The sequence below is a fragment of the Carya illinoinensis genome, chromosome 7 (assembly GCF_018687715.1).
Source record: "Carya illinoinensis cultivar Pawnee chromosome 7, C.illinoinensisPawnee_v1, whole genome shotgun sequence".
In the NCBI taxonomy this organism is placed as follows: Eukaryota; Viridiplantae; Streptophyta; class Magnoliopsida; order Fagales; family Juglandaceae; genus Carya; species Carya illinoinensis.
In genome coordinates this window covers 43,228,596-43,372,061 of record NC_056758.1, presented here as the reverse complement: position 1 = coordinate 43,372,061, position 143,466 = coordinate 43,228,596, and the positions used below count along the sequence as shown (strand labels likewise).

General features: G+C 35.6%; 14 protein-coding genes, 1 long non-coding RNA gene and 1 other non-coding gene across 24 annotated transcripts in view; 8 read left to right on the top strand and 8 right to left on the bottom strand.

Annotated features, from left to right (window-relative positions):
• Nucleotides 1-2,220, top strand: part of LOC122316441 (transcription initiation factor TFIID subunit 5) — an 11,940-nt gene extending 9,720 nt beyond the window's left edge. For both annotated transcript variants that reach the window (XM_043132960.1, XM_043132961.1), the window contains exons 15-19: nt 836-952; nt 1,103-1,368; nt 1,461-1,556; nt 1,659-1,734; nt 1,849-2,220. In XM_043132960.1, coding sequence (XP_042988894.1) covers nt 836-952; nt 1,103-1,368; nt 1,461-1,556; nt 1,659-1,734; nt 1,849-1,917 — 624 coding nt within the window. In that variant the 3' untranslated portion in view covers nt 1,918-2,220. The remainder of the gene's footprint in view (nt 1-835; nt 953-1,102; nt 1,369-1,460; nt 1,557-1,658; nt 1,735-1,848) is intronic.
• A 1,224-nt stretch (nt 2,221-3,444) lies between these two features.
• LOC122317078 lies at nt 3,445-16,329 on the bottom strand. The gene is made up of 3 exons (XR_006244372.1): nt 15,016-16,329; nt 4,398-4,526; nt 3,445-4,218 (listed from the first exon to the last, which is right to left on the bottom strand). It is a non-coding gene; the product is annotated as an uncharacterized LOC122317078 (long non-coding RNA).
• Nucleotides 16,330-24,018: 7,689 nt separating this feature from the next.
• Nucleotides 24,019-33,963, bottom strand: LOC122315557 (uncharacterized protein DDB_G0286299). 2 transcript variants are annotated; one of them, XM_043131532.1, is made up of 14 exons: nt 33,520-33,963; nt 30,855-31,058; nt 30,581-30,762; nt 29,512-29,638; nt 29,239-29,436; nt 28,431-28,478; nt 27,506-28,300; nt 27,284-27,394; nt 26,279-26,343; nt 25,867-25,918; nt 25,554-25,640; nt 25,427-25,470; nt 25,024-25,098; nt 24,019-24,949 (listed from the first exon to the last, which is right to left on the bottom strand). In XM_043131532.1, exons 1-14 carry the CDS (start codon nt 33,619-33,621, stop codon nt 24,364-24,366), a joined length of 2,676 nt encoding a protein of 891 aa, XP_042987466.1. In that variant the 5' UTR covers nt 33,622-33,963; the 3' UTR covers nt 24,019-24,363. The 2 variants fall into 2 exon arrangements, with proteins under 2 accessions (XP_042987466.1, XP_042987467.1); XM_043131533.1 differs by lacking the exons at nt 30,581-30,762; nt 30,855-31,058; nt 33,520-33,963 and adding an exon at nt 30,286-30,553.
• Nucleotides 33,964-34,817: 854 nt separating this feature from the next.
• Nucleotides 34,818-45,435, bottom strand: LOC122317369 (NADP-dependent glyceraldehyde-3-phosphate dehydrogenase). Of its 2 annotated transcripts, none has more exons than XM_043134431.1 (9): nt 45,157-45,435; nt 39,105-39,298; nt 38,684-38,812; nt 37,609-37,728; nt 37,296-37,432; nt 36,636-36,791; nt 35,774-36,152; nt 35,399-35,515; nt 34,818-35,079 (listed from the first exon to the last, which is right to left on the bottom strand). In XM_043134431.1, exons 1-9 carry the CDS (start codon nt 45,299-45,301, stop codon nt 34,966-34,968), a joined length of 1,491 nt encoding a protein of 496 aa, XP_042990365.1. In that variant the 5' UTR covers nt 45,302-45,435; the 3' UTR covers nt 34,818-34,965. The 2 variants fall into 2 exon arrangements, with proteins under 2 accessions (XP_042990365.1, XP_042990366.1); XM_043134432.1 differs by lacking the exon at nt 45,157-45,435 and adding an exon at nt 43,665-43,716.
• A 5,960-nt stretch (nt 45,436-51,395) lies between these two features.
• LOC122314734 (U-box domain-containing protein 13) lies at nt 51,396-55,086 on the top strand. Of its 3 annotated transcripts, none has more exons than XM_043130302.1 (3): nt 51,396-52,085; nt 52,706-53,672; nt 54,862-55,086. In XM_043130302.1, exons 1-2 carry the CDS (start codon nt 51,520-51,522, stop codon nt 53,649-53,651), a joined length of 1,512 nt encoding a protein of 503 aa, XP_042986236.1. In that variant the 5' UTR covers nt 51,396-51,519; the 3' UTR covers nt 53,652-53,672; nt 54,862-55,086. The 3 variants fall into 3 exon arrangements, with proteins under 3 accessions (XP_042986236.1, XP_042986235.1, XP_042986234.1); XM_043130301.1 differs by having other exon boundaries at nt 54,857-55,086; XM_043130300.1 differs by lacking the exon at nt 54,862-55,086 and having other exon boundaries at nt 52,706-53,833.
• A 1,637-nt stretch (nt 55,087-56,723) lies between these two features.
• Nucleotides 56,724-65,025, bottom strand: LOC122316021 (chaperone protein ClpB4, mitochondrial). The gene is made up of 10 exons (XM_043132440.1): nt 64,626-65,025; nt 63,574-63,792; nt 63,253-63,490; nt 62,670-62,865; nt 61,713-61,767; nt 60,900-61,050; nt 60,293-60,601; nt 58,718-58,983; nt 57,706-58,632; nt 56,724-57,183 (listed from the first exon to the last, which is right to left on the bottom strand). Exons 1-10 carry the CDS (start codon nt 64,899-64,901, stop codon nt 56,878-56,880), a joined length of 2,943 nt encoding a protein of 980 aa, XP_042988374.1. The 5' UTR covers nt 64,902-65,025; the 3' UTR covers nt 56,724-56,877.
• Nucleotides 65,026-69,668: 4,643 nt separating this feature from the next.
• On the bottom strand, nt 69,669-69,742 carry TRNAT-AGU. Its single transcript has one exon. It is a non-coding gene; the product is annotated as a tRNA-Thr (tRNA).
• Nucleotides 69,743-71,839: 2,097 nt separating this feature from the next.
• Nucleotides 71,840-73,439, top strand: LOC122316889 (probable CCR4-associated factor 1 homolog 7). Of its 2 annotated transcripts, none has more exons than XM_043133717.1 (2): nt 71,840-72,005; nt 72,142-73,439. In XM_043133717.1, exon 2 carries the CDS (start codon nt 72,400-72,402, stop codon nt 73,222-73,224), a length of 825 nt encoding a protein of 274 aa, XP_042989651.1. In that variant the 5' UTR covers nt 71,840-72,005; nt 72,142-72,399; the 3' UTR covers nt 73,225-73,439. The 2 variants fall into 2 exon arrangements, with proteins under 2 accessions (XP_042989651.1, XP_042989652.1); XM_043133718.1 differs by having other exon boundaries at nt 71,843-72,010.
• Nucleotides 73,440-79,215: 5,776 nt separating this feature from the next.
• Nucleotides 79,216-82,788, top strand: LOC122315921 (cytochrome b561, DM13 and DOMON domain-containing protein At5g54830). The gene has a single exon (XM_043132259.1). The coding sequence runs from the start codon at nt 79,592-79,594 to the stop codon at nt 82,304-82,306; it is 2,715 nt and encodes a 904-aa protein (XP_042988193.1). The 5' UTR covers nt 79,216-79,591; the 3' UTR covers nt 82,307-82,788.
• An 8,863-nt stretch (nt 82,789-91,651) lies between these two features.
• Nucleotides 91,652-94,661, top strand: LOC122315098 (brassinosteroid-related acyltransferase 1). Its single transcript, XM_043130861.1, has 3 exons — nt 91,652-92,286; nt 92,890-93,357; nt 93,965-94,661. The coding sequence occupies exons 1-3, from the start codon at nt 91,840-91,842 to the stop codon at nt 94,457-94,459; spliced, it is 1,410 nt and encodes a 469-aa protein (XP_042986795.1). The 5' UTR covers nt 91,652-91,839; the 3' UTR covers nt 94,460-94,661.
• Nucleotides 94,662-94,885: 224 nt separating this feature from the next.
• On the bottom strand, nt 94,886-106,309 carry LOC122317282 (two-component response regulator ARR12-like). 2 transcript variants are annotated; one of them, XM_043134275.1, is made up of 6 exons: nt 105,726-106,309; nt 105,124-105,276; nt 104,315-104,710; nt 104,056-104,132; nt 102,713-103,966; nt 94,886-95,114 (listed from the first exon to the last, which is right to left on the bottom strand). In XM_043134275.1, exons 1-6 carry the CDS (start codon nt 105,853-105,855, stop codon nt 95,079-95,081), a joined length of 2,046 nt encoding a protein of 681 aa, XP_042990209.1. In that variant the 5' UTR covers nt 105,856-106,309; the 3' UTR covers nt 94,886-95,078. The 2 variants fall into 2 exon arrangements, with proteins under 2 accessions (XP_042990209.1, XP_042990208.1); XM_043134274.1 differs by lacking the exon at nt 105,726-106,309 and adding an exon at nt 105,403-105,606.
• Nucleotides 106,310-114,391: 8,082 nt separating this feature from the next.
• Nucleotides 114,392-115,532, top strand: LOC122316829 (zinc finger protein 3). The gene has a single exon (XM_043133636.1). The coding sequence runs from the start codon at nt 114,477-114,479 to the stop codon at nt 115,302-115,304; it is 828 nt and encodes a 275-aa protein (XP_042989570.1). The 5' UTR covers nt 114,392-114,476; the 3' UTR covers nt 115,305-115,532.
• Nucleotides 115,533-118,523: 2,991 nt separating this feature from the next.
• On the bottom strand, nt 118,524-120,082 carry LOC122314684 (uncharacterized protein At2g39795, mitochondrial). The gene is made up of 3 exons (XM_043130192.1): nt 119,741-120,082; nt 119,118-119,446; nt 118,524-118,959 (listed from the first exon to the last, which is right to left on the bottom strand). The coding sequence occupies exons 1-3, from the start codon at nt 119,972-119,974 to the stop codon at nt 118,800-118,802; spliced, it is 723 nt and encodes a 240-aa protein (XP_042986126.1). The 5' UTR covers nt 119,975-120,082; the 3' UTR covers nt 118,524-118,799.
• Nucleotides 120,083-123,798: 3,716 nt separating this feature from the next.
• Nucleotides 123,799-125,778, top strand: LOC122316617 (crocetin glucosyltransferase 3-like). The gene has a single exon (XM_043133292.1). It carries the CDS (start codon nt 124,101-124,103, stop codon nt 125,616-125,618), a length of 1,518 nt encoding a protein of 505 aa, XP_042989226.1. The 5' UTR covers nt 123,799-124,100; the 3' UTR covers nt 125,619-125,778.
• Nucleotides 125,779-128,813: 3,035 nt separating this feature from the next.
• LOC122316618 (deSI-like protein At4g17486) lies at nt 128,814-131,708 on the top strand. 2 transcript variants are annotated; one of them, XM_043133293.1, is made up of 3 exons: nt 128,814-129,238; nt 129,979-130,266; nt 131,264-131,708. In XM_043133293.1, exons 1-3 carry the CDS (start codon nt 129,100-129,102, stop codon nt 131,506-131,508), a joined length of 672 nt encoding a protein of 223 aa, XP_042989227.1. In that variant the 5' UTR covers nt 128,814-129,099; the 3' UTR covers nt 131,509-131,708. The 2 variants fall into 2 exon arrangements, with proteins under 2 accessions (XP_042989227.1, XP_042989228.1); XM_043133294.1 differs by having other exon boundaries at nt 128,874-129,238; nt 131,291-131,708.
• An 8,028-nt stretch (nt 131,709-139,736) lies between these two features.
• On the bottom strand, nt 139,737-141,237 carry LOC122317268. Its single transcript, XM_043134256.1, has one exon. It carries the CDS (start codon nt 141,130-141,132, stop codon nt 140,086-140,088), a length of 1,047 nt encoding a protein of 348 aa, XP_042990190.1. The 5' UTR covers nt 141,133-141,237; the 3' UTR covers nt 139,737-140,085.
• Nucleotides 141,238-143,466: the final 2,229 nt, after the last annotated feature.

The following is a 143,466-nucleotide window of genomic DNA, read 5'->3' as shown; positions in this document are numbered from 1 at the left end:
CCAAGAACGAACTGAAAATTTCTTGTTACCAGTGTGCATCCAGACCATCTTATCCCTCAAATCCCACCCAAGCTGAGCGGCATACAATAAACCAAACAATTCAGAAACTGCTCCCATTTCCCAATCATTCACAGCTCTAGAAAATGCAACATTCCAATGGGATGAGCCACTAGAACAAATCCAAAATGTCAGAACAGATGCATCCGAATTCTGAGAAATACTCAAGAGATTCTGACAAATACTAAAGAGCCCTACCACCACACCAAGGATCGTGCCAAGAATGAATTCTGGAGCCATCCCCAACCACAAAGATGATATGTTTTACAAAAACATTTCAAGCACTCTAATAGTTTTCCACACCCCTACACCATAAGTACCTTTTACTTCATCAGAAGTTCCCCACCCACCACCCCCCCCCCCTCCTTCCGGGGGGGCGGCCCTGGGGACTCCCATATTTTGAACCAATCACAGCTACACAGTTCTCCACAATTAATCACAATCCTGATGTTACCTCCATGACCACTTCAATAAACAAGCAGTTTGCTTCTTGATGTAGTTTCGCTCCATGTAAAGCTGATTTGAAATCCTCAGTATTTATGGATTTGTAAATGAATTTCTAATTTTTCCGGGAACTACTTATAGATTCACACTTAAACGACTTGGTTGCTATGATTCACTGATTTTGTCATGGAGCCATTGTATTAATAATAATTAAAAAAATCATATGTCATGGGGTTGACTCTCACTTCTCATATTCACCCCCTTGAGTTGAACTGAGAGCCTTTCCCTTGTCCATGCACTTAATAGCTATCTTTTTCTTTATTTCTTGGTTCAGTTTAGCCCTGTTGGCCATTATTTTGCAAGTGCTTCACATGATCGAACTGCAAGGATTTGGTCTATGGACAGAATACAGCCTTTAAGAATAATGGCAGGACACTTATCTGATGTTGACGTGAGTAGATCTCTCTCTCTCTCTCTCTCTCTCTCACACACACACACACACACACACACACACACACAACCTGTTGACTAAATGTTGTCCACTGGATCTCAATCTTTGTTAGATGTACTCTATCTGATGGGTTAAACATCTTTATTTCAGTGTGTGCAATGGCATGCCAATTGCAACTATATTGTGACTGGTTCTAGTGATAAAACAGTCCGACTGTGGGATGTACAAAGTGGGGAGTGTGTCCGCATTTTCATTGGTCACAGAAGTATGGTTTTGTCGTTGGCAATGTCACCTGATGGCCGGTATATGGCTTCTGGTGATGAAGATGGCGCAATCATGATGTGGGACCTCTCGAGTGGTCGCTGTGTTACTCCTTTGATGGGTCACACCTCATGTGTGTGGACCCTGGCCTTCAGGTGGATGCCCTTTCCTAGCTCCTACATATGCAGAATACTTTTGAGTTGTTTTTTTATTTTTTTCACTTATACAACGATCTTGTATGTGTCAGTTGTGAAGGTTCACTCCTGGCATCTGGGTCTGCTGATTGCACTGTGAAATTGTGGGACGTGAATACAAGTACAAAGGTGCCAAGGACTGAAGAAAAGTAAGAATCCAAACAGACTATTGATGAAGACTGTTAAATGTTATTGCATCCTTAGAATTAATTTTGGTAGAGAGTGACATCTATGTTGACACTTTTCATCAGCAAAGGTGGAAGTACCAACAGGCTAAGATCCTTGAAAACTCTTGCGACTAAGTCTACCCCTGTCTACTCATTGCGGGTAAATTGACTAGTAGTACTATCATTTTTTTTTTTTTTTTCAATTTTTTGCCTCTCAAAGGTTGCTGTTGCTACTCATTCTAATAATCATACGATGTTATTGTTTTGGAAGCAGTTTTCTCGAAGGAATCTCCTATTCGCAGCTGGGGCCCTATCAAGAAGCGTAGATTACTCTCTCCACTAAGCATGATCCAGCAAATTTAGCTTTGAGGAGTTTACCTTGTTTTGATTCAGCAGAAGGAAATTTATTATATAATATTGTAGCAGAATCTTCTTTTGTTGATAGTTTTGTGTAAAAATCATCTTTGTAGTTCGGGACGATTTTCAAAGTCTACCCCGACAAAAGATTATGCGGCCAACTTCTCCCTTCCATCCCGCCTAATGTTGTCTTTCTTAATTAGTGGAAGCTGCGATGTTTATCATAAGATTCACGTACTTGATTTCTTCGTAGAATATTGGAAATATATATTATTATTTTTTGTATTCATTTAGCTAGTTTGGTAAATGATCTTAAAGTGCAGCAGTTACCACATTATTGTCCCTTTTTCCCTCCCATAGGAAAGAATAAATTATCTTATCTTATACAGCCAATCTTTTTGACTCCATAAGAGTGTACTAATGTTTAAAAGATATCGCGAACTCGAATGTGAGTATATGATTAGAAAGAATTTCCAATGTCTACTTTTTATCTATCTATTGACACCATCCCCCATCATTATGCAAGGCCGAATGGACACAATGACAATAAAACTATAATCACTGAAAACGTATATACTGATATATCAAGTTGGGTACTGAACTTCTTAACCCGGTATAGTTTGAGTACACGGTGAATGTATAGGTTCATATATATACTCAAGGATTATGTTGTAAAAATGATTGATTCCGTATGTCCGAGATGATCATGTCAAAAGCATAAAGATCTTTGCATTAGAGCACGTGCACTACAGCATGTGATTTGATTTTTCTCACTGTTATATAATATAATTCAAAAGAGAGATAAATAAGTTTTCCTAATTAATATGAACTTTTGGCTAAACTTACTGATAATGTAAATATATTCCTCACAACTATCACTCAGGTGCATGGGGTCAACTATTACGACAAATACTTTTAAAACTAAATAAATACTTAATAGGTTTTGCAGAATACACTGCACTGTCAATACAAACTTTTGTTTATTTTGACAACCTTATATTGCCTCTTTAAAAGCCTTCAATCAAGTTTAATATTAATCAAGATATTGTATTGCTTAAGAATTGTGTGTGATTGTACAACTATCTTCCAACACATCTCTTCACCAATTATTTAGAGTTGACAATGCATCATTAATAAAGTCAAATCAAATTAATGAAAGTTCGATCATGTGATATGATGCTGACACGTCTACCTTAGACCATCCCATACAATTAATATATAACTTATTGTGAGTTAATCAATTTTTAATTCTTCATACAGAAGGGGGCAAAGAAAAAACATTGCTTTATTACGAACCTGAATGATTGCTTCATTTCTTGCCTATTGGTATTTTCAAGATTCATTGAATCAAGATGAATGTCATGATCATCAAAAATTTATGATAAATAATTATTACTAGAATCATCGAGGACAACAAATTGAAGTTTTGTATGATTTAATATGATTTACTACAAGCATAATACGCACTTAATGAAAAAAAAAAAAAAAGTATTAAAAATCAAACTAACCTGCAGAAAAAGAAGAATACCCATTGCATTTATATGATAAAATTCAAACCCACATAATATCACATAGGACTAATTAACTTACCAAAGTCGACAAATGTTACACAAATAGCTTGTCAAATATAAAAAGAACACAACAATATTTAGCTAAAGTTCATTGCTGAAATCCTATTGTAAAATTAAAAAGAAGTATCAAGAAATTAAATTGAAAGATCGTGATATATAAAACTAGCTTTTAGAAATCTCAACATCATTTACCTCTAATTTCTTGGTTGTTGCAAATGGTTGTACTCAAGACAACCTTTTCTAACCAAACTTTTATAGGCACATGAGAATAAACAATATGAAAGGATAATAAATGAATTAAAAAATACATTGACGAATTTAAAAATTCTAAACATTGATATATGAATGAGGTAAAATTCTAAGAGATGGAATCAAAATGATTAACTACGTGCAAAATTTATGTATGCATTTACAACAATTTTCACATTTTGCTGATTACCCACCGAGTTAATTTATGTATGCATTTGCAACAATTTTCACATTTTCCTGCCGGCCACTTTTTCATAATCAGAAAGACATTAACCATGCATTCAACACGCCGCTTGTTTCTTCCTATAAGGCAATCCACATCTTTAATTAGTGGAAGCGAGACAAACAATATGATCTTCTTGCAATAAATTAAATGCAATCCCAAGCGCGCAAAAATATCTTCTTGCGCTTAGAAAAGAAATTCCATTGTCTTCCAAACCCTTAATTGTGCTTTCTCTCGTTATAACCTGAACGAGAATGAGTTCATGACCCGGTTAAAACCCACGCATATATATGTGGAAACTGAGCAGACTGGATCGACATTTTTATATAAAATCCATGAAAACAATATATATAGCATATATACACACGTAGCAAAAAACTCTCCCCTTTATATTAATATTCCTGAATCAGAACTCTTAATTACCTCTAAACACCTCCGCACACATGCTACGTATCCTCATCCAGGTATTTGTCGCTCATTGCATATATATATATATATATATATATGCATGCCATTGCACCCATACTTTATTATTATTTTGTTTCTCAAAACCTGTGATCATTACAATTGAGAAGAGGGGAAAACATAAAATTGTTATGAAACGATCGAGAACATGCATAATTAGCAATGCCAAATAGAATCATGTATGATAGGTATTTCTTCTAGTTTCGTTCATATGAGTACTTATATTGAAGCAAAAGCCACGACGTACGTACGTACCGCCCTTAACCATAAATTAGGCACATAAGAATAGTACTAGAATTTCTGGTTTTGGAAATTACAAAAACCAATTAGTAGATGAAATCTTTGGATCTAGGAGAAAGCACTGACGACATTGATTAAAACTTAACTTGTTGGGATTCTTTTCTTGCATGCATATGTACGTTTTCCATGGAATATAGAACCCAGAATTTATTGTTCAAATGTCATAGCATTATTCTTGATATCCTTTGCACTATATGTTGTTTGTCTTATTAGATCAGAATCCTACATTCTTCATAAAAACATCAAAATGTGCTATTATTACCAAAAGAAGAAAATCAAATTAAAATAAACAAAAGTAAGGCATGATTAACAACACAACCGTACGTGCATTAAGGGGCCAATTTTTAATTAAATTACTCAGAGTGCAGTACCTCCTTGTATGGACTATTTTCTATGCACAAGTTATATAATAATTCCTAAGTTTTGTGATCTATATCCATTTCATTTCCAAGTTAATTTCTTCCTTTATAAAATGTATACACTAATTTCAGCAAGAGATCTCTTCATTTACAAGACTCCACATTTGCTTGAACAAATCAGTGCACACATGTGCATGTATACACAAACAAAAAAAGTGAAAACACAAATATCATCTAAAAAATTAGCTCATGAGCATTTCAAACACGCTGTATCAAATATCAAGATCATTTCATAATATAATGAGAGCTAGACCACACACGTGCGTGCGCACACAACTTGCAACAATATCTAAATTCAGGAACTTTTGTGTTTGTGAATAAGCACAATAACCAAATGGACACATTCTTCTTTTTACTATTCTCGTCATGGCATGCACAAAATTGGGATGCATGCCATTCCTATTGTAAACCCCTATTGGTCGATCTAAAATGGTACAAGATCCATCAAGTACTAAATTCTATGCATGGTCTGATCTGTTTTAGAATATCATAAATTCTACGTCATATATAGGCAGTCTTAGATTCAATCTAGAAGTATGAATGAATGATTAAAGCCTGGTTTGGATAGCAAAGTTCTCATAACTCATCCCAACTCATCTCAATATCCGAACATCAAAAACATAAATAATTTTTAATTTCAAGTCTACAAATTATTTATCTAATCATTACAACTTTCTTAGACTTCAAAAAAAAATTCAAAAAAAGAATTATTTTTTCAAAATCCAAAAAAAAAATAATATTAAAAAATTATTTTAACTTTATAATATTTCTATTTAACTTTTCCTCTCATTTTCCTAAACTCTATAAAACATATTAACTCATACCATTTCACTACCATTTAGAGATTATCTCATCTTATCTCGCTATTCAAATGAGGCCTAATGTAATGAGCTTCCTAAAATTTTCACTAGCAAGCTAGAGTTTTGAAGACAAACACCTCACAAATTAGAATCAGATCCGTCTACAAAGGTCAATCACTCCTCCCACAACTAATTTCTCCGTATGTGCTGTTTCATGATCTAACTGACTCAAGTATTAACAATTCTCATATTCATGGGTGCCTATTAAAAGAAATACACAAAATACTACTCTCTTATCTACAACCTCTTGATTCCAGCCACATAAAAAGAAATCGTCTTGTAATCATTGGTTTTTCCTGTTTTGCACAAGGTTTGCTATCAATTAAACCTTCCAATTACTACATAATCTTATATTCATGGTGGCTATATAGGAATCTTACATGAGTACTAGAATGGCGCATTCATAAAAATAAATCGTCTTGTAATCATTGGTTTTTCCTGTTTTGCACAAGGTTTGCTATCAAACCTTCCAATTCCTACATAATCTTATATTCATGGTGGCTATTTAGGAATCTTACATGAGTACTAGAATGGCGCATTGAGAAGGGCTAAAGATGCTTTTCAAAGAAAATGTTCTGGCATTTCAGGCTTCATGTCAGAGGCTCTTCGTGTCGGTCAATTTTATTCTAAGTCGTGTTATCCCCATCGGGTTCTACAAGACGTAGAGTTGGCTAGTGATCCTAACCATTGGAACTAAAGTATAAATACAAATAGCTTCATCTATATATGATAGCATCATATATATTACACCTCTTGATGATGCTTGACATAAAAGTATTAGAGGATGGCTTGTCTAAAAAGATGCTAAGTAATCCTACTATTGCTTGTTTTCAAATCACAATATGGTTAGTGGTTGTTGATTGGTTTAGCACTATCAGCACAATATTTGTAGAGATTCAATTTAAATTTGCTTAGAGCTTTAAGGCCTCATTTTCAATACTTAATTAGGATCATGTCTCTAAGTTGATTTGTGTAGATGGAGTCATAATTTGTAATTGTCTAATTCAACTTACTAAAGAATTCAACTACTTATGCTGGAGTAAAACAAAATATTTGTCGACTCTATTACAATTATATAATAAGATCCTTATATTAGCCAAACAACCTACTTTTTCAAAGGTTTTCAATAGGAAGAATCTTCAGTAAATTTCATGGTGTGATGTTAATTCCCAAGATCAATAATCCCCACCCCTGTAAATATTATATAGATCAAATTGTTACTTCCTGGCCTTGGGACTAAATAATAGACGACTTTCATCTCAAGAAGATGGATGGAGGCTAATATCTTACTTGCCCAAGAACTATCGAGAAAGTACAATTGAAACAAGGAATCCTTTAGGTATGTACTTAGCTTACAATACAATTAGGTGGGAGCCTTCTTGCTAGTGATATTGGGAACAATTAATTTCCTTATAAAGGTATAACTATGGGTTAAGACGTGTACCTCTACAATCATCTAGATCAATGGTAAACTCGATCGTTTTTTCTTAAATACAGAGGCGTAAGACAAAGCATTCCACTATTTCCCTACTTATATGTCTTAGTCATTGAAGTTTGTTTTTCTTGACTCAACAACATGGCAGCAAAAGGATCTTTCAATTTCCAATGAAGATGTCATAAGAGAACGAATTTCTCATCTCTATTTTTCAGACGGCATTCTCAATTTTGAGTAAGGTAATCTACAAACAATCTCCATGTCACAGCCCAAAGAAGAAGTTGAACTCGATCGAGAAGGCCATGGGCCAACATTTATTTTCCTGTTATGTTATTAGTGTTTTTATTTACCTTGGGTTGTAACAAATATTGGGCTCGGCCCGTACCATTTGGATCTTTACATTTTATTTTCATTCTGTTTAGCTAGGCCCAGTATGGGACATCACTATGTAAAGACTAAAGAGCATTTCCATAGTAAAAAGGGATCTATTGAAAATGCACATAAATATTTATGTTTTCTTCATTCTTCGTCTATGCTGGAGGAGCTCCCCTCAAAGTGAGCAATCCTTATTGTATTTTTATCAAATACTTGGGGAGTGTTACAAATTGGTATAAGAGAGTTGATCCTAATATGGCTGAATTGAGTAGTATAGAACTTCAACTCTGTTTTCAGAATTATCATCGTGCACTCCATGATGAAATATGTAGAGATCTTGGAGAAAGGGTTCTTATAGTCAAGTATTTATATGGTGAAAATTTAAAGATCTTTGTTGAACCTTCCTACACAATTTACCACGTGAAGCTGAACATTGAATATGCATATGGAAGACATATATATCCACTGGAGCAACAAAACTTGATGTATCATGAATTTCTCTTGGAAGATGATGTTATACTGCTAGAAACAAGGGCATTTGAAGATGGATATCTATTTCTTGATAATAACCATGAGTGAAGATTTGGACTCTATAGACTTAAAAGAAGAGAGGAAAGCTCCAGATGCAAGGGCTGAAAAAGGTGACGGCAAGAAGGGCCACGCCGAAGACTTCACCAAGGAAGAAGAAGGCCTAATCCCTAGTAAAACCTCTCTCTCTCTCTCTCTCTCTCTCTCTCTCTCTCTCTCTCTCAGAGCAGAGAAACTATACCTCTCAAATACCCCAACATCCAATCAAGCCAGCACTACCCTCTAAATCCCAACACTTACTCCCAACATCCCAAATGGGAGTTTGACCTGGTGTTGTTGTTATTGGGTACACCATTGCAAAGAATTGAGCGAAGGAAATGGATTATATCATATTCATCACCACCATTGGACTTTCATTGTGGATCTATCTCACTCCCAACCCCTCACAACCCAATCACAACAACCCACATTTGGTGACAATCACAACCAGAAGAAGCCTATCATCCTTGATTTCTTGAGCACCAGGTGGGAGGTCGATCCTGGTGGGGGCATTATTGAGACTACATTGGACATTATCTGGTGCACGACACAGACCCAACAGAGAGATGTTAGGGTGAGTTGGGTCTTCAGCGAGAAGAGATTAACGACATGGACAATGTCAAGACCAATCCCTATAGTTAGATTTTCTAGCTAGACAATTTGTTTATAGTAAATCTGGCGCTAGGAACAACTTAGCAAAAGGACATCTCATTGAGGGTGCAGAGCTCATTGATTCTGCGCTTGTGGGGGTCCCTATAGTGGCTGAGAACGATGAATGTTTTCAAGGATTTCAGGTGTGCCACCCTCTAGGAAGAGGAACTATATCTAGAATGGGTACCTTTTTTATTTCCAAGATCAGAGTAGAACACCAAGATTGCATGATACTCATTTTTCGGGAAGTCAAAACTTTTTAAGTAGTATCTAATATTACTCCTAGGGTATGTTATCGTGGTACTGCCGATGGCTTTAATGCCAAAGGAGTAGGTTTGGATGATCTTTTTTTAGCATCTTCTTGTGATTTACCACAAGCCTTCTCCTCTCTCAATCCTATCAAGGAGCTTAAAATAAAAATGGGTGTGCAATTGAGAAATTTAGGTTATGTGGGTCTTGACAACAACAATATTGTAGTGTTGGTGGAGTTGGTCCTTTTGGAGTTTGTGAGTGAAATCAATCTAGAGAGTGGGTTTGATGAGAGACTCAGAACGGTTGTTACAAAAGGTAATAAAAACTTGAGGGCTCAAAAGGTATTTGATGAAGTGCCAAATAAGAGTGGTTTGTTGCTAGACTTTGTTGTTAACTAGTTATGTTCAATCAGACCAAACTAAGGAGGATTTGTTTCTTTGTGTTTTGCTAGCATGCTATTTTGTGGGTTGTCCGATTGTTAGTTTGTGTGCACATGTACAGAATAGTTGCCTTGGGGTGACCCTGAGTATTTTCTGTAAAATGGTGAAGGATTCCATTTGTAAAGTGAACCATGTTACAATGATTAGCTCACTCAAATTGGTGATTTAGATCTTGGTGAGTGGGTGCTTGAGTACAAGAACTATGAAGGGACTATAGGTGGAAATTTCGACTGGAGTATTGATCATGAGCTGGTCAAGTTGATTGCAGATCAAATGTTCTACCCTTGCTTACTGGGTGCTGATAAATTTTTCCTGAACGCATATTATTTTTCAAAAAAAGAGAAGAAAGAGATCGAGGTTTACAACTTTACAGGTGCTAAGGGAGTGCATTATCAATGTATAAAACTGATGAGCCTATCCATGCCTTTGTGTGAGGCTTCCATGAACACTGCTTACAAAGAAAAACTGCCATTTTTTCTTATGAGACCTTGGATCCCTTCCACAAGATGTCACAAACAAGTCCTAAATCCAATGAGTTTACCCTGAGAAGTGTCCTTGCAACCTCAACCTAGGCAAATCTAGTGGCATTGGATCAAGGAAGGTGGATCCACATTTGTATTGGAAGTGGTGAAATCTCCCCTGAAGCTCAACAATATATTCTTCATTCGCAGTCTTCTATATTTTCAACCAAAAGGGAACTTTAGGATATCAAGAGGAAAAGTGCTACTCTGCATATGCAATAGTTGGTTGGGGAGAAAAATGATGATTTGTTGGAGAGGAACCTTCGTGTCCATCGAGCATTTTCTCCACGGTACATGTATCTAATTTTAAGGAAAACTCAAAGCAAAGGTTGGATGTTCCCAAGTGAAATTCTTTTGTGCATTACATGTACTAAGATTCAGGCTAACAATTGTGAAGATCTTTTTGACTTATGCAGTAGGAAGCGTCCTTCAAAGACGATTCTTATGCTTGCAGATCAAATGTTAATCATCTTAAATTTTTTCATCCTAAATCATTTCTACACTGAGATATCAAGCCTAATAACTTTCTAATGGGCTTGGAAAGGCATGCAAATCAAGTGTACATTATTGATGTTGGGACTAAGAAATAGAAATATGACAAAATTAGTGCAAGGAACATCCTCATCTTTGACCCGGGTGGTGGAAGCACTAGGAATCCAAAGGTTCAACAGCCTCTTGAGGTCTACTTTTAAAGCATACACGCATCTTGTGGGCAAGGTCATTTGAAGAAGAAGGGTTTGTCATAGTCCAAAAAAAAACAAAAAAAGTTAAGCTGGGTTGATTGAGAAGGCCAAGGGCCATGGGCAACATTTATTTTCCAGTTATGTTATAAGTGTTTACCTTGGATTGTAACAAATATTGGGCTCAGCCCATAACATTTGGATCTTTGCATTTATTTTCCTGTTGTTTAGAGCATTCCTATCTGGCTCCCTATATTCACTACATCTCTAAATTTTAGATAATCAACTTAACTTTTTGACAAAATAAACACTTTATCCAGTTCCCTATTTTAACGTATAGGTTTAGGATATGAACAATAAATCCCAATATTTGGGGGGTCACTATTCACCCAATAAATCAGTTTTTATATATATTTTATAGGAAATAGTTAAATATGTTGAAATAAAGTAATACAAATAATAATACAAAAAGAATAAAAAAAGATTATTTAATATAATAGATAAATGATAGAAAATGAGATGTATGAGGTTTTTTAAATATGAGTAAAATTTAGGAGAAAATTATAAGAATTGTGATTTTTAGCTAAAATTTAGAAAAAATTATAGAAACCAGATGTGAATACTCTTAGCTGAATACTCTTAGCTAGGCACAGTACGAGACAGCAGTATGTAAAGAGCATTTCCATGCTCATATGGGATCTATAAAACATGCACTGAATTAACATTTGATCTGTTTTCTTCATTTTTCTTTTTATTTGTTGGAGGTATTCCCCTCAAAGTGAGCTATCCTCATTGTATTTTTATCAAATACTTGGGGAGTGTTACACTCCACAATTAAGAACTAAACTTATTATTATTATTTTTTTTCTTTTCCTCCTCCTAATGTAGTAAATGTTGTTTTTTCTCAGTAAGTGAGAAGGACCAAATCATGATCAATACACTAACTAGAGCTTAAAGAAGATAAGCTTTCGATAATATATTTAGGCATAACTTTGATCTGTTCTCGTCTTTGAGAATTAGACCACATTGTGCCTGAAGAGAGAATTATAATACAGGAAACTTACAGCAATTGCAAAGAGCTCGGCTCGCTAACTTACGTCATTGGTAGGTAGAAATCAGCTAAATAGGTATTCTCTTCGCCATCCCAACCATTTGGTCCTCCATCCTTTTATCACCGTGGCTAGTTGACACAAAGTGGTGCTAAAGTAGCTTATAAGGACTGCGTGTGCGCATACCTAAGGAGAAATGGGCCGGCCTTGATTCGGAGAAATTCAAAAGATTGGAACCTAATTAATAACAATGTTATTAAAACAACTATGGCAAGTGAGTACTAGTAAAAGCCAGTAAATTTGGTCCGATTGGGTGAGAAGCAACCTCACTAAAATCAATAATTTCTAGGAAAATAAGACCTTTTTTTAAATCAGTAAGACTCCTAAATTTTTCATGGGCATGGAGGACAACCCTAAAACTGGGTTTTTTTTCATAAGAAAATGAAGTTTATTGTTGCCGATGAGTACTATAAATTCCAATGGTGTGACCATTAATATTGGAACCGATTGTGCCCTCTTATGGGTGATTTTGATAGAGATACTAACAGAGACTATCTGGGATAACATTGGATTCTAGATTGTACCTTGACATTAATCAATTGATCTCTCCCTTACCAAGTCCCATTTTTCAGATTTTGCAACGAAACAATCAAACAAGGTCTAACATCGATCACTAATATTGATGATAGACTGGTTTTCCAGGATTCTCCTTGTAAACCTTTTCTATAAGGACTACTCTATCGGGAAAGCTTGCAAATTAACCCGAGAACAATCTATAACTTTTGCACAACCCTGTGTGTTCAAACAGCAGTAAGCTGTCCCTCCTTGTACTATCCAAGCAGAAACTACATCTCGCACGTTCAATGCATCTGAATAAATTAATAACCACCGTTTTTCTTCTAATACCCTTCTTCTGGAAGCAATGGCATAATCTTTCACTAGTCTCAAAGCAAAACGGCCTCCTACGTATGATCAACAGCAAACCAACAATAGCCGCTAGTCTCCAATATTTTGAAAAAATATATAGGAAGGATAGATTCTCTGGATGAAAAAGCACCTATCATGCAAGTTGACTGATATTAGTTTCTCCAATATTACATCCAATTTAACTACCTTCCAAAAGATTTTGCTCTTCTTTGTCAGACAAATGGCATGGGGGTATAGGGTTCTTCCCGAGAGAACCTTTTAACATATCTTGTCATTAGCTTGCAAATTTGCTCGGGCTTATAATTTTGTTTTCCCTAAACTACCTATTATTTGTGCTAATTTACCATGATGTTGCTACTTTCGTATTGTTTGCCTAATATTTGGTTTGTGTTCTATTGTCTTGGTAGTGGAACAGGTTGTTCCAAGTAGTGTTATGCTTGTCACTTGATACTTTCAAGCTAGTACTGTACTCTTCTACTTGAATGGACGTTGGCTGGTGCTGGCTAGTTGCTATCATGTGTGCCTCGTATGGGGGGCATTGGCCGGGTCTTGTGCCTCACTGTTGCTTTCATTGTGCGCCATTGCGACTTCCTGCAATATTTGGTGAATGTGTCTGCTGTGTTGTTGTGCACCGTTCGTTTGTAAATGGAAGTTGGTGCTGTTCGTGTTCATGTTTGGCACTTCCTTCATTTGTGCATACTATGTATAACTTTGCATAGATGGTACTAATTTTCTAGATAACAGATTCTGTAGATAGCATGTCTCATAAGACTTTTCTGCCTGATTTGGTAGATTTGCCTTGCCACGAACTGGATTGTACTTAATGTCTGCTAATTTATAACTAGCGTGGTGATCATGTGTTCTGATATGCAGTGTTTGTGTGTGACTCTCAACGGACTCTTTCTTGAATGAATTATTTACTTGTCCAAAAAAAAAAAACATTCTCGATCAGTTGGAAATTTTAAAAAGAAAAATAATTAATTAGGATTTGACTACTCATCGATTTAGATAGAAGAGGCATGATCAACATAATTACAATACCAGTACGCTAAATGTATTGTAGATGTATACATTACCACTGGCATTAATTCTGTAAGAAAGCTGTCTTGAATCTTGATGGGTATGTAATGGCTTCAATAGACTAATGATCAATTAGAAAACATACTTGTGTTTACTCTAAACTTTTAAAGGATTCACGCATATTGTGCATGCATGTAGTGCTCTAGACTTAAAAGTACATCAGCTGAAATTCTCGAAAAAATGGAATAATTAACTCAATTATGAAACAGTCAATTCAGTATTAACCTACTAAGATAAGACGCCAACACGTTCCACATATATAGCATAGCAGTATATTAAACTCTAGGTAGAACCCCAAAAGCGAAAAAATAAAAATGATAAACTAAAGTAATGTGCACATTTTTTTTAATTATTTGAGGGGAATTCCATGAAACGGATGACGACCCATATATGTGTATATATATATTAACGAATCGCTCTCACTTCGACATTAAAGAGAAAAATCATATCTATCTAACTAATCTAATTAAAACTCAATTTCTAAAATTTAAAGGATTAAAACACTAAAAACAAAGACTGTATGAACAGTAGTATAGCAGTTTATAAGTTCAGATACTCCTACCAAAGACACCGCAGATAAGAATATTGTCGAATACAATAAGGACAGTTCTTATAAGATGTACTCCCATCAAGGCTAAGACAAATCAGCTTGTTTCAATGCCTTAATGTCTCAGATGAAAATTATCCAGATGCATCTTAAAAACACAAACCCCAAAGAGAAATGATTATTACAATTAATTTCTGGTGGGAATTTTTTATTCCATTTAGCATGCAATATATAGTAATTTAACGACACATCGAAACGATCTCACAGACGACTACAGAAAATAAAGATCTGTTCAAGAATAAGCCATCTATTTCTATGTGGACTTGCGAGACGTTGCAAGTCTAGAGATTATAAAGAAGTAATAATCATTGTTCAAAAGACGCAAACCAAACACGATCCATTAGAAGGCAGTTGAAAATACAAGAAAATGATGCTGCATGAAGCGAAACAAAAATAGGGTTCTTGGAACATACCGGGACAGAACCTGTTTGACGAGTTTTCTTCGGAGAAAGATTTCGGTCCTGATGACATTTGAGTTGACGGATCCTTAAAATATCCTCCCCGGCCTGCAAAACCTCAAAGAAACAACACGGCTTCTTCTGTAAAATTCTCATTACCATGACCTAATCCAAAGGTTTTACATCTGTTCTACGCATAACACGTCCCATCAAATCACAACATATGATGAAAAATGCAAAAACTTGTTTCAAAGATCATATCGAGATTAGTTATTTTCTCCAAAGACCCATTAGTAAGGCATTTAAGTTACAAGATTAAGCTAGATCACTTAGACCTAGAAAACCCTCCTGTAATCGTGCCGAAACAATAGGGTTTCAAACCCCATATGAACAATAATATATATCTGAAAGGAGATACCGAGCAACCAAACTCTGGCTTGGTTCAGGTGAGAAAAAACCCTCATAAGAATCAAATCTCGATCGGGTGAAAAACGCATGCGCAGGAATTAAATAGGGGAACGGCGCCACAAGGATGTTGATAGTTCTAACCAAGAAGCTGGAAAGGATGAAGGATAAAAGAGGTTTGTGAGGACCATACTACTCCTACATAACGTGAATGGTCCCGTGCTATAACAAGGTTTACCGCCCAATCCGCACGGTAAACAGCTGTACCTTCTTGGAAAAACACCATCAAAAGTCACGCTTACAACAATTAAAACTATAATATATGTAATTGCACATAAAATTATTGGTGGAATTTCAAAATAAGAAAAAAGACGACGAGATACTGTTTTTCATCACCCATTCAATCCGGCCCCTATTTTCCTGATGTGCTGCTCTTGAAGTTGGAAGTCCCACAAAACCAAGAAGAAGAGCAGAGATATTATTAGAGAGAGAGAGATTCCGGAACAAAAGACAGGACGGAGGGGATGATAATATTTTAATTGGCCTCCTCCGGCACTGGAATCTGACAGAAAGAGAAGTGAGCACGCAAAAGCAATAGTATAGACTTATACCAAGTGCCTCTGTGTGCTCACTCTCTTCTGTCAATTTCTATGTCCCAGAGAAACAGAAATTAGAGAGAAGAAGCAAAAGCGAAATGAGTAAAGATAAAAAATAAAATAAACTTCCCAAATGTGGAAACAAAAAAATTAAAAGATTCAGAATATATACAAAACCCAAAGAAGTGAGTCAGATCTGAGACGCAGTGAGACACGTTTAAGGAAATAAACCAAAAGTGACTAGCAATCCGTGATCTCATTTTCTTTTCGTGTAAAACCGGGAAAAATAAGGATTTAGGGTTTTCTAAGACCAAGAGAAAACCACGGTACCCACGCCATAGAAATGAAAGCCCTCTCACTCCTCTCTCTCTCTCTCTGTGTCTCTCCATTCACCACAGCCTCCCTTGTGTCGATCCTCTTCCCCCTCTCATGCATGATATACAGATGTCGGTGACACGTCGTCAAAGCCTGACTTCTTTCAGAACAATCAAACAGTACCGACGGCGACCACAGAAAATTGCACCAAAAAGGGCCAAATACGGAAAGGAAAGCTGTGACCTATGAAAAAAAAAAGGAAAGTGAGAGGGAAGGTAGAGACTAGAGAGAGAGAGAGAGAGAGAGAGAGAGAGAGAGGCTTTTATTGTTTGACAGAAAGAGCCACTCGCTCGATTGACTGGAACTATTCAACTTCGCCCTGTTTTTGTTTTGTAATCGCTTTTGGTCCAGCTTTCCCATCACGATTCCCGGCTGGCAGCTCGGTACGTGTGTGTACCTGCGTGCGCGTGTGTGGAAGGGATTAGTACGTGTCTTTGGGGAAGACAAAAGGGAAGACGAAACATTTTGGAGGAGGAAAAGAAAAAGAAAAAAAAGGCGAGTCTGGGGTTTGAATACGGATGTGATTGGTTTTGGCTCAGATGTTTCGAGGCCATATATGTGTAGCTTTCAGGGGTCGTCAGACTCCTTGATGAACGGGCTCTCGCAGCCGTTGATTTTACTCTGACCCAGACTATTCCCCACCCTCCGATGACAATGATGTGGGGTCGCTGCAACTGCTGCCTTAATTAATGGTGTCTGCTAGGTAAACGGGTCCGATGACGATGAGACTGCGTCGTTGCGGGAGACACTCCCAATTTCCAAATTTTAATGAATTCCATCTGCAACAATATAATATTATTATCTTCTCAATTATGACAATTGCAACGGCCAAGCTGGCACCAATCACTATGAAACATTGCACCGATTAAATAAATAAAAACCAATATTAACGTACAATGACGTGGCAAGTAAGCAATGACTGCTAACCGGTACAGTACAACTGCAGTCCAAAAATGAAGTTTGAGCAAGTCATGAGCCCAAGTTCTACGAGTTACAGTCGTTACCAGCTCCGTACTCTAGTCGTTACAGCTTTGATGATTTATTAATAATCCTACGTTTTCTTTTTTTATTTTACCATGGACGGGAAAATACATGCAGAATTCATGGCGTGTGGATGTAATAAACTTTTGCAGAATTCGATCTTGTGGTTATAATGTTTTTCTTTCTTCTCGTGATCTCCGTCTCAAAGGCTAAGCAAATTAAATGAGTTGATTAAGAAAGAAATCAAAAGAGGTAAGTTGTTGATGAAAAGGATAAGATGGGTACGGACCACATATAGGTTGGGATGGGATGGGATGTGACTCATTTGACAATACTATGCTATATATATAGTGCTTGTTGAACTTTATGCATATTTTCACTGTACAATGATATCTTTAGCTGGAAAAAAGGCCGATCTAGGATTTGATTTGAGATAAACAACATTTGGCCGTACTTGGGCTTGACTAATTTGGACACGAGTTGAATAATTTTTAATTTCTAGTGTTACCTTTCAATTTCTCTAATAAATGAAGACGACATTGGATAATACATATTATATTAATCAGTGTCATGAATGTTGACGCGCGCATCATGTCAAATTGCATGCATGGACTAATTTGCATGTGATCTTGATCTGATCTTGTTATGACCATATATTAATTTTTCGAAAGCTGACCAATAATAATTTAGGGCGGATTGTTTTTACGTTCCTATTAATTAATTAATTAATGTCAAGTGGTCTTTTATATAACCACGCACCTAGCTAGCTAGCTACTTTAATTTTATTCAAGGCCAGAATAATATATATATAACGTTATTATATATTACCGCTCAATCATCGTGTGAATCTCATGATCATACTGTCACGAAGTTTTCGATCGTTTGGCCAAATTGATTGTTTCGTGATCTTGAAGTGCTGACAAATTGGCTTGCAATTTCTATAGTTTCAATATAGATTTTTTTTTTTTTTTTAACATAATAAAGCGAAAAAAGAAAAGATATAGTCGGGGAAAAGAAACATGTACTTTGATCTTTTGGATAAGACTATAAATGCACGGAATCTGGCCCGGAAAGAAGGGAATGAAGGGTCGCCCTAGGGATTTCTGTACGTTAGGTGCAATATTTATTGCCTTGGCATGTTGAGCGGGGACCGATTGGTACCTTATTCTATTATTTTGCTATTTATTGTACAATTTGCCTGTCATTGCTGTGTTCTTTTCTGAAACCCTTTTTTTCCTTTCTTAATTTTAGTGTCTCTGGAAATTAGTAGCTAGGTTGATAGATACATATCACAACTACTTCATGAGCAGGGCCACCAGGCAGAAGATCATGTCTGGCTCGCGCGCGTACTACATGCTCTTTCTCATCAAGGTTAAAAGGTTAAAAGCCTTAAAGTTATGGTACTGTAAAAACAGAGTACATTCCTTAATTTTTTTTGACCGTCTCCGGACTTGTTATTAATTATTATTATTATTATTATTATTATTATTATTATTAATATATATAATTAAGTTTGTAAACCAAATAAATTTACACTCTTTTTTTTTTTTTTTTAAAGAATACATATATAAAACTTACTCACCCTAAAATTAAAATATCATTTATTTCATTTAAATAATTAGGACCTTTACTTTATTAGCTGGGTGGCTTTCGTGGACCACCTGGTCGTTTAGTTGCTCATGAGGCTGGCAAATCTATCCCTAAAAGCTAGGCTAATTAATTAATAAAATATAAATATTTGGATGACAACAAAATTTCAATTATAAATTGATGTGATTTATTATATTGTATTAAATTGTAACTTCAGATTTTTCTTTCATATAAAATAAAATTAAGGTATGATCACATTATCACTTACAATTAGCTGTAGGTACGTATATTTATAATTAAAGGTTAAAAAATGGTGAGAATTAACATAACAAGTTAAGGGCGCAGATCAGACATATATAACAAAAAAAGGTAATCTTTGGAATAAGTGTAATTAATATTTAGTAATTTTTTAATTGTCAGATAAGTATAATATATAATAATTTACATTTCAATGAAACTATTTATTTATATATAATAAGATCGAGTATTAATTATAAGATATATATTTTGATATTTTATTAATTCCCGATATATGTAATCTTTATATATTCTTAAGAGACGTAAAATGACCAATAATATATATATATATATTTGATCTGAGATATGGGTATTGACCACCTTATATTATGATTCGATTGATCTATTGATTGGATCGCCTCAAAATTTCTAACTGATCATCATTTAATTAGTATTTGGCCGGGTGAAGGACATCATGATGATGAGTTCAATATTAATTATATATGTTAATTAATAAATGATAAGTAAATAAGATAAATTATACTTTTCATTCATAAACTATGAAGAAATATTTGTACATACTCTTTAAACTAACCATATTTTATTCGCTAGATCTATTAATATATATTGAAGATATGGCGCGTGTTACTTTATGCTAGCTAGCTTCCGATCGATGATGATCAGTGATATTGTATTCTTTATAAGTTATATCCCCACGCCCACAGTACTTCTCCATCCATGGCACCTGTCTGTGTATATATATACGTAAATATACATATATCATTTTGTCAAGGAATCTCGACAAGTCATGGACAATTGCAACCCCATGCATGTGACAAGTCTCATCAGTCGTCTGCAATTTGCATGTAAAGTGGGGTATGCATGATTGACTATATATATATATATATAGTTCATCATCCATCTCTTTATTATATATATAGAGAGAGAGAGAGAGCCATATACATGAAATAATGAAGCATTAAATAATTACCACTTGACCCGTCGATTATTAATGGTCAAGCTAACTAGTTTTCTTCTACTCATAAATTTTTCGAATTTGGACGAACCTTCTACGGGAATTCCCATATGGCTTTTCGTGGTGTTTAAAGTCTCCTTTGGATTTAAAAATAAGATAAGAGGGTTTTAAATGAAATTTAAAAATTAAATAAAATATTATTTTTTAACATTATTATTATTTTAGAATTTGAAAATGTTAAATTATTTACTATATTTTGGGTAGGAATTTGAAAAAACTGTAATGATGAGATAGGATGAAACATTCTCCGAATCCAAACGAGTGAGTGTATGTATGTTTGTGCATCCACGTAATGATATTTATTTATTTTAATTTTTTAATTTCAAGTTCATATATTTCCAGCTTGTGTATTATATTTAAATAAGAAACTTATTAGAACGTATCCTATCCTTGCAAGAAAATCAAAGAAGTATTTATATATAAACACACACACACACACATATATATAAAAGAATAATATTAGAATTATAAACTAAATAAAATTACTTGAATTTGCAAATATAAACGAGATGAGACGGATCGATGATGCTATATTTTACCTTATTATATATAGAATGTCATATTATTACAATTAATGATATAAATTACAAATTAATTTTCATTGATATTGAATCGATCATATGATAGAATGAGAGTATAATATATATATAAGTACTGTTAATAATATTTTAAAAGTAATAAAAGAATTATTCTGGTAGAATATTAGCGATTGATCTCGTGCTAGCTAGGTAAAAAACCATCCAGCTTAATTACAGGCCTAGGCTTGCAATATACATGCAGCACGCTAGTTAAATACAAGTGAAATATATTTCTCAATAAGCACAAGTTATCTCCTCTCCGTATTAATAGTCAATAGGTTATCAATTAATCAGTACGTACCATGCTTGCACTAGCTATCTTTCTAACACAAACAATAATATAAGCCATCATCAATATGCAGCCAAGTGGAGATGGTGCGTTTGGATAGTGAGTTGAGTTGAGATGAAATTTGAAAGTTTAATAAAATATTGTTAAAATATTATTTTTTAATATTATTATTATTTTGATATTTGAAAAAAGTGAATTTTTTATTATATTTTGTGTTAAAATTTAAGAAAATTGTAATGATTAGATGAGATGAGTTTGGTATACAAACTGGGACACATCAGATCCTAGAAAGAGATAGAGAGATCAGAGAGAGAAAATTGAGTACCAATTACAAAGAAAAATGATATTTGTAATCAATACTGCAAGTGTTGCACACTTTTCTTTAAAAAAAATTCATAAATATGAGATCTACATGAAAAAGTTAAATTGATGGGAAAATATGAACAGTTCTTTCCTGGAATTCAATGTACAGGTTTGCAAACAATTATATAAGATGGATGGATGTATCGTGGTCTGGTTTGATATATTATACCATTCTGAAACCGAAAGAAGAATGGAATTAACTAATTAAAGAAGGTTAATATAAAAGAAAATAAAGCCAACAATTAAAGGTTTTAAAAAGAGAATACAAATTAGGTTTGTATATATATACAATATACGGCCTGCACATGATGTAAACCGAATGAATGAAAAAACGCATTCAGTTGATTAGGTCAAAGCTACCTAGCTAGGTGTTTTTTACACTAACTTATACCACTTGATGAAAGATAGAATCGAACCGTCTTAATTTTAGTGGGTTTCGCATCATCATCCAGAAGTAATATTTTGTTCCATAACGGTCGGTGGAGATGACTCAGATGCATGATTAACATTATCTCCGACTCGACTTCCAGATTCGAAAAGAGCACAGTATCTGATCCAAGTGTTCCTGATCAGCACCTATATATATATATATATATTCCTTTGAGTAATAGGACAAAAGGAAAGTCACTTTTGCTAGCTTCACGAACCATATCATCAAGTTTAATAAAAAAAATTCGCGTTATGAAGCTGTTTCATGCTTTAATTGCTGCAACATTTGACCAAATATAAAGTATATGAAAAGATCCATAAAAAAAAAAAAAAAAAAAAAAACACAGAAACATTACAAGAAAAATAGGCTGTTGCTACCAATTTGTAGCGAAAAGATTACTAACAACCAAAATTGGTTGTTAATAGTCTTTTCATTACTACAAATTAGTCGCAAAATATCATTTTTCTTGTAGTGAAATTTAGATTAATAATAGAGGATTCATTCAAAAAGACTTGGAATTTGGGGTTCAACAACCCCCAACATAAAAAGGGCAGTCCACTAACTTTGTGAAACTACCCAAGTGGGGGGCAAAATAGAGGTGTGGGGATTGCAGCAATAATCGCATAAGTTGGAGCTTTCATTTAATTTATCAAAATGAAAACTTCAGTGTTCGCACTAACTAATAAAAGCAGGTTTATGCATGCAGCTTATATGGGATGAATCATATGATCATGACTCCTACGTCTTCCCAATAAAATGTAAATGGTAAAGAAAAAGATATGCAATTTGAATTTTCTGATCCAGATAATAATAATTAATACCCTTAACGTACGTTGTAGAATTAAACAAGATTTCATCAGCAGATCAATTTCAGTTTGATGTGATATATATTGATCAGTAGTACTCGTCCATCGATGATAAACGCATGCATATATATGGTTAACACACGCTCTGGGTATAGTGTTGACGTCTTCGAAACAGACAGGGTTAATTTGTCCTTTTGTTTGTATTTTTATTCCAATTTATACTGTATCTGGGCTGGGCAGACAACGGGTCTGTCGGGCTCGTCATATTGTGCTAGGTAGATTCTGCTTCCTACAAATAATGTGGTTAGATGATATCCCAAAATGGATTATTTCCAAATGTTGATCATGAAGTGGACTTAAAATTTATATGTATTTGACATAGTGATCACTTGGAAACAAACCGGCATATATATATATATATAATATACTGGTGGGTGCATGGTAGAAAGAGCAGAAGATCAATCTCCCATTTCTTTATCTTGTCCAATTTAACGCGATTAATCCACTATCCTGTACATGCGCTAGTTTCCTTTTACTTTTTGTGTTATGGAAATGGAAGCGTCTCGAACGAACCACAGGCCTAAATCTTCTGTAAATACTAATACATTGGGCCTCGTTTCAATTGAAGAGGATTTTTAACTGGAGCTCAAGCCCAGTTCATGAATGACCTAAATAAAACCATAGAATTTAGCAAGCAACGCTCAATCAGTTCGTGACTCTGTCATATCGTATGGAAACTTGGACAAATACAAATATATATATATATATATATATATGTATATATATATATATATATAGAGAGAGAGAGAGAGAGAGAGAGAGAGAGAGAGAGAGAGAGAGAGAGAGAGATTTCTCTCTCGACAGTCCATGTCGATTAAATAAGGAGATCTTCTACTCTTTTCTTTCTATTAAAAAGCAATAACTCATACAACATTATCAAAGAACGGGGATTGGTATTCTTTTCCTTTGCTCTTAAAAGATTCCTTTTTGGCGATTACATGACATGCAGACCATGCAATTGATATGCGTCAAAGGACCAATGGTCATATTGTTTAAAACCAGGGAACCGGGGGTGGCGGTACTAGGACAAAAATCACTGATTTGTTGGGACCAACATATGGTTTCGGCTGATAAACACGAGATTTGCGATCAAAGCCATGCGCTGCATTGATGATAGAACTTCACATCATTAAGAACGAAATCTCTTAAAAATTATTCCCAAAGAAAAAAATCTCCACGTAGGTCAGTTGGAGTATTCACGTGGACCCCAGGTTGGCATAACTATGCAACGAGAAGGCTGGTACGGTCAAGAGGAGAAAATTCGTTCTGACAGTGTTTTGAACCGATAACACTGCCTTATAAAGAGCATTCTTAAACAGGGCTAATCAATATTTTCTACTGCTCTCTCAGATAAACACAAATTCCATCTAAAACAAGAATGTAGAGCAAAACTAACTAAACCCTAAAACAACTACAAACTACGGTAACTGTGGATTACAAGCTAGTCACAATCTCGGAATTGTGTCAAAGATGATGAAGAATACCTAATTGATAGTTTACCGTCAACTGCAGCGCCCAGATATCAAAGTTGCTACAGCGGATGGAGGTAGGGAAGATTTGAAGTATTCTCTGAGGAGATGAGAAGAAACAGCTTGAGAGCAATTGGTGAGTAAACTATTAACTTGCAGTTCCCCTCCGCCGCTTTTTCCCAGTCTTGGAGTCACTTCCCTGTGCTTTTGGTGATGTTGGCGACTTCCCCTTTGTACTTCCAAGCACCTTTGCAGAATCGGTTGAGTTATCCTTCACATTCTCTTTCTCTTTCGTATTTGATGAACCGCCAGATTTCATCTTGCCAGAACCATTGGCACTAGACTTGCCACTACTTTTGGGGTTCTTGCCCTTGGAAACAGAAGCACTCTTGAGTATGTCCTGCTTGGACTTTCCAGTCTTTGCAGTGCCTTGCTTGGACTTGGTGGAAGTTCTAGGTGTGCTGGTATTATCATCTTTGAATTTCCCAGTCTTGGGTGTGACAGGATCATTTTTCTTGGACTTCCCAGCCGATTTAGGAGCAGCATCAACTGATTTACTACTGCCAGCTCTAGGCATATGATCCTTAGATTCCCCACTACTGACATCCTCTGATTTGCTCGCAGTCTTGGTGAAGGCATCTTTGGACTTGCCATCAACTTTACTGCCTTCACGGGATTTACGACCAGATTTTGAAGAGGTACCTTTGGATTTGCTGGAGGAAGCACCTCCACCCCTAGAATGAACTAGAACTCTTAGAAGCCAACAGAAGAATAACACCAAAAAATTTATCAATAAAAAGGGAATTACTTTTTGGGTAAAGCATCCATCTTTCCTTGCTTAGTTCGCTCATCAGAAATTACTTTTGCTTTCTTCTTCAGGGGCCTGATTGTAATGAACAAAACACAGTAAGGTAGACGTTATAAAGACCAAGCAAGAACGATTGCAAAGAAAACGAAGCAAAAACCACAGGAACCCAACATAATGAGCCACTTTCCATCAAAGGCCAACCACTTAGGATTTGATTTTGGACTATGGAAAGTTGTACAGTACAGATGATACTAACAAATTAAATATAGAACATCCCAGGAGAAAAGCTCAATGCAACAATATCTGATTGAAAAGTCAATACGAAAGTACGGAATAAATGTATTCGAGTGTTTTTGCACTATTAATGATAGTTTTCTTCTTATTTGTAAAAACAAATACGTACATTTCAGAGGAAGCATCAGGATTTTGCTGATCAGCTGCTTGATCCTGTTAATACATTATATCAACATCAATATAGAACATAGGAAGAAAGTATAAGCTATCAAGACTTAAATCATGGAGCCACCCACCCCATCCGACACAGAGTCGCCTCCAATAAATTCCCACTTTTCCTTCTTAAGATATAATACTTCTTCATCGCCATCTGTATATAAGACCTACAAAGAATGAGAACAACACATTCAATATAAGTAACAACGGAAGTCAACATCAAATACAACATCCGAGAGGGAAAAAACATATTAATTGCATGAAATAACACCTAAATTACATAAATAAAGGGGGAGGAACCCAAAAGCCAACACACAATTTTAAAAAAGAAAAAACATGAGATGATAATAAAAAGAAAATAATTGTATCTGGCTTCAATATTTGGCATCTCACCTTATGCTTCTTTTCCTTAGGATCAAAAGAATCAACAACACCTTCATAAAACCTGCAAAGTTAAAAGATTAACATTAAGGAAAAACACGCTTTAGGATTTCCATATCCCACATCAACATATATCAAGGATACAGTTGGGGAAGTTGCAAGTAGGGTAACACCGAGTCTAAAACGGCTTTTTATACAGACCTTGAAATGATTATATAATATAATGCAAAAACACTTGATCAACACCACTTTTTATCGGTACTTGATCAAAACCACTTAAAGTAACTATAGTCAAGGAACATACCCACACATGCACACACCAACATTCAAAATTTTGATTGACAAAATCATCATTCAAAAGGATAAATTAATAAAGACCCAGCAACAGCTTTGAAAACATATAGAAGATGAGAACAGTACTTACGCCTGGTCATCTGGCCACCAAACCTTAATCTTTGAGCCAACCAATTTCTCGCCATAATCTGATTCCTGAGACAGCAATCACTCAATAAGAAAGTGATTTCAAAAGCACAAAGGATTCTTATAAAATAAGCAAGCATAACCATTTGCCAACAATGGAACTCAAAAAACTAATTAAGATTGAAAAAAGAAAAAGAAAATAATGCCAATAGTAATTAGAACCGCTACTTAAGATATACAGGGCTAGCTTCTAGCTCATAACACAATCAATTTATTCTTTTTTTCACTAGTAGTCATGAAATGCTGATTTCATACAATTGTAAATTTGATCATCTATACCACTTGTAGTTTGTCAATCTGATTTGATCATACAATTGTAAATTGTAAATTGTATGAATTTGATGCTGATTTCATACAATTGTAAATTTGATCATTACAATTGTAAATTGAAATGCTGATTTCATGCTGATTTCACTAGTAGTTTTATTCAACGTGAACCATCTATACCACCATTTTATAAATTTGATCTTTGACAAAAAGTGTATATATATATAGAACACAACATTCTAGATATCTGCACATCCTAATACTGCACCTAAATGCAGAACAAAATCTCACAAGAATATAATAACATCCGACAGATGCCAATATAATGCTTTGCAAGCATAACTACATAAATCCGATGAAATGAGCGAATGTATCACTTGGTCTAATTAGCAAAAATGAAAAGTAACTACAATGGAAAAACTCAAACTACAGAAACTTTATGCCTACAAGGATCAATTGATATCATTCTGGTGTCAAGAGGACTGTAACCAATTCGAATAAGAGAAACATATCAATACTACAACAAGAAAAAGGATGCTACCGTGCAATAATCTTAGCTTCATGGAGGATATTCCACATATTAAAATGTCAGGCACAATATCTCACACGAATTAGAAATTCCATTTTGAAACTGAAAATAGAACGAAAAAATACAAAGCCCTATGAAATCAAGAATATGTACTTTTTCTTTTCCTGGAGTACGCTTCCTCTTGGGATTTGTCTTAGGGGTTTCCTCCAAGACACTATCATCTTTAGTTGACTTTGTGACTGACTTCGGTGAAGACAACATTTCCTACATAAATCACAGAGACAACTTTCTCTTAGTTATAGGATTCAAGACAATTGATTTGCAATAAACTGATACAGCAGCAAGCTCATGATTCCAAAGACAATAAGAAAATACTTTTTCATCAGCCTTGGTAGAAGATTTGGTTTCATCCTTCTCAGAAATAGCTTTTCCCCGTCCCCGCTTTTTCTTGTCTTCTGGCTGCTTTGAAGAGGATCCCTCGATTTTAATGCTTCCATCTACCTTCTTGGCTGGCTGCCTCAATGGTTTTGCCTCTGGATCACTAATTTCCTTGCTGGATGCATCTACCACAGTTGGTGTTTTATTCTCATTAGAAATCTCACTGGGCACCTTTTTCCCTGAGCGTCTATTCGATTTTGGCTCCAAATCACCTGTTCCTTCAGATACCTTCTTCGAAATATCATGTGAGGATGGCATAGCCTCCTTAATTGAGCTTTCTCTTTTTTTTGGTCGTCCACCAGCCTTTTTGGAATTACTTTCATCAGGAAGGCTACCTCTTGGGGATAGGGCAGCAACATTTCCAGATTCATTATCCAAAGCCTTAGGTGAGGATATCTTAATACCAGCCACTTTTTCATTTTTTAAAGACCCAGCAGACTCAACAGATGGCTCCACAGGAGGTGAACTAGATGCATCCTTGCTGTTACTTTTAGGCTCTGGCAGTTTCTCAGTTTCCAAATTATTAGGTCTGGCATTGCTCGATGTACTAATATTTTTGGATTGATCAGAAAGATGACCATGCTCTTGCTTGTTTTCAGAGTTCAAAAGCTGCAGAGAGTCATCTTCCCCAGTTTGTGCGACACCATTGCTCATTACTGATTTGGGAGATTGCTGAATAGCAAGATCAACTTGTTCAGAAGAAACTACTGCTGTTGATTTCTCTTTATCCTCCTGACCAATTGAACAACGGAGTAAAAGACATCGTGGCTCAGAAATTTATGCATACAAGGAAGCAATAAAAACAAGCGACGAATTAAAAATCAAAGCATTTTTTTTTAAAAAAAGTGCAAGAATAACATACTGTGCCTCTCTCATCCACAGACGCCTTCCCTGACTTGCTCTCATCAGCCTTGCAAAAAATATAACCACAGAGGCCAATCAAAAAATGATTTTGAATAAAAACAACCCATATAAGCCACGTATAATGATTAGCACCAGTAAACTATTGTTTGCAACCACCAATAAATGACATCACACAGGACAGCTCCTAAATAGATGGAAGCACCACCCAACCACCCCCCCCCCCCCCCCAACCCCACCAAAAAAAAAAAAAGTGCCCAATAAAATCATCATAGGGGCTTTAAGCCAACGTGAAAAAACATTTGTGAATCTCCATGAATGAACCTGATCTTGGCCGCAGTCCACACCAAGAAAATTATCAGATAGAACTTCTAGATAATAGACAGAAGATCTCAACATTAATGCTACCAAAATTAGATGCAAACAAGACCATCAGAAACCACATTGGCTCAAGCCACTGTTTATATAGCAAGATTTCATGAGCGAATTGAAATTTTCTTTTTGAGTTATAAAGGAACATGGAGTTAAGCAGAATAAAATGGTAGAAATTATACAGACAGTGACGTGAAAGGATAGTAACTAGATCTTGGTGAATACTAGTCAGACACTATGATCAGGGACAGAACAGATCTATAGATGGTTATGGAGAGACGCCAAATCAAGTTTTCATTTACAGTCATGAAAGCAAATAATAAAGTACAGAACAGATACTGAGGGCTATAGAAGAAGAACCAAATCAAGGGTTCTTTTACAGTCAAGAAGCAGCAACAGATGTAAAATTTCTATCTTGAGTTTAATGACAAGATTACCATATCCTTGCTAATAGCATGGACTTCATTCTGCTCAACAGTTCCAGATGTCTCTTGACATATTGAAGCAACAACTTCACTATAATCATCAAAAGATATTCCCAAAGTTTTCACTGCTTGAATCAGGTAAGGCTTAACCTTTGTAGCACAGCTTTCAAGCACTCTCTCTGCCAACTTCCGAGCAACAGGCAGAACTTCCTGGAAATGGAGGGTGTCAGAAAATTGATAAAATTGAGAGTGGGGAAGCATATTGTCAGTTTCACTTTAACTAACCTCATTGTCCTTTTTCACACTATCTAAGATCGGAGTGAGTAACTCTAGAGCAATGTCTTCACTTTCTTCTAAAACAAGGGTCATAATCGTCTCCATAGATGAAAAGACATTGTCTGGGTGATGTTCCCTGAAAGTTGAACACGAAAATCCATCAGCAATAGCAATATATAAATAACAATTTCAAGCAATTATATCCAAACAAGGCTTCTAGGGATAGTTAAGTTACTACAACTTATCAGATTTTCTTTATAGGTATAAATTATCAGATATAACAGCTCCAGATATTCAAAACAGGAAATTCCTACTGGAAAACAATAAATTGATGATCAGGGAATCAAATACAGATCAACAAAGTAAAAGGAAAAGCATATAACGCTGATGCTGCATAGCTCTATATAAAATAAATAAATAAAATAAAGCACCCAAAATAAGTACATAAACTTATCAAAGTAAAGTCAACCTCAGGTTATGTAATAAAATTATGTTGTGCTGAATCCTTTTCCACAGTATAAATTTCCTGTTTCTCCATTTCACCCAACAAAGTTTAAAAGACTAATCAATGAATGCATCAGGAATCATGCACGAGGAAAGAACCCATTTTTTCTCACCGCAAGCTTGTACAATATTTACTTGTCATAAAAACTTAAATGATCTTTCAAGACAACATAAGTGTAATTTCAGCAGTCAAACCAGGGAAAAAGGCATAAACTTGTCTTTTAGTATCCAACAGATTTAAGGATGCACTTTTTACGATATAAACACCGTAAACCTTACATTAAATTTAAGAATAATGCTCTTGCTCAATACTGCCAACAATTTCAAATAAGTCAACATATATGTGCGCCTGAACCTGTTCTGGGTAGCACCACTCATGCAACAGTTCATCTTGGTAGGAGAAAACATTAGTCTAAGGAACTGTTGGTTAGAGAAAAATCAGACTCCACAATGATAAGACATACTACAGCAGATATCTTTTTTATAGTATAGGTGAGAGATACTGAAGCAGATATCTGTCAATGACAAAACATCCTCAAGGGGTGACTATCAAGTAGAAAATAATAGTTCAGACCTTATTGCCTTCAGGAAATTCTGGAACATCTCAAGGATCAGTGCATCACATTCAAGATCCAACATTACCACACATGACCTGACCTTTGCAACAGTTTCAAGAATTGAGGTCCTCTTTGTATATGACCGGCTGGAATTGTCAGATAGATTCTCAAATGAAGATACAATCAACTGAAAGATCTCCTGCACAATATAAAACAGAAAAGAAAATTTCAGAGACAGACAGTTAATATTTTAACCTTTCTAACAATATCCCAACCAAAAAGTTCAGATACCTTCATTTGGTCATCATCATAGGGAGCATCAGGTGCAGTTATCCTTGTTATCTCACTGATGCAAGAGGCAACTGCAACTTTCACATCTACATCTGAATGTCTAAAAAGTTGATCACCAACCAGTGCTTTGAGTGATGGAGAAAGTGCATTCTGCATTGATTTGGTAGGCGACTGTTCCACTCTCAACAAACAATTTTCTACATGCTAATATCACCAGAGTGAAAAACATGTTATGCAAGTATTAGGACCATGAACGAGTAGAAAGTAATAAACTTTTCCACAATAAGCCTCTCATCATTTTTGTGATAAGTAATAGAAGATTTTCTTATTAGAGAACACAGAAAGCATAGCCCATGAACACAACAATCAACTTCTCATCATTACAATAATTAAAATAATAGCAATCTAACCATTCACTAACACCTAATAAACATGTGAAAGTGGACATCAAAGAAATCTGATACTCAAGATTTTCACAGCTCCACAGTTGAACACTCTCTTTGGCAAAGTTTTCCAAATAAGGTGCATCGGCATTAATGAAAGGGAACTTGATGAGGGATAGTGTTAGTCTATTTAGATAGAAGATATCAATCAATGAGCCAGATACTGCATGTTCTCTTTCCAAATTTGATCCACTAACAAAAGGTGAAGACACCGCATGTAAAACAAAAACTTACAAATGCGATGCGACTAGCGGGTAAACAGAAAACAAAAAAAATATATGTAAATAAAAAAACAATCGTGTGGTATTTCGATCGCAAGAGAATATATGACAATGGGAAATGATAAAGGTTTGGAGAGATAGGGAGAGACTGATTTCTATAACTTAGATCTAACTAAAATATTACATAGCTCAAGCAAAAATATAAAAATACCAAGAGAAAATCAAGAGGCTTGTAATTTGTAAGATTATCTTTACAAGTGGCTGTCGTATTACTAACAGGTCAAATATCGCCTTTTTCCCAACAAACTAGGTCACTAACTTACAATCTAGCATTCTCTACAAGCAGCTGCCATTATATTAACAAGTCAAAAATCAAGAGGCGTGTAATTTGTAAGATCAACTTTACAAGCGGCTGCTGTACTCCTACCAGGTCAAAATCTCCCGATGCACTAGTTCACTAACATATGATTCTTGTACTATCTACATACCACACTCCTTGTAACCTATAACCAGCCCCATGACAAATTCATTGTCAAAACTTCCAAAAAATAAATCATCCAAATAAATTTTCATTCCCAATATAGTTTTAAACATTGGATACTCAACTACACGCAACAGATGTAAAGTGAAAATTCTTGAAATCTGCATAGCTCATCACACCATTGGAGAGGAGATGACAATGTTTTTGCAAGATGACAAAAAATGGAAAATGCTCCAAATGTTGGAAACATAACTTATGTGGAGTTCATGCAACAATACATTAGGAATAAATGGTTGGGCCCACTTTGAACAAAATCCAGCTTTGCAAGTTTCACACATTTGCACAAAGCAGGCTCTGATGAAAGCCTTTTATTCGCCGTACCTCATGCAAAGACCTAAAATGGGGCTTTGCCGCTTTCGGAAAGGGAGGAAATTAGTCGTAGTTTTACAGACACGTAAAACTATTATTACACTCTCCAAAGGCCTTTCTTATACTTTGATTCCTGGTTGGAAATGGAGAATTGTATCAGTCCCCCCCCCCCCCCCCCCCCCCCTCCTCTCCTCCAAAAAAAAAAAATAGTGACTAAATTAAAATTAAATAAGCAACACAGCTCTCTCTGGTTCATGGTTAGAGAGTAAAACAAGCAGACATCCAGAAAGAGCAATTCATTGACTCTTGTCCAAAAAAGCGATTCCACAAAAATCAGGTAAGAATGGAAAGAAACAGAAAGATCAGCTATTATGGTTTTGTGCCTATCCCGCCTCTTTCTGCTTTGGAAAATTCATAATTCAAAATCGACCTCCCCCTTTCCATTATTTTCTTTCCAAGATTTCTGCATAAAATATGTACAAAATCGCATCAAAATTGAAATGTTTTTCTTGCCCTCTGACCCCCGCCCCCGCAGGGGATAAAATAGCAATAATGAAAAACTACCCGTCTTAATGTAGCTTGTTCCCCATAATTTCCCGAACCTCCTACCAATAAGGCATTTTGTTTACTGCAGAATCCAATTAATTGACCCCATAGCTAAGGAAAAAAGAGCGGGTATATCTGCCTATCCAATCACTACCGCGTTAAAATAATATAAAAATCTCTAAGCTAAGGATTTCATATAAATCCTCTTCTTAAATGATTGTCAAGGACGAGTGTTGCAGACAGCCTAGCACAAACGATTAGTTACGCGGCACGCAGAACTCCTAACTCAAACCAATCCGTGTATCTTGTGCAAAAGTCCCATGAAGTAAGCTCATTATATTACTTCAGAGAAATCGTATCAACTAACTCAACCAGCAAGAAAACATGCAACAGAAGAAAAAAAGACAGAAGGCGGATAACACAGATTACGAAAATCCCCCACATCACAACCTTCAATGGTATAAGATATCAAGAACCCATTTCATTAAATAGGACCAATAGTCATATCCACAAAATAAATAAATCCACGTACGAACTCCAGTACGAAATTTAAAATAATAATAAATAATTAAAAAAACGAATGGGAACAAAGATCAGAGCTTTACGTCGAGAAGAGACAGGAGCTCATCCACGGAGGAGGGAGGGTCGACGAGCTTATTCCCGGCTTGCAGAAGCTGTTCTTCGAGCTCTGTATCCGAAGACGCCATTGTCGCTCGAGTTATAACCCTAGATCCCTTCAAATCTCACAAGCGTTGCGTCGATTTCACACCATAGAAACTCTACGGAGCGCACGAACAAAAGGAGATACCGAGGATTTCAGAGAGTGTCTAGAAAGAAGGTGCTACGATTTTCCCAGGAAATTTTTAGGGTTTTTTTATTATTTTCAGAAAGAAGAAGAGGGCTAGAGTTTCAGGAAAAAAAACGCAGAAAAATATGTATTACTTTTTAAAAAAATATCCGATGTAAAACATTTATAGAAAATAAGAAAATTTTCGGGTTTTTTTTTTCCCCTCTAGTAATTGGTTGCAACTTTTGATATGTGTGTGTGTTTCGAATGTGCGCGACCAAAAATATTTATTTTGGTGCGATCTTAAAAGAAGCTTAAGGTGGATCTAGCGAAGATTGGGCTCGGATTCTACGGGTTTCGAGAACTCGAGTTAAATTCCGAGTTTGAGATCCGCCTTTGGATTTTGGCAGGACTCTGTGTGGGGTTCCTTTGACCGTTGGATTTTTTTAATGCCTGCTTTTTTCTCGCCTTTCCTTTCCTTATCAAGGAAATTTTCTAATAATTAATAAAAAAACACTCCATGCAGACATATTTTCTTCAAAAAATAAAAAAGAAAAGAGCAAATATGGCAATGACACCAAACCATCACCATGATTAATACCTGTATTCATAATAAAATATCAAAAGAGTTTTATTATATATAAACAAAATCACGCACTAATCTGCACACCAATACTAATTTTTTTATATTTTAAATTTAAATTAACACTATTTTTAATAAAATCTACTTTTTGATCAATCACAATAAATTAATGCACATATTAATACACAATTATGCTTACAACTAGATTTTTTCATATCAAAATACTAATGACAGTGGATACTTGCATGACACATGTAAATCATCTTGTTCACGGATTTTAAAAATTAGTTAATTTTACATATTATTTACACATTTTATTACTATTTTTTAATATAAAATAATTATTTTAATCAATCACATCATTAAAATATATAAAAAAATACATAAAAATAATTATATATATATAACATAACTCATTCAAGCATAATATTAAAGAAGGCATATGAAGCTGTAAGAAGGATTGTTGTTAATTTTGTGCCAACTCTTTTTTTTTTTTTTTTCTATTTATATATGGCAGCTTTTGCTACTCGAGAGAAGAGAAGAGACCCACCAGTCCACAATAAAATAGTCTCTTTTACAAGCCAAGTTAGGTCCACTGTTTTTCTCCAAAAACCTAAAGCATAAAAGTTGCTTCTCATATTTACAAGTAATTTATTATTATTTGTATCCTAACAGGGCAAATTAACCCATAGCATAAGAAGGCGAGGGCAAGTTGATTACGGTGGTCTTGACCTTTGTCATCATATTTATACTGTTGGTGATTCCTTGCGAACCAATTCCACTGTCCTTCAGACCCTGTAGTAACAAAGCAGTGTCAGTCAAATCTTTTTAACATAATGATGCTCTCGTGGGATTCAAAAGGGATTTACTCATAATCATGGATGCTAATCCCAGCCACGCAAAATATAAAATACAGATAAGATTTGCATTAGGAGGAAAGGAAGTAAATATCCTTATCATATGAAGCCCTGCGTAATGCCAATAAATGGTGAAAGCACATATTGGCAACTATGCTGGATGCTTCCCCATCTGCTTACTAACTCATAGGGATGTGAATATAGTAAGAAATATCCCCATATATCAGGGAACTCCGTAAAATGGAAAGATAATGCACCTGAAAAGGAAAATGATCTGGTCCACGAGCTGGTGCCGAATTGATCTGAACAGTTCCTGTCTCCATTGCATCGCTGATCAAAATTGCTTTGTTTATGTCTCTTGTAAAAACACAACCCTGCAATTGTATATGGGCTTATAAGGAATTCTGGAATCGGGCAAACTGAAAACTTGGTGCAGAGGTTTTAAAAACTAAAGCTGTTAAAAGTTTCGAATAGCCACTTATAAAAGAAAAACTAAATAAACTGAAACTCCTATGAGAATTAAAATCCAGATGGGCACTGTCAATAATTTCTATTCACAGATACCCGAAAACAGCTACATGACTTGTGATGAAAAGTTGGACAAGCTGGAATGAGAAGTTTTTAGAAAATACCTGAAGACCCAAATTGCTAGCATTGCAGTGATGGATTCCTTCTTCAACAGAGTTTATACGTATGACAGGCAAAACTGGACCAAATGGCTCCTCCCATGCAATCCTCATATCAGGTCGAACATTATCTAACAACAACGGCCATATGAGGTTTCCCTCTCTTTTGTACTCCTGGCAGAATGTTGCTCCTTTTTGCTTTGCATCCATTACCAAGCCTTCGATAAAGTTAGCAGAGGACTCCGTAACGACCGGAGTAATATCACAGTCATCCTCAGGTGGCCCAACGGTTAATTTTGCCACTTTAGATTTAACTTTCTCGACAAGAATGTCAGCAACAGATTCCATGACCAGGACAACCTTTACAGCCGTGCATCTTTGACCACTGATTTAGATAACAGCACACAAATTATGAGACATAAGTGTGAACTGCAGATAGAGCCATGTAAAACCAAAAGCACTCATAGTGATGGGGTTGTGATTTATAAATTATTTTCCATGAGAGATACCAAGAATTAACAGGAAATTATTTGCATAGACTGCAGGGAAGAAAGCCATTGCATCCTTGCCAACAGTGCAAGGGTGAATGATGTGCCAGAAAGTAATTCCTTTTGGATGCAATGTCATTCTATCTTTAGTTAAGAAACATAATAGAGAGAACTGGCAGTTGGGGATTTTCGTTGAAAGGGAGTTTCTGCATCTGCTCTAAACTCGTATTTCCAATTCATGACATGGACAATTATATGATGATGCATGTGAATTTCTGATTAAATATTCTTACAGCAAATCTAATGCCAATTCAAGACTTGATGATATGGACAATTAGGTTGAAATGAGTCCGGTTAGCAGTTCCATATATTTCCTTCACCTGTAAGAGAAGCCTCCCTTTATGATATTTGTTGCTGCCAAATCCAAATCCGCATCTTCAAGAATGATGCATGCATCTTTACCACCTAGTTCCATCTGAAGAGGAATCATGCCTGCTTTCTTTGAAATTGCTATTCCAGTGTCTCCACCTGTGAAGCTGAGGAGGATGCATGTTAGGTAGAACTTACTCGACATGCAAATATATGATTCTACATCCTATTTGATTTTCAAGTTCAGAGTTAGTTTAAATCCGCAATTGGACAAGTTGCGTGATTGGTTATGGAGGGATGCATAAGCCATTTGACCAAAAAGTCAAAAAATAAATTTTCTAAGGAAAAATCTAGTTGCAAGCACAACTGCCTATTAATATCTACACCAATCTAATGTGATTAGTCAAAAAGTAGATTTTATTGAAAACGGTGCTAATTTAAATTTTGAATATGAAGTAATAAGTATTGGTACGCAGTTTTGCTTGTATGTAGCAAAACTCATTTTCTAATAGCTTACTTATAATGATTCTGCGTCCTACTTGATCTAAAGATGCATATCTCCAAGTTTTGATGCTATAAGACTAGAAAGGAGGAAAAAGGTTTACAATCAGGAAGGATAAGAAACAAGATACTGATGGAACGCAAATATCTTATGATGACCAAAAAATAACCTTATACAGTTGATCCTAGGATGCATTGTAAGGAAGTCACCAATTTCAGAACCTTTCCCCGTAACACAGCTAATAAGGCCTTTGGGAAAGCCAGCCAAATGAAAGCAATGCACCATGTGGAGTGCGGCTACAGCACCCTACAAGCAATAACATAAGCTTATCAGAACAACTTGGTTTGTAAAGCTATTTAAACAAAATAAAAGTCCATTTGTGTGGTGATATTATTGGAATATCAAAGTTTCAGCCACACTGGAAACTTTATGTATGATTGAAGGTGGTGGAAGAAAATGGGCATCAAACATTAATTCCATACCTGGGTTGGGGGCTTCAGTACAAGAGAGTTTCCGGCAATAAGAGCAGGAGCAATTTTGGAAACGGCCAGATTGACAGGATAGTTGAAGGGTGGGATGGCTAAAACCACCCCAAGTGGAACCTGCATAAAGTTGCAAGTCCAAGTTACTCATCTAATACAAACAGGATAAATAAGTGAGAGAACAAATTTTCACTAATTTTAGTTTGAATCACTGTCATAACACATAGGAACTCATGCACAATTGAAGAAATCCAAAATATTTGACCACATCCTTCTTTATTCATCACATAAGAAGTGGCAGAGGAAGATTGTCGTACGTTGTTTGGCCTAATCTTTCTTGATTCTTCGTTTCTGTTATGGTACTCATCTAATGTTAGACTCAATCTCCAATGTTATGGCCATACATTGCTTCATCTATTCTAGATAGCCAACAATTACTCACCACCTTGAGACATAAACTCATCGCCATAATTTACTTGGCTTTAGATTGTTAACTCTCCATCTTCCTCATCCATTATGTGATATTTCATTCATTGTAAAATCTTGGTTTTTTTTTCTTTTTCCTTTAAATTAAGCTCTCTATCAAGCATCCATGCACCCATGCATTTATGGATAGGTACATACATACATATGTAAGATAGCCTTAATTTTTCAATTTCTGTCAGCCAAAGAATACTCTTTGAATTCTTAACTAAATCGGTCTATTTTGACTATTATTTTAGAGAAGCATCACTATGGCGTTTTGCTACCACTTAATTAACATTTTTTGGCAATAAAAACAAGAGAATTTGATATTATAATTATATTGTGTTGTTTGAAGGGTTTGCAACATACATAATGCCGTCACTGGTCAATGATTCTCTGGATATACCTTACATATTTTAAAGTTCCCCTAAGAATAAAGCTATATCATGTCAGGACCAAAAAAAAAAAGTCCCTGAAGGGGCCTATGAACAAAACCACTGGCCAAAACATAAGTAATATGCTAATCACTAACATAATAAAATCAGCAAAGGTGCAGTTGCAAGGCACCTACAAAAAACATGAGCACCTTAAAAAAATTAAGTTAAATTACCTTTGAAGTGAGGCAATATTTGGTCCTCTCATTGCCAGGAAAACTATCGGAAACCAGGAACTTCCCTTCTCCCAGAATCCTCACCCCTTCTTCAGCACAGTATGACACCAAATCCCCAGACCTAACAACCTTCATCATGCCAGGGAAAAAAATCAAAACCCAATTATAATGCAATCACGTTTTGTATGGATATCCACAAAGTACCGATCCAGCACTAGAAAACAATAAAATCTGGGGCAATATTTGGTTAGCATTTGACCTTCTCAAAGTACAAATACATATTAAAACCATAATGCCATAAACTCTTTTAAAGGCAAGAAAATTACTTCCAAATCTTCAAATTGAATTACTTAGTCAAGAGATAAGGAACTGAATTTCCCACATATTATTCAAAGAAAGGAAGACTTTTCATCCCACATACTTCAGTGACTGCATCCTTAGCCGGTTTAGCAATCTCTTTGATGAGACACTCTGCTATAGGCACTTTGTGCTCTTTTAAAATTGCCGCTGCTTTGTGAAGTAATTCTGCCCTTTTCCATAGCGGGGTCTTTACCCATGATTTTTGTGCTGATTTTGCAACGTCTATGACTTTGTTCACCTCCTCTTGAGTGCAAGCTGTTTGGATTTAATTCAAGAAAAACGTATCTGATCAAATTTTCAACTCAGTAGCATTTTTAGTAATCCATCAATTTATATAAGTAGAGAATCTGCTTGTAATATATTGATCAGAGTTGATTACTCCACTGTTGTGAAAAACAATGACAATGAATTGAAAAAAAGAATATGGAATGAGAAAAACAATCAATCACACACGACACAAGATTTACGTGGTTCAGCAAATTGCCTACGTCCACGGGAGCTGCAGAAGATTTTATTATTGAGGAATGTCACACTACAATGATGGATCTCAACACAGTACGTCCACTATATTCCAACAGTACGGCCATATGATATAATAATCATATATATACTCAAACGGCGAAAAAACCCTAAAAATGCATGTTCGCTTCAGCGGCGTGTCGAGCGCGCGTCGAGCGAACTTCCTTCCCACATCTGCTTGAGCTCACTGTCGAGCTGACATCGAGCGTTCAACTCTGCTTGACTTCACTCGAGCGGCCCATGCCTCCGCTCGAGCGAAAACTTCCTGCTCGAGCTCACTGTCAAGCTAACATCGAGCGTTCGAATCTGTCTGAATTCGCTCGAGCGGCCAATGCATCCGCTCGAGCGGTGTGGACCAGACTCCACAGTACTCAACAATTCTCCCACTTGGAGACTGGTACACTCGTTGTATCGCCGTCCTCCTCAAACATGATATCCTCCACCTCTGCAACTCACTGCCCCTGTCTTCATGTTAGAAGACCAACTGAAGTTGTGCACAACTTCAGTTTCTCAAGTGTAACACCCTTTGTCAACATTTCAGCATGGTTCTTGCTTCCACAAATCTTCTCAAGTAACAACTGTCCGTCATCTAACAATGATCGTATAAAGTGATACCTGATCTGAATGTGCTTGGTCCTGGAATGAAATGCTGGATTCTTGGCAAGGAATATGATACTCTGACAATCACTGTAGAGAATGCCTTTCTGATTCTTTTTACCGAACTCCTCCAAGAAGCCCTGTAGCCATACCATCTCCTTTGCAGCCTCTGACACTGCAATATACTCAACTTGTGTAGTGGACAAAGAAACTGCTTTCTGTAGATTAGAACCCCATGACACTGCAGTACCACCAATTGTATAAACAAAACCCGTGGTACTCTTTCTGCTATCAATATCTCTAACAAGATCAGCATCAACATAGCCCTGCACCTCCAAGTTCTCTCCAGAGAAACACAAACAGGTTTCTGAGAAACCCTTTAGGTACCTCAAAATCCATTTCACTGTTTCCCAATGTTGCTTTCCTGGATTACTCATGTATCTACTCACAACTCTCACTGCATGGGCAATATCCGGTCTTGTGCAAACCATAGCATACATAAGTGAATCAACAGCTGAGGCATAAGGAACCTTACTCATGTAATCTTGTTCCTCCTCTGACTCAGGTGACTGATTCTTGCTGAGTCTGAAGTGACTACCCAAGGGTGTGCCAACTGGTTTGGCCTTGTCCATATTGAACCTGCTGAGTACCTTTTTCACATACTCAGTCTGTGAGAGTCTCAACGTACCTCTGACTCTATCTCTGACAATTCTCATGCCAAAGATTTGCTTTGCGGCTCCCAAATCCTTCATTGCAAAGTGCTCTGACATCTGCTTCTTCAGATTATTGATCTCATCAATACTAGCCCCTGCAATAAGCATGTCATCCACATACAACAACAGAATAATATAAAAATTGTCAAAGTGCCTGACATAGCAACAGTGATCTGCCTTACATCTAATGTACCTTGCACTGTGCATGAAGTTATCAAATTTCTTGTACCACTGTCTAGGAGCTTTATTCAGGCCATACAAGCTCTTCTTCAATCTGCAAACTGAACCTTCCTTTCCCTGTACCACGAACCCCTCAGGTTGGTGCATGTAGATGTCTTCTTCAAGGTCTCCATTAAGAAAAGTTGTCTTCACATCTAACTGCTCAAGAAATAGATCTTCAGTAGCAACCATAGCCAGTACCATCCTGATGGTTGTGATCTTCACCACAGGAGAAAAGATCTCAGAGTAATCAATACCCTGCTTCTGCTGAAAGCCTTTTACAACAAGTCTAGCCTTGTACCTCTTACTGCCATCATGTTCAGTTATCACCCGGTACACCCACTTGTTGTGTAATGCCTTCTTCCCTGATGGAAGTTCTGTCAACTCCCATGTCTGATTACCTAGTAAGGAATCCATCTCATCTTTCATGGCCAGCTCCCACTTGCTACAATTTTCATCTTGCAAGGTTTCTTCGTAACTCTGTGGTTCTCCACCATCTGTCAACAGAATGTAATTCAAAGTAGGTGAGAAACGCTGTGGAGGACGTATAGTCCTAACTGACTTGTGAACTGCAACTGTAGGAGTGGACGGTTCTGAAACCGCCTGCAGAATAATAGGAATGGGTGCACTGGATCCACTCTCCCCGTCACTCACATCTCTACACTGCATTGTGACCTCTGGTAGGTCATCCAATCTTACAAACTCGGACTCCTGAGGAGCTACTACAGAAGCTGTACTAGCCTTATCCTTGTACATAATTTTCTCATTGAAAATCACATTCCCGCTTCTTATGATTTTCCGACCCTGATCATCCCAGAAACTATAGTCAAATGACTCGTCTCCATAGCCAATGAAATAGCATTTCTTTGACTTAGCCTCAAGTTTATTATGAGCATCAGAATCAATAAGCACATAAGAAAAACAACCAAAAGTTTTAAAGTAAGAAAATTTGACCTCTTTCCCACTCCAAACCTCCTCAGGCAATCCACAATCCAGTGGAACTGATGGCCCTCTGTTTATCAAGTAAACGGCAGTGCTGACTGCATCTACCCAGAAAGTGGGTGGTAGTCCAGCATGCAACCTCATGCTTCTAGCACGCTCATTAATGGTTCTGTTCATACACTCAGCAAATCCATTTTGCTGTGGTGTCCCAGGAATAGTCTTCTCCATTCTGATACCCAGAGTTGCACAATACTCCTTGAACCCACTATCAACATACTCACCACCATTGTCAGACCTTAAACATTTCAGTTTCAAGCCTGTCTCTGTCTCAACCATGACTTTCCAAATTTTGAACACATTAAACACATCAGATTTATGCTTCAAAAAATAAACCCATACCTTCCTACTATGGTCATCAATGAACGTAACATAGTAGCGAGAACCTCCAAGAGATGCCACTGGGGAAGGACCCCACACATCTGTGTGCACAAGATCCAGTCTTGTCTTAGGCGTCCTGTCACTTTTCAAGAAGCTGACCTTTTTTTGTTTCCCCATAACACAACTCTCACACATACTGAAATCAACTGACTTCAATTCTGGTAGCTTGCCTCTAGACAGAAGTTCTTTCATACCCTTCTGACTCATATGGCCAAGCCTGCAATGCCACAAATCTGCTGTGCTCTCTGCAACGGTAGTAGCAATAGTGTCAATCAAACCAGTAGTCATATATAGTGTACCAGTTTTTTTACCCCGAGCCAGTACCAATGCCCCTTTTGTGATCTTCCAGGTGCTATCTGAGAACACCACTGAATGACTACACTCATCGAGCTGCCCAACAGAAATGAGGTTCTTTTTCAACTCAGGAATGTGTCTGACCTTTTGCAAGGTCCATTTGTTCTTGTCAGGTAGTGCAATATCAATATCTCCCATCCCCACTACGTTCAAAGCCTCTCCATCAGCTAAATACACATTCCCAAAATTACCTGCAACATAGTTCCGCATTAGCTCCCGGTGGGAAGATGTATGGAAGGAAGCTCCTGAATCCAGTATCCAGTCATCAACTGGACTATGAACTGCAAGCAATAGTGCATCATGTACTTCTTCAGTTACCACATTAGCACTATCATTCTCGGTCTTCTTAGGGTTTTTGCAGTTCTTCTTTATGTGGCCAGCTTTGCCACAATTCCAGCAAGTTGCCTGCTGACCAGGCCTCAACTTGCTCTTGCCCCTGTACTTTGATTTTGATCTTCCTCTGTTTGAGTTCCTGTCGTGTGATCTCCCTCGAGAATCAACATTTAGAGCTGAACTCAAACCCGAGGTCTCGCCTGAATCTTTCCTGCGCACCTCCTCAGCCAAAATCAAATCACGAATATCATCATATTTCAATTTAGATTTACCAGCAGAATTACTGACAGCCATTCTCATGACTTCCCAACTATTTGGCAATGAAGCCAATAGTATCAGTGCACGTATCTCATCATCAAATTCAATTTCAACAGACGACAATTGATTTGTGATAGTATTAAAATCATTCAGATGTTGTGCAACAGACGTACCATCTGTCATCTTCAAATTGAATAACTTTTTCATCAAATGTACCTTGTTATTCGCTGACGGCTTTTCATACATACCTGACAAAGCCGCCATGAGATCCGCAGTCGTCTTCTCCTTGATGACGTTGCGTGCAACAGATCTCGATAGGGTTAATCGAATAACCCCTAGAACCTGTCGATCCAACAGGTTCCAATTAGCATCATCCATATTTTCCGGTTGCTTTCCCAATAGTGGAAGATGAAGTTTCTTCCCATAGAGGTAGTCCTCTATCTGCATCCTCCAGTATCCAAAATCCGTGCCATCAAACTTCTCGATCCCCGATACCTTCAATTCATCTCCAGCCATCGTTTTTTTCTTAGACCCGAACCTGGGCTCTTGATACCAATTGTTGTGAAAAAAGATGACAATGAATTAAAAAAGAGAATATGGAACGAGAAAAACAATCAATCACACACGACACAAGATTTACGTGGTTCGGCAAATTGCCTACGTCCACGGGAGCTGCAGAGGATTTTATTATTAAGGAATATCACACTACAATTATGGATCTCAACACAGTACGTCCACTATGTTCCAACAATACGGCCATATGATATAATAATCTTATATATACTCAAACGGCGAAAAAACCCTAAAAATGCATGTTCACTCGAGCGGCGTGTCGAGCGCGCGTCGAGCGAACTTCCTTCCCTCATCTGCTCGAGCTCACTGTCGAGCTGACATCGAGCGTTCAACTCTGCCTGACTTCGCTCGAGCGGCCAATGCCTCCACTCAAGCGAAACTTCTTGCTCGAACTCACTGTCAAGCTAACATCGAGCTTTCGAATCTATCTGAATTCGCTCGAGCGGCCAATGCCTCCGCTCGAGCGGTGTGGACCAAACTTCACAGTACTCAACATCCACAATTAATGCATACATGAAACTTCAAACTCATTGATCTTAAGGCTTCATTTGGATTCCAGTTGGAAAGATTTATTAGTGGCAGGCCACGGAAATTGCACATATCAAACAGCCTAAAAGAAGTATCCAAATGAGTTCAAATAGATGGGAAAAAAAAAAAAAAATTGTTGATACTTAAATAAACTCAAATTTGTTGACTGTCACTTGTCAAATCTTGCTCTATAATCTGGTTTTATCTTGTTTGCTCCAAGGTTGGGCTTATCTTTATTTTTTATGCAATTAACTCTTATGAGGAAAAAAAAAAAAAAAAAGCTAATTTTTTTTGGTTTCTAGATTAATGCTAACAGACACAGTGAAACACATGAGTTACTCATAATCAAATTAACTCGGAGAATGATTTTATAATTGGAAAAGCATACATTTTATAGCACAGTAACAAACAAAAAAGAGAAAAAATATATACAAAGAACGATTCTGAAAATAGTAACCTACTTGACTTCACACCATGTGTTATTTGAATAAACTAGTAATTAAATCAATAACTAAGATAAAAACACACAACAATATCCAAATAGAAACGAGATATAAATAAAAGAACAAGAATTCCTGGAATTCAAGGTGAAATAGGAAGTGGGTTGTAGCTTGCTGAAGGGGGGGATTATGGAGTTACCTTGGACTTTGAACTGGGTCTTGCGGGTGGTGGGGTTGATGATTGGCACAGATTTTCCGGAAGTTGACTTCTTCCACTCACCATCAGAGTAGTACTTGTAAACATCACCCTCTATGATCTCTGCAAACACTCCACTCCCTGCCATTTTTGTACCACTCTTGGTCTTGAGAAGAGGCTCTTAAGAAAGAAATGGAGAACGCATAAGGCGCCGAGAAAGAGCGGGTTGGCTAGCTTAACGCAGCTTCTTGGAGTTTCGATTCTAAAAACTGGACATTTTGTTTGATGGTTGAAAACGTGCCATCTGGATTTCTCCATTAATCGTACCGTTTGGGGGAATTCTGTCTTGAAGGGCATACTGTATTTTTTATTGTATAAACGTGTAAATAATTTTCCACGCCGACAAATGCATATGGTGTTTGTCGTTGACTTCTTAAGAGCCTGTTTGGTTTGGTAAGATTGGCATTTGAGTATTTGACAGCCGTTATTGCTGGCTATGGAATAAACCCTTTGTAGACATGGATATGCTGCTATGTCACCTTATTTATTCTTTAATTACTGCTCTATCGCATATTCTTTCATTATCTCCTCTCTTTTTATTAAAAATAAAGATGGCTACTATAAGTACAAAAAAAGATTATATAAAAATAATTTTATAAATTAACGTACCTTCTTGTAATCTATTATATCTATTTTATAATAAAAATAATATTATAATTTGATAAATTACATCAGTTTATAAAATTATTTTTGTATAAATTAGAATATTTATCAAAAATAAATCAAATCTATATTGTATGAAGTTATGAGTATCATTCTTTGAATTTTTATTCAAATTACATTAATTCTACAAAATTTACTAAAAATTTTTGAATAATATTAAATATTTCATAAATATTATAAAATCTAACTTGTGTGTATATGTCTCTTCTATTATAAATAGATAATAACTGGAACTGGTTTAATTTTAAAATTCTAACGATTTTAACACAATGTTTGATTTTAAAAATTGACGTTGATGCAATTAATGCGATTAAAAATCAATGATTTAACTTCATTTTCAAAATCATTCCTTATCAATTGGCACACATTGAAACGATAAAATTGCTTTGCACATTTTGTGCGATGCTTTTAACCTGTCAAAGTTACTCTACCAAGTATTGCGTGTTTTGCTTTCATTTTTGACTTTCTTCCTCTCCTTTATTGACGGTTTTAGTTGGTCCGTGACAGGTCCAGACCCAATGGGTTAAATTTCCTTTCTCGAGAAAACGCAGTGCAGGCCATGAATGGCAACCCTTCATACATCCTTGGGTCACCTTGGGCCTTATTTTGTTATTTTGTTTGGTTCTCTGCTCCCACATATCTTATTAGCAAAGACCTCATTCCCTTACCTTGCGAGTCACGATATTAATTCGCCTTTCGATATACGTTTGATTGCAATAGAAACTAGTTATAGTCAACAAAACGATTGGGACTAAATGGGAGATGCGTTTGAATGGGGCTTATAGTACTGAACATCTTGTGCACATTTTCGAAAGTAATGTGTTACTTGCTCGAAGACATTGGACTTGGTGTTGAATACCCCCCTCATTCAACCCAAAAAGCCAAAGGTCTCTCTCTCTCTCTCATATTTTAACCTTGTGTTGAGATTACAGCATGGTACGTCTCATAGGTTCCCTTTACTAAAGCGATGCAAGAAAGCGACTTAACGTGAGAGTTTCTAACATGGAAACATCTGTTCTAAAGTCCAAAATATACATTTCAAGAGTGTCTCCTTCCCAACCATGTCATAAAGCTTGTTCGTGATTGAAGTCACTCAGTTCGGTTGGCCACAACCTACAAGAACCTGCCGCAATTCCTTCTCGTGCGCGTGATCAGAACTTAATGGCACGGCAAAGGGGGACCTATTGTTATTTAGTATTTACTGTTGACCCACCTTATCATCATCAATATATAAATTAATTTTCATTTGTTCCCTATACCTAACTTGGGTTGTAAACTAACGGTATTTGGAAAGGACCCCTCGATTGTGATCCAAATCATAGAAGGTCTAAAAATCTCTAGGCCATAGTAGAGTAAACCATAAGTCCGGACAATGTAGTGGGAGGATAAATTATTATTATTTTTAACATAGGGAGAAATTACCAGATCTAATTTAAATGATCTGTAGTCTATTTAGAAACACAATTATTATAAGATGTTATTAGTCTATTTCACTATTATTTATAAACTATTTAACATTATTTCGTTATTATTCTCGTTACTATTTATAAATAATTTGAGATACTAATATTTAAACAAAACCTTAATTGTTGTATGTTGGTCTATCCTAGTGAATTGAATATGATGGTAGTCCAATGAAATGTGACATGTGATGAGATGGTAAGGTGACTGGGTTCCATATGACTCAATTGAGAAAAGGGTTATGGTATATAGTAATTGGCCGGGGAATTTTGTACGGGTTGGGGCTAGGCCCACACACATCTTATGAGGCTCTTGATATCGCAAGAATAAGTCAAAAAAGTTTAAGGAAATTGAGTCTGGACGACATCCGCTGCGGGAATGAAAGGAACTCAATCGGCAGCTCTACCCGTTAAATACACCTCAGAATGGCCTCCCCCAAGGATGGGCTTGATGACTGTTGATGATGGTCACATTAAATTCTGCATCCTGCCGTCATCGGGATAATGATCGTGACGGGTGAATATTAGGAGGAGCGAAGCCGAAAACAAATAGAGGCAATGGTTTATTAAAAGGCAGAAAGCTATAGGGAAGTAAATATTGCTAAATTTCCGAACTCTTGATAAGTAAAGGAGCACCCTCTGACTTTCGCATCATAGGCTACTTAGCTTCGGCCAACCTCCCTTTCCTCTCGCAGGTAACAGGTAGAGACTCACTTTTCCAGTGGGGATAACAAAACATGCCTCAACAGTAATGTTATACAACTTATGAATATATATTTAAAACTTACTTTTATATATCATTTCTCTTTGATATAATGTTACCCTATGCATCTACTTTCTAACGTGTTGTCGATTTATTGCCTGTTATCATTAATTTACACTTGGCTGCTTCTCGTAAAGCTAGGCAGTAATAGCTAGCATCTTAAGATCGGAAATGGAACTTTTACATTTGGAATCGGAAATTTTATTGTAAGCCGTAGTTATTGACTGCACATATCTCTACTATAGTGCCATTGGTACCTTTGGAAAGGTAAAGAACACTGTCCTTATACAGATAATTATTGTCCTGTAGGTTTTGAGATGTTGCGACTACATCAATAGCTGTCGGGTCGAGGTTCAGTTTCGTTTCACGAACCTACTTAACCCACACATAAAAGTCTATTTAAAAAAACAAATAAAAGAAACACAGGCCTAAAAGCTTTTGAAAAGAGCTACAGTGATCCAATCATGTGTATGTCAGTAATAATCTTAGCTAGGGGTGGCGTTTTGCAGTGAATGATTGGAACCATATAAATTTTACTTTGTTTGGTGGGGGAAACTCGATCGAAAAGTCCATGCTTTGTTTTGCTCTGTGTACTACAACCCTATCAATGCTACCATCCATCCTTAATTAGCTGCAACACTTTCCGGGCATTGACCTAAGTTTTCTAAAATATTCTCACACGCCACAAGCACCCGTTCTGCGTGCACCTGTCAATTTCTCTATGAGCTAATCTGATTTCGTGGCTGCTTAGATTCCGGAGCTAATCCAAGTTTCAGAACCTATCCGTAAAGTCAATGTAGCCTAAACTAAACTTTTTACATCATTTTATTTTATTCCTCTTATCCATCACCAAGTGGACATGCATTTAAAACCCGAATCAAATTAATATTATGAAAAGTGAGACCAAGAAACATGGCCTAGGTTCATCCTGTCTACCAAAACAAATAAACATATCATTTGGCCAGAGGAAGTCTATGCATCTTGAATGAGACTAACAGGCTTGGATTCTTGCCATCACAGTTTACTAAAGAACAGTTTTATTTTTAAATCGGTACTTATATATTTAATTTAAAAAATAAATCTTAAAATTTAAATCTTATGAATTAAATATTACTATTTAAACTTTAAAAATATAAATTTTTTTTATGAAATCAACTATTATGATTGGTTGTTGACGTATATTGCATTTATTATTTTCTGTCGGATAATTCAATTAGGCCAGGCTTAGTTCTAACTTCTCTTTAAGGACAGTCACGTCAAAATTTTGGAAACTTTCTCGGTCACATATGAACAATCACTCGCAACCAAAATATCCGAAACCAGAATGATTAATGATTTCAATCTTCATTTATATCCAAACACTGCTATTTTCTGTTAAAATCTCGCCAAGAAGAAATACAAATTAAAAAAAGGGAAGTGACTATGCGACAGTGGTACACTTGTAGTTTCTACGAATGCGGAGGGTATTATTGCTAGGCAGTGCATCTCGGGCACCCCACCCATGACTCATGTTTATTAAAGTCAGAGAGCATCGCGTACACATTTGAGACTTGGATCACCGGCATGTACACTCTAGTACCCCGTCGTATATGGTATTATCATGCGCTAACCAATCAGAAGAAGCGGACCCCACCGAAGAAAAAAAAGGGACCCGCGGGAAGCTTCTTTGACGAACACATGAGCTGGATGGCAGAGAATGGAGAAAAGGACAAATAGTGATGGTGTCAGTAGAATACACTCTACTACTACTACTGACACACTTTCCCAGTGCCCATGAAAAAGCCTCCCAACGCATGAATTCTCTTGCAAGCCCCCTCCTCTGCCCTTTCTCTCCCTCTCCCAAAGCTTATTTCACAAGCCTATTCCACGCTACCCTTATTCTTAATAGAAAATTAAATTAAATTTTGACTAAAATGAAAAGACAGATTACTGAGGACTCGATGATAGAGAAAAATATTTCAATTTTAAGTTGGAAGATATAATTATAATTATTATTATTCACTTATTTCTAATCACAACAATTAACTTATTGTGTTTTTACTTCCATTCTTGATTTATAAAGCTATTAAAAGTATATCATAGTTGTTGTAATTGGAGAACATAAAACTTGAGATAAAATATAATATAAAAGAATTCTCTTGGGAAGAGCAAGGGCTTGTTTGGAGACATATATGAGATATAGAATTTTCAAAATTTCTCATTATTTTATTTCTAAATATTACTTAAATATAAAATATTTTTTTTATATAAATCTTATATTTACTCATTTTTTTTTAAAAAAATTATGATATTTACGTACTTTATAATTGTAAATATTATTTTTTTAAAATAAAATATAAAAATCAATGCAATTTTGACAAATTTCAAAATAAAAATTAAGTAATGATACCCTTATTATCCCATTACCACTTGTTTATTACTATTTGTATATTTAAATTTTTTACTTTTTTTCTTATTTTCTTTTAAGTAATTTTTCAACATCTTTAATCATTAAGAAAAAAATTTAAAAATATACAATTTCACTAATAATCATTTTCTTAATTATTAAATAAAACAAATATTAAAAAAAAAAGAGTAGTAAAGGAGTTGAAAAATGGTGGTAATGCTATCATTATTCATAAAAATTATATTCAATTATATTTCTAACTTTATAATATTTTTATTTAAGTTTTTATTTCCATTTTTTTCAAAATTTAATAAAATATTTTAAACTGCTCACAAAATTTTGAAATATTCAAAATCTCCAAATGAGTCATAAGATTACTATAAAGAATTAAAAGCTAAGATGGGCAATCAGTCACTTGTTACATCTAATAATTTTTAAAAAGAAAATGTTATATATTATTCTTATTTTATTTTCATCATTATGTGATACATTTATCACTATTTAATAATAAAAATTATCTAATAACAATAAATGTTTATATTTGCTCATAATAAGCTGGCTGCTTTAAAGAAAAACAAAGAATCAACTGTAGCTGATAAGAATATAGTGAATCATAGGCATTATATTGAGCTTTGGGCATTTTCATTTGTCTTTAAGAAAAAACGAAACACATTAATTTCCCACAAGAATGAATGCAGGCCCCATCTCAATATTTTCAAAGATCAGAAATTTTTGTAATTTAATGATGAGATATACGCAGCTCCCAACATTTAATGTAATGAAATATAATAATCGCTTAAAAAAAAAAGAAAGGAATATAATAATCACGTGGATCTCTCCTAGTGGTAAAACGTACAAGACTCGAAAGATTATGGAGCTTCGGGACTGAACGCTATTAAATACTAAAGAAGAAGTAAAGCTGATTAAAATACAAACAAATTCTGAGCCTTCTCTTCTTTAACCCTGTCTCTCTCTCTATGAGTTGTGTACTGTTTTTCTTCGCAATGCAGTTTGCCTAACACGTCATTCAGGGAATGGCCAAGTGTCAGCGAAACGACCTCGCATCTGTGATCCTCGACCGCCCTTCCACCAGCTCCGGCGGCCACTTTCGCTTATGGAACTCCTTCTCCGGCTCTTCACTCCGCCGCAAATTATTCGACGCCTTCAGCTGCGGTGGCAGCTCCAGATACCGTCACCGCCACAACGACTACGATTTCACCACAAGCGCCAGATCGGCTTCCGAGAATCCGAAGCCCAAGGCACCGGAAAAGCCTCGAGGAGTCAAGTCCGAGAAGCTCTCGGATCTTCTAAGCATGGCGGACTCTCCGGAGACCGTAACCGACTTCGAGACGAAGAAGAAGGAGGAGGCACTGGAGGAGCTGAAGCTCGTGGCGAAGGAACTCCAGGCCGAGGACTCGGAGAAGAGAAAGGCTGCAGCGAGCACAGTGAGGCTGCACTCCAAGGAAGACTCGGAGGCTAGAGTCACTCTGGCGATGCTCGGAGCGATCCCTCCTTTGGTCGGAATGCTGGATTCGGAAGATCTCGAATCTCAGATCGCTTCGCTCTATGCGCTGCTTAATCTCGGGATCGGAAACGATGCGTGAGTTTTTCGGTTTCCGTTTTTAGTCGGAATCATATTCTGTTTTCTGTCACCTTCTCGCTTTGATTTGTTTCATTGCTATTACACGTTTTGCTTCTGAGAGTTCCTTTCTACCGTTTTTTTCGAGCATTGACGCTTTAATCTCCACCATTTTTCTAGCTTCGGTAGCGTGTTAATCTCCGTGCGACTGTTCAATCTGTAAGGACAAGTCACTATCGGTGTTTCTTGTTTTTAAGTTTTATAATTAATTTGTGTTTTCTTCCCATATTCGCTTCTTTATGCTGAATGAGTTATTTCCTTTCCTCTTATCAGCTCCATGATTTCCTTCTAAACTTGTCTATTTCTATTTGGTGCCTTTCAGCAACCATTAGTTCGACGAATTGTTTAGTTTTTGGTCACTTTCCATCTTCTTTTGCATTATTTTATCGAAACAGTAATGTACTTAATAGGATAGCTAATATAATATGAATTACCGATTTATGTCTATTAATTTCGTTTGCTATTGTTTGGAACTTAGTTTTTTAGCATCCACGTTAATTGCTACATTAATCTCGTTTTATTCTCAATGTACGTCTTCTTTTTTCTGTTTAAATCCAATTTGTTTTATCGAACCTTTGCAGGAACAAAGCGGCCATTGTCAAAGCCGGTGGTGTTCACAAGATGCTAAAGCTGATCGAATCTCCAAATGCTCCAAACCCGTCAGTCTCCGAAGCTGTAGTGGCGAATTTCCTTGGCTTGAGCGCATTGGATTCAAACAAGCCCGTGATTGGATCATCGGGTGCAATCCCATTCTTGGTGAAAACCCTTCAGAATTCAGACCATGAAAGTAGTAGCCCCCAATCCAAGCAAGATGCAATCCGAGCTCTCTACAATCTCTCAATCTTCTCGCTGAACATTTCGTTTGTTTTGGAAACCAACTTGGTCCCCTTTTTATTGAAATCGCTGGGTGATATGGTAGTAAGCGAAAGAATCCTTGCAATCCTTGGCAATGTGGTATCTACCCCAGAAGGTCGAAAGGCGATAAGTGTGGTGTCAGATGCTTTCCCAATATTGGTTGATGTTTTGAATTGGACCGATTCACCGGGTTGCCAAGAGAAGGCATCCTACATTTTGATGGTCATGGCACACAAAGGCTATGGTGATAGGCAAGCAATGATCGAGGCTGGCATTGTATCATCCTTGCTAGAATTAACCCTTTTGGGTAGCACATTAGCGCAGAAGAGGGCTTCAAGGATCCTGGAGTGTTTTAGAGTGGATAAAGGGAAGCAAGTTACAGAGAGTTTTGGTGGGAGTTTAGGTGGTGCAGCGGTGTCAGCTCCTATCTGTGGTGGTGGGTCTTCATCGTCTTCTACAAACCCAATTGCCGGGGGTTCAGATGAGTGTTTGGAGGAGGCAGAATATAACATGAGTGAGGAGAAGAAAGCAGTGAAGCAGCTAGTCCAACAGAGTTTGCAGAACAACATGAGGAGAATTGTGAAAAGAGCAAATTTGCCACAAGATTTTGTTCCCTCAGATCATTTCAAGTCTCTCACAACAAGTTCGACTTCGAAGAGCTTGCCCTTTTGAGGAAGAAGATTCATAGATTAAGTTAGTACTCCTTTCACAATCTCATTCGCTTCTGGTCCTTTGTTAGCTTTGTTAGCGTATCAAATGTTAGTTCTTATCAAAATTTACATGAAACTATCTTAAAATATAATTGTAGTAGCAGGATGTTCATTTGGGTTTCAAGAACTGATTTGAGCGAACAATTTTGGCTTGAGGAGGAGTGAACTAAAGCTGGGATTGAGGGAGAAACTAATAAAAATAATGGGCTCCGGGCGGGGACACCGGCTTCAAGCATAATTTTTCTTAATTAAAAAGTAAATAACTTTTGATAGACTAGTTTCGAGATACAATAATTTGTTAATACTGCGTCTCAAAAATTTCAACGAAAAATTTAAAAACAAATATGACTCAATAAACCTGCCAAAGTTGCAAGTCATAAAAGACAGTTACCTTGTGAACGACGATGTTATATTCTAGAGATGATTGCTGAAGTCCTTGTAGTGGCAAGGCAGGCAAATATGGAAAGTTCGAGGGTCGTTCCTGTGACTGGGTAACGTCGCGAGTTTCCCTTATAATGAAGCGGTCACTTCCAAACCATAGTACAATTTTTGTCTACCTCGTTGGCTTTTTTCTCTTTATAGAAACAATATATAATATATTTTTTTGGGTATTCCTGATGCACAAACATGTTGGGTGGAAGGTGCCGGTCGTTTTCTTATGCATATATATAGAGGCAATTGACGGGAGCATTATTGATGGAGACTTTTTGGGTCTATTCATATATTATTGAAACTTCAGAAAATCGTGGTATTTCGAAGCACTCTGATATATTATTGAAACGAAAGGTACTTCTAATTTGAGAATATTTTCGACAAAGATAAGCATAATTAAGATAATTTGACGGCCTATAATGTGATTTTTATTTTTAAAAATACAATATATCACACTGTTCAGGCTGCCTCGCACTATGGTTTTATCTCTCATTTTGATAACTATGGTTCTGTCTCTCATTTGGGAATCTTTCCCTTGTTAGTTTTGAATTCTGGGTCTGAAGTTACCAACCCCCTTCAGGAATCTCTAACTTAATATATAATTTTTCAGAAACATCGTGCTTCTTTCCGATAATTTAGCAATTTTTTTTTAAGAAGATAAAAAAAAGAAACTGTGAATGTGTTGTCAATGCTTTGGCCTCGTTTAATGAGCCATTTTCTATTTTTATCTTGAAGGTCAGCTTTTCAGTGCAGATAAAAAATAGGAGACATTTCGTCCCCCACCACCACCACCAGCAGGAGCTATATGATATAAATATATGTACAGTAATTGTGTCCTTTCCTTGCGGGGTATTGTCATTTTGCAACAATTATTATTTTTTCCGTGTACTCAATATTTTCTGTCTGGTTCTGGTGTAAATTTCATGTGGCAACGAAAATCTTACTCAATATTTTTGTGTAGATCAGGATCCTTTTATTTTATGAGATAGACTAATATTAAGATTATCGCAATTTCGTTTTTAATAAAAAAAAGAAAAAAAAAGATATCAATATTCAAAGAAAAACTCTAGCTGCAGTCGCCTCGTGCAGTCGCGGGGCAAACGGGTCTGACGTGGAGGAAATAAAAACGCACCGTTTTAACGAGTTTAGTTACTTTTCGATATTTTTCCAGATCTACTCTATCTCCTTCACTTTTCCTCCCTCCCTTTTTTTCTCTCCCTCTGTTTCTCTCCCTTAAAGACGATTCCATTTTGCTGTCGCCAAGACTCTCAGTATTGCTCTCCCTCGAAGACAAAGACCTCTCTCCCCAAGACAAATAAACAAGTTCCGGCTCTCCAAAATGAAGAAAACAGAAGCAAGCAGTCATTTGCGACCTTAGATCTGAAACCTTATCGCACCTTCAGAAGCGGGAAACCACATAAATGGGTTTCAATCTGCTTTTCTTCAATTTTCGTATATGTTTTCGTTTTCATTTTTATTTTTAGTTTTTAATATTAGCCGACTGCACAACAAATTTTACAAGACCCCAAGCTACAGAGGGGACTACCACTAGTTTCGGAACCTTCTTCCTCTCAGGATCCATGGTGATTCGGAGCTCAAGATCAAATAAAAAATTAGAACCTCCAAATAGCTATAAAATGATGAGAATCGGAAACACCCCCAAAAGAATTGCCAAAAATGAAGAATTAAAAAAAAAAAAATCTATGAGAATCAAATGGTTTTGTGGAGAAAAAATATTGAAAAATAAATCTCAAGCCAAAATAAAATTCAATAGGAACAAATCACCTTACCTGCAAAAATGAGGAAGCTTTTTGACAAAAAAGGAGAAAAATGGAGCGCATTCGAATATTCAAATGGAAGATCCATAAATGAAGAGACATAGGTAACAGGAAAGAGCCATAAGAAAGGAAAACCTTTGAAGAAGAAATAAATACGAAGGTGAAAGGAAAACTTTAAAAGAAGAAAGAAATTTGATAGGTAATTTTACGGCATTCAGGACTGCTTAGTATTGTTCCATTTACTGAAGCTCAAAGAGAGAGAATGAGAAGGTTGGCTGCGAAGTTGTAGAAATGAAAATAAACTGTACATGTGTTTGCGTCTTTGCGAATTGAGGGAGGGAGAGAAGAGATATCCTCAGGAACTGTCGATTGGTTTGCAAACTGAGGGAACTCTTTTGCAATAAAACAAAATAGTAGTGAAACGCTACCGTTTTTTCTTATTTCTCTTTGATGCATTCCACGTAAGATGCCGATTGCACGGCGACTCCCACCAACGACTGAACGTAGCAATTCTGAAAGCCTAAAGAAGAGTTACGTTACGCCCAAGAAATCTGAAGGATATCGCATTTTTAAAATTACCGTTGTGGTCCATTTTCAATTTTGTTGTGCCCAATTATATCATCGTCTGCTTAAGGCGTGAGGTCGAGAATTTATGCAATATTCAATAGAAATGCAAACAAGGTTTCTTTCAGTGTACTGCTGTTTTATCTTACTCACAACTTACGTCACAAATACGTTATAACTAGAGAACGATTGGCTAGGTAGGAACAGCACGTAAGCAAAATCAAGTGGCACGTACGACAACACCACTACCTAACACAAAATTAATAATGGGTCTTAGACCCTGGTTTCAGCTATTTAATTTATGCAGATAATAATAAGATCGCTAATCAGTCACTCGGGCAAACAAAACCTCCCATTTCCTTTGCCTGTAAATGAAAATTGGCCCCTAAAATTTACGAACTCCTAAATGCAAACTCAGTCATTAGCAACCATGGCATCCATTACAGAGTCTCTGTCCAATTTCTTTATGAGCAATCTTTTATGGGGAGGAATGTCTTTGTCTGATGGATCGGCATCAACTACCACCGAGTCGTCTTCATTGAACTCTCCTCTCAAGATGCCCATTGCTATTTCATTCTCCACCAACCTCTGTATCACCCTCTTTACCGGCCTCGCTCCAAAGTTTGGGTCAAAGCCTAATTTCCCAAGAAGCTCAAGAGCTTCCTTCGTGTAATGAAGATCTATTTTCTTCTGCTTCAGCCTCTCCTTCAACCGATTCAGCTGCAAATAGCAATGACAGTGTTTTTAACAATTTAAATTTTTAAGACAAGAATGAATTCACAATGTATTTCATATACTGCGTTAACTATTGAAAGCAAAAGTTAACATATATGGTCAAACAAGCATAGCTTAAATTATATACATTCAATGATGTGATAAAAAGGCAAGTTACTTCGAGACTGAACCCCCTCCCCCCCTCCCCTTCTTTTGAAAAACCTACAAGGGAATGAGCATGAGATTACAGATGGAAAACATTCCTAAATGTAGCCATATATGGTCTCATGCTTCCTCTAGATGGTAAAAAAATTAGTTCCTACTATTTCATAATAAGACCACGGCCAAATCTTGGGACCATCTCCCTAGAATTTGGTGCAAGTTCTACTGGCAAAAAGGGAAACCCTAAGCACTAATACATCAGTAGCTTACTCGAGACATTTAAAGACAGTCAGCATTAAGCATAAGCACTAAGAAAATATCATGAATGCTTACGTAAATGAGTAATATAGGGAAAAGATTAATCACCTGTATCTCGACAATCTTATTTATTTCATTGGAGTCCAGAGGCTGGAACACAATATACTCATCAATTCGATTCAAAAATTCTGGGCGAAAGGTTTGTCTAGCCAATTCAATAACTTGATTTTTCATTATCTCATAAACTGCTTCCTTGCTATCCTTTGTGCTAAGAGTCTCAAGTATATAATTGGAGCCAATGTTCGAAGTCATTATCACAACAGAATTCGTGAAACTAACTGTTCTTCCTTGAGAATCGGTTATTCTTCCATCATCCAACAATTGTAACAAAATGTTGAAGACATCGTGATGTGCTTTCTCTATTTCATCAAAGAGGACTACAGAATATGGCCTTCGACGAACCACTTCAGTTAGCTGCCCACCTTCTTCATAACCAACATAACCAGGTGGAGCCCCAACGAGTCGCGAAACTGCATGCTTCTCCATGTACTCACTCATATCTATTCTGACAAGAGCATTTTCTGTGTTAAAGAGGTAACTGGCTAAGGCTTTCGCAAGCTCTGTTTTCCCCACACCAGTAGGGCCCATGAACATGAAACTTGCTATGGGTCTATTTGGGTCGGACAGTCCTGCCCTTGAGCGTCGGATGGCATCTGCAACTGCTTTAACTGCCATGTCTTGACCAACCACCCTCTTGTGAAGAACCTCTTCCAGCTTGACTAGCTTGTCTCTCTCTGATTGTTGAAGATTTGATACCGGTATACCGGTCCATTTGCTAACAATCTCAGCAATATCAAGATCAGTGACCTCTTCTCGAAGCAAAGAATGTCCAGACTTCCGGAATTCAGCAAGGTCCTTCTCTGCCACATCTAATTGGCGTTGAAGGGTCATTAGAGTTCCATACTTGAGTTCAGCTGCACGATTTAGGTTATATTCACGCTCAGCAGATTCCACCTCTTGGTTAACTCTATCAATCTGCAGACATTTTAAAATAGACAATCTAAAAGGGGGGATATGAAGGTGTTATCGCCAAAGAATTCTGTACCAAGTACATAAGTACCTCTTCTTTAATTGATCTTATTCGTGTCATGAGAACCTTTTCATGTTCCCACAGTTCAGTTAGTTCTTTCTGTTTTTGTTTAAGCAAAGCCAAATCATTTTCTAGCTTGCTTAACCTTTCTTTAGATGCTTTATCAGTGTCATTTTTCAATGAAAGCTTCTCCATCTCCAACTTTATAACAGCTCTGTCTATCTCATCCAGCTCTGTAGGCTTAGAAGTGATTTCCATTTTCAGCTTTGCAGCAGCCTCGTCAACAAGATCAATGGCTAAAAGAAAAAATCAAAACTAAAATGTTCAGCACAAATGGTGGCTATGGAAAACTTAACGATAGATTTATATATATTGTGTGTGTGTGTGGGGGTGTTTAAATATATATATTTTTTTATAAGTGGGTGTGTAAATTTATATGGGGGAACAACCTTTTAAACATAATTATATCTCCCAGTGGAATACCAAGAACGAAGAATATTATGATGCAAAACAAAAAATAGGAATTTGCTCCTTTGTTAGATTGTCACACTTTTTTTTGTAGCTTAATAATAAAGCAAACAAGTTACTTGCCATGAAAATGTCACTGCCTTTTCAAATCCACCCATAAAGGGCACTGTTACAATCTATGTTGCAGCAGGGATTACTTATAAAACTATGAAAGATTTCTTCTTTTCTCACTAAATAGAAAAGAAAGAATAAAGGGGAAAGGACTAAAAGGTTTTTCTAGGGGTGTCAAATCGTGTTAACGGGTCGTGTTCGTGTCGTGTCAAATCGTGTTAACGGATCATATAGGTCAACCCTAACCCGACCCGTTAAGCTTATCGTGTCAAAATCTCAAACCCTAACACGACCCATTAACATAACGGGTCGTGTCAACCCGTTTTGACCCATTAATAAATATTACGAAATATGTTTTTTTATAAGTAAACAAATAAATTAAAAAAATATTACGAAATAGGTTAATACGACACAATACAACTCATTTTAAACTATTTATATAAATAGGTTGAATAGGCCTGAAATTAACCTTTTTAACCTGATTAAATTTAGCATAATTTTATATAAATGTTAAAATTACAATATTTATAAAAATTATAAAACTAATTATAAGTCCAAAAATACAATCCAAATAATAAAAATATCGAAATTGAAATTCTAACAATTTTATTTTTAGATATAAGGGTATAATTGTAATTTTAACTTTCTTAACGTGTCATAACGGGTCAAAACGGGTTAACCCGTTATCAACCCGTTAAGCAATCGTGTCTTAATGGGTCAACCCATTTTGACCCGAACCCATTAAGGCTAAACCCTAACCCGCTATTATCGTGTCATGTTCGTGTTGGTATTGGGTTAACGGGTCGTGTGGCATATTGCCACCCCTAGGTTTTTCTAAACAAAAGCCATCTCCCCATCCATATGTGGAAGGATGATATTTGTGATATGATCTATCTCAGTACGAGAGTTTTGAACTCTAAATGAGAATGAATCATTTTATTGGTATGTGAATAGATTTAAAAGACGATAAATGTAAGCTATTTTGCCAACTGACATTAAAGTCAATGCATTTAAGTTACAATTTACCTTTATCAGGCAAAAAACGGTCTGTGATGTATCGATCAGCAAGAACTGCTGCTGCAACAAGAGCACTGTCTGATATTTTAACACCATGGTGCAGCTCATAACGCTCACGCAACCCACGTAGAATGGATATTGTGTCTTCAACAGATGGTTGATCACAGAAGACTTGTTGAAATCTACGTTCAAGTGCGGGGTCCTTCTCAATGTATTTTCGGTACTCAGTCAATGTAGTTGCTCCGATACACCGAAGCTCACCTCGCCCAAGCATTGGTTTCAACAAGTTCCCAGCATCCATTGCACCACTTGTAGCACCTACACACAAATCATCAACAAGGCTACCATATACATATGATGGGAGGATGCATAATGCATTATACTGTAAACTTGAGCCTATCGCCATACTAACATGTATAGATCCATGCAGATGGGAAGAGAGGCACTTGGATATATAAATGACAATTTTATAAAGAGGGATTTTATATTGTAAATCGCTCATGCTCTAGGGAGTGAACCATACACTATAAATTAAAAAAACAGAACCAAACAAACAAAGGCAGCTCGTATGCAAGATTGTAGTCCCAAAACAAAAATATATAATAAGGGCACAAACCTGCACCAACAACAGTATGGATCTCATCAATGAATAAAACAATCTGCCCATTTGAAGCAGTGACCTCCTTCAAAACAGCTTTCAACCTTTCCTCAAAGTCTCCACGAAACTTGGCACCAGCAACTAATGAACCCATATCTAGGGAGATTAGCTGCAGGACATGAAAACACATAATTTAATCCAAATTTGACCACATCGAAAGAAAGAAAGCAATCTAAACTTCAAGTACAGTAAACAATGCCACTAATCAAAGGGAGTCTAGCAACATCCACAGTTATATCCAATCACACACAAAAAGCTTAATTTAAATCTGTTCCATGCATAATTGGATCTAAAATCTCATAAAGGACATTGTATATGTATTCCTTTTGCATTTAAACATTTGGTCAAAGATTTGAGGAAAGTCCAACATACCCAAGGAGAGTCCAGTGGCAAATATACATTCTGATGGAAAAGAAAATCCTATTCTCACATGAATGTTGTTAAACTTTTATTTATTGGATTTGATAAAATCTCACTATCCTAGATCTTGCATAATCTATGATGACAAATGAACCCAAATGCTAAAAACCAACTTTCCAATCAACTGTCACTTGAGAAAAGACAGTTGGGCAGCTATTGTATCCATCAACAAAGCAGAGTGATCTTATACATGATTGTGTGTAAATATATATGGGGAACAGAGAGACACCTAAGAACTATGTTAAAATCCCAACAAAAAGAGAGGACTATACTTAATAAAAAATAAATGTGTTTTTTAATATGCAAAATGTGAAAACAAATAAGGATTAAGACAAAAAAAAACTTTACTACCCTCCGGTTCAACAGTGGTTCTGGAACATCCCCACGCACAATCCGTTGAGCCAATCTGAAAATTGAGGTTAGAATTATTACTGCAAAACCAGAACAAAGAGATATGCAGGACATTCATAACATGTTTCCATAACCCAGTTGTCAAGAAAAAATATTTCAAAACCACATGTTCATGAGGAGAAAATAGTGAATATGTGAACTCAAAACGACAATTCAAAGGTGCAGCCCAACTGGTGTTTGATTCATTATAGGAAATCTGGATTCCTCTTTATAATTAAAGAATGACATTCACGTATCTTATTTATCTAGTAAAAAGCCAGATAAAACCAAAGCCAAAATTTTTTGTCAGTAAGGCATGATATAAGCTATTTTGCATCAAACATATTGCTTTTCAAGTACTCAATCCTTGGAAAAACAGATATTTATGTATTGGTTTCGTGTATACAACGCTTCACATTTCCCACCTTTTCCTGCTAGGATTGGACTAAAATTCTCCCCACAGAGACTTCAAAAGTCAAATTATCATAACCTACATATTTGGTCTCACCATATAGACTTTGAAAGTCAAATTCCCATACCCTAAATATTTGATTCTGATAAAAAAAGCTGGTCATACACAAAACTAGTTAGTAGATGAATATGTCATTAACTTGAGAGTCATTTCTGAAGTTTGTGCTTGCAGCAAGAACACAAAATCACCAAAAAGAAGGTAACAGTGGACTTGACATGTATTTCCTGTGAAGCCAGAAATAAAAGTTCACAAATGAGTTTTTCTTGCATTAATCATACATAAGAAAGTTTGGACCAACTGAAAAAATTAATTCAATTCTTTCATAAGTAAAATTATACTTAAATTTAGATCATCATGGAAGGCACGATTTTCATGCACTCGCACAAGAACCATGATCATGTAGAGTCACCATAAGTGAAACACACAAAATGGTTCCCAAAGCATACCCTTCAGCAATTGCAGTCTTCCCCACGCCAGGTTCACCAATAATAACAGGATTGTTTTTTGTTCTCCTACATAATATCTGGATACAGCGCCGAATTTCATCATCTCGACCTATAACAGGATCAAGTTTGCCTCGCCGAGCAAGTTCAGTCAAGTCGTTCCCATATTTCTCCAATGCCTGATATTTCCCTTCAGGATCTACATAAAACAATGAAAAGGAGTGAGACAAAGACAACAGGTAATAACAAAAGTATTTCAAGAATATGGGATTGCAATGTTAGTAAATGTCAACTTAAGGTGGCACCTTTCACATCGTAAAAGCCTCACTGCCTCAGTCTTACAGCTCACAACACCCTGTTTATTTCGTCAAATCATCGCAATTCTTTCCTCTAGTTATTAGCTATAGCCATTGTCCTAAACTTCATGTTCTTACATGATATAGTAATAAATTTAGTTTTAAGACTATTCTCTACGGCTTCCAAGATTTTTTTTAATTCATAACTTGTTAGTTTACCATGCAATCACCATATTATTTTTGTCAGGAGATAGTGAAAAAAAAAGAAGAGACAAGATATTAATTAATACTCTGATCAGTTACTCTCTGACTTCCGCGAACAGCAGTAACAGCATCCTTCAAATCCTTCTCACTGAGTTGGAGATTGATAAATAATTGCTTCCCAAACCTCTTGTCAGAATGGAATGCCAATACAAGATGCTCTACTGACACAAAATCATCTCTCATTTCTTTCTTATGCTTTCGAGCTTCATCCAGGAGGTTACTGAGATGTGCGCCAATTATAGGGCCGCTAGTGTCACCTATCACCTGCCGCAAAGACAAATGTGCCACATTTCCAAACAAAATCAAATCTGCACAAACAAATAATACAAAATAATGAAGGTGCCTACTTTTGGTTGTTTAGATATAAAATCATCCGTAGCCTGCAGAACTGACGTGTTGTCAAGTCCTGCCTTTGTGAATATTCTCCTGGCTAGGCCATCCTTTTGCTCCAGGAGAGCTTTCATCAAATGCTCCGATTCCACCACCTGTTGTTTGTTAAGCCGTGCTGCATCAACAGCACCAATAATTCCCTCCCATGCCATCTCAGTGAACTCTGACTGATTAGCCTGATGAAAAACCAAAAGATACATAAAAAATGGAAAAGCATATCATTGGTAGCAAGCCATGCTACAACGTCAACCTGTACTGGACAAGAAGAACATAAAGTGACGGAATTTTAGGAAGGGAAATGAAGTGCAGGAGAAGATCAGAAGTGATGTGGAAGATCAGAGGAAGTGTTGTCGAGAAGGAGAAGTACGGAAGAAAAGTAAACAAAATGGTGCTTGGAAGATTAGTGAAGTGATGCGTTTTAAACTAGTGGTAATTGTGAATAAACTTGTGAATGTTTGTATTATAAATGGTTCGTTTCATATATCTGTATAAAAGCTAGCGGGAAGATAGAAATAGATATCTGGAAAGTCTTGTGAAAACTGGATTCTTAAGAGTTGTATGATTTTTCCTCGTAATAAAATCATTCTTGAGGGATTCTTGAAATAAGAACAAGAAAGTATGGCGAAAACTGGATTCTTAAAGGTGTATGATTTTTCCTCGAAATAAAATCATTCTTGAGGAATCTTGAATCTGATCTTGTTTCTTTCTCTTCCTTATTTCTTTCGTAACCCAGAAAACCCATAACACGGCTCAACAACAAAGAATTGAGTAAAATTTCTTCAACTGCCAGGATTAAAAATAATGTATAAATTAACAAACTTGACACGACCAAAAAACAAATCTCAACAAACCAATAGATATGCCACAAAAGTTTAGAGAAATAAAAATCTCATAACCGTGTTTTATAATTTCAATTCAAGCGCCCCTTTCAAAAAGCCTCATTCTTCATGTACGAATTGTATTAAAGCGTGTGCTTTTACACGTATTTTTGTGTATATCATCTTCAAACCTGAGAAGAGCTGGTGGCCGAGTAGGAGGAGGGAGTCGAAGAGTGGAACTGGCGCCGCATGAAAGTGTCGCCCAGAAACTTAGCCGAAGAGACATCGCTATCCGATAATCTGCGGAAAATCGAGGGGCGAGACAAAGCAGTGGCGGAATTATACCAAAAACTACAAGTGGAAGCAGAGAGAGCGTAGGCACGAGGCAGTGAGGGTGGGAGTCTTGCGGATTTAGAGGCGGCCGCTAAAAGGGAAATAGCGAGCCTCGAAGCTCTTCGGCTTTCCATGTCGGAGAAGAACAATGGCGACTAACTGCAAATTTTGTAGCTGTTTTGAGAGAGAGAGAGAGAGAGAGAGAGAGGCAATGGGTTTTGAAAACTTAGGGAAGTGGCAAGAGGATGGTTGTAGAATGGTTTCGGAGATTCTTTACATTTCTATAGCTTTTCTCTTTTCACTTTTTTTTTTTTTTTTTTCTCAAAATCTTTTTTAAAAAAATATTTCAGATTATTTGAGTAAAAATATTAATAAATAATTTTTATAAATAATAATAAATAAATAATTTTGACAATGACTCGTTTAAATAATAAAATAAGTTGAGATAGTTTATAAATAATAATAAAATTATTGAATTAATATAAAATAAGAAGATTTTTAAATTTATTTCTAAAAACACCTCGAAGCCTTATTCCGTTAGGATGGATTTTTATTTTTTTATTTTTATTTGGGATGGGGTTAGATCGATTATAGTTTTAAGATAAAAGAATATTTTCTAAAATTCTAATTATTATTATAAAGTATAAATTCAGTTTTTCTCGAGACGTTGACATGTTGTTTCGGTGAATGTTGAATAATAAAATAGTTTACAAATTTTATATTTAAAAAATAGTGTACAATTTAAAAAAAGATAATGTTTTATTTACGGAGAAAGGCTACCGATGCAATTTTTTTTATTTAGTAATTAAAAAATATTTTCAAATAATAATGTAAATTTTTTCTTTAAAAAAAATATACGATAAAATAGTAAAAATATATATATTTTTTACCTTTTCGGTTGCCTTCATCTGGTGTAGCATGTCCTTTAAAAAATAATTTCCGACGTTGTATAAAATAACGGCATTTAGGGCAAATTTGGTAACCTCTCGAATAAAATATAAAAAATAATATTATTTTTTTAAAATTTAAAACAAATATTATATTAAAAAAATTATATTCAAATAATTTTTAAATATTTTTATTTAAAATATTTAATATAAATCATTTTATTATTATTTAGAAATATACAAATATATTCTAAGTAGTCAAACCAATTCGAAAGTATTTTTTGAAACAAAATATATAAATTTATAAAAAATAATAGTACTCATTAGCTCTTTGACCATCATTATCAAGTGACGTTGTATTTATTAATTGAAAACTATTTATTTTGTTTCACACGCAGGTCTATTATTTAAGAAAAATCATGTTCATCATTTTTATATTACACATTATACATAATTTTTTAATTTTTTTTCTTATCGAATATATGATATATGAGTAATGAATAAAATAACTTAATTAATTTAATTAAAATTAAAAATAAATAAAAATAAGTATAATATATGGTGTGAATGAGTAACAAAACTTATCACTTAATATCACATCAAAAAATATTAAAAAAATAATAATAAAAATGATGATAAATAAATTTTTCTATTCATAAGAGGAAATTTACAATCTCTGATAAACATCATCTATATAAAATTATAATCTAAGAATTGATCTAAATAGTGAATTGAAATGAAAGAAATTACTTATAAATATTAATAAAATGATTTGAATTAAATATTTTATGGGATTCTGTAAAAAGTGACTAAGTTGATGTTGAAAAATTTATTTACAAATTAAGTCACAGCTCACGGGCGCAATAACTACGGAAACCACTATAGCTGCGGAGCGGACTTTTGGGCCTTATGTTTGAAATCTTTTATATGGCTGAGTGCACTACTAATAGTTTATGTATTTTATCTTAAAAATTATATATTTTGAAAATTGATTTTAAAGATAAATAGAAATTCTTATATTAGATTATGTATTTTTTGACTCAATAATAATAAAAAAATATATATTTTTTTTTAAATCTGGATAGTCCAATAAATTTAAGTCAAATTCAATATCTAAGTCCAATAAATTCAATCTACCATATATAACATAATTTAGACAAAGAAAAATAATAAAAATAATGTTTGAAGAAGGAAAATGACATCTTTAAAGATAAAAAATGATTGTTCATAGTTATGCAAAATTATAGATATAGATAAGTCAATATAGATGATTTTAAAGGAAGTTTATTCAAATTTAAAAATAAAGATAAAAATAAATAAGACATTGCTAGTGCTATCAAGACTCGCAATTATTTCTTACTGTTGTTTCTCAGTTTCTGCTAATCCATAACTATACTCTGCCTTCAACAAAACAAAGAAAGGTATTTTACTTCCTCGTGGGAATTCTTCGTTGTTTTCTACAACAATGAAAGCGCCTGCATAGAGAAGAAACCCTTCTGTTTAGGCATTTTTTTGGTAAGTGCTTCTGGTTCGGCCTTCGATCTTGATTTGTCATGTATGGGTTTTTTTGGCATTGCAATGGCTGCAGTTTCAACTCTGTGTAATTACCTTTAACTCCATGTAAGAGACCATAATCCAGACCATAAGTACCTCTTCTTTAATTAATTTTATTTTTGTTTAAGCAAAACCAACTCATTTTCTAGCTTGCTTAACATTTCTTTAGATGCTTTATCGTTGCTTTTTTTAATGAGAACTTCTCCATCTCCAACTTAGATGCTTAACCTATCATTTTTCTATAGATTCCATCCCAGAATGATGTAATTATCACAACATGATCAATGCAGTATAACTCATATAAGTTTGATATGAGAAAGAATGATATATAAGACGAAGAGATAACCTCGCGAAACAACGTTTGCTTTCCAATGTGCCTTGAATCCGGTACGTATCGGACTTGCCAACTACAAGCAAGTACTTTCTTAGAAAATCTAGTGATTTTTATTTTCACTGACGTTATTTGGGCAAAAAAAACTTGCAATTTTCTTGAAATCAGTTGTAAAAGCTTTGCCTTTTGTGACTCCATCTCCGTTTGGTATGATCTTTTGACCATTTACTAAAAGTATTCTTAAGTTTGTTTGTGGAAATATATGCTGCAAATTTGGAGAGTTTACCCGAAAAACATGTAAATCTGTTACGGTCGATGAATCTCTACTGGCATTTGTGGCTGTTTTTAACAAAATTAAGTTTTTATCTGACATTTTGGAACTGTTTAGTTCAGTCTTATTCTCAGATACATTCAGATACTCTTCTGGTACTCTCTTGAGATCAAAATCTCTTCGGTCCATAATGAATCACATCCTTTATATATAATCAACCACGGAAAAATGGTGCAAGGTAAGGTTAAGTGACTCATAAGCCTGACCACTTGCATATGCAGGCCTCAGATATTTCTATGCCAAAACAGAACCAAAGTATTTATCATCAGCAAGTACAAAACTTTTAGGATTACAAGCCAGAATTTGGTCCCAAGAGTGAATTCCCGTTATGTCTTGCATGACTATTTTTGGATGTTGTATAGCTTGTGCAGAGCCTGAACCTACAACGGTCATGATTTGATGATTTAGCAGATATGGACAGTAAATTGAAATCTGAAAACAAAAATGATCGCAATATCGTTACTTGTTTAAACAAAAGCAAAACACAATGAGGAGCTATGCTGTTGAAAGAGATGACTATAATGGTGGTAATAACAACAAAGCTGACACTAATACTATCACTTGCTACAGCACTGGTATGTAAGGCAAGAGAACGTGTGATTTTATTCTTTTATTATTATAATTTTTTTTTATACAATAATTTTCCTTCCTTTTCATGGGAAACAAATGGGGTAGTAAAGAGCGAGGGAAACAAGTGCTTGTATGTAAGATTTGGATGTTATTGAACGTTCGTACATGCATTGACGACAGTGTTTTGTGGTCGAAGATATTTTTGGGAGACCAGAAGATATAACGAACTGAATCCGATTGAACCTATGAGCGGGAAGGGGGGGGGGGGGGGGGGGGTGATAGCGAGACACGTGGCCAAAATTGTGGGAGAAATTAGAGTCAAAAAAGTAAACAACTAGCCTAGTTTGTTTTCACAGATGAGATGAGATGAGATAAAATCTTTTGAGATATGTTAAGATGAGATTAGATGAAATATATGTTTATTTTTAGAGATGAGATGAGATAAAAAAATTTTTTGAGATATGTTAATATGAGATGAGATAAGATGAAATATGTGTTTGTTTTTAGAGATGAAATGAGATTAGTTTGATTTTGTTATAGTTAGTAGTATGATGGGACCCACAAATACTTGTAATACTTTTTATAATATTTTATTTATTTGCCAATGTTGCAATTTTTATTTTTATTTTTCTACTTCTTTTTTTTTTTTGCTGCTTATTTTATTTATTTATTTACCAATGATGCAATTTTTTTTTTCTCTGCTTCATTTTTTATTAACCATTTGATCAAAAAAATTTTTTTTCTACTTCCTTTTTTTTAACCATTTTATCTTTTTTTTTTTTTGTTACTTCCTTTATTTATTTATTTACTAATGGTATAATTTTTTTTAGATGAAAACTTGAGATCTTTTGAGATGAAAACTTGAGATGAAAATCTGAGAAGAAACTTGAGATCTTTTGAGATGAAAACTTGAGAAGAAACATGAGATCTTTTGAGATGAAAAACTGAGAAGAAACTTGAGATCTTTTGAAATAAAAACTGATAGATCAAAATGTGTGTTTGTTTTTGTAAAACTTTTGACAATACGAAAATTTTGAAAAGTTTTAAAGTTTTAGTCTTTAGTCACGAAAACAAACAAGACCAAATAAAATTGAGCTAAATTTTGAAAAGTTTTAAAGTTTTAGTCTTTAGTCACGAAAACAAACAAGACCAAATAAAATTGAGCTAAATTTTGAAAAGTTTTAAAGTTTTAGTCACGAAAACAAACAAAACCAAATAAAATTGAGCTTGCTTTCATTGAGAGTCGAACTCAAGACCTCCCGCTTACTAAACGGGTGCTCTAACCAACTGAGCTATGAAAGCATTTCTAGCAATCTTTTGCCATAATAGTAATAAAACAAAATACTTTGTTATCCATCACGTGTGAAAATAGTGGAGGCATGGAGTGACTCTTCTTTTGCAGTCTGTGCTCCAATTTTTCTATGGACGGTGCTACTCTGCCGCCCAGAGTGCACCGCTCCATTTGACCGCACGGTCAAATTTTTTTTTTTTTTTTTTAAATTTTTCGTTTCATATTTTTTTAATATATTTAAACATTTTTAAAAAATATAAAAAAAAATCAATACACTTAAAATCACTTTCTTAATCACTAAGTAAAAAAGAAATTAAAAAAAAAAATTTTATGACCAGCGGTCACTTTGAGGGGCACGAGTTTTCCTTTAACAAATGGTGTCGAGAGGTACGTAGTAGCTAGCCCCAATAAATGATTGAAGAAACTCTCATGCACATTACCATCTTCTTAAAAAAATATATGTTAATTGTGAAGATCTTCAAGTATGATTTTTTTACAAAGCATCGTTTAGCTGTCGTTTGGATAATGAGTTGAAATGAGAGGAGTTATGATAAAAGTTAAATGTTGAATAAAATATTATTAAAATATTAATTATTAATAATATTATTATTTTAAAATTTAAAAATATTGAATTATTTATTATATTTTATGTAGAAATTTGAAAAAATTATAATAATTAAATAAGCAATGTTACTTACAGTCTCAATTTGAGGACTGCAATGCAAGTCTAGACAATTTTATTTTTAAAATTTTTTAAAATAATAAAAATATTTTTCTTAAAATAATTTTTTTTCTCATTTAATAAAAAAGTCTACACATGTAGATATAATTTATCTAATTAATAAGATGAGGTGAGTTAAGATCAATTATAAATTCATGAGTTTTGTTACTTACAAGTAAAATCGTGTATTAATCTGCGTACTAATATTAATTAATTCATATTTAAAATTTAAATTAACACTATTTTTAATAAAAATTTATTTTTTACTCAATCACATTATATTAATATATATATATATATAAATATTAATACGCAGTTATCAATATAACTAAATTTTTACTAAATTCAAATGGAATCTTAGCCTCTACCAAAAGGCAATTTAGTTGACACAAAAATACCAAAATGAATGAATCTGACGGCGATATGGTCAAAGAAGTTCTTATTGACTCGATAATGTCCCATTTTCTTATTTTTATTTATAAATATTCTCATGGGCCTCCGGTGATGCCGAATGGAGCTCTGACCTGTCATGTTATAATGACCATTTTAGATATAAACTTACAAGAAAAAATCTAGTTAAAAGTATAATCTAGTTGCATGCAAAATTCACAATGTAATTACTTGAACAAATTATTACAGACCATTACGCGCTTTATATATATATTTTTTTAATTAACCACCATTATCATTAAACACTCGTTTTTTTAGAATTTAAAATTTACATTACCAGTAAATTAATATGCTCACATGTCTTCGACTAAGAAAATTTTAAATTGCTAGTAAATTAATATGCTCACATCTCCTCGTATAAACATTCAATTAAGTTCTATTTAAATACGAGAAGCATTTTATCTGATTTGATTTAATTATTATAATTTTTTAAATTATCACATAAAATATAATAAATAATTTAAATTTTAAGATAATAATAATATTTTAATAATATTTTATTCAATTTTTAATTTTTATCTTAATTCATCCCATTTCAATTCACTATCCAAATAGCACTTAAGGAAATTTTTGTTTTTAAATCTATATGTAGAGAAAATTTAGTAAAATATTTATATAACATAATTTGATTTAAAAAATATATTTTAAAATTTAAATTTTACAAATTAAATCAAAAAATTTATGATATAAATGTTATATTCTACGTATCAATGTAAGAATATAATAACTATTCAACTAATCACGTAAAAAATAAGAAGACAAGTGAAAGATAAAATGTTAAAAATAATAAAGACCGTTAAATATTAATCACTTCTTTTAAAATATAATTAACAAATCTAATAACTTCACAAAAAGATGAAACTCCTAATTGGTATAAAAACGACATCGTTGGACCCGCTTTTTGGCAACATCACTTTCCTCTTTTCGCCCCGTCCTCTCACTCGTTAAGAAGACCCCCCATCCTCAAGTAAAGGTCTCAGAACCACGTTCCTCTCTCTCTCTCTCTGGTTCGTTGACCTAGAGAGTTCGCTTCGACGAAGCGTAAATCACTGATTCCAAGCTCGAGATCTGTTTAATTACAACCCTCGTTTCACCAATCCAAGGTCAGGTATCTTGTGCACTCGCAAGTTTTTATTTTTCATTGAATCTATTTGCGTTGTAGGGTTCTTAATAGATTATATATCGATACCCTTTTTTCGTGGTTAATTTACGTTATGTTTTTAATTGGGTTTGCCTCAGATCTAGTGGAACGATCAAGACGCGGTCGTGTGGACTCTAATTCGCAGTAACCTAGTTTGGTTCACGTTTCTGGAGAGGGTTCTGAATGATTCGTCGATTGTTTTCGTTTCTGTTTTTTCATCTTCTGTCTGTTCCAGATCTACTCGAAGCAGAATACGTCGTCTTTTTTGCGAGAACTTAAGTTACAGTTACAAGTCTGTTTTCAGATCTGGGTTTGATTGTATTCCTCCTTCTGTTGCCTGAATTCAAGTATTGGAAATGTCGATTTTACCGAAAGGCGATTCGATTCAAATCCGTGACGTATGGAATGATAATCTGGAGGAAGAATTTGCTTTGATCCGTGAAATTGTTGACAATTATAATTATATTGCTATGGATACCGAGTTCCCAGGCGTGGTTCTTCGGCCCGTGGGTACTTTCAAGAACATCAATGACTATAACTACCAAACACTGAAAGACAATGTTGATATGTTGAAATTAATCCAATTGGGTCTCACTTTCTCCGACGAGCATGGGAATCTTCCCACTTGCGGCACCGATATGTTTTGCATCTGGCAATTCAACTTCCGCGAGTTCAATATAAGCGAGGATATTTTCGCAAGCGATTCCATTGAGTTGTTGCACCAGTCCGGGATTGATTTCAAGAAGAATAACGAGAAGGGCATTGATGTGAATCGGTTCGGTGAGCTTTTGATGTCGTCGGGGATTGTTTTGAACAATAGCGTGCATTGGGTTACCTTTCATAGTGGGTATGATTTCGGGTACTTGCTTAAATTGTTGACCTGCCGGAGTTTGCCTGATACACAAGCGGGATTCTTTGATCTGATCAACATGTATTTTCCGATGGTGTATGATATCAAGCATCTGATGAAATTTTGCAATAGCCTTCACGGTGGGTTGAACAAGCTTGCGGAATTGTTGGACGTGGAGAGAGTTGGTGTGTGTCATCAAGCGGGTTCTGATAGTTTGCTGACGGCTTGTACCTTTAGAAAGTTGAGGGACACCTTCTTCAATGGCTCAACAGAGAAATACGCTGGTGTTTTATATGGTCTTGGTGTCGAGAATGGACAGAGTACCAATTGAAAGGAAATAATTGGGAAAATATTGAAGAATATTTGTAGACTACTTTAAGTGTGAGACTTTCAGTTCTCTTTGTAAACTGGAAAAAAGTTGTTGATTTAGTCGTAACTTATTTTCTGTGCTGGCTTTGTAACTGAAACCTTAACTGGTTTGTAGCCTGATTTGCGTGTACATGTTGCAGTTAGTCTTTGAATAAAAATTTAAGATGTTTCTATGCTTGTGCGGAGTTTATTTTTTTATTTTTTCTCTTTGACAACAGCCACTGGTTACCTCTATACTGTTATTGTTTTGTTTTGTTTTGTTTAGATCATGACACAAACATGTATATATTGTCAATCAATTAATTGTGAAAGTAGTGAAGGTTTGTTTTTGGAATTTACCCTGCTTGTAGAAGACAGCTAACTCTGTGTTCTCTTTTTGCGTATCTATATGTGTGTGAGCACAGCCAGAAAGCTTTTTTGGTCCTCTCTGAAAGTAGGAGAAAGCCTGGGGATTGGAGGTGTGCAAAGAGGGAAAGTAGGACGATATATGCTACCAGAGACGTGGGTGCTGTTCTCAAAGTCATCCTGATCATGCGTGTGTGCACGGATGCTCTTTTTAATCTTATTCCGAAAGGACCGAAACTAAATTTTCATCAGCCGGGCGGTTCATTTCTCAATTTATTGTCAAGGTATGCAATTGTGAATTTGTGATATCCTCACCGTCTTATGCTTCTATCATTGCAAATCATTTGGCGTGTATTTTTGTTTTTATTTCTTTCATTGACTTAAATCAGGCTGTTATTCTGCAATCCCTTCTATTTTGTGGAGAATCTTTAATTTCTGGTGTTTCTGCCTCGTTTGTTCTCGTTTGTTTTCATAAATTATATGAGATTAGTTGAGATAAAAAATAAAAGTTGAATAAAATATTGTTATATTATATTTTTTTTAATATTATTTTTATTTTAAAAATTGAAAAAGTTGAATTGTTTATTTTATTTTATATGAAAATTTGAAAAAGTTATAATGATTAGATGAGATAAGATGAGATGAAAAATTTTGCCAAAGTGAACAAGGAGTTACATACACCTTATTCTTACAGCAAACATCATTTGTGTTGTATCCTCTCTATTTCGAGGCAGCAGTGTACCTGTGGCTCCTACTATTCAAGATATTTTTGGATGCTTAGAGTATTTCAGAATTTTGTGAATAATAGTGAGATGGTTTGAGTAAAAATATTTTATTGGAGTTTGTGACAGTGAACAATAGATGAAGATAAAAAATTGTTTGAATATTATTTTTGTTTTGAAATTCGTAAAAATTGTATTGATTTTTGTGTCTGACTAATAATTAAATAAAAAAGTTGAAAATTTGAAATTGAAAAGTGTTTTGTATTTGAGTGATATTGGTAATGAAGTTATAAAAAATTTTGAGAATGTTGAGACACTTTCATGTTTGCCAAACATGCCTCAGTTTTGGCTTCTGCCTTACAACTTACAGTCTTGTAATTTATATGCTAATTATGTCTTGCAGATGGAAGCCCTTTTGTCTTGACTGATGTTTATTACATTTTATAGAGTAATCCAGATGAATGCTAGTTATGGGTTGGGAAGCTGGGGTTGCATTGCAATTAATCATACTCCTATTATAATTCTCCTTTTAAGGTAAGGTTATCTTGATCATGTTGAAGGAATTAGTTTTCTTAGAGCTTATCAATGGATAGACTGAATAGTGATTGGTTCTTGGTTAAGAACATGGCGGTGGGAAGCTTGCAGTAGCTTCTCTCTGTATTCCCAAGCTTCCTTCTTTCCAATGAAGCGGAAGCATTTTGTTTGACAGTGGGAAGAAAAGTTGTCACTTGGATTCCCCGGTTCAATCCATTGTTGCTAGTGTTGTGAAAGATTCACCACCTGATGCTACCAGAAGCTTAGTGGAGAAATGTGCTTTGCTTCTGAGAGGTTGGCGGAATCAATTATCACTTTTGTAGTTAAAAAGACTCACTTCCTGATGCTGGCACAATTACTGAAGGTTTGTTTTCGCAATAATCTCATTTAATCATTATAATTTTTAAAATTTTTAAATAAAATATAAAAAATATTTAATCTTTTAAATTTTAAAATAAAAATTATATTAAAAAATTAAATTTTAATAATATTTTATTTTATTTTTTAGAAGTGCTTCTCGATTACAGAGGATTCGAGGGTAGCTGCCGCATCATGACAAATTTAAAAAATCAAGACCAATGGACCTTGGAATTTCCATTCTCGCAGGTGCTTCTCAGATGCGAGATCTTTTTCATGAAGCCCTTCTTTGGCCGTTCGTAACAATGGTTCTTCGTGAAAATAATGGGTGATAAGATTATGTTTGAGGAGACAGTTGATTTTCATATTATTTATAGATAATTTGAGAAATTCTTCAAATCTAACTGGATATAGAATGGAGTATGTGTTGAGGTGTCGTGTTGAGGAATCATTGGGATCATATGGTATAGGACTCAGGACCCTTTTTTATTCCTCTTGACAGTCCTGGTGTCGCTGATTATATTTTAATTTATGTCATGGTCGCAACTCATGTCTTGTAAAATCGCCCTTTTCATGTCACGTCACCATTCTGTCAGACCGAATCATGGTTTGAAGATTTAACAGAAAAGCTCCGGGTACCGAATTCGGGACCCAAAAAAGTGAACCCAATTCTTTTTTCCCCCCTTAGTTATTTAGTGATTAACTAAATGTTGTTTTAAGTGAAATTGTGAATTTTTTTATTTTTAAAAAAATATTTAAGAATATAAAAATTTAAAAAAATGATTTTTTTTTTTTTAAGGTTTCAAGGATTCGGGCTGCATCTTTTAGTGGATGTAACACCGTTCGGAGACTTAATTGTAACGATTCTTTATATTTTTTATTATTATTTTTTATTTAATTATTTTTTCTTTTGATTTTAGTTTTTAAATTAAAAATTTTAAAATGTGAATTTTTTGTATAATTTAGAATAAAATAAATTTAATTAATTAACATAATAAAGGAATTTCTTTCTTCCTAACAATGTTTTTAAAATTCAAGGAGTAAAAAAATATTAATTTTTATAAAATTAATTTTATTTTTAATTAAATTATATGATTACATTAGTTGATTAAATTATTATTTTTTTAATTATACAAGAAGATTATATTTTGAGACTTTTTAATCCAAATTCAAATAGTTAAAGAAAAATATAACTAGATAGTAAAACGGTAATAAATAAATTATAATGATATATTACCCAAATCTTATTTACAAAGAGGCTCTCTTTGATAACATTCATAGATTAGTGAAGATTGGAAACAAAATGTTGATCCCGTATTTTGTTTGAAGTCAAGTGGTGCCAACACCAATTCCAACGGTAATAAAAGGCAATGAGACTGTTTTCAAAACGAATACCATTTTTGTTATTTGCTGAGAACTGAATTTTGCGAAAATGAAATAATGTTTTTCATATTAAATTTAATTATATTTAGGATGCATTTAAATATTGAGATAAATTGAGTTGCGAATATAATATTTTATAGATTTTTATTAAGATGAATTTAACTTTTTTTAAGTTAAGATGAGCTTAATTTTCAGTTACTCTTTGAATCAGTAAATCCTATAAGGGGAGTATATCGGAGACTACAATAAAATGACACGTCCGCTGAATCCATGGTTTTAGACTAATCCTAGCCACACCATAGAAACGGTATCCCCCTTTACATAAATACCCAACTGCACCTACATGATTTCATCCCTTCCCTATAAACGCAAATATCCAGCAGCATGATTTACAAAAGAACCAGCTGCACGCCGTACTAATGGAGGAGCAACCCAACTACGAATTTAGATTGGAGAACCCACAAAAGTCAGAGATTACTGAAATGAAAACACAATAAAAGTAACCAAAACAGGGAAAAAAATAATGTGAACAAAAAATAATTCTAATGTTCAACTGCTACCTACTATAATTTCTTTAGGGATTTAAAGTATTAGACTAGTGTGACTATAGATTGATCAATAATCAATTTGCTTTGTTACAGACTGCCAATTCAAAATGCCTCCTCTTGCAAGGGTAAAATTCATATCTTACTTTGTGCCATGAATATTGCAAAACTAAACTCCTAAGTAGCAAAAATTTAAATGACATACAAAATTTAAAATAGAATGCAAGCACGAAATCAAACATCCTAGTGACCTCCAACATACCTCGGCAAGCATGAAATCAACAGGATTTGAGAAAAAATTTGAGATCTCGACCCCTAGAGTAAGGGTGAAAACCGACATTTTCGACTCGATTTTTGGACAAAACAACGCCGACCGAATTCTGAAAAAATGGAGGGACAACCAACTGTAACCGGTTGATGGGGAGGAGTAAATTCGACCGTCTCGACTATGGCGGTTCTCAGTTGGCATTCGGTTTGTGTATAAAATAAACTATTATGAGAGAGAGAGAGAGAGAGAGAGAGAGAGAGAGAGAGAGAGAGAGAGAGAGAGAGAGAGAGAGAGAGAGAGAGAGAGAGAGACTCAATAAAGAAGACGATAGAATAATTAAACGACGCCGTTTGGTTTTAAATCTAATGGCGTCGTTCTACTCTCTCTTTTTTTTTTTTTTTGTACCTCATAGATAAAACGAGTAATACCAAACGGCTTCGTTTAGTTGTGTTTAAAACATAACTTCAATATGTAAAACAATGTTGTTCCACTTAAGTGGAACGGTATCGTTTTAGATAGATATATAATTTCTTTTAAAAAAAAAGTATATGTGATCAGCTGGTTCAACAGTTTGAGCTAGATTGCGATTGAATAGATGTCTGTCAGTTTTGTTAAAATGCTGCCGGCCACCAACCTGTTCCCTAGCGGTTCTAGCTTGTTCCACCCTCTGGCGGTCGGTCTGTGTTGGTCACAATCGGTTGGTTGGTACTTTGAAGTTTTATTTGTAGAGACATTTTGACCTTGGAGTTTTTTCTTTCCTCTACAATGCACCCCACCATTGAGAACGTGTGTATCCTATGTGGCATCCTACAGTTAGTTTCTGTTGTTTGTAGAATAATAGATACACTTGTTTGAAGTTATTCTCCTTAATTTTTTAAGTTGAAATATATAAAATAAGTTGAGATGAGTTAAATTTTTTTTTTATGAGAAGTTAAAAAAATAATAAATCTCATCAATAATTAATTTTAAATGAGTTAAAGATGAGTTAATTGAGTTGAATTGAATTCAACAATCAAAACACCCTAGTGTGCCACTTATTTTAAGTAATTATTATAGAAATAATTTGGAATGAGGTGAAAATCACTAATAAATAATGGTATATATATTATATACATTTTTTAAGTAAATGGTATATCCTTAATAAATCGTTAACTTCAACTAATAGTTAAAGAAAATATATATATATATATATATATAATTATATTAATCATTTTTAAAAACTATACATTACATTTTATTTTTTTTACCAAATGTGTGGTACATATATATAATGAGTATAATAATTTAATTAGTTTAAAAATGATAAATAAAAGTTTTAAAAAAAGTGAGGTGTAATGTGTAAGAAATGAATAGAAAAACTTGTATATAAAACATAATGAGTAATAATACACACAATATATTTTTATAATAATGTTATAAAATAAGGGTATTTTCGTAAAATAATAATACTTTTATAAGGTATTATATAAAAATATTCTTTATTTAATATATTGTTGTGAAATATGTTATAAAAAATATTGTATATAAAAAATTTTGAATTTAAAAATAAGATGAGATGATTTTAAATGAAAAATAAAAATTAAATTAAATATTATTATTATTATTTTAAAATTTAAAAGATTGAATTGAGATTTAAAAAATTAAATTATTTATTATATTTTATATAAAAATTTATAACAATGAGATTTGAGATACAATTTTTTCAATCCAAACTAGGTCTAATCTAGGACTTACGCAACAGCTTTGCTTTGCGGGCCAACTGTTTGTTACTTCTTACTCCCGAGGAGGAGGGGAAAATATAATATTAAAAATAAATAAAGGCTCAATCTTTGGGCAGCTTCCTCGGCGTCTCCTCCCCCTCCAAATGAATTTACTGAAGTGCCAGCCGCAAGAGAACCCAGAGCAGTACGTGGTAAGAACTACTTCCCCATCACTAATTTATACCCTTCTCTCCTACTTTGCCTCACCCTGATTCTCCGCACTCTCTTTCTTTCCTCGACGGCGACCGCACTTCTCTCCGATCAATTTTGCTCCAGGTAATCTTATCATTCCTTCTCTCTTTCAAACTTGGTCAATTTTTCTCACGCATAACCTAAACCTAGCCTCGAATTCGGACCCAAACGCACGCTCTTACGATCCGACCAGATCCGGATCTCTCACTCTCCTTCCCTCCTCATGCCTCTAAAACCCGTCTCCCTTGGGTTTCTCCTGAGCCTTCTTCTCATCCTCCTCGTCATTTGCCATGCGGATCCGCTTCCTGATTGCCCCAAAACTAACCCACTCGCCCACCTCCGATCCGAATTCACAATGTCCCAGCATCAACTCCGGGGCGTCTTCACCATAATCGACGGTTGCTCTTTCCGGGTTTCCCAGTTCGACATGCTACCCGGGTCCGACGTCCACTGGTGGGGTGCCATTGCGCCCGATTTAGATAATCTCACTTCTGGGTTCGTGATCTCCGACCACAACCTGAACGAAACCTACAAGAACGCAAGCTTCGTTGTGCATTTGAGGGAAAACGTGACCTGGGATCAGATCCATGTCCTCGCCGTGTGGGACCGCCCCACCGCGTCGGAATTCGGGCATGTCGTGCTCGCCGATTCGGTAAATGGGTCGGCTGATTTAGCTCCGTCTCCATCGAATGACGGTACCGAGAAGGCCCTCTCGGTTCATACTGAGCCCACTATGTTGGAGAATTGTAAGATGCTGTCCAAATACTATAGGGTTCGGTGGACGTTGGACGTGGATGAGAATTCCATCGATATCGGGTTGGAGGCGGCGACTGGGACCATGAATTACATGGCTTTCGGGTGGGCAAACCCGAATTCCACTTCCCAATTCATGCTCCACGCAGATGTGGCCGTGGCGGGGTTCAAGGAGGAAGGATCGCCATTTGTGGATGACTTTTACATCACAAAGTACAGTGAGTGTATGACAAACAAGGATGGTTTGGTGCAAGGGGTTTGTCCTGATACAATTTACGAAGGGTCAGATCCAGTTGGTCTGGTGAACAACACGAAGTTAGTTTATGGGCATAGGAAGGACGGAGTATCTTTTATTCGGTACCAGAGGCCGCTGAAGCCATTCGACAAAAAGTATGATTTGCAGGTGAACCCCATGGAGAACATGACGGTCATTTGGGCCTTGGGGTTGATAAGGCCGCCTGATGCTCTGAGGCCTTACTATCTTCCCCAAAATCATGGGGGGCCACGTCTCGAGGTTTATGGGAATTTGATGCTTAATATTTCTGAACACGTGGATGATTGTTTGGGTCCTTTGGATGCAGAGGACAAGGAGGATCAGGATCTTATAATTGCTGATGCCAATGTTCCGCTCGTGGTTACGACTGGTCCAGCATTGCATTACCCGAATCCCCCGAATCCTTTGAAAGTTCTTTACATTAACAAGAAAGAGGCCCCAGTATTGAGAGTGGAAAGAGGGGTACCAGTGAAGTTTTCAATACAAGCAGGGCATGATGTTGCTCTCTACGTTACCTCAGACCCAATTGGTGGGAATGCGACTTTGAGGAATATGACTGAGACTATTTATGCAGGAGGGCCGGAAGCTGAAGGAGTTCAAGCTAGTCCGATGGAATTGGAATGGTTCCCTGATAGGAATACTCCAGACCAAGTTTACTACCAGTCATTGTTTGAACAGAAAATGGGTTGGAGAGTGCAGGTGGTTAATGGGGGTCTGTCGGATATGTATAATAACAGTGTTATTTTGGATGATCAGCAAGTTACATTTTTTTGGACATTGTCAAAGGACTCAATATCTATTGCAGCTCGTGGTGAGAAAAAAAGTGGCTATCTTGCAATAGGATTTGGTAGTAGAATGATAAATAGCTATGCTTATGTGGGTTGGGTTGACGATAGGGGTGTAGGGAGAGTAGACACTTATTGGATTGATGGAAAGGATGCCTTGAGTGTGCACCCAACAAGAGAGAACTTAACATATGTGGGATGCAAATCAGAAAACGGCATGATCACGTTGGAGTTTACGCGTCCACTGAGACCATCATGTAATCGTGGTGAAAGTGGAAGACAGGAGTGTAATAACATCATTGATCCGACAACTCCTCTGAAAGTTATTTGGGCAATGGGTGCTAGATGGACAAATGAACATCTAAGCGAGAGAAACATGCATTCTGCTAAAAGTAGCAGGCTTGTTCGGGTGCTGCTTATGCGTGGTTCTGCTGAGGCAGAAGAGGATTTACGCCCGGTATTGGCTGTACATGGGTTCATGATGTTTATTGCTTGGGGCATATTGCTCCCTGGTGGAATATTGGCAGCTAGATACTTAAAACATATTAAAGGTGATGGATGGTACCAGATTCATGTTTACCTGCAGTACTCGGGTTTGGCGATTGTCCTGCTTGCCCTTCTTTTTGCTGTGGCTGAGCTTCGGGGTTTCTATGTCACCTCATTGCATGTAAAATTTGGTATTACCGCAATTATTTTGGCTTGTTTACAGCCAGTCAATGCATTCATGAGGCCTAAAAAACTTTCCAATGGGGAGGAGGTTTCGTCCAAAAGGGTTCTTTGGGAGTATGTTCATGGCATTGTGGGCAGATCTGCCATTATCGCAGGTATTGCAGCACTCTTCACTGGAATGAAGCATTTAGGCGACAGATATGGTGGTGAAAACGTACATGGACTTATCTGGGCCCTGATGGTTTGGTTCTTGATGGGTGCATTGATAGCTCTGTATCTGGAATTCCGTGAAAAACGCAGAAGGAGAGACAGAATTTTTGGAAGAAGCAATTGGGTACTGGGCAACCACGAGGAAGATGACTCTCTTGATCTTTTGAGCCCAACCGGGACTCTCTCAGAAAAGGAGTCACAACAGTCTGGAAGAATGGAAGTTCAGTTAGAACCTTTAGGCAGATAGATATGTTTAACAATTATTCGTTGGTATAAAGTCACTACTCTTCACCAGTTTTGGTACTGTTCCCCTCTCCTACACATGCATAGCGGGCCTTTCCATCTGCATGAAAGGTCTTTGCAACGTGAGGAATGGGCTTACACAAATCCCACCCGGGCCGAGGATGGTCAGTAGTTGCTATATTTGATTTCGAGGATTCATCCTAAAGAGCAATATCCCTACAATTTATATTTTGTATACTCATACGACTTTAGCACAGTGGAAGGTTTTTTTTTTTTTCTTTTAGCACAGTGGAAGGTTATATCAACATCTCTCTCTCTCATTAAAAGGGAGGTGGGTCAAGTTTGTTTAATGTGGGAATTAGTTCAGTTTCTGCTTGTTTAGTTTAATGGGATGTAATTTGTTTTGCCAAATCGGAAGTTAGTTATTTTTTATGTATATCATGCGATGCTAACCAATGAAACTGCAATTCTAATTGGGAATTGAAACGCAGTTTATCAGGGAGGATATCCCAGTGGCTCATGAATCTATTTGGGTATTGTTATGCGTTCTGTTGCAACATAATGCATATATATATATCTGTTTCCATTTGCCGGCATAAGTCCATCTTTTCGGTCTTTTTCATTTTTTATTTTTATTCTTATTTAGCCTGCGACTTTTTTAAAATTTTTTGAGTAATTCTACGTATAATTGTGAAGTGTATAAACATCATGTAATTGCTTTAAAAGAGTGTTATTTATTATTAAAAAATTAATTTTTTCATGTTAGTCTATGTTTTATTTATTTATTTTAAAATAATTATACAGCGGTTATATAATTTACAGTTATAAATATCTTTATTTTTATTTTTATTATTATTATTTTTTTAAGTGGATGATGTTTTAAGGCTAATACAATCTCTTCGTCAAGCCTTAAAGTCAAAGCCCAAATTAGAAACGGGGAAGCCTTAAAGTTAAAGCCCAAATTAGAAACTGGGAATTATTAGGCCGGGTAGCAGGAATCGGCCCATAAAAAACCCAATGATCACCACATGACACTTAGGTGCATGTAGTTGAGGCCCTTGGTGATTGGTGGGCTGACGTCCTAAGAAGAAAATATCAAAATCTGAGTTGGAGCATCGTTCCCTATCCTTCGATCGGAGGAGACAGTTAATGGGCTGTAAGTAATGACACATTAGAGGATGTACGTTTAGGCTTAAGCTAAAGCTTGAAACTTGTCATGAATAAGGTTTTACTTCAATATAACCTCCTATAACTTGTCATGAATAAGATTTTACGTTTAGAGAACAATCATACTCTTCCAAATTATTAACAACCAGTTTACAATTAAAAAAAATAAAATCATAAATTTATAATTTTACCAATTTACAATTAATAAAACTGATAAAATTGTTTCCTTTTTACCATTTTATTTTAAATGTTTTTTTAACATCTTTCATTATTAATTTTTTTTAAAATAGAAATTTATTAATAATCACTTCTTTAACCACTAAGTAAAATAAATAAATAAAATACTCTAGTAGTAATTTTGAAAAAATAGCATTAAGGGGACTGAGTAGTATTTTACTTTACAAAATTAAAAAAAAAAAAATTTACAATAATTATTTTTATCAATTTTTAAACCTTTTTAATACTAAGTTGTGAACGGGTGTTAAACCTGGGGCAACGCTATCATTATTCTAACTTGATAGTACCTCTACATCAAATCTACTAATTTTTTTTTTTTTAAAAAAAAAGAAAGGAAAAAGAACTGAGAGTGTGATTTGTTTTGTTTTGTTTTGTTTTTTTTTTTTTAAACTTCCTTATATCATTTTTTTTAATATTTAAAGAAATTGTCATAATTCATTAATAAAAAAATTTATATTTATAATCGGATATATTTTGAGATGTCTCTATATCAAATACAATATTATAAACTAAAATAATACATTTAAAACTCTATCAGTATACTATTTTCTTTAGTGATTGGTTTGGTTTTCAATACTGTCTATACTCTTTACATAAAAATGTTCAAGAGACAACAATCTCTGTTTAAATAGAGACTTAACCTCACTTTTTATAAAATGATGATTTAATCTCTTGAAAGACAAACTCTTTTTTTATTTTAATTAACAAGAAAGAAAATAGTAAGATAGATGTGAAAAATTATAGATTACAGTTTGGACAAATTCCAGTAATCTTTGAAATATGTGACACTGCGTGAAGGCAACGCGCGCGCTTGCTTTTTTTTCAACTATAAATACTAGATTTGAAAAATCTGGTGATATCGAATCCGATGACCTAGTCACTACAAGAAATTAGCCCTTTTGCAGCGCTTAAAATCGTTGCAAATACATTCAAAAAATGCTGTAATTGATCACTTGCAGCGTTATTACCCTCCTTGCATGTTCGACAGTATAAAAGTGATATTTTTGATCAATAGCAACGTTATTGAAAAAACGCTGCAAAAGACTTCATTTGCAGCGTTTTTAAACCGCTGCAAACTCACTAATTTCACGCTGCAAAAGGCCACCCCATGTGACTGCCATAGCGCTGCATTTGATCAATTGCAGCGAAATTTATCCTTGCTATATCATTAAATTTCGCTGCAATAGCCCCCAACAACAGCAGTGCTACATTTGGTTTGTTGCTTTTGCCATTTTTTGCAACACTTAAAATCGCTGCAATTGATTTATAAGCGCTGCAATTGTGTACGTCAAAAGCAACATACCATTCTAGTGCTGCTTTTGATACTTTTTGCAAGGACTAAAATCGCTGCAAAAAATAAAAAGCGCTGCAAATGGGCAAAAGCAACGCTTGCTTCCTTTGTTGCATTTTTCATACTTTTCAAGGACTAAAATCGCTGCAACTGATGATTTGCAACGAATTTTGGCCTATTTGCATCGACTAAAAATCGCTGCAAATACTTAATTACAAAATTTAAAAAAAAAATTACTACTGAAACATACAGTTTCAGTAATTTTTTTCACTTGTATTAGAAGCAAAGTTAGTAGATCAGCTAGGATTTAATTCCCTTTACTTAATAATTTAATTCCCTTTACTTAATAATACAAAGGGTACATAGATCTTAACAACAAAGTACATTCAATATACAACAAGTAGAAATATGTTCAGTACATTCAGTATACAACAAGTAGAAATATGTTCAGTACATAGCCAAGCAGAAACTTCAAGTCGATCCTAACTGCACTTCATCACTTTCAACTAAAAGTAATTGCTCCCATATTCAAAGGCATACCTGTATATGAGTTTTCTGGAAAGACACAATACCAACTGATTAGTAGAACAAAAAACCTGGAAAGTGGAGCATGAAGTCATACAAACAAAAGAAAGCCTTATTATAGGTAAAGAATGCATGAATTTTTCACTTTGCATAATAGTTGTAACACATCAGCATCAATCTAATTTACTAATCTCAAAGTAGAACTTCATTCAAGTAAAGTACAACTTTAGAATCAAACCTCTTTTTATTAAAATTCTGGAAAAATGTGTATTGTTAACACTAGAAGCTCATCAATAACTGTCCAAACCAAAACTCCTATACAAATTTACAAACAATTTGCTTAGATATTTATTTAGGTCTCCACTGCTTTCAAACTACACTTTTATGATCAAAGTAGAGATAATTATCCATAGGACTTGCAGCAACCAATCTAAATATATATAGATTAAGCAAAAACACAAAGCATTACTTGACTAATGGGGTATTTAATACACACTTCACTTTCTTGCAAGGTCATCTTCACTTGGCATGCATGCTTGTAAAGGTCCTCTCTTAGACGAATGGGGTATTTAATAATTTCATGATAGAATAATTGTTGAGTTTTAGAATGTAGTTATTTGGAGTGATGAGCGCATCTAGCTTTTGTTTGAAGAACTTTAAGAAGTATCTTTGTTCTTTCCTTTGCTGTCCAAGAAGGGCCTAATCAGTTAGAGTATATATATATATATATGTACTCCTATCTCTCGTGTGCTATTGCTTATAACACCAACATATACAATGTTCTAAACCAGCTCTCTAAAGAGATGTATATATTACAAATTCAAATGTGTATATATACACTTTTTTTTTATATAAGTTGTATATATACACACACACACACAAACACACACACACACCCAATGACATATATATATATATATATATATAGCTCCAAATTATGCAGTAAAAAATTACAAACTCCAAAGAAATAACAGTATAGGTTGACAACTTTTTAAAGTGTGGCAGAAATATTTGATGGCAAACACAAAAGTAAAAAATACAACATCTAATCTGGTGAATTACTTCCAAAGAGATCGATTTTTATCAAATTGTAAAATTCTTTCCAACAGAGACTTCCAATCTTTCTAGAATATTAACTGCTTATAACAAAATGCAAACCTTACTTCTCCTGGAGTTTCAAGGAGTGGCTGCTTTTCTGTTGAACTTATGATTGGCTCAGCGACATAATTTTCCAGAGATGCATACCTAATGGCAAATATGAAATTTGATAATTAAATTCCAAATATAGTTTATGGAAATGATGTTTCAACAACATAGCAACATTAACTGATGAAAAAAGGTTCTTACTAGTATCTATGCCATGTAAGTGTCCATCTGGCCATCATAAGACTGTATGAATGTATGAATGTAAGCATATATATATAGACATAAATATAGAAATCTACCTTAGATACACAAAGCCATCAGCTGAACTGAAATTGAATATAACTCATCTCAAAACAGAACCAATGAATATAACTCATCTCAAAACAGAACCAATGAGTCAGAGCAAAAGCTTTCACTAAAACAGAGGGCTATCTTCAAATGAATATAACTCATCTCAAAACAGAACCAAAACACTCTGTAGTTCTTCTTCAGAACTCTAATAGTTAGATGTTTACATAAACAATTACTTGTTTATGTAATTATATACACAAGAAGAAAATTATAAATATGAATTGATATTGGAAAACACAAGCAGTAACAATACCTCCATTTACACTAAGAGCAAAAAAGAGCTAGGGCAACATAGCAAAAAAGAGAAGAAGAAAATATGTAGTATTGGGAAAGAAACTTACTTTAAAGAAGAAAATATGTAGTATTGGGGAAGAAATTTACTTGTTTAATAATCATTTTGAACTCAAAATGATAGAAAGAGCAAAGATTGGCTGATCATTCAGATCAAGATCATGCGCTTGGCATGGAGGGGATTATTTCACATCCCTTGATTTAGTACTATCATTTCCAAATACAAATTAGAGAGATTACACTTATGTTTGAAAAATAATTACTAAAGATATGTTGATCTCCCTCTATATAATTGAATCGATTGCTTCCCCTTCAATTCTCTCTATGTCCATGTGTGCATGCATCACAAATACTCCATGTAATTAATTCAGCAGACCTTCAGTTATTATTTAATAAATAGAACCTTTATTCAAAAAATTTAGTTGAATAATTTGATAACCTATCCTCCTGTCTCCTTTATTTCTATGTCAACGATGAAAAACATCACAAACTTTGCTCTTCTGAGAAAAGCATGTACTATGCTCCTATACTCTTCTGATTAAAGCCTGCACTATGCAGAAAAATACTCACAGCCCCAATTACTGCATTACACATTTTCATGTACCAAACTCGAACTGAGAATAATCCTACACTATGCAGTCCAAACTCAATCTCCAATCTGGTCTTAACATCTATAAGACCAATTAATATCTTCTGATAAAAGCCTGCACTATGCAGAAAAATACTCACAGCCCCAATTACTTCATTTTTCAACCAACATAGCAACCATCGGCATTCCCAAGTTAAACCAATCCAATGAATTATCAATTTTGATAAATTTCCTCATAAATATTATCCCTGAATTCTAATTTCCAGAACTTAATAAAACAAATTAGATCTCTGGTTTTTGCAACTAAATATCACCCAGTTTGCTCAAAGTCTTCTCTTCAGCCAAAATATGCATTAAACTAAATAGACTCGAAAAAACCCGATTTTACTTCACTCAAAATAAACCCAACTCAGACTACACGCCAGCTTCATTTTAGCATTGCCAACCTAATAATCCTAGCAACTAGAAATAAGCCATTCAAATTCAATTAGGAAGCAAACTTCAAAATTTACAAATGCAGAAAGGATCACAGATTGAATCCATATATCAAATACTACTTGCCAACCTTCGAAAGCATCACTGATTAAATGAGTTTAAAAAAAATCAGCCAATACAAATACAAATCGAATCCACAAGCCAAAGTAGGAATTTTACCCTTTCCCCACAATAGAAATCGAAATAGACCAACTCGGAGAGGCAGTCTAGGGCAGAAAGCACAAGTCCAAACACAACGATGCAAGAAGTGAAAATTTGATGTCAAGATTCTGTCTTCCACCGATACGAAACTGCCAACTGCCGACTGCTCCTAACCTAAGCCAAGAGAGAAGAAATCGACAACCTTCGGAGGAGGAAAGCAGTAACGTAACTGGGAAAAGAAAATGAAAAATGGAGAGAAGGGGAGAGAGGGAGGATCGGGCCAATCTAGAGGGAAGAGAGAATGGGAGAAAGAGAGAAAGGAAAAGAGAATTAGCAAGCGAAAAAAATGGAAGGGGCGTTCGGAGTTGAGGGAAGGGAGAAAAGGAGAGGTCACTGGGAAGGGTGGATGTTGAGGATTTTAAGATGGAGTCTGATGGGTCGCTGGGTTGCTGGGTCAATGGGTAGCCGTGTGCAAACCATGGGGAGGAATCAAATGTTACGAGAAGTAGCTTCCGCGGGAGGTAAATGGGGCGGAGGAACTAAGGTTGGTGATCAAAGGAAATTACAGAGAGAGGAAAAGAACTGGGCATAGACACTCGGGCGATTTTGGAGAAGGAAAGAACAGAGAGAAGTGGAGAAGAAAAGAAATCGGGGGGAAAAATAAAACATTTCTAAAGATTTTGGCGCCCAGAAACAATAACAACGATTATTTAGGCGTTGGAACGTGTTTTAGTAACACCAGCGATCAAAATCTATGCAAACATCGTATTTTTCGCTGCAAATGTAAAATTAAGGACTTCTTCCGCTTTTAATTTAAAAATCATGCGACAAAATTAAAATCGCTGCAATAGATTACCTATTGCAGCGATTTTTTTTGCAACAATATATAAATCGCTGTAAAAGACCGTTTTTCTTGTAGTGAGTGGTGGTGAGATCTTACATTTACCGTGCAATGACCCAGCTTGGAGTTATATCTAAAGCAATAATGCAAGTGGTAGTCAGATTCCACTCCTGAATAATTATAAACACTAACAAAATAATTAATAACCAAATCAGTTTTATCTTTATTTGATTTTATTTCAAACACAAATTACATTCATATTTATTAGCCTACCGATTTAAATATGGGAAATATTTTAGGTATAAAAAAATTTAATAAAATTAAAAATTGACGTAATTTAATATGATAAGACAAATTATAAAATTATTTTATTTTAAAATATATCTAATAAAATTATGTCAATTAGTGAATTTATTGGTAGCACTTATGTTCTTTTTAGAGTCAGGCTATATGAGCAGCTCTTACCGCTGGCATGCCGCCCAACTCTTTTTTTTTTTTTTTAATTTTCTTTTCACATTTTTTTAATGTATTTAAATATTTTTAAAAAATAAAAAATACACTAATATACTTACAATCACTTCTTTAATTACTAATTAAAAAAAAAATTCCGAATGGTACACTTGAGCGGTACTGGCACAGGCGGCACACAAGCTTTATCCTTTTTTTATAATAGAGCAATGCTACATACAGTTGTGAAATTGCAAACGCCGCGCAATCGCTTTGAAAAAGAGTGGGGTCTACGATTAAAAAGTTAATTTTTTTTTTTCATGTGGGTCCCATATTAATTATTTTTTTCAAAACGACTGCACGCCGCTTGCACAACCACAACTGCAAATATCATTTCTCTTTATAATATACACGCCGAATAGAAAGCTGCGGGCACTTTAGAAGCGGTGGAGATGGAAGAACAAATTCCTTTGAGATACAAATAATTAATGAATAGCTATATAATAGTAGTAGATATCGTAGAGAAACTACAGACGCTGCCTAAAGGAGAGAGTACTGATTTTGTATGGCGTAGTAAACAATGCGAGGTCAGGGGAAAAAGGAGGATGCATGAGAGAAGGTGAAGGGAAAAAGAGAGTGATCGCGCGCCTGGAAATAAGGCAAAATGCTGGGAAAGTAAGAGACAAGAAGAGACAAGTAGTCTGGGCTTCAAATGCACGCATATATACATGCTAGCTTTGACACAAACAGCAACTTAACTTTCCATGCTTTCCCCCATTAACCCGGCTCCCTGATCTCGTTCTCTCAGTGAGATCATACATACATATAATATATGTATGTATGCAGCATGCCAACCTGTCTTTCCAGCAGGCTTCAGCCCCACCTGATCTGTTTGTTTGCCACAGATCAAGTGCCGCGCGCTAGCTTTACTTTTTTTCTCTTTTAAATGAAGTTTTCTAATCTGTTGTGTTTGTTGTGGTTATTCGCTCAAGTTGTAGTACAGAGTTCATATGTTAAAATGTAGAAATTACTTAATTGTCGAACATATATGGCTTGAGTTACTAATTAATAATTTGTAACCGACAAACAAAAGCTAGCTCTTACTTCTGCCTAGCTAGCTAGCTCGATACGTTCTGATTACCAACTCGACCTAATTTACATATATATATATATATAAGCTAGCAGCTAGGCTTTTCAGTTTTCCGTCATATTAATTTGTTCTGGAATGTCGGACAACTAGCTAATTATTGCTCGAGTTGATGATGCTTTGTTATTTCAGTGCTGCTACTCTCCACAGTAATGACATGAGTACGTACGTACGTACTAGGGAAAACAATATCAAGTATGTAATATTATATCCAGTTGTTGGATGTGACAATCTAACATGCTTTCCCTGATTTGTAGGACTATTTCCTATTCTGTCTAACCAAGTTTTAACACATGATCGATCACAAATGTACCTATTTATCATCGTTATCATCATCACGGGAATGAGATATTCCAAGTAAATTAGTGGCAAAATTCAAAAGCCTGACTAGAATTCTTGACTTGCTGATTGAATATTGGGAGCTCCAGCTTAGCTAGCTAGGGTACTCTACGACAACGTATATATGTCCGGGCCCATCTAATGGATGATCATGATCTCTCAAGTTTATCCACCATCGATAGGTATTAGGTCATTGTCATCGGTCACTCCCTCCAGTGCGAGCCAGATAATACATTCGCGACCCACGGGCCGGATCCTTTTCATACAAAAAAAATAGTGCCATGCAGAAAAAAAAAAGAAAAAAGCTTTAAAGAATTTTCTTATAAAAAGATGCACATCACGAAATCATTCTTATGTAAGTAGTGACTTAAAGAAATCCAAAGAGAGACATAGGGTTATCCAAAGAGAAACATAGGGTTGGCTTCTAGGAATCTAAGCTTTTCTCTTTATATTTAGAAAGCCCTTTCTTTCATGATCTGTGTCTATCTCGCATTAATCCAGAAACATTAGAGCAGAAAAACACAATATTCATGGGCACCCAACTTGCAAATGATCAAACAGTTGCCATAACAAAGAGCGTGTCTGTGCATCCCAAATATGTGCGCCCCCAGAAAGTTTTGAACCTCTCAAACTTGGACAGGCAGTGTCCAAGCCTTATGTACACGGTTTCCTTTTACAAACCATCTCCTTCTTACAAACATTTGTCGCTTGATTTTGTTTTTAACAGCTTGAAATCTGGCCTGGAGGATACCTTGTCGGTTTGGTACCCGGCAGCAGGTAGGTTGTGCCTGAACCAAAACGATGGAAAGCTCGATATCTGGTGCAATAATAAGGGTGCATTTTTAGTTGAGGCAGTGACGCAGATTAAAATCTCAGAGCTTGGAGACCTCTCTCAGTACAATAAGTTCTTTGAGAAATTGGTTTACAAGCCTCATTCTTTTGGAAACTTCTCCCAGATGCCGCTGGTTGTTGCTCAGGTGAGAGTGCTTCTTGAAGCCATAGAAGTTTATATATTTACATTAATTAAATGCAAGAATCATTTCCAGACTAAAAGATTCCCCACCTTAGTTTCCTAACGCTTGGATTATAATTTAACTTTCTGGTGTAGTGTATGTTTCTTTAAATCTTTCCATATGTAGGTCAACAAATTCGGCCTTTTGGGCGAGCGAGCATGTTCATCGCAAAAAGATGGATTTTCATAGATATGCATGAACACCGAAATTATATGTGCATGGCCACGAGTCTTATAATTATTCATTAGCCTAGGGTTTCCGCTAGCTAGCTTGATTCTATTGAAATTCTTCTGCAATGTATATTTTTTTCATGTTTTCTACAAGTAAGACGCTTCCAAACAAGCCATATAACTCATGCAGATCAAAAAGAAAAAATAGAAACAGAAAAAAAAAAAGGAACAATTTTTTTACTGTTCATGATCAAGGGGATGAGGGTAGCGTTGGGACACGCTTCCTTCTCACTGGACAACTCCTCACAAGGGTACACACAGCTTGTTCCCAAATTAATTTTTACGCACAAAACAATAAAATCTAAGTTGTTTAACATGAACTGGACATGTGATGCAGGTTACCAAGTTTGGTTGTGGTGGCTATTCAATTGGTATCGGTGTGAACCACTCGTTGTTTGATGGACCTGCCACCCATGATTTCTTGAACGCATGGGCTTCTAATTCTGCTATTATGGAAGGAAAAGGAAGAGTTGAGCAGCAAAAACCACTGCATGAGAGAGGGTCGACACTAATGGTGGTCACCAACTGTCCAGCCCCAAATATGACTACAAAGTTATCTGAAAAATCAAGCTCGAGTAGGAAGAAGGCTGCAGCCATAGATCATCTGTACCAGTTGATAATGCAAGCAGCTACTGATCAAAGTCTTTCTGATCATGTGGGGTTCATGAATCAAAATGGTTACCTTCTTAGGACCTTTCATCTAAGCAGTGCAATGATAGAAAGCTTGAAGAGGAAAGTCTCGGGTAAGAGAGGGGGCAGCTTTTCATGCTCATCCTTTGAGGTGGTTGCAGCTCACCTGTGGAAGGTAAATTTCTCGATCGATTGAATTTAAAATTTTCGACCCTCTCCAGTAGGTACTGTTTTAAACCATAAATTAATCAAATTTCTGATTTCAGCAGAACGAATAATATATAAGAATATTAGGCCTTGAGATTATTTAAGTAGATTAGGTAGACATTATTTCAAACTGGTAAGCAGACAAAAATATTACACAATATTCTTCAATATCCGCAACTTGTTTTCTTGCCAGAGACCGAGCAGGTGAGCTAACCTAGCCGCCCTACACGACAAATTTGAGTCTTTGCAGGCCTCTCGGTGGGTGTGTGCGAATATTAATTATGCTAACAAACTGCCAATATTAATTACCAGATCTCAACTTGTGAGTACGGAAGGCGCACAATTAGTGACAGACGAATAAACAGTCAGCAAATCATATAACAATGCTTAATGACTAGACTAATACCATAAAAGTTTGGTATATAATCATGCCCCATCGACCAACGTGATCCTCTATATTAATTCCGGGTTTTATATACGCATGTATATTAATTAATGTAGATCTAGATTTGATAAGATTAATGGATATATAATAATGGGTTTTAGCTGTTGATCTGGAATCGTGAAAAGCACAGGCAAGGAGCAGGGCTTTGGGACTGAGGAGGGAAACTATGGCGTGCTTGCAATTTTCTGTCGACATAAGGAACAGGATGGTGCCGCCACTGCCAAAAGGTTTCAGCGGCAATGCTTATGTACTTGCCTCAGTTGCATTGACGGCAGGAGCATTAGAGGGAGAAAGCCATGAAAGGATAGTTGAGAAAATAAGGGAAGCCAAAAACTCAATAAGCAATGAGTACGTGTATGCATATGTTGAGGCACTCGAAGGTCCAAGACCTTCTGATCTCCCTCCTCTAAAGGAGTTAACCATGCTTTCTGATTGGACCAGGATGCCATTTCACAAGATTCCTTTCTTACATGGAGAAGCAGCTTATGCATCTCCACTGGTTGCTCCAGTCCCACAGGTTGCTTACTTTATGCAGAATCCTGATGACGATAAGGGCATTGATTTAAGGATTGGTTTGCTTCCACACTGCCTCAAATCCTTCTCCGAGTATTTCCTCAATGTGTAATAAAACCTCTCTCTCTCTCTCTCTCTCTCTCTCTCTCTCTCTCTCTCTCTCTCTCTCTCTCTCTCTCTCTCTCTCTCTCTCATTTCGTTACTTATCTCTTGGTGGTTTGGTGTAATTAAGTGGTCTGTTAAAAAGGCTAATGATGAGTTTGTTCAAAAACTAGTTTCTCATATATACATGATGAAAACGTCGTTTGGCAAGACACGATTTGGATCTGAAAATATATAACTCTTGTTCGGAACATGAATTAATGTATTATTTTTGAATGTGGGTCCTGTAATCAAGCAGCATCATTAATTGATCCCAAGCGTAGAGCCACGGACAACAATGCATTTTTAATTTATTTATTTTTAAAAAAAAACCCCTTATTCGTAAATCATTTAATTCGAATTTGCTCAATTCAAGAAAATCTGGCCAAGCCGAAACTGAGAAGCAGAAAATTTTAATGATCTATTGGAGTATTCTATATGAATTCAGTGTCAAAAGTGGATATGTTCATGATAGACGTGTACGATGAAAAACTCATCGAGGACAATATTGATTCTTTCCGTCGCTAGGAATACTGAATGATCCGCAGTTTCACATGCATGTCCCAAGAGAAAAAGTGTCGCATCCTTCTTTAGTTAGTTTCTTTCGCCTTCGCCTTATCTAGTTCCTGTATCACCAAAATCAAGCCATTAAATTCCCAAGAACGAAAAAAAGAAACAATATATTCAATGCAAGGACAAACGTACGTCCCTTTTAATGTCAATGCCAAAACAATATTTTCATCGGCTTAACCAAAAGGTACTAACTCGAGACATCTCGGTCGAAGAACTGACTGTCCATTTATTGATTTTTTCTAACTATTTTACTTTAAAAAAAGGTGATATACAGGGGAATTGACCATTAGACTCTAACAATTCAAGTTTTAAACTCTTCCCTGATTTGGAAAAAGTAGAGTACTGAAACGCCTGCACCATTCAAGGTATCTTCAAGAAAATTAACATTATCACCAGAAGGGAGGAAAAAGCCTTCTAAATTAACAAAACAAGTGTCTTTCACAAATGATAGAAGAGTCCACACCCCCACCACCCCCTCCCCCGGGGGCGGCGGGCCTTCTTATCGCACATGATATAAGACACAGCCCCTCCCTCTATTATTAGAATGGCAGCAATTGGAGGTTGACTACCGCACATCTCTTTCTTGCAGACTCATTGTAGCACTCAGTAGCTTTGAACATACAAGTGGCAGCCTAGGCGAGGTTATAGGGAGTGGACCCCCGATATAAGTATATATAAGAGACTGTGTAGCTGCATTATTGGTTGGCATGCGAGGAACCAGGCATGCATGTCTTCAGAAAATGACTCAAGAGATGACAAGAAGCAATGAAAATGACAAGTTTATCAAGCCTACAGTTGCTACCCATGCATACGGATCCACCTGATATAATACAGAGCACCAGCATTACGTGAATGTACAGTTTGTTAGGATTGTTAGTATGATCTGTCACTTTATTCTTTTATTTGTTATTCCATATTTGTCGTATATATAGCAGCTCACGCTGTGCATGTAATATTCATTCCGTATGAATACAGTTCCATTATTCATTCTCGCCTCTAGTTCATCTTCTTCAAGTCAGTGTTAATATGGTATCACGAGCATGATCTCCGATACAGAATCCGAAACCGAATCAACCATGCCAAACACTGATTTCTCTCTACCAACTGACCCCACCCTCAATCCCCACCACCCAGCCAGTCCTTACTTCATCCAACCTGGAGAAGGAGCTTCATCTCCTCTTGTTCCCGATCTACTCAACACAGAAAATTATGTGACCTGGGCTAAGACTATGAGGCGTGCTCTCAACATCAAAAACAAATTAGGCTTCATCGATGGTTCCATCATCAAGCCTACCAATCCATCCGACCCTCTCTATACATCTTGGGAGAGATGCAACGATATGATCATTGCATGGATCCAGCACTCGGTTGCCTTAGAACATCGCTCGAGCATTGCTCATGCCGATACGGCTACGAACGTCTGGAATGATCTACGTGAGAGGTTCTCCATACAGAATGCTCTACGAATCTTTCAACTATCCAAGTCAATTTCTTCTCTCATGCAGGATGACACCTCTGTTACACAATATTACAACAAACTCAAGTGTTTTTGGGATGAGTTGGAGATTTATGAGCCGATGCCCACATGTACATGTGGTTCCGTCAAGACGCTGATAGAATACTCGCATCGCCACAAAGTCATGCAATTTCTCTCGGGCCTCCATGATTCCTTTGATTCCATCCGAGCTCAAATTCTACTTCAAGACCCACTCCTTGCCCTCAACCGAGTTCTCTCCCTGGTCCAACAGGAAGAACGACGCCGGCAACTTAATCCCCCATCAGCTCCCATTGCCATGGTTACTAGAGGTCCCGATAATCGTCCAGCTTTGCCATCTCGCAAGGATCGCTTATTTTGCTCTCATTGTAATATTCCTGGACATTCTCTGGAACGTTGCTTCAAAGCCAACCCGAACCTCCCAGTTTGTTCTCACTGCCACATTCCAGGCCATACAAAAGAAAAATGTTACAAACTAAATGGCTTTCCTCCAGGCCATAAGAATCATTCTAAATCTAAATGTTATGCTAATCAGTCTATTGTTGAGCAGGAGCAAATCAGTAATGGATCGACTATAACACAAGAGCAGTACAGCCACTTGCTTACATTGCTTCACCACGCCCAGCCTCCTCCAACTGTTCCTGCAGCCAATATTGCTACTACCTCTACTTCACCTGAGTCTGGTAACATCTTTTGCAATAACACTCACCCGCTACACATTGTAGCGCCACCCACCAGTTCTTGGATCATAGACACCGGAGCTACAGATCACATGATCTGTAGCCCGATTTTTTTTTTCTCACAATGTCACTCCTGTTTCACACACAGTTCGCCTTCCCAATGGATCTACTACACAAGCCACTCACATTGGTGATGTTCGGCTCAGTGCATCTCTAACTCTCAAAAAAGTTCTATGTGTCCCGGCTTTTTCATTCAATTTAATTTCGGCAAAATCATTAGCATCTCATTCTAAATGTTGTCTAATTTTCTTCTCCCACTCTTGTTACATCCAGGACCTTTCATCTTGGAAGACGATTGGAATGGGGAAGGTGTTTAATGGCTTGTATCACCTCCAACTCTCCCCACCATCCCCGACTGCCTTATCTTATTTTTTTTCTGCATTTCCTTATTGCTCTGTAAACATTTCCACTGCTTCTACATTTGATAATTTCACACTGTGGCACTATCGTCTTGGGCATAGCTCCTTGACGAAATACATTTTAAATGATATTTTTCCAGCTCGTTCCAAAACTGCCATTTCTTCTCATACGCCTTGTGAAATTTGTCCCATGGCTAAACTCCATAGATTACCATTCCTGCATTCGGAAATAAAGGCTAACAAACCATTTGAATTAATCTCAGTCGATATCTGGGGTCCAAACAAAACTCCAGCATACAATGGAGCAAAATATTTCCTTACCATCGTCGATCAGTTCACTAGATGCACCTGGGTTTACATGCTTACCTCAAAATCAGAAGCTCGGCAATCCATTCATAATTTTTTCTCTCTTGTTGCCACCCAATTTGATACCCAAATAAAAACGCTTCGCTCGGACAATGGCAGTGAATTTAACATGCCCTCCTTTTATCAATCCCACGGTACCCAACATCAACTCACTTGTGTCGCTACGCCACAACAAAACGCCTTAGCTGAACGTAAGCACCAGCACATACTCAACGTCGCCCGTGCCTTAAAATTCCAGTCCGGCCTCTCCATGCATTACTGGACAGATTTTATCACCACTGCCGTATATCTCATCAACCGAACACCCACTCCCATACTTAATTACAAAACTCCTTTTGAACTACTTTTTAACGCTAAACCATCCTACTCACACTTCAAAGTTTTCGGCTGCCTATGTTATGCCTCAACCCTCTCCCATGCACGTACCAAATTTGACCCCCGAGCTCAACAATGCCTTTTTCTTGGCTATCCTTATGGGGTCAAAGGCTACAAAATACTTGACCTTCAAAGCAAACAAATTTTTTTATCCCGTGACGTTGTGTTCCACGAACATATTTTTCCTTTAAAACAATCACTCCCTTCATCCCAATCGGACTCTACCTCTACACCTCTCCTTATTCCTTCATACACCAACGCCCATGCTTATTCTTACCTTCCACTGGAACCTCATTCTTTTCCCAACTTCCCACCCACAACGTCGCCCACTAATCCTTCTCCACTTCAACCTGCCAATATCACCCACCCAACTTCACCTCAACCTGACCAACCCATCACTACCATTTCCAATCCTCCACGACGTTCCTCTCGCACACGAAAACCTCCATCATACCTTGCCGACTTCCATTGCAATCAAGCCGTTTCACTCAATTCCATTCCGTCGGCATCCAAGAAGAACGGCACTGGAAGCAATCTCCCATATTCCAAGGTAAAATTCCCTCTCTCCTCTGTTCTTGGTTATGATCTCCTCTCACCTTCCTTCAAAGCATTCACCACCTCCATCTCTACTCACATAGAACCCAGCTCCTACACTCAAGCAGCCAAAGATCCCACCTGGCGCGAAGCAATGCAGCAAGAACTGACAGCACTTGAGCTAAATCAAACTTGGTCCATTGTTGATGCACCCTCTCACAAGAAACTGATAGCATGCAAGTGGGTTTACAAATATAAATTCAATCCCGACGGCTCTGTTGAACGTGCAAAAGCCTGTCTGGTTGCGAAAGGATTCACTCAACGTGAAGGGATTGATTTTCATGACACATTTTCCCCGGTTGCCAAATTAGTGTCTATTCGCTGCCTTCTTGCCGTCGCTGCAATCAAAGGCTGGGATCTCCAGCAATTAGACGTCAACAACGCCTTTCTCTATGGCGACTTAGATGAAGAATTATATATGACACTACCCCCTGGTCATTCCGCTGCCAAATCCAACAAAGTCTGTCGCTTGCACAAAAGCATATACGGTCTACGCCAAGCCTCACGCCAGTGGAACAACAAGCTGTCCTCCTCATTGGCCGAGTTCGGTTTCAAACAGTCCCATGCAGACTACAGCTTATTCACAAAGGTCACACCTGATTCCTTCGTTGCACTTCTCATTTACGTGGATGACATTATTCTACTAAGCTCTACTGTTGCCTCAAGTGATGCTGTAAAAACCTTTTTGGCCACCAAATTCAAGATCAAAACACTCGGTTCCCTCAAGTACTTCCTTGGCATGGAAGTGGCTCGCTCCAAAGCTGGTATTCAACTCTGCCAGCGCAAGTATGCCCTTGACATTCTCGCTGAAACTGGGATACTTGCAGCCAAGCCTTCTCCACTACCTATGGAACCCAATCTGAAATTATCCAAAGATGATGGTGAGCCATTTCATGACCCAGCCATGTACAGACGTCTAATCGGGAAGCTTCTCTACCTCACAAACACGAGACCCGACCTCAGTTACAGTGTGAACTTGCTCAGCCAATTTATGGCCTTGCCACGGCTTCCTCATTATAATGCTCTCTTGAAGGTTCTCCGTTACATCAAGGCCACTCCTGGCCAAGGTCTCTATTTTCCTGCATCCTCTAAACTGGAACTTGTTGCATATTGTGATGCCAACTGGGGCAACTGTCCAGACACACGTCGCTCAACAACCGGGTTTTGCGTATTCCTTGGCCAATCCTTAATCTCCTGGAAATCAAAAAAACAGAGCACCATCTCCCGGTCGTCCGCAGAATCCGAATATCGTGCAATGGCAGCAGTTTCCTGTGAACTCACATGGCTCCAATACTTACTACAAGATTTATGCATTCTCATCCCAGAGCCAGCCACCTTATATTGCGACAATCAGGCTGCTCTCCATATTGCAGCCAACCCGGTATTTCACGAATGAACAAAACACATCGAACTCGACTGCCACCTTGTTCGCGACAAAATCACAGCCGGTCAAATATCCCCTGCACATATCTCATCTGCCCATCAACTCGCAGACCTCCTCACCAAACCACTCCACTCTCCTACGTTCAACACGTTACTATCCAAGATGGGAGTTATCAATATTTACTCTCCATCTTGCGGGGGGTATCAAGCCTACAGTTGCTACCCATGCATACGGATCCACCTGATATAATACAGAGCACCAGCATTACGTGAATGTACAGTTTGTTAGGATTGTTAGTATGATCTGTCACTTTATTCTTTTATTTGTTATTCCATATTTGTCGTATATATAGCAGCTCACGCTGTGCATGTAATATTCATTCCGTATGAATACAGTTCCATTATTCATTCTCGCCTCTAGTTCATCTTCTTCAAGTCAGTGTTAATAAAGTTCAAGAAATATTCCTAGCTTATTGCTACCTGACCTGATCCTAGTAAAAGGGAAGTGAAACTATGAGGACCTATATATACCTTGGCCGTGAAATAAAGCAAAAAAGTTACAAAAAAAAAAAGAGAAAAAGAAAAAAAAAAAGTGGGATTGTTGTGTCAGTGGGATAATTCATAACAACAATGTATCTTATATCCACCGTCACACCCTTCAAACCCATTCTTTGTTTGGGATGAAAGTAGGTGGTTTGCTGTTTTGGCCTGTTCATAAATAACTGTATCAACTAGCTATTTACTGAATAAAGTTGTTGATTTCAAAATTGCAGCAATATATAGAATTTCCATCAAACACAAGGATCGAAGTTATACAAAAACCCGAAGTAATTAGACATCTCCCAGAAGGCTCACAAACGATTGCAAAAGATCGGAATATTAATATCCGCAGGTAATGTTGATCTCTCTTCGGTAAATTTGGCACAGCTCATGATGTTATTGATGATACCATGAAACCGATCCTACTACTTTCCACGGTACCTTTTTAGCGATTTAAAGTTTCCTTCAAACCTTACGAGCATTAAAACAAAAATTCTAATGTCTCGTTTGGTTACAGAGATGAAATAAAATGTGATAAAAAATATGTGAATAGTAATAATATAATTTGTAAATAGTAGTGATATGATTTAAGTTTAAATATTTTATAAAATTTTGTAAAAGAAGAGAAAAAAAGTTGAATAAAAATATTATAAAGTTAAAATATTGTTAGAAAATAAGTTTTTAATATTATTTTTGTTTTGAAATTTTAAAAAATTGAATAAATTTTTACATTTTGTTTAAAAGATTGAAAATGTTGTAATAGTTAGATAAAAAAATTAAAATCTTAAAAATTTAAAATTTAAAAATATTTATATTTAAAATATTAAGATGAGATAAATTAACATCTATTTATATTTAAATCACATCTCTCAAACGTTTTGCATGCGAACAGTAACGGACCGCTCCGCATGCAGTAACTGCTCATGACAGTACAATAATCTCGTCACAGTTCGTACGTAACATGTTCATGGTGATATTAAATCCATCCCCTCGGTTGCCTTACATCAGTCAGAGTCAGTCCTTAAAAGACCGGAAAAGACTGGCTCATGAAAAATAAGACTACCACTCATTGCAACGGTCCAACCCACTAAACGCTCCCCACTCACCTCCCCCCAAAAAAGCAGAATGATATTCACCAATAAATGACTTGAACGTGTGGACGCCAAAGATTCATAACTTATGATTTCCATCAATGCATGCATGCATTTGGATATCAAATCTGAATCAACTCGTCCTGATGTTACATATTGAGCTACGTACGGTAGTTTAGAATTGATTCGAGTCTTTTAAAATTAATTGAATCTAGAGAGTTTAACGATTGTTGGAAGTATTGAAGTATATTTGTAACATAGTGTAATTCGTATAGACTTCCTACAAGACAGTTTCTGCAAAACTCATTCGCATGATAATTTCAAATAAGTGTCCACACCTAGAGATTTGCATCAAGTCCAAATCCCGTATAACGAAATCTTTGAAGTGATTTAAGAACTGAGAGATGACAAACAACCATGGAGAACACCCACAAATAATAGCAAAAAAGGCAGCACCTCATTATTTTTTATTAGTAGTAGCCCTCACTACGGTCAATGAAACCGATACACTACACGGGAAAACTCTAAATATGCAATCAAGTTAAGTTACTAGCCAACCCCCCGCGCCCCCTCCCAAACCCCAAACAGCAACATTTCCCTTGCGGTTTCAAAAACAGCATGCAGAAAATCACGTATAGTCAAGATATTGTACTGAAAATATAAAAGAAGACCACTCTATTTACAAAAATAAAGATTATATTATGTTACCTGTTTAACCATTGCTTTCACTAGGTCTTCCAATGAGCCAAAATTACCGGACATATTACTTCCTTGTGGCCTCCTTTGGTCCCCGAGCACTTGCTTCAGCTTCAGTGATATCTCCATGGTAGATTTATTAACCTCATCGTGCTTCATATTTAAAGGATCAAAATAACTTGATTGTCCGTTTGAATTGAAATCCATATCTGGGTGAAAGTTCTTTGGTTCTGAACCCTGACCCAATGTATTCACAGAACCATGCACAGGGATCATAGAGTTTGTTGAGCTACGTATAGCATTTGAGTATGGACCATCCTGATTATGGTCTACCCACCCTTGAGGTGGGGAATGATGTCTTATTTGCCCAGCATTACTGCTAATCGGGCTTGCTCGGCATTGCATTCCCGTCCTTATATCCTGCAATTCAGTGGACATTGAAGCAACAGAAGAAGCACTACATGGATTATTCTCCATTTGGAAGGCCACTGTAGGCATGTCGTCCCTCACGTTACCATGATGCAGAGTAGGCTGTTTAAAGTACTCATTTAGTGGAAAATAGTTTGACTCGATCCCGGATGACGGGGCAGAAGTTGACCAGTTTTCATTCAATATACTATGAACTGGCAATAGGGAAGAAAATTCTGAATTTAAAGATGCCACTGAAACAGATGACTGATTTCCATATACTTTACCATCTTGACAGACTTGAGAGTTCTGTTCTAATATCAACGGGTTGTTCGCAACATCAAGAAGAGGATTGCTTGAGCTACAAATACCTATTTTTTCATTGAGGAGGGAACTGGAAATGGGGAAAATTGCTGTGTTATCAATAGAAGTGGAGAGCTCTCTGGCATGTGTAACACCCTTAACATGTTGCACTTGATCAAGTTCTAACGGCATCGGCATTCCTTGAAGTACACTCCCATTATGGTTTCCAGGGAGTATGACCTGCTGGCAGTTAACCTGATCATTAGTAGAGTTGCTCGAGTTTCGCACATGACTCAGTTGAGTCATTCTTGAAGAAGGAAGACCATGCATACCGAGACCAGAAGGTGTGTTCAATCTACCAAGTAATCCACCAGGTGGTAATGATCTGAAAGCGGTGTTATGAAATTGACCAGATCCGATCAAGGTGTGGAAACTATCACGTCCATTCAGAGAACCCACTCGCAAATTGGATGAATCTGTGCCTCCGAAGGCGGCTGCCAAATTAGCTTGCTGGTTTACCATACTGTTGAGCCTTTTAAGGTAGAGCCTGTATTTCTGCAACGATAGAATAGAGCAGTAAGCTTCTCGGAATAAAAAAAGTTTAGATCATATTGAACTGAAAAAGGGAGGATCAGAATCCATGCCTGAAGATGGCTTGCTACATTTTCTCTTGTAAGCTTTTCAACATCCATCATATCTAGAATTTTTTTAGGTACGGCCTCTGCATCCAAAGGAATAAAAGAAATACATAAGAAAAGGCTAATGCACAAAATATTAACCTTGGAATAATATTCACTAAAGACTCAAAATGTGGCTTGTTAAAAAGAGGAGTGGTTTGTGGGGGTGAGGGGGGTGAAGAACAAAGGTTGAGGTTGCTACTCTAATTATAGGTGAAGAACCTACGATCAATGCCCAACTGATGAACAGCTTCGACAAATTTGCGGTGCAGATCCACAGACCAAACGACCCGCTGCTTCTTCTGAGTTGATGGATCACTATGCTCACTTTCATGATCACGTTCCTCATCCACATCTTCATTTTGATCCTTCCGTTTTTTATTGAGGTTCCCATTCTTATCAGAAAGTGTCCCAGTTGACCCTGATCCTCCACAACTGCCAGGATCATGCTTGTCTTGACTGTCAGATTTATTTGAGTCGTTAGAATCGTACTTCTTTCTCCTGATTACATGTTGCCAGATGTTCTTCAGCTCCTCAGTTCGAACAGGTTTCAGTAGATAATCACAAGCTCCATGGTTAATTCCCTTCATTACAAGCTTGGGATCACCATTGGTGGACAACACTACAAATGTTGAAACATTTTATAAACAAAATTAAGCCTGATTAATAACCACATGGTGCAAAAAGTGCCACAATTAATCCAACGATAAGCTCACTGAATATAAGCACATTGTAAACTTCGAAAGGGACCGACAAAGTAAAGTGATTTTGGGTTTGGAAAATGAACATATCAGACTAACATGCAGCATTTTGTTTTCAGAAAAATTTCAAGGTTGACAAAATTGTCGAAGACTTGAGATTGTGAAGATAAAATTTGACAAAGGTCAGTCCAAAATTTGATCTACACCCCGTTTTTTGTTGATAGATCAACTACAAGAAATTCTTGTCTTCAAAAATTAGAACTTCATGGAGGAATATCAAAATTCGAAGAAAAGAAGTTGATATAATGAAGATCAATTATTGTTCCTTGCTTACTTATGACAGGAAGGTCCATCTCAAGGCCCACAAGCTCAAGCAGCTTAAAACCATCCATGTCTGGCATATGAACATCACTAATAACCAGGTCAAACTTGTTCCTGTTTTCTCTCAGCAGCTTCAATGCTGTGATTGCTTGATTAGTAGCCGTAACTGCAAAGGCGAAAACTCTTAATGAGGTCATGCCAAGTTTCTTAAAGAAAAAAAAAAAAAAAGAGCAAAAATAAATACTATCTCATATTTCCGAAAGCTACCGAGAACCAAAATGAATAAACCAACCCATAGTCCAATTAATACGACAGTACTCAGATAGATCGCGAAATAAATAACGAATGTTATTGAAAAGCTGAAGTCTTCTTGGAGATAATATCAAAGAAACCCAATCCGATATATGATAAAGTAGACACAACAAGCAATAGGTGGAGGTCAATAATTCATAGAGATTCAATATATATACTACCATAATAGCAACTAAAAAGGGAACGGCTTGTATAGTAAATTCTTAATAATAAAGCACAAATCCAAGAACCCATATCCAGAAACTGATGGATAGATAGACGCAAGGGAATAAAGGAAAGGAGGGAACGGCACGAGAAGCAAACCGTGATATTGACATCGACGAAGAAGGGTATCCAACACAAGTAGGCAAGTGGGGTCATCGTCAACTGCGAGCACGCGCATTCCAATGGGGAACTGATCTTTGGGTTCATCCATTAGAGGTTCAACGGCCATTTTCTTGAAGCAGACTGATTGACAAATCTCAGAGAACAGTAACAATGGGAAAAAGACTGTTTCAAGGATATAGTCTATGGTAATGAACAAACCCAGAATCTACTAAACAAAGATATGCAGAGAAAATGATTTGCAAAGACATGGAATTGTGTGATATAAATTCAGGGTCATCGACAGAGAGAGGATTTCTGTAAAAATGGCGGCAATGTGATCGTGGAAAGAGGGGAGAAAAGAAAGAGAAGGAAACAAATAAAACACCTTATAAACTAACTGTGAAAGCCGAATTAGGGGCCTGTTACCAAACTGAAAAAATATTTGACTCGGTGCGAGAAAATCTATTGCGTGCAACTCACGCGCATGGAAGGCGAAATTTCGGATCGTGCTCTTTCAGTTAAAATGACAATATTTGGATCTTCCATAAAAAAAATTAAAATCAAAATTTGGGACAAAACAGTTATTCCCAAATAAAATAAAATAAAATAAAATAAGAAAAAAAGAAAAAGAGAAAAGGGGAGCTTGAAAGTTGGTTATCGGGTGAGGTCGAGACTCGAGACTACAAGAAAGACTTCGTTTTAATTTTTTCTTTTCCAGTGGCTTGCAGAGAGCACGCTTACGCGTGCTTCGCTATCCACGGGTATGGCAAAAAGAAGCAATGGTTTTTTGCCTACTTTTTCCTTGCGTCTGAACTCTGAACTAGGCTCCTTTCCAGTTTTGGGACTTTTTAAGCTTCTTCTTTTGATGGTTAAAGCCTTTTCTTTTCTAAGGGTCTAACGACAAAAACCCAACGACAGTCGCCAGTCCCTATAAAGAAATGGGACAATGGCATTGTATTCTCTCTTATTCATATGCTGCATATTTTTACTAATTCACAAAGAACTATCGGTAACTCTCTACTATTATTAGTTTACTACTTCTTACATAGGGATGGTGCAACAGGCACAGCTGGTTCCACCGTTAGGAAAAATATATTTTTAATACTTTTAAATATTTTAAAAATATATAAAAAAAAATTTATAATAATATTAAATAATTTTTTATTAATCATTAATAAAAAGAAAAAAAATATTGGCCAACGGTGACTTTCAGCAGGAGCTACCAGTGGTGGCCTTAATGTTTTCCCTAACAGAAATGCTAAAGTTCTGGAATTTTTTATTTTTATTTTTTGACTTAGTGATTAAATAAATTTTTTTAAGTAATGTTGTGAATTTTTTTAAACAAATATTTAAGAATGTATAAAAATAAATGAAAAAAATTTTAAAAAAACAATTAAACTGCATTCGGTACCTGTAGCACTACTTTACTTCTTAATATATACAACTATTAATTACAGATAAATAAAACTCTTTTCCTATATATAGTAATTTCAAGTTCGAAATAAACGACAAATAAGATTAAAATTTGGGGCAGACTTTCCGATATATAAGACTGACTTGGTAAATTAGCCTTATTAATTGAGTGAGAATAATGAGATATATAGGTCATAGTCATATATTGTCATGCACGTACACAATGGGTCGACAGAAACCCATGTTCTTAAAGTAGGTGGTGAAAGTACGATGATGACAAAAGGTTGCGAATCATCATATAGTGGGGCATTAATTTTGTGCCGTTGGAAGGGACTTTTAAAAAAGCTATAGTATCTGCTTTTCAAACATGAATATATATAATATGTGTGGAAAGTTCATCTTCCAATTATTTGTGCATATACACTGCATCCATACAGTAATGTTTGATTGTGCACGGGAGCTTGGTAATGTTTTGAGAGTGAGATGATATGATAATTTTATGAATTAAAGTATAATAATTTATAAACAGTAGTAAGATAGTTTAAGTTTAGTATTTTTTAAATTTTAAAAAATGAAAGAAAAAATGTTGAATGTAAGATATTATAAAGTTAATATAGTTTTATAATATTATTTTTATTTTAGAATTTGAAAAGTTGAATTATTTTTTTTAAGTTTTGGAAAGTTGTAATGATTAATTTGAAAATGTTTGTATTTAAATTATATTTGGGAATGAAATGATATGAGATTTTTGGGATGAGATCTTTTTTTCAAAACAAGCCTTAACCTCTCTACTTTTAGGTGAATGTGGAGGTGATCTCGTATGAATGTTAAGATGTGCTTGAATGTAAATAAATTTATATATATATATATACACATTTATATATCTATAAATGTATGAAGTGAGTTGAGATAGGTTTAAATTTTTTTTATAAGAAGTTAAAAAAAGTAATAAATTTCATTAATAATTGGTTTGAGAATAATTGAAGTGATTTCATTTTTCAATCCCAACCCAAGTGATCAAACTCATAATTATTATTATTTTAATTTCATCATTTCCTACCATTCTATTTTTTTAATCAATAACAAAATTATATAAAAAGTAAATTTACAAATTGACTTGATTTAATGTAATATGTCAAATTATAAAATTACTTTAATTATAAAATAGATTAGCATTGGTAAGATCTTAATGTGAAGTTACTTGTCAAAGTTACTTTACCACATAATAATATTGCGAGGATTCAACAACACCAGTCCATATAAGTCCAAGGTCCACGTTGCAAGATCGAGCTCAATAATGAATGAATTCACTCTTATTTGTTACAAAAATACTAGATGTAGTCGCAAGGTATAAACGGCTTGATGATGTAGCTGTTTTCTTTATGGAAATGACGTTGTTTCTGAGTTTTGAGAAACGACATTGTTTCATTCTTTCTTTTGGCTTGATAATCCCCTGCCTCCCATCCTTTCCCAATGCTTCTCTCAATTTGTTCCTCAAACCCATTTTATCCCCACATGTTTTATCCGCAAACTCACTCTTCGTTTAATTAGAGATCCCGTTGACCCATCAACCCAAAAATTCATTGCGAAAACTCCCATTTCACTCTCAAATATGACCGGTAATTTTACAACGGTTGCAAAACTTAAAGGGCAATTGCTTGAACTTCTTGGAACGAGGACGTCATGAAATTTGAAAGTTTTTTAAAGAACACAAAAAGTTTACGATGAACTATCCTTTTAGGAGGAGAGGACAAGAAGAGATTCATCGGAGTCAAATAGTACAGGCTAAGTGGAAGCAAGTTCGCAATTCACTTTGCTGTTCACGAAGGCAAAAAAAATCCAATAAAAATTAGCTATCAACACACAATTAAACAAACAAAATCTCTTGTTTTGACTACTAAAAATTAAGGTCAGAAGTAGAATGAAAAAACGGACGAATTTCATGGATCTTACCTTGAAGTAGTGGTGTCTAAAACTGAATGTCAAATTATAGATACTCACGATGATCAATTTTGTCGGACTTCATGTTTTTTTCATTTCTATGTAGAAATGAATGTGATCCGAGGAAAAAGAGTAGCTTTTTGCACTCTAAAGTCCAACCTATACATACTTGAACACGAGGATCCTATAGATCTTTCTTTTCTTTTCTTTTTTGCCTATTTTCTATTCTTTCTATTTTGGGACAAAAACGGGTTTTGACAATTTTACAATTAAAAATAAGTTTGATAATGTGGCGACTGTAGGGCAACTTTATTCATCGACCGTAGAATTATTGTATTTGTTAATATATAAAAAGCATGATCATTAACTGATCTATACCCAATCACATCGAGATCAAGGGGTTTCAAACTGGCATGCATGACAAATTGACAATTCAAATAACCGCTCTACGCCAACACATTATTATAAGTACACTTTGTGAGGAATATTAAGATATAATAACTGGAAGATTCGGTAGGTGCGAAATCTCAAGATTCCAGCTTGCTTTTTGGGGTCACACACACGCACACCTGGCTTTCTGATCTTAATTAATGGCATGATTCAAGGTGAAAGGGGGAAAGGGGGGAATGGGGGGAGAACAAAACAGGCCGGCCGGGTGCCTCCTCAACTCTGATAAAAATGCTTGAGTCTAGCTAAGGTGTCTCCCACGAAGGATATATGCCAGCTCTTTATTTTTATATATCAAAACATATCGAGTGAATTTTTTAAGATATTATTTTTTTACAAAATTAAAAGGATTTTTCTACGTATAAATAAAATCGTGTATTAATTTATATATTAATACTGATTCTTTCATATTTAAAATTTAAATTAATATTATTTTTAATCAAATTTACTTTTTGATCAATTATATTAAATTAATGCTTATATTAATACGTAATTTACTATATTTTTCACACACCATTCCACACAAGCAGTTCAAGCCCAACTGAGTGAAGCCTTCAGTTCTGGGTTTACAAATACTTGGCCCAGATCATCTAAACTGCGAGGAGGACAGAAATGCTATCACGTTGGGCCTAGGAAATACCTAGATGCATGGCATCCGGCCTTATAACTGACCCGCCTTCATAATTATGTTAAATCCTAATCAAAATTTATCAATATTTAAAGTGAATTGTGGTAGAAAAATATAACTTATAGATTTAAAATTTAAAATTTATAACTTAAATAATAAGTTATATTGTTAAAAAATTATTTACTGTTTAGTAACTATATATTTGAAAGATATACTAGCTTTTCTCTATAAATATTTGACGCACCTCCATATCAGAATAGATTATCAAGTTGACTTTTTGACGGGAAACTTTGAAATCTCTAGCATACAATTATCTTAATATTTTTGTAAAAAATTATATAATATGAGATATAATAATGTGTAAGTATCTTATGATTATTTTAAAAAAAATCATTATTATTAAAAAATTAATATATATATTTTATGTAAATCATATATTTCTTACTATTTTTAAAATAATTGTGCGACGCTTACATACTCACGACTGGTTCTCTCATTTAAAGTTAAAATCGAGTAATTAGTTCCTCTAAAAATAAAAAATAAAACACCTCTATATGATTGATGATCATCTCATCCAACTTTTTGTTTGTATTTCGTACCATACATGCAATTTTGAACAAGAAACGGATAATAATTCTCGGGACCACGCTGAATCTTGGAATTCCTAGTAGCTAGCTTACCCCTTAAAATTTCTTATGATCACTCGTTAAAATTTCTGTATACTTGCTCATGATATGTTTCTATCGAAACAGCCTAAGCATTCACATCAAATCATAAAGTTAATATGATAGGGACTTGGATCGTTTCGAATAAATACGTACGTACGTACTTTTTACGGTATTGACATGTATATTAATTGGACTACTACTTAAAAATGGCGAACCAGCAATTGAATCAAGCAGGTCAACTTTTTTATTGTGTGATATATTTATATAAAGAGTAATATTAGATACAATCTTAGGATATGCAAGCTCTACGCACTTCATTTAAAAAAATGGAGTCCACCATTAAAAATTAATTTTTTTTCATGTAAGTCATAAATTTACTTATTTTTTTCAAAGGAAGTGGATGAGACTTACATATTCTAGAATTGCAAACATTATTTCTCTTTTGTAAATTAAAAAGAGATTGAAAAATCATAAAAATATAACTACAAACTATTTTTGTTATAGATCATCGACTTTAAATAATCTTTCTTATATTTTCACATTAGATTCCATATTAAGAAACCCAATGTTATATAACTAAAAACTTTGAAATCTATATTAATAAGTTTATTATTTTTCATAAATTTAGTTTTAGTTTTAATTTTTGAGAAGCCACATCCTTGAAAATAGATAATATATATAAAGAAATAAAACAAAAATTTGGGACTATACAAAAAATTGGAGAGGGACATTTCTAGGTATATTAAAATTTTAAAAAATTTTAAAGATTATATGAAAATTATAAATTTTTTTAGGATGACCATTTTCTATATTTATATAATTATATATAAATTGTAGATGAATAATTTATATTTTCACAAAGTTTTGAGAGGGCCATGGGCCCCTCTAAGGACAATGTGGTTCCGCCACTAAAGATAATGTTATTGAACAGAACTTGATCCTAATTTTATACGCAAAAACAATAATTATTACCCTCATTGGTTTCAAGAAGTTTCAAGTTTTAGATCTATATATGTGTGTCTTTTCACTCACAAAACTTGGATTTTATGTACGATTAAGGTAAAAAATGAGAAGGTACGTCGTGTATAAACAGTATATGAACGAAAGAAATGAGAAGGAGAAAAGTAGTGATCACGATGACAAAGTAGAAGTCTAGATGTTAAAGATATATATATTTAACTCTATATATAAAGGTCATGTCTTGAGTTGTGATGGTGAGCGAGCGAGAAAGAACATTGATTTGTATTCTTTGGTTCGAGAATATTTTCTTTTTCAGCAGTGAAATGGAAATTGTTTAAAGTCTTTCTTTATGGGGAAAGACAGATCTTGCAAAGAGATTTGATTCAATCTCGATCCGAATTAAAGTGAAATGTCAAAGCCCACTCCGTCGGCTACAAACGGCCTTTATATATTATGTGGGGGCTTTTAAAAAAAGAAAGAAAGAGAAGAAAGGTGGTGAACTAAAAGATAAGAGATTATATATATAAGGTTTAAGTTTAGAGAATAATTATATGATGTATATATGGCATGGCAGAAGAGGGACTCGATCCTCAGCTGCCTCCCATTCTACTTGTCGGCCATTTGTAGCTCCCCCGCCGCTAATCATGGCAAATTAATTACGAAAAGTTATTATTTCTTGGCCAACAAAACAATTACATCAAGTTATGCTTGTTTTAAAGTCCGCCCAAAATATGAAAATAATAATAATTAATTATGAAGAAAATCTTATAATAAATCACGCATTGTAGTAACTAATTATTAATGTTGCTGTCATCTTGACTTAGCGCTTATTCAAGTGGGTGTCTTTCGATTTTGAGATACTCTTAATATATTCTATTATTAATTATTATTTTATTATTACTTTTCACTCACTTTTTACTATTATTCAATATCTTATTATTATTTTTTATTATTTTTTTTATTACTATTCACAACATACCTCAACACTCAAACTTTAGATGCATAGTATTTATCAAATGATAATAATAATAAAACTTAAAAGATGACAACCTTAAAAAATAATTCACGTTGGACATATGATGTTTATAATTACATTGTTTTGATTTCGTATGAATTACGATTTACGACGAACAGAGCTATCTTGTATTATAATAATGCCTCGAGCTTTTTCCTGTATGCTGATATTTTGTAAGTAGATAAGAAAAATGAAGAGTTTTGCTATATATAAATAAAGTCGTGTATTAATTTGCGTATCAATACTGATTTTTTCATACTTAAAATTTAAATTAGCATTGTTTTCAATAAAATTTACTTTTTAACCAATTACAATAAATTGATACACATATTAGTACATAAGTATGTTTGTAACTAGACTTTTCTAAAAAGTAAATACATTCACCTGAGCTTATAACTTAATATTTTCTTTAACAAGTGTAACATTTAATTTTTTCTCTCCGAGCCCTCGATCTATCGAGTTCCCTTAAAAGTTTTTATTCATTCTCTTCGATTTGCTTCTCTCTCTCTCTCTCTCTCTCTCTCTCTCTCTCTCTCTCTCTCTCTCTCTCTCTACATGTATTGTCTTCATTTTCCCTTGAGTTAATTCCCTTCAATATCCAATATTTTGAATATTATTTCAATATGCATGCATGTGCTATATTATATGATCCCTAAGTTGATAATATATTTATTGATAATGTTTTTATTTGATCTTGCAATATGTTCAAAATGTTTTGTATTACTCACATATACATATAAAACTACTGACTGTAGTGAATTCTACTTGCACATCAAATTAAGATTCAAATCTGATAAGTCTTCGCAATCTGTTGTCATGTGATAAAACTAATTTGTTTCTTTCTTGATAGAGCAAGAAACAAGGTCTCCTCGAGGAGATCATAGGTGATGGTGCTAATCTTAGCTCCACTCTGCATAGGAGTACTATCGATTATTATTTGTCTGTTCCACGAGATGAAACAGGTTGGCAGAGAGAAACACCACGAGAAAGTGATCCCCCACAGAAACGTGCAAAAGGGACACAAGCGGTAACATCTGGGGTCATAGTACTACAGATTTGGTCTACATAACATCGTTTGCAATGTCCCTCTCATTATTAAGGTACTTCAAGCGCAGTTCTGCATGACAGCAGCTTGGTGAAACAACCTTTTTTTTGGTTCAGGCTTAAACAATAAAACTAAACAAAAAACTCATACACCTAACCCACTGGCACTTTCAGCAATTCTAGCTGCGTCGATTAATGAGAGTTTTAGGTCTGACAGATCAAAATCTTCTGGACTTGTCCGTTGGAACTTCATGTGAAGTTCGAAGAGAGAGTCTTGTCAATCAAACAAAGATCTCAATGTTTTGGTGTGTATTCTGAACAACTTTAAATATTGTCCAAACTACAGAGATTGAAAAAAAATAAAAAAATAAAAAATCTAAGATCTCAATCTTTGCGTGACAACGATCTCAATGCCCGTATTATCCTTGGTGGATCCAATCAAATTGTCAAGCGTGTGACAGCGACCTCCCAATATACGGATCAACTTTTACAATATTAGACTCAGTAGAACGGTGTATCCTTGTTGGACTTGGATATATAGCACAAGGACATTTTTCTTATCCCATGAATCACCTTTTTTTATAATCGTATTTTCATAGTCCACCAGAGAAAAAAAACGTAGGTATTCTCTAATGGAACCAACAAAGAATGAGCCCTGTCCTTCCAAGACTCCGAGCACCTTCTCTGCTCCAGAGGTTCCTCTATGTCTAAACACACCACTGCAAGACCCAGAAGAAAACAAGCAGGGATTTGTCGAAGTAGACGAAGGAGAAAGAGAAGCAAAGCCAGATTACCGATTAGATCTGAATCTATCAGGTGAGGATTCCAATCGTGGGTTTGAAACAGAGCTCAATCTCATAAATTGCTTGGACGTCGGTTCATCTCAGATTCCATCAGAAAGTACCCAAGCCTGTTATGCGGAGCCACGAGTTTTCTCATGCAACTATTGCAGAAGAAAATTCTATAGTTCACAGGCACTTGGAGGACACCAAAATGCCCACAAAAGAGAGAGGACTATAGCAAAAAGAGGACAAAAGATAGCGGCACACATAATGGCATCCGCAGCAGCTTTTGGGCACTCCCACCACCACCACTATGTAAGCATGGCCTCTCTTCCTCTTCACGGTGCTCATACCAGATCACTTGGAATTCAGGCACATTCAGTGATCCAAAAGCCTTCTCACAAATCATCTTCCAGTACTGGGTCGTTCTATGGACCTTACGGCTGGTCAAAACCCCTCATTAACCAACAACCAGCAGTTGGGAAGCTAGTAGCTGAGAATTTTCACACAGCAGCAGGATCACAGTCGCGTGGCGGTGTCGGTAGATTTGAATTGGTAAGAACGATAAATGGTTCCCCAAAAGATGATGAACTCAGTGGATTTTGGTTTCCAGGCAGCGGGCTTTACAATAGTAATCAAGAGGAAGTGAAGAAGCTGGACTTGTCTCTCAAGCTTTAGATTATTAGTAACTCTTTATTATCTTTATTATTCTTCTTCATCTTCCCTTTTGGTATTTCTAGGCTAAAGTTTATTCAATTTTTCACTTGAAGCAATATAGTGTAGATTTCGTATCAAAGCGTACGATATTTATCTTTTTCTGATTTTTTACCTGGAATGATTCAAACTTGGAATTGACTCTGTTTTGCGCTTATGTACCAAATCAAATGTTGATCTCTAATAAGACTTTCACCCCCGTGTCCTTCTTGCGAACTCTGCCTACATCAATGCAGAAGGCCTTGATTGGCAATCTCATTTAAGATGGGATCAGAAAAGTTGTAGATTTGATTTAGGATTCACAGGACCTATATATCTCAAAGGAAACCAATGAGTTGGCCATTAGAATACATACAGTTAAGATTCGAAAATTAACAACAACATTTTAGAATCCTCAAAATGGTGGGGGTCAAGAAAAAGCATGCCGCTATCACTTCGTTTTAGAATCAAGACTTTATAATGTGAAAGGCTTCAAAAGACAACGGATTCGAAGACCAATAAGAAAGATTTACATGTCATGCAGTTGCCACTACACTGAGAAAACATTCGAGGAACGTGAAAGGCCAATAACAAAAAGATTATACGGAATATGTGAAGCGATAAAACAAAAAAGTAGAAGAAAAAGCAAGACGATGAGTTGGATAACCTTGTGATCATAATTTAGGTATATAAAATGTTTTCTTGTCCACACATGCAAAGTTAGATAAAGACTTGCTCCACTATTTTATTCCCACCAAGTGGAGAGTACATTTGTCTTGTATCAGAGGGGAGTGTACTGTGTCACTTTTATTTAGTACATGAAAATCTAGGAAAGATTTAGTTCTATTTTTATCTATCGTTAAAGTTGGTCAAAATTGCATCACATTTTACATGATTTGTGTATAAATATAGAATGCACAATTTAGCCTAATAAGTTTGCATAATGCCCTTGAAAAAGTAGGGGTGCTACCCGCACCATACGGTGCGGGGTAGCCCCCTCCCCGCACCCCACCCCGCTAGGCAACGTGCTAGGCGGATTTCCAATCTATCCCGCCTCATGTCCACTAAAATTGTAGACTATATTCTACTAAATTTAAAAATTATTTCTAGGTCTAAAAGCAATTAAAAATATATTTTTATATTTAAATTATAAATTTAAATTTATAAATATGATTATAAAATTAAAAATTACATAATTTTTAAATTTGTTAGTACATATTTTGTGTAAGTTATAGTTTTTAAACTATGTATTTTTTAAATTTGTTAGTGCATACTATGTGAACAAGTTTTAACAAATTGTGATATACATATTTATATATACACAACTTGTAAAATATAAATATATATTTATATTTATATATATAAATATATTTATGTTTTTGTATATATATAAATTTATATTTATATATATATAAGAGGGTCGGGGTGGGAAAAATGCGGGGCGGGCAATCCCCCTGTGGGCCAACCCCAATGAAAAAGTAGTTAAATCTAAGAGCTAATGAAAAAATAATTTTTATTTTTATTATGGTTGGTTTCCTAGGCTGGTGCATTAAAATCTGCCGCCCCAACAAAGAAGGTTTTGCATTGCTGCCCCACAGCATGTCATATTTACAAGAGAGCCTCTTCAGGCGTATTAGGTGGAAAACTGGAAGTTACACCTAAGACACAACCACGTCAATGTTTTAATTTTGTTCTCATGGGAGCAACTGCAGCAGAGTAAATAAAAAACTTATGCAAAAATATCTGAAACCGGTCGCCCAATGAGTCTCTCTTTCTCCTTTCCACCTGGAATGCTTTAAAAAATTCTTGGGGTCCTTCAGCAGTCTCACATAAAGAAAATGTGGCTGGAAAATGTTTCCTTTATCCATTCTAGAAGTGCAGAAGCCTATGTAAAAGAAGCAATAGAAATTAGAAAAGCACTACAACATGCTTGCTTCGAATAAAACTTTTCCATTATGCCTTTTAAAAATTAAAACTTCGATTCTTTAATTGAAGAGTTAAATATTTTTTTTTTTCCTTTTTACGTTAACATTCATCTGCTGTTAATCAAACCCAAGCAATAGACAACAGAGCAGAGGACACAAACTGAGGTTCCATTATGACTTCCTTCTAAAATCTGTAATGTCTTTTAATTAGAACGTGAACGTGCTTGTTGAGGAGAGGGAGAGATGTAAAAAGAAACGGGTTTAGGGGGAGAGAGAGAGAGAGAGAGAGAGAGAGAGAGAGAGAGAGAGAGAGAGAGAGAGAGAGAGAGAGAGATTGTTGCAAGTGAAGAGAGAGAGACAATTAAGGGGGAACAATCGGTGTTATCGAGTCTACGATTAAGTTATGAGACCACTGACATATCACTTTTTAATTGGAGAGTGTAAATCTTAACTTTACACCTCGTCCTGTTTTAAGATTTTCTCAATTTACAAAGCTCCTCTAATGTGTAACGTGTTTGATAGAAATTTCATGAACTTCAAAAGTAGAAGAAATGCAACCATCGTCTACCAGGGCCACTTAAGCAAAGGCAGCTATAATTAGCAGCATACCGGGACCCTAACGACCAGAAGTAAACTAGAACTTTGGCAAGGACCCAAGAAGCAAGCAACACTTCTGCCATTATGACTTACAGATGTAGTCTGGATTCAAGCTTGAAAACAATCTTCCCTTCTTTCATTAAAGTTCCGTCAAAACAAATCAGATCATTAGAGGAAGGCGTAGTGTCTCAGCAAAAGATCTATATCAGTGATTGGAGCTTTACCATGAGTCAAATCTAGCAAATAAGTGGTATCCACAGGACATCTTCTCGTTTTAACAGGAGACAAAATTGGATAGAGTAAACCGAACAGCAATTCTATTCCTACCAATAAAAAGCATACGGCCATTTTCAGAATGGAGATATGCGTCACTTTAATTAGTTATGTATCATATCCTCCAAAAACATTCGCCCAGGGCCAAATCATTGGAAACAAGATAGAATTCAGAGAGACATGCTGATTATAGGAGACAATGTGCTACAGGAAAAGCCTATAATGACTAATGAGTGGTTCAGACAGAGTAGTGGGAATTGGTTTGACTTCCTACTCTATTTTCCAAAGGTGAGCTATTTTTTCATCATAACAGGTCAAATAAAAACATGAAAACAACATGCATTTATTTTAACCAGAAAACTATGCAAGAGAGTGCAAAGAAAGATGCTACCCACGTACAAAGACAGCATAAGTTCACCATTTTTCAAGATCTTAATTTCCTTGATGAATATAAGCAATCAAAAGCCTCTCAAAGCCGCACTTAAAAAGTGGCTGCTTCTGATTTCATACTCCGTATCGAGTGGCTACATGATGTATACACCTATAATTCTGCATACAGAGCATGGAAAATAGAGTACCTACTGCAGCGAAATTGAGTACCCACTGCAGTGACTTTCTCCAATCAAAATCAAAATTAGAAATTTGGATCAATGAATCTCAGACAAACTGTAAAAAGCCTATTCTCCTATTTTTCTACAAAAGTCTTGACACTCCCCAACCATCGGATAAGTTCAGTACTATCCTTGTTCATCATATACTGATGCAAGAAAACAGAGAGATCGTCATTTACTCCCCTTGCCTCTAAGTACTCCTTAAGCGTCTTCCTAATCTTAGCATCCAATTTCCTGTAAAAAAAATAAAAAATTGATCTGCAGAGGTCACCACCAACCCAAACTCAAAATACACATAATTATTCAGAAGAACACGTGTTTTGGTCTTTGAAAAAATTCAGTCCAAACTTGCCAGTTTCAGGTAAATCCAGACAACTACAAATTAATACTACCTAAAATCAGGTCCCATGTAAGGCCTAGCCAGCATTCGATTGCGCCTAAGTATATAAACTTTCTGAACCTCCAAAGAGTCGGGCCAAGACGAGCACAGAAACTCCAATTCATTACAACCATCGCCCCTAGAGATATCAACAAGCAAGCTAAGGTGAAGGCGCACATCGCCTCCGTATATGTGGACTTCAGGCTTAGGAACAGGTTCGCAACCGTCAAACATAGTGGCTTCGATCTTAATATTCTCGGTGTCTCCAAATTTCCTTCTCATTGTGATCCATTGCTCACCCGGTCGATCTTCGACCGTAAACGAATTGAATTTCGTTACAGGCTACATAATAATTTCCCGCAGAAACACATTACCAAAAAAGAGGATATATTAGATTTGAGTTCCAGAGATATCAAAAGCCTTATTAGTCACTCGTGTTCCTTTTCTTTTTTTGGGACCAAAGCAATGAATAGGAAACTGCAACGTAAGCATAAGTAAAAAAGATAATAAACGCAAGCAATTGAAAAAAGTATATTCCCTCCAATTTTCGTGCATTTTCTCGGGAACCAAACAGAAACCAATACAATAAACAAATACGAAATTAAAAGGGGGCGGAGGTGTTAACTAGGAACGAACCTTATGGGGAGGAGCGTACTCGGACTGATACTGGATCTCAGTGCGGAGGATTCTGAGGATGTTAACTTCGAAGGGCGATTTGGTTGCGGATTCAGAAGCGTAGGGTCTGGCTTGAAATAGAGAAGGAGAAATGGCATAAAGCGATCGGAGATAAAGATGGTGAATATGGGTGGCTTTAGACCAGGAAGAAGAATAGCAAAGCGTTCTTTGAGCGGTTCGAATAAAGCGAGCCATTTGAGGTCGTCCCCCTCAGCGTCAGCAAGCTGCAAGACAGTGAATTTAGGGGTTTTTGGAGATGACACGAGGGTTTTAGGACGGACCTTTCCCAACTTAAGAAATTAATAAGGTTACCCTCCCTGCCATCTTCCTCTTCGATCTGAACTGAACCGTAGATTCCAAGTATTTGAGGCATTTCAACGGGTAAGATGGTGCCAGCACATCCCTGTTACTTTATAAGCGGATGAGCGGTATCAGGCCCTGCGTGTCCGTCTTCTGGATCTTATGGTTTTGGGCCCTCGGAAGCATTTCAAGTCCCGTTAGGGCCATTTTTGGACCATTAGGATCAACTGAGCCCAATTTTGAGTAATCGAAAGAAATAGATTGAGAAATTAATTGATTAATGCTATGGTTCATGCTCTCATTTTATTTTTTCTCATTAATTTATATAGTAAATTTATCATCATTAAATAATAAAAAATTATTAAATAAAAAATTATTTAATAGTGATAAATATGACATATCTTATATTATAAGATGAGAGTGAGATAGTGGTGTGGTGTATAAAATTTTTCAAATTAATTCCATAAAAAGATTTTTATAAAATTAAAATTTAGAAATTAATATTATTTGTTTTGGTGCATCTAATTTTAGATGATAAAATATGACGGACTCGAGATATTTCCTAGGCCTAACCCAATAGGGAGGAATGCATCAAGAGGGAAGAAAGAGAGAGTAAATAAGGGGACAAACAGAAGGCAGAGTGTTAGGAGATAAAATGGGTGATGTGACATTAAACAGGTAAATGTGACATAAAGCAAATGGGTAAGGAGATAAAAAGTACGGATACATACGACTTCAGGGCTTTGCCTAAATTGCTTGATGAAGGCTTCCTCAATCTCACGAAAGAAGTTCTAATAATGATATATCCACCATAAGGCAGACTTTCGAGATCTTATTATACAATAAGGATGAGAGATCATGAGAGACTATAAAATAAATTTATTATATTGGATTATCTCATCTCTAAACTCATGTGGACGTAAGTCAATAATCGAATCACTTAAATTTGTGTATCTCTATTTATTTATTTTTTCTACATTTAAATATTGTTCATCACTATAAACATACGCACGGACATCATATAATCACACTGGACCAATGCCAGGGGTTTCACACCACACCGATCTAGACCCGAACAACCTTAGTGGGGGTAGGAAATGGATTTTTCTCTCCTTCAAGATTGTTGCACTAGTTTTAGGCGTTAATAATAAATATAACGCGTAACATTTGACATATTTGTTTATAAATTTTACTTTTCTAAAACTTTTGGTAAATTCTCTGAACAAAATCATTAAATGAATACTATAAACAGTACCAAATAATATTTTAAATTACAACTTCAAAGCAATTAGCAAAAGTTAGTAATAAACATTAAGATTGACATCAAAATGAACACGGAAACATTGCACCCCAACTAAAGAACAGTTGTCAACGCATAAACAAGCACAGCAAAATATCAACAATTCAAAAACGCCACAATTGGCAATGGGACTCAAATGAATTACTCTGATCTGTTCCTTCTGCGTACGTTCTATTTATGCATTACCACGTGTGCATTGGGTCTTAGCAATAAAATGATCAAATATAATTGCCGTTATTATTAATAAGTACACGCAACGCACATTAGAAACAAGGAAAAAAAAAGAAACAATACCAAAATCCTCTCGAACTTTAGACTCTATAGTCTCGTTTGGATGAAAAAATGATATAAAATAAAATGAAAAATTTATGAATAATAGTAAAACGATTTAAGTTAATACGTTTTATGGAATGTTGGAAAATAAAAGAGAAAATTTTGAATAAAAATATTATAAATTAAAATATTATTATAGTATAAATTTTATTTTAAAATTTGAAAATATTGAATTATTTTTTATATTTTATTTGAAAATTTGAAAAATTATCGTGATGATTAAGTAATGATTAGGAAATAAAGTTGAGAATTTAAAATAAAAAAGTGTTTGTGTTTGTAATATTTACATTTTAAGATGAGATAAGATAAAACGAAACGAAACGAAACTATGTTGCAATTCAACAAGGCCTAGGGCTCATTCGGTGAGTGTGATAAGATGAGCTTTTTGTGAATAGTATTAAAATGGTTTGGGTTAAGATTTTTTAACTCGTTTTAAAAAAGAATGTGGGCCTTATATATAGTGAGATGTGTTTGAATGTAAAGATAAGATGGTTTTAACTTTTTGGGAGAATGAAAATGTAGTGGATCCTACTAATGATTGAAAAGTTTATATAATGATGGATTTATATTTTAATGCATAATTAATTTAAAAAATTCAGAAAAATAATTTAGAAATTACATTATTAATTAGAAAACTTGTTTTATTTATATTTTAATGTATAAAATAATTTCGAAAATTCTATAAAAATAATTTATAAATGACATTATCAATTAATTCGAGAAATTATTTTATTTATATTTTAATGTATATATTAATTTTAAAAATTCAGCAAAATCATCTATTCCCAAACATTACTAAATCGATAATTTTTATTATTTATATTATGTATATATTAATTTCGAAATTACTGGCATAATTTATTCCAAAAAGTTAGTAATTTGAAAATTTGTTGGGATTTATTTTAATGTATATATTTATTTCAAAAAAATAATGAAAATCATTTATTCTCAAATATTATTAATTTGAAAATTTGCTTTTATTTATATTATAATGTATATAATAATAAAAATTTTATATTTTTTGCACTAATATGATTAATTGTATTATTTTTTTAATATAAAATAATTATTTTTACCATTCAAATAAATAAAATACGTCAAAATACGTTATATATAATAAATCTCATGTAATGATGTCTAGGAAGGCGGTGTTTGAAAGAGGGAAGGGTACGATCAGAGGAGTGGATGAAACGGTCAGAAAATTTTGTGTATGGTCTGATACCCCACTCACATGTGGGTTATCATGTGATGGCAGGGAGGGTAACGTCAAAATACGTTATATATAATAAATCTCATGTAATGATGTCTAGGAAGGCGGTGTTTGAAAGAGGGAAGGGTACGATCAGAAGAGTGGATGAAACGGTCAGAAAATTTTGTGTATGGTCTGCATCCATGTGGCCAGCTGTCGACGCAGTGCTTGGAAGGCCACAGCTAGCACAGCGAGTGTCAAAATGACCTAGCCCAACACACCTAAGAGCCGACGTAACCCAACACGCCGTGCTTGGAATTAACTATTGAGGACTTTCCCATTTGTCAAATTGTCATAATGCATGGCCAGCGTGCGTTGCAACTGACCTAACCCAAGCGATCGAGCTTGTCATTATTCATCTCCCGAGCGGCAACTATGGAGATAATAAGATAACAAGCTCGCTAAGTGTGATTAGGTCAGTTGCACCCTTGACAACGTGACAATAATATTTGCATATGTGAGCATTGGAGCACGGAGTGATATTTTAACTCTTATCGATGTAAAAACAAGTTTATATAAATTCTGTCCGCATATATATATATATATATATAGAAAATTATAACATGCCCTGTAATTTTATTTTCTCATTTTGATCTTTTATGTATTTTATTTTATTTTTTAAATATTTTATTTAATAATCAAGAAAATGACTTGATATATTAATATATTTTAAAAAATATATATTTAAATATAGTTAAAAAATATTTTAAAAAAATACAATCTACACGAGAGACAAATCAACTATAAACGCTGGATGGTAACATTATTGATATATATTAAGTACACTTCAGTAAATGAAGAGACAAGCGAGAAAAGATAAGAATGCATTACAATTTACACGTATGCATCTCTCCTTTATGGTCATATCGAATTAGACATAAATGCTAAATCGCCATTGGTGACTGGTGAGGCGGAAAGCTAGGAATGACCACGGCACGATCACGCTGTTCAAAACCACTCATTTTTCGAGGTGTGGATAATTTGGACGCAGCTAATCCGACGTACTCAGCCTCGGCTGCCCTCACTATACAAGTAGCTAGGCATTCTCATTTCTCCACTGATCCAAAACCCAGAAGTTCAACCACGCACGGAACCTCAACGGCCAATTTCCCCAAAATATTGACCAGAAAATAAATCAAATGGGATCCGAGCATGAGCACATTTTAATGCTGCCATTCTTGGCTCAAGGCCATCTTATACCATTCCTAGAACTAGCAAGGAAAATCCACCAAAGAATTGCCGGCTTTACCATCACCATCGTCAGTACGCCTCTCAATATTCACTATCTCCGTTCCACAATTTCCTCCCATTCCAACATTTACCTTGCTGAGCTCCCTTTCTGTAGCACTGACCACGGTTTACAACCCGACACTGAGAATACCGAGAAATTGTCTGCCAATAATCTATTGACCTTCTGTCATGCATCGGTGACACTCGAAGCTCCTTTCCGCAACCTAGTCCACGATATCATGGAACAAGATGGCCGGCCCCCACTTTGTATAATATCCGACGTGTTCTTTGGGTGGGCAGTGAATGTTGCTAAAAGTGTAGGCAGCAAGAGTGTTACTTTCACCACTTGTGGTGCCTATGGCACCGCGGCTTACATGTCTTTCTGGCTCAATCTCCCACACCGTCATACGGATTGCGAGGAATTCACGCTGCCGGGGTTTCCTGATAGCCACCGCTTCCATCGCTCACATCTGCATCAATCAGCAAAAGCTGCAGATGGTGCCGATAAGTGGTCTGCATTTATGCAGTCGCAGATTTCACTTTCTTTATTGTCTCAAGTTTGGTTGTGTAACACTGTCGAGGAAATCGAACCTTTAGGATTGGAAGTTCTGAGAAAATATCTCAAACTTCCCGTTTGTGCAGTTGGTCCTCTCCTTTCCTCGGCCGCGCTTAAGAAAGGCTCGTACTCCTCCCCTTTTGGCTCCAATTCTCATGTGTGTCAACGTACAGGTAAGAAACCAGGAATATTCCACAAAAAATGCCTTGAGTGGCTCAATATACACGGTCCAGATTCCGTTGTTTATATTTCGTTTGGTTCTCAGAACACTATCAGTGCCTCCCAGATGAGGGAGTTAGCGCTAGGTTTGGAAGTTTGTGGTAAACCGTTCATTTGGGTCCTGAGGCCACCTATCCGTTTCGACATGAAAGGTGAATCCAGAGGGGGTTGGCTTCCAGAAGGGTTCGAAAAACGAATGACTGATAGCAAACAAGGCTTGTTAGTGCACAACTGGGCGCCCCAGCTGGAGATTCTGGCACACGAATCTACCGGAGCGTTTTTAAGTCATTGCGGGTGGAACTCGGTGTTGGAGAGCTTGAGCCAGGGAGTCCCTATTATAGGATGGCCTATGGGGGCGGAACAGACGTACAACACGAAGATGCTTGTAGAGGAAATGGGCGTGTGTGAGGTGTTGGCGCGGGCAGTGCAGTGTGATGTTGCAGGGAAGGAGGTGAAGAGAGTGATAGAGTTGGTCATGGACAAGAAGAAGGGGAAAGGGCTAGAGATGAAGAAGAAAGCTGCTGAGATAGGAGAGCGAATAAGGGCAGCAGCAGGAAAGGATCAAGATCATGGAAAAGATGTGCCTTCCATTAAAGCATTGGATCAGTTTGTACGAACCATTCTAACCAAGACAACATTAGATCTGCCATAGCGATTAAGATATACACAGTCGATATTATTGCAGATGAGTTTTTGATGGGATCGACAATATCTTAAAGAGCCTACATCTTGTCTTGGTTAGATCATGAGTATATATAATATTTAATCTCAATCTTTGATCGTGTACTATATTATATGATAATATTCTGTTACCAACTCTCGTACTTAATTTGTAACCCCAAGGAATATATATCTTATACTATATATATATAGCATGATATTATTCATGTTATAAACACATGCATGCGACTATGGGTGAGCAACAGCCTACAAAAAAACAACTATGGCGCCAGAAGGGAGGGAGCGTAGCCTGCACGCGCGGGACGGAGTCTCAGACAGACCCAGAGCGTGGCTGTCACGCTCCACTGGGGAGCCACCTGCCTGATCAAGAATTGGCTTTTCTAGGTCCTAAGACTCCGGGTGATCATCGAACGACCATCAGACCCCCTCTAAGAGTGGTTGATTTGCACGCACCACTGGTTTTTTTTTTTTTATTATGTCTGTTTTATTAGTTTTTCTGGCTTTCGTCTGTCCGTCGATCAGTGTGCCGTCGGGCCCTCGCCGCTGCTCGGTTTCGTTGGTGTTTGGTTGTATGGTAGTGTAGTTTTTATGTTAGTTTGTTTGTAATAGATTAGGAGTACGCTTTTGAACTTAGTGTCTAAAGCTGTGATGTCCCTTAATCCACCTTCTTAAAAGGTTGGAGGGCTGATCATTCTGTTTTATATAGAGTGTTTTCTATCTTCGGAGAGGTTTAGAAGTTAAGACAATGTCCGCTACTTCGTATGTGGGGGTACTCCAGAGCAGATGCGTAGGTTGGCTTATAGTCAGAATTTTTCTGTATTGATAACTCACATTTGTAACTTCGTTATGATGAATGGATTCACATTTTCAAAAAAAAAAAAAAAAACCACAACTATGGGAAGCAACAAAATGCATGTGCAGTTTTGACTTAATGTAAATGTACTTTTTCGCCTCATTTTAATTCAGAATATGATCTAGTACCTTAATTAACACACTTTATATGCTATAGTACCTTAATTAACACACTTTATATGCTAGCTAGCTGCTAGTCAAATATACGCTAACGGCTCAACTAGTACGTACGTGAACCATATGATATTATATATTAAAAAAGAAATTAGAGAACGATGATTAAAGGAATTAATTAATTATTCTATATATATATATATTAATTAATTACCTGACGGACGCGTTTGGACATCAGATACCGTGAAATACGAAACAAAAGCAAGGAACATGCATGGTAGCTGCATGTCATAACTTGCTTGATGTGCATAGAACATTATAGATATTCCTGGCTTTGCATGCCTCTGAAGTCCGAACCTCAACTCGTTTGTTTGTTTGCCATGTTGTAACGTCAAGTCTAATTGAAGTGACGGCCCAAGAAAGAAATTCCGGTGGATGACTAATATTCCACGCACGCGCGCATGCATTTTATAATTAATGTACGCTCCACCATATATGTAAATTATATATTAATGCAACTCATTCGCAGCATCAAAACTTTATATATATATATATATATATATATATATATAAATAAATAATCATAACTGAATTAGAGTAGTGCTACTTGTGCGTGCAGGCTCCATTCTTGTCATTGTTATAAAGCAAGTAAGATTCCACCTACCTAGGCCAACCATGTAACGTCAACATAGACTTAACTTTCCAGTCCTTAAATTCATGGTTCTCCTTATGTGTATGTATTTATACGTATGTCTGTATATATATATATATTAAAAAGGTATAAATGAAAGTGGTCCCGTTAAATCACATTAATAATTAAAAAAATCTAACTCATCTTTCGAGATAATTAATTATAAGTATTTCAACCTTTTTTTTCCCCTCATTCGATACGGCAAAACAAGATGAATTCAATTACCTAATAGTCATAGATGTCGGTTTCAAGATGAATTATGACTGGTTTTTACAGTGTGATAAGATGGTTTGTAAATATTAGTAAGATATTTAAAATTTTAAATTAAGATAAGACGACTTTAAAAGTGTTTAAGTTAAAATATTTTATAAAGTTTTGAAAAAAGAAAGATAAAAATGTGAATAAAAATATTATAAAATTAAAATATTATTAAATATAATTTTTTAATATAATTCTCATTTTAAAATTTAAAAAAATTGAATTATTTTTATGTTTTAATTAAAAATTTAAGAAAATTATAATAATTAATTAATAATTAGATAGAAAAGTTAAAGATTTGAAATTAAAAAAAATGTTTTGTGTTTGTAGTATTTGAATATATATTAAGAGATGGAAGCATGTCTTTATCAAAATGCCCTGTTTGAATACAAGAAATATTTCATCTTATTTTATTATTTTAATTTTTTTAAATTTTTACATAAAATATATTAAAAAATTTAATTTTAAAATTTTAAAATAATAATTTTATTAAAAAATAATATTTTATTCAATTTTTAACTTTATCTCAATTTATCATCTGAACCTATACTGCATCCATCTGCTCTTGCATATGTCAGCGCGGCCCCCTTCTTAATCTTCCTGCACTAATTAAAATACTAATATAAAAATTAAAAGAAATAAAAACAAGGCGAGTTCTTTTGTTCCAATATCCCCCTATCACAAATCCCTCTAATTTGATCAAACCACTCAACCAATTATATACTTATTTTAATATTTAATTGTTATTTAATTAATAAAACCTTAGACATGCATTACTTCATGCCTTACTTTAGTGGATTGCTTTACTTTTTGTAGTTTTTTCAATAAAGTCATTTATTATTACTAAGTGAACCAAAATGCTGTATGACCAAATTAATTAAGTCTTAAACGTATCAACATATCAACACTCACTGGATTTGGAGTTAGTAAAGTAGAGAACAATTGATCATCAGGGTGTACTCTTTCACAATAAACAACCCTTCCGTTGCTTGAGGCCGGTCATTGAAATTTGCATAAACTGCATGCACTTCAATGTGGACCAAGGGGTAATTGTATAAGCAAAATTAATTTTTTACTAGATTTTGTTTTATAAAGTCAATATAATAAAATTTTTAATTTTTCGACATATGAGATGTCCCGTCAATCGATAACGAAATTGTAACGTACCATTCAATTTACTTAATGTTTAGGGAATAAAAGTTTGAACGAAAAATATGGGGCCCCAATGAGTTCCAAATTAATACTCGAGGCATTTACTCGTGTACTATAACTTTTTGTAAAGAAGACACAGGTATTTACTTGTGATATAAAAGAGGGACACATAGCAGGAGGGTAATAGACGCTTTCGGCCGCAGAACAGCCCAAGTTAGAAGATTCTTCTTCCCACAAAAATACAAGCTAGTAAAAAAGTTCACCAAGAATTCCCGACGACGACGACGAATCTCTAAATTCTTAATCTCCCCTCGAAGTCAGCGGAATTCTGTTTCTCGTCCCAAGTTTCTTTGAGATTCCGGTGGCTACAGCTTCTGGGTGAACAATGTTGTGTAGAATGGTATCGCTGGCGAAGAAGAAGAAGAACGGAGCAGTGCCGGTCTATCTTAACGTGTACGATCTGACGCCGATTAATGGTTACGCGTATTGGCTCGGCCTTGGGGTGTACCATTCCGGCGTGCAAGGTTTGATTTTATTTTAATTAGATGGGCCATTTATTTACTTATATTCTTTTAACGTGGAGGTTGTATTCATTTATTAATCTTTTTAACCATTTCGATGGTTTGGGTCTGTGTGGGTGCTATGGGAGTGGAGGAAAATGAATGAAAGAAAATAAAAGTGTGGTCTTTACCGGCTAATTGAACTTGGGGGCTGTCATTAGATGCCAGTTGTTTCATTTCTCGTTTTGTGTTAAAGTTCAAATCTGTGTCGGGTTTTGTGCTGAATCGGCCTGCTGAGAAGACTCGAATTTTTCAAATTGTTTCATAGAATTGGTGAATTTATCGTGGAGATTTTTTATTATGGTATATCCCTTTTTCTTATTTGGAGAAAGTATAGTATTTAGGATTTGGGAAAGGAGTGGTTTGCTACGAGGAGAAGTGTTGTTGAATGTTTTTATGTTTCTTTGTTCGGAACGCGAGAAAAACAAAAAAAAATCAATCTACTAAAATTAATTTATCTATGTAGCTTAATTGTGCCGGTTTGAGTTTCTTGTTGTTCTTGCAAACAAGAACATTTTATGCTAAACTTTTCTTAGTTTAATTTTCTCGGCATTCAAATAGATGGCAAATTGGGTATAAGATTCTGTAATAGATTTGCTTATTTGTTAACTCCGTTAAATTTCTCATCACGTCTGGATTTTTACTTGATTGATGGTTCTGGATTTTTTTGATAAAACTTTATTTTTCTGTTTAATCCGATACAGTTCATGATGTTGAATACGGGTTTGGAGCACATGAGCATGCAACTTCAGGGATTTTTGAAGTTGAAGCAAAGCATTGTCCTGGTTTCACATTCAGGAAATCGATATTGATCGGAAGAACTGATCTAGGTCCCACAGAAGTCCAGGCCTTCATGGAGAAACTAGCTAAAGAGTACCGTGGAAACGCTTACCATCTTATCACGAAGAACTGCAACCACTTCTGCCACGACGTTTGTATCAGGTTGACAGGGAAAGCCATTCCTAGTTGGGTCAACAGACTCGCTAGACTTGGTAAGAGATTGACCATAACGTTGTATTCTTGTCTTTTCTCTGTTTCTGTTTCTATGCCTGACTTATTAGATTTCTTGTTGAGAAAATTGTTTAAAATTAAAGAATAACGTTGTATTCTTGTCTTTTCTCTATTTCTGTTTCTATGCGTGACTTATTAGATTGCTTGTTGAGAAAATTGTTTAAAATTAAAGAAAACCAAGACCTTTAACAATATAGGTTTCCTGTTGACAAAGATGCCAAAAGGTGAGCTCTTGGTGTTTGGAAGTTGGAACAAACATGAAACATGGCAGAAAACCAGAATTGTAAAACAGAAAATATGAAAAAGAAAAAAAAGTGAAAAACATTGTGTATCCTAAAGAGCAGAAGCCACAGTACGTGCCAATCTCTCTGTTCTCCTTTTTCGTCGGGAGGCTCTCAAAATCCACAACTACCATCACAAACTCAACCTCATTTTTCAACGAGATTGACACCTTCACCCCGCTGCACCATGCACCTGCTGCCATTCGTGTTGCCGCAACACATCTCTTGTCGCATACTTTCAAATGCCGCCACAAATTCATAGACGCAACTCCGCATTATTTGTTTTGATAATTTATCTCAATTCATCTCATCTAATTATTATAACTTTTTTGAATTTTTACATAAAATAAAATAAAAAATTTTACTTTCTCAAATTTCAAAATAAAAATAATATTAAAAAATATATATTTTAATAATATTTTATTCAAGTTGTAACTTTAATCTCAATTCATTTCATTTCATCTCATCTTATTTGCGAAAACAAATGAGCAAGTGCTTATGGAACCATCAACTTCTCGTTATTCTTCTTATCTTCGGTTGCATATTCATGCTATATTTTGCTCTCCGAAAATTTGTTTCCCCAAGTTAATCAGCAGCTATTTTCCACTGGTAAATATCAGGGATTAGGAAGCCTGATCAAAGATCAGATGTGGCATAATATTGTAATGATCCCCCTTTTTTTTTTAATGAATTACAGGTTCTTTCTGCAATTGTGTCCTTCCAGCAGGTGTCAGTGAAGGGAAAGTTGGGCAATTTGGTTCCAGAGGTAGGGTTTACGAAGGAGAGAAGAAGAAATTGAGGAGTCGTTCAAGTAGGTTTGCATCTTCTGCAAATCCTCCACCTCTTGCTGCAATCAAAAGTGCGAGACAAAGCCGTTGTCTCCCTCCATCATCTTCTTTGATTCATTCACCTTCAACCCTGACCTTGACTATAAAACTTTGATGGAGTCCTGGTTTGATACTTCTAGCGTTCTGTAGAAACCAACAAAAAAAAGACGGGCAAAATGGCAAGTTCCTGTCTTTCAAATTAATTGTACAGAGCTTATCTTATGGTTAGGGAAATGGCTTCTCAGAGATATTGCAGCTCTGTCAAATCCTCTGCTTTACTTTAATGGAAAATATGTAATGTGTTTAAAATCTTTAGTCTTTTTCTTCACTTATGGACTACGTCTTACGATTCTCTTTGCTTAGGGAGCTCCAAAGACGAAATACAGAATACGTTTAATGTATCTGTTGAGACTGAAAAATGTTTGAACAAAAGGGCTGAAGAACGAGGCAGTGTGGAGTGGGCTGGAATCACTTGCATCCCATGACTTGTTCATGTGGGCCTCGATGTTGGTCCTCCAAATCAGCCCAACTCTTTCCTTACGAGTTATATATAGTTCGTACGACCCTTGTTAGCAGAACTTCATACTTTTCGGTTCGAGAAAGCATGGTCCTAAAAAGGGCCCAGCGGGCTGAATCCTGATTTGTCTCATTCTATTATTTCATTATTTAACCAAAAATGGATTTTTAGAATTAGTCTGATTAAAAAAAGAATATATATATATATATATATATATATATATATATATATATATATCGTATATTTCAACGGGCTAATGACAATTTAATTGACTGAATTTGAGCAATTGAATCGAACCCAATTCGAATGAACACTTATTTCTGTGGAAGCAAGTATAGGACGTTGAAAAATAATATAGGAGAAATTCTACAAAAATAGGAAACGGGTATGATAGATATCATGTTGTTTATTTGATAAAGACCCCAAGTCCTAAAATATTAGGCCAATTTCTTATCCCGCGCAGACTGGTAGAAATTAAGACGCTAGAGGCGTCATGCACGATCCTCGGCCTAAAAGTCATGGGGCCTATAGTTATTATATTGCTGCTGTATATTATGAGGTTAAAATCCGGCCTTTAAAATAAACTGCCATGCATGCGTGATTGACTGGTTTTTCTTTTATATATATATATATGTTATAGTAACATTAATTTTTGTAAGAACTCTCTAAAGGTACCAGGTAGTTGCTTTTAAGGTAAAGAAAAAGAAAAAGGCTTACCGAGTTGTTGCCATAAATATCGGCATAAAGTAACAGATTATGATCCGCACGTAACCCTGTTCTTGGAATCTTACCAGTTGTTCGATCCTCAACGAAGTTAATTACTTGACTCATTCAACATCGATCACCGATCAACCAAAAAAAAAAAAAACTTTACTCATTCAACATCGATCATAAAGTTGTCTTGCATGCATTATATAAGAAGAGAAACATATAAGAAAGCGTAGATGTCGCATTACTCGATCGGGGAGCTTAATTGAGTGATATCGATTTTATGATCTCTTGGAGCTCCTCAGGAACAGTGATTGCTTGAGGATCGAACTCTTTCTCACAGTAGCTCCGGCCTTCACCAGCTAGCAAAACTTTGAAATTGCTTTAGAGAAAAATAATTTATATTTAGTAGAGAAAGGGGTTTTATCACCCACAATGATACGCGCCTCATCCGTTGATGTGATTGAACGCTTATCCTTTTATTGTCAAACTTGAATTAATATGTTATATACTTATAGAGACGTATATATTCACAGAAGCTGATCAGCGGGGGCATCCCCCAAAAAAAGGCTACGGTTTGTTAAAGTATGGTTTTTTTTTTGGGTATGTACTAAGGAAACTTACATCATTATAAATTTATGTTATGTCCTCGATCGGCCAGTTTGTTTGGCTTTGGCATGCTTCACATACTCAGACAACAAGTTGTGTATGTATACTTTTTTTAATAACAAGTTGTATATTCAAGTTTGATATGATCATGTAAAACTTAAATTGATCAATTTGGATCGACTTTCTTTTGCTAATTTTTTTTTTTATATAAAAAAAATGACATTAGCCCCACTACAAACAACAGCTGCACAAAAAAACAAGGCTTGTTGCCGGAAACTTGGCGGTATGAGTCTATGATTCATATGGTCGATTTTTTTTTCCTTCATTTTTTTTTAATATCATTCTGAACAGCCCCTTTTCCAACACCCTTTTTTTCAGGCAACTTCATTTTAAAACCCATTTGGTCAATTTTCCTTATAATTATCTTTTAATGCCGTAACCGTCAGGCAAGTGGAATTTTTTTTTTTTTTTTTTTAATTTTCTCGTTTTAGACATATTTAATGATTAAACTAATCCTTTAATGAAGTCCGATTGATCCAAGACAGTGTCAAACAAAACTAGCCATTTAGATTGGAAATTGTTATACTACATATTTATTTATCATGATACACATGCGATCTTGTAGTCTTGTTCGATGGTCAATAATAACTTGGAAAATGCATGACAATTATTGTACCTATGAAGGATGTTGGAAATGGTTGAAGAAGAATATCGCACCGACGTGCGTGTATGGCAAGAAACAAAGATCAAGAGAAAACAAAAAAAATCCCTGTCGTTCTACTTAGACAATTACTCGGACCAGCAGATCATGAGGCAAATCAAAAGTAAAGAAGGTTGCTGAGTGCGTTGCACCGACATATTAAGACAGGTTTAGATATTTCCATTGGCCTATATTTCCATTGGCTATAGGCCAATTTCTGGTCGACAAGCATCTTTACCTGTAATTAGCAACTTGTACGTACGTGGGACTTGGTCAACCTACAAGAGTTTTACTCTTTCAACATCCCATGAAGAGGCTTCGCACCACGATAAAAGTACGTATCTGATTATTATGTAATCATTTTATAATGTACGCCTAAAAGATGCAAACCTACCCTAAAGTACTTCAACAAACTCAGCTGGCTACTTGCATGTGAGCTTTTTTTACAATAAATTTGGATATATATGACTATTAATTAATTTACGCATGCACCTGTACGTACTTATATGTCCGGTCTACCATTTTTCAAACCAGATTTAGCGGCAATATCCTTTTGCGGCAAACTCAAATTGATATGGAATATTTAGGCCTAGATTTTATGTTAATTGCATTAAAGTACTAATATTTTAAAAAAATAAATCAATATAAATATAGAAGAAAAAACTTAATACCTTCATTGGATAAGGTAAATATTAATTATTTTCTATCAAATCATATATTTATAATCATCTGTACCTTATTAAATATTTTGTTTTAAATTTTAGAAGTGATTCTTATTTTTATTCTTATCAATTTTCTTTTTTACGATTCTTGTTTATTTATGTATTTATTTCTTAAACAATAATTCAAATTTTTATATTTTTGAGATTTTTTTAATAATTTCGAATTTTACAGCTATTTAAGTTTGACTCGTGGACTTCATAAAATAATTTCAAATTTTACTATTAATCAATCATTTTCAAAGTTGTTTTCTTTGTGTTTTGGGTGAATATCTTGTTTTCTTTGTGTTGATCATCTGTTGGAATTGGCCACTAAAATTATCTCAATTTTGTCCAGCGTCAGTTGGCATAAGAGTTTAAGCATCTTTCATAGAGTTATATCTTATCAACTTCCATGGCTAGTGATCATGGTTGTGGTCTTCGTGTGCAGGTTATAAATGAGGAAATCCCACACCTTAATCATAGCGTTTAGGATGTGATGATTGAGAATTTGCAGAGACAGGTTATATAGTTAACCCGACGTCTAAATGCGGAGGATATTGGTAATCGTAAAATGGAAGATCACGATTCTGATTCCAATCTTGAGAACTCGTATCATAATTGTGCTCTATTTTGGGAGTATCGTGGTAGGAATGAGCTTCATGGGAACCTTGGTTTAAGAGTTGATTTACCATAATTTTTTGGTATTTTTCAAACCGAAAAGTTTCATTAATTTATTGGATGGGGTTGAATGGATTTACTACTCTGATGAAAAAGATTTTAAAGATGGACCTTCTTTCATAGGACGGGACTCTATACCAATCTACGATACATATCCTGATGAAGATAATTTAGTGGATGAGATAACTATTTTTATTGAAAACATAGAAAATTTGAAAAAATAAAAAGTGGTGTAATTTTGAAGTTTAAAGATCATAAAACAACTTCTGAGATAATTAACTATGTTAATTTTCTTAACTTCTTGATTTTTTTTCAAATTCTCATATACAACATATATTTTTTGGATTTGAGATGTGGAAAAGAAACTTAATTTTGAAGTATCAGATATTTAATATTATTTCAGTCAGATTATTATTTTCTTACTGCAACATGGCACCAATGGCAGCTGCAGAAATGATAGGAGGTTGAGATGCAGAATGCCTCATGGATGGATCTAGAGAAATGTTAGAAGAATGAGCCATTAAGAAAAGAATAGAAGGCTTAAAACGAGAATGTTGAAGGATTGCAGATGAGTTATAGAGATGAGAAGAAAACTTGATGCGGATTGGATGAACTTCAGGACTGATTTTATAGAGATAGCATAAAGAACAAGACAAGCTATCATCCAAGTCAAAGAGCAATGTGATTTTTTTTACCAATCGGTGAAAATGACATTTTAGAAACTCGGAGCCCTCAATCTCGTTTGTCAACAACATCAGGCGATTTTTTTTTCAAATCTCCAGCCACACTTGTCGGGTCACGGACAGATCCATTTATTTTTCAACTATCAACAGTTTCTACTAATGCACCGTTTTCTTCATTTCCATTTACTTGTTGCAGATCCTTTTTAATGATGCAAAAAGTGAGAGAAGTGTTAGATTATAACATTAATATTGTTTGAATTGCTAAACTTATTATATATGCTTGGAATTATATTTATATTTTTACTTGAAAAACTAACGCACATTCTCAGGGAGAGCTTAAGTATCAATACAGGTTTCAGGTTCTATCAAGTATTTATCATTATCAAAAAGGGGGAGATTGTTGAACCCAAGATTTCAAGTTTTGTGTAATTATATATTTACACATGGATTTTGATGATAACAAATGAATTCAAAGAATAAAGAAGTGTCAAGAAGTTGTCTATACAATGGAGTTAAGCACATCAAGGAAACAAGCATGAGCAAGAAGGGAACAAATTCACATTAAAATTATAGAGTAATGTTGTAAATCTCTTCAAAATTCGAAATTAGGATTAATGCTCAAAATTAATATTTTATCATAAAACATTAAAATACATTTTCCACATGTGCATGAATATTTTTGAAAATTAAATTTGAAAATTTTGAAAAATGATTGATTATCATCTTTTACATGTGCATGCCTTGATTAAAGGGTTGAATTTTGAAAATATTAAAGATAATTAATTGTCATCTTTCACATGTGCATGTTTTATTTGAATATTTTCAAAAGTGATTGATGCTTTTTTAGACTTATACAAAAGGTAAATGATTTTGTTTGAAAATTTTGAAAAGTAAAATGTGCTCCTTTTGTCATATACAAAAAGTAAAAGATTAGGTTTGAATTTTTTGAAAAGGAAAGTGTGCTCCTTTTGCATATGCAAAAAGTAAAAGATTAGGTTTGAATTTTTTGAAAAAGAAAGTGTGCTCCTTTTGTCATATGCCAAAAGTAAAAGATTAGGTTTGATTTTTTTGAAAAAGTGAATGATGTTGTCTTTGACATGTGAATCTTTTTAAATTTGAATATGAAGTCTCATATGCCTATAAATAGATCATTTGAGAGCTTCACATTCACAACACCAAGAGCATACAACATTCATTCAAAACTTTCATTCTCTCTTCTCTAAGCATTGAGCCTTAATCCTTATTTATTTTGAGAGATATAGTTTGCGATGTATTGTTCTTATTTCACTCATTGAGGAGTGTTTTCTGATAACCTACCCACTATCAGCTCTTGTATCAGAAAAATGGTGTGTATAACTCTTGTGCGTGTAGAAAGTATTCTACACGGGGAATAGTTAAATCACCACGTGTAAGGTGATTGCAAGTGTAGAGGGTGTTCTACACGGATCCTTTGTAGCGGTGTTGTTCAAAGGTGTAATAGGTTTATATCTCCACCTGAAGAAGGTTGAATAGTGAATTTGAGAATCCTCAAGGAGTAGCTTGATGCGAGGACTTAGGCAGTGGGGCCGAACCTCGTTAACATACTGAGTTTGCTTCTCTCTTACCCTTACTCTTTATATTTATTGTTATTTCATATTTTGTTTATATTTTATATTATATATTTGATTTATAATTGTTATTTTTTTAGTACAACTCAATTCACCTCCCTCTTGTGTTAGTCATCTGGGCAACAATATTTATGATCATTTGTACCTTATTAAATATTTTGTTTTAAATTTTGGAAGTGATTCTTATTTTTATTCTTATCAATTTTTTTTTACGATTCTTGTTTATTTATGTATTTATTTCTTAAACAATAATTCAAATTTTTACATTTTTGAGATTTAATAATTTTGAATTTTACAGCTATTTAAGTTTGACTCGTGGACTTCATAAAATAATTTCAAATTTTACTATTAATCAATCATTTTCAAAGTTGTTTTCTTTGTGTTTTGGGTGAATATAATGTCTTCTTTGTGTTGATCATCTGTTGGAATTGGCCACTAAAATTATCTCAATTTTGTCCGGCGTCAGTTGGCATAAGAGTTTAAGCATCTTTCATAGAGTTATATCTCATCAATTTCCATGGCTAGTGATCATGGTCGTGGTCGTCGTGTGCAGGTTATAAATGAGGAAATCACACACCTTAATCATAGCGTTTAGGATGTGATGATTAAGAATTTGCAGAGACAGGTTATATGGTTAACCTGGCGTCCAAATGCGGAGGATATTGGTAATCGTAAAATGAAAGATCACGATTCTGATTCTAATCTTAAGAACTCGTATCACAATTATGCTCTATTTTGGGAGTATCGTGGTAGGAATGAGCTTCATGGGAACCTTGGTTTAAGAGTTGATTTACCATAATTTTTTGGTATTTTTCAAACTGAAAGTTTCATTAATTTATTGGATGGGGTTGAATGGATTTACTACTCTGATGAAAAAGATTTTAAAGATGGACCTTCTTTCGTAGGACGGGACTCTATACCAATCTACGATACATATCCTGATGAAGATAATTTAGTGGATGAGGTAACTATTTTTATTGAAAATTTGAAAAAATAAAATAGTGGTGAAATTTTGAAGTTTAAAGATCATAAAACAACTTCTGAGATAATTAACTATGTTGATTTTCTTAACTTCTTGATTTTTTTTCAAATTCTCATATACAACATATATTTTTTGGATTTGAGATGTGGAAAAGAAACTTAATTTTGAAGTATAAGATATTTAATATTATTTTATTTTGAACCAATCAAATCAATTTTAATTTTTTCATGATTATTAGGACGATACATTAATATTATATAATTTCAAATTTTACTATTAATTAATAATTTTTAGATTTATTTTCTCTATATTTTAGACAAATCTCATATTTTCTTTGTATTGATCATCCGTTAAAAATAAGCGTCAAAATTATCTCATTTCTGTCCCCCATCACTTAAATTATGAATATCCAAACTACACCTAATTCATGAATTAGTTAGGATTAGCTTGAATTCCATCCAGTACTTTCTATAATAAACTTTAACTAATTAAGAAGATGGTTAGATTTATGGATCGATCAATCGCGTAATATGTGGCCCAAGTGGAAGTCACAAGTACAGTACTGTTTCATGATCTAAGGTACTTAGGTAAATTCTAGAGATTCACGGGACTGACAAGCTATCCACGGACAAAGGTGTCAGACGAAACCAGTGCCACGTGGTCAACCACGAACATATGTCTGTCTCCAACTACACGCCAAATTCAATTTGGGCCATTTCCCATCTCTTTTCGTGCCGTTTCCTATCAGGCATTTAGACCTACGTACGTTGTGTTTTTCCACATTGTGATTTGAGATCGCCCACGCTTACCGTCCAAAAGGAGTTACTTTTGTTGATCCGAGACGTGGTTAACAAAGTAGCGGTTGAGATTGATTAGGGTTGGTTTAAGGTCGTACATAATTATTGCAGGGGAAAAAAAAATATATTAACCAATCAGATAGAACCCAAGGAATCTTTAAAAAAGACCCACCTCACATGCGTCTTGTCCTCTGGTCTGAAACTTTCACGCCTACTATTATAATTGACATCGAACATCACAGATCGCCAGAAGAAACAATATTGATAAATACGAGTGAAAGAGAATAGTCTTCTTTATTTGCATATGTGGAGCTAAAATTAACAGAAGTGACGAATAATTATAATTTGAAATGAGAACAGCTATCCCAACGGGAAAAATTATAATAAGTACTTCCATATAAAATTGTGCTTTAAGCAATCTGTTTGACAACATTAATTACACCAAAAAATTCAGCACAGTACTGTAATTATAAAACTAGCTATGAAGTACCCACAAGAAGGAAAAAGAAATGATTTTCCCAGCTTGTATAGGCGAAGTTGTTAGATCTAGCTATGTATGTATAAATTAATAATCAAGATCAGATTATGATCTGAGGGTCAGGCTTCAGCTACTATATTGCTTTAGGCCCAAGAACAAATGGGTTAGTGAGAACAAATAATCAACTAATAGGCATTACTAAATTGTAATGGATACCTCATCTCCTCGATCTTCACCTCTTCCAAGCATAAACCAGCAATGAAAAACCAGTTGGGCCTCTCAACTCGGTCTCCTCCGCGCTGGCCCACTCCATCACAGAACTTCCTCCAGACGACCCCGCCGACGACGACATGGATATCGACGACGACGACAAGCTCTTTCGCATCTTCCTCCACTCCACCCTACTCAACCCGTAACCCCAGCTCTGTTGCGCCGACAAAGCCATCCCATTCGCCTCCTCTTTTTCTTCTTGTTCTTCTTCAAACCTGAACATGAAAACAGCACGCCCGTCGTCGTTGTCCTTCTCGAACAACCAGTTGTACACGTCCCAAGAGATCTGTACGAGCACCCCATCGACTTCAATTCTCTCATTACCTCTGAATTTCCACTTTAGGCGCTTTATCTGCAAGACCTTTTTATTATCTACGCTGAAGCAGAGTCTGGTGGCATCGTTGTAACCGCAATCTATTTGTATTTCCCTCATTCTGCCTCCAAATCTTGCTCTTGTGGCGTAGATTTTGTTGGCAAAGACATGTTCTCTTTTCAGGACTAGAAGTTGGGAACTTTTAGGCTTTTGGGCTTTGGTTTTGGAGTAGGCTTCTTTGGTGTAATCGCCAACGAGGAGGGTCATTTTATTGTCAAAAACAACGGCGATGTAAAACCCGGAATATGGTTCGGGTCCGGACCCGAACTTGGCTTTGGTCAGGTCCCAAAAGATTTGGGTGTTGGAGTTGAGCTTCTTAGATCCATGCTTTTTCCAGAAGATAAGCGGTTTGACGTCGAGGTGGAAGGAGTATTGGGAAGGAAGAGAAGGAGGAGAGTCAAATGGGTGGTGATGGTGGTGGAGGAGATCGAGGTGGAGAGAGTGGCCGCCGAGAAGGGAACGAGACCAGGTGAGGGAGAAGAGGCCGAGGTGGGTTTGGTAGAGGCCGGTGGTGAGGTTGGGGTTGCCGGAGTTGGGCGGTGATGGCGGTGCTTGTGGTGGAGAGTGATGGTCGTCGGAGGTGGTGGATGGGCAGAAGCAAGACGGGAAGGGAGAGGAGGAGGAGTTGCGAGACATTGTAGATATTTTGGGTTTTGTTGTATGGACCGGAACGGGACTCTCTAGCTAGGGTTTCGTTTTATTTGTCTGTGACCATATATGAGAGGCGTGAAGGATGGTGGTTTTTATATACGGAGAGAGAAGTGAAAAATAAATAAATGTTTGGGAACTTTCCTTTTTTCCTAATTAATAGTCTTTAGCCGACTTAGCAAATTAATAACAGCAATATTAATCTTGAGCTGAAAAGATTAGACTTTTTCTCGAGAAAAAGATATATATATATATATATTTTTCTAAATAGGTTGCTAGGAACACGAAATCAGGAGGGAGATGATCAGAGATCGATGCATGGAAAATTGGAAATTAAGCAGTAAAATGTTTGCATTCAATAAATTATGAATTGTCAAATGTCTCGTGGTGAAATTTAAGGTATATATATAGTTGCACACAGAAAAGAAAATTCAAAAAAATCTCTTAATTGATTACGTAATTATCACAGAGGGAGTGATCGGAAAGGGATGGAGGGAGCGTGCGCGTCGACAAACAATATGGGGGCTAGCTACCTCGTCAAAAGTAAATTGTAATCAACCAGGAGGCATTAATCCACCGACGAAAAAATAAAAATCAGGAGGCAGCGATATCCCCACCGCTCTCCTGCCCCCACCACCCCCAACTCCTTTCTTGGATTCACAATTCTACTGGAACTGCACCAACATATTCTCCGGCCAGCTGCCGATCTGCTGTACACGGCTGCCTTTATAATCTTTTATTAAAAAATCCCACGCACCCTAATATCTATCTATATATCAAAGGATAAATTTCTCTATAGTAAAAATATCAGTGCTAGCTGTGCATTAAGAAAATATTCTAATTTTCTAAATATTTTTTTTTTGAAATAGACTTCAATTCAATTCATGAATGAAGGAAATTATAGCTGTGACCAATAAGTTCGGGTATAAACCCTGATTACAAGTCAACTACTCATCGGTGATACGCTCCCCCGCACACAACTTTCATCGTGTCGGACATTGTCTAAAAACTTTTAAAAAGACTCTCTAATGACACAGCCATTTTGAGATGCGAGACTCTGTAAAAATAGAGATGTCCATCTCGACTTATCTACGAGAAAACACAACCACCCCACCCTCCAAAAGAGGAGGGGGACTTTTCACCCTCATCCTCCAAAAAAAGGATAGAAACTAAACTACCCTTATCCTCCAAGAGGAAAGGGAATGCCTACTTCAAAATTTTTATTTAAACCCTAACAAACAAAACAAAAAGTAAAAACAACTTAATACACCCTAAAAGGAAAAACCATGCTATCCACGCCGATTGCCCACGCCGAAAGCCCATCTACTGTCTGCCCCACTTTGTCCCCTACCATCCTGCTAACCGTAATTGCCTCTAGCCTGTGTCCTGCCACATTCTGCAACCTGCAGGTAAGCAACAGATAGCTCCAAATTGCAACCGACGAGCCATCCTCAATGCACAACCGGACAAACACGCAGGCAGCAGAAAAACCTTCACCGTAAGCCTTATTACAGACTAAAAAGCACCAGGAACCAAACAGACTATAACAAAAGATTACAAACCGAACCAGAGAACCAGACTAAAACAGGCTAGACAACTAAGCAGACTAAAAGACTAAACAGACTAAAAAACCGACTGTAAAAACAGACTATAACTCAACTGTAACCACCGTCGCCAATCCCCTCCTTCGACCACCATCCATAAAGAAACCTCCATAAGCTACGATTGGGCTCCACCCCAGAAAAAGACACCTTATCCCCCCATGCATGTTGGCATGCAACCGAAACCTCATTTGTTTTCCATGGCTGAAACAGAGTCCTTAATCCTCACTGGAATGCATCCCAAACTTCGCACGCCAACCATCGCCTCCGAGAGCAAGCCGCACTAACCATCGCCTCCAAAACCATCCCCTCAGCAGACCAACCTTTCAGCAACTAACCCCAAACCATCCTCAACCCCACATGCACCTCTTAAAGCATGCATGTCTTCATTTTATAAGTCTGGAAGCTAGCGCCTCCCCGTCGTATAAACCGTCCAAAAACAACCGATCAGAGACACTGGATTGGGTCATGGGTCCTCTAGCCAACCATTGCTGTACGCACCCGATATCCTTCACCTTCGTCGTATAAACTTCTCCCCGCCCAACTGCGTGATTTGTAGCGGTTAAGGACACGGGAACAAGGCCTGGTAATGGCCATTCGTCCCACAGATTCACGGCCACAGGTTTATTAGCAGACTGAAAACACAACAAAAAAATCTGAAAAAATTATCCTATAACAACTGGAAACGGAAAGAGTGGGCTCCCTCCTCCCTCTTAACGTT

Bases quoted from the DNA above. Each gene is read 5' to 3' on its own strand.
- LOC122316889 (XM_043133717.1), top strand. From the start codon at position 72,400: ATGTCGATTTTACCGAAAGGCGATTCGATTCAAATCCGTGACGTATGG.
- LOC122317282 (XM_043134274.1), bottom strand. From the start codon at position 105,586: ATGGTAGTATATATATTGAATCTCTATGAATTATTGACCTCCACCTAT. The intron at 104,711-105,123 runs GTAAGCAAGGAA...CAACATTTGTAG, and splicing joins GATGGACCTTCCTGTCATAA to TGTTGTCCACCAATGGTGAT. The intron at 95,115-102,712 runs GTAACATAATAT...TTGGTGATACAG, and splicing joins TGAAAGCAATGGTTAAACAG to GAACTAGATAAGGCGAAGGC.
- LOC122316617 (XM_043133292.1), top strand. From the start codon at position 124,101: ATGGGATCCGAGCATGAGCACATTTTAATGCTGCCATTCTTGGCTCAA.
- LOC122316021 (XM_043132440.1), bottom strand. From the start codon at position 64,901: ATGGAAAGCCGAAGAGCTTCGAGGCTCGCTATTTCCCTTTTAGCGGCC. The intron at 61,051-61,712 runs GTAGTAAAGTTT...CATGTCCTGCAG, and splicing joins AACCACTGTTGAACCGGAGG to CTAATCTCCCTAGATATGGG. The intron at 60,602-60,899 runs GTTTGTGCCCTT...ATTTGTGTGTAG, and splicing joins CCATACTGTTGTTGGTGCAG to GTGCTACAAGTGGTGCAATG.
- LOC122316829 (XM_043133636.1), top strand. From the start codon at position 114,477: ATGGAACCAACAAAGAATGAGCCCTGTCCTTCCAAGACTCCGAGCACC.
- LOC122315921 (XM_043132259.1), top strand. From the start codon at position 79,592: ATGCCTCTAAAACCCGTCTCCCTTGGGTTTCTCCTGAGCCTTCTTCTC.
- LOC122315557 (XM_043131532.1), bottom strand. From the start codon at position 33,621: ATGGCGTCTTCGGATACAGAGCTCGAAGAACAGCTTCTGCAAGCCGGG. The intron at 27,395-27,505 runs GTATTTTCTTAT...TGATTTATGTAG, and splicing joins CTACCAAGGCTGATGAAAAA to GAAATGTTGTCTTCACCGAA. The intron at 24,950-25,023 runs GTAATTCCCTTT...AGTTCATTCTAG, and splicing joins ATGGATGCTTTACCCAAAAA to GGGTGGAGGTGCTTCCTCCA.
- LOC122317369 (XM_043134431.1), bottom strand. From the start codon at position 45,301: ATGGCAGGGAGTGGAGTGTTTGCAGAGATCATAGAGGGTGATGTTTAC. The intron at 38,813-39,104 runs GTATGTGGGATG...GGCATGATGAAG, and splicing joins CTAAGGATGCAGTCACTGAA to GTTGTTAGGTCTGGGGATTT. The intron at 36,153-36,635 runs GTGAAGGAAATA...TATCTAAATCAG, and splicing joins AAGGGAGGCTTCTCTTACAG to TGGTCAAAGATGCACGGCTG.
- LOC122315098 (XM_043130861.1), top strand. From the start codon at position 91,840: ATGGGCACCCAACTTGCAAATGATCAAACAGTTGCCATAACAAAGAGC. The intron at 92,287-92,889 runs GTGAGAGTGCTT...CATGTGATGCAG, and splicing joins TGCCGCTGGTTGTTGCTCAG to GTTACCAAGTTTGGTTGTGG. The intron at 93,358-93,964 runs GTAAATTTCTCG...TGAAAAGCACAG, and splicing joins TTGCAGCTCACCTGTGGAAG to GCAAGGAGCAGGGCTTTGGG.
- LOC122317268 (XM_043134256.1), bottom strand. From the start codon at position 141,132: ATGTCTCGCAACTCCTCCTCCTCTCCCTTCCCGTCTTGCTTCTGCCCA.
- LOC122314684 (XM_043130192.1), bottom strand. From the start codon at position 119,974: ATGGCTCGCTTTATTCGAACCGCTCAAAGAACGCTTTGCTATTCTTCT. The intron at 119,447-119,740 runs GTTCGTTCCTAG...ATTATTATGTAG, and splicing joins AGTACGCTCCTCCCCATAAG to CCTGTAACGAAATTCAATTC. The intron at 118,960-119,117 runs GTAGTATTAATT...TTTTTTTTACAG, and splicing joins TACATGGGACCTGATTTTAG to GAAATTGGATGCTAAGATTA.
- LOC122316618 (XM_043133293.1), top strand. From the start codon at position 129,100: ATGTTGTGTAGAATGGTATCGCTGGCGAAGAAGAAGAAGAACGGAGCA. The intron at 129,239-129,978 runs GTTTGATTTTAT...AATCCGATACAG, and splicing joins GTACCATTCCGGCGTGCAAG to TTCATGATGTTGAATACGGG. The intron at 130,267-131,263 runs GTAAGAGATTGA...AATGAATTACAG, and splicing joins CAACAGACTCGCTAGACTTG to GTTCTTTCTGCAATTGTGTC.
- LOC122314734 (XM_043130302.1), top strand. From the start codon at position 51,520: ATGGCCAAGTGTCAGCGAAACGACCTCGCATCTGTGATCCTCGACCGC. The intron at 52,086-52,705 runs GTGAGTTTTTCG...GAACCTTTGCAG, and splicing joins CTCGGGATCGGAAACGATGC to GAACAAAGCGGCCATTGTCA.